This window comes from Neofelis nebulosa, chromosome 13 (assembly GCF_028018385.1).
Source record: "Neofelis nebulosa isolate mNeoNeb1 chromosome 13, mNeoNeb1.pri, whole genome shotgun sequence".
In the NCBI taxonomy this organism is placed as follows: Eukaryota; Metazoa; Chordata; class Mammalia; order Carnivora; family Felidae; genus Neofelis; species Neofelis nebulosa.
Genome location: NC_080794.1, coordinates 56394736 through 56538914, shown reverse-complemented (window position 1 = coordinate 56538914; position 144179 = coordinate 56394736). Strand labels below are relative to the sequence as shown.

General features: G+C 40.4%; 1 protein-coding gene across 5 annotated transcripts; it reads right to left on the bottom strand.

The window, feature by feature from the left end:
- Nucleotides 1-46156: 46156 nt before the first annotated feature.
- Nucleotides 46157-139096, bottom strand: HECTD2 (HECT domain E3 ubiquitin protein ligase 2). Of its 5 annotated transcripts, none has more exons than XM_058697145.1 (21): nt 139002-139096; nt 105519-105648; nt 88895-89033; nt 88092-88194; nt 87340-87429; nt 85228-85292; nt 81230-81275; nt 79381-79490; nt 77816-77964; nt 77124-77247; nt 74751-74847; nt 70776-70883; nt 69783-69915; nt 68760-68848; nt 64897-65055; nt 61188-61262; nt 59998-60085; nt 59805-59911; nt 58418-58533; nt 50672-50815; nt 46157-48650 (listed from the first exon to the last, which is right to left on the bottom strand). In XM_058697145.1, the coding sequence occupies exons 1-21, from the start codon at nt 139023-139025 to the stop codon at nt 48530-48532; spliced, it is 2217 nt and encodes a 738-aa protein (XP_058553128.1). In that variant the 5' UTR covers nt 139026-139096; the 3' UTR covers nt 46157-48529. The 5 variants fall into 5 exon arrangements, 4 of the variants coding, with proteins under 4 accessions (XP_058553128.1, XP_058553127.1, XP_058553126.1 ...); XM_058697144.1 differs by lacking the exon at nt 139002-139096 and adding an exon at nt 124819-125150 and having other exon boundaries at nt 70797-70883; XM_058697143.1 differs by lacking the exon at nt 139002-139096 and adding an exon at nt 124819-125149.
- Nucleotides 139097-144179: the final 5083 nt, after the last annotated feature.

Genomic DNA, 144179 nt, shown 5'->3' with positions numbered 1-144179 from the left:
TCTGTTATCTGTCTCCCAAAGCATCCACACGGCCAGGTAAGATCAGATTCCTAATGCTGTGATTAGGTGGCTTCTTGGAATGGCTGGAGTGATCTTTGTGGTTACCAGGAGGTAATGGGGGAGTAAAGAAGTGTTCAAGATTGTCAACTGAGTAGCAGGTGGATTGAGCTCCTGCAGAAAACTGGGGGCTCCCAGGAAGCTCTCATAGGCAGGCCTGAGAGTTGGACTTGAACCTTTTAATCAGTAGGATTCGAGTTGGCTTCATGAGACAGAAAACACAAATAATGGTTTCCACTCCCAAGGTGTTATTCTCTCACATAATACTTGTGGCTGTTCCATGAAGTCATCAGAGACTCAAAATCCTTCCACATCTCTGATCCACCATTCCTTATGTCAAAGATGGATGCTAGAGATCCACTATTTCATCTAAACCCAAGACAGCCAAATAGAAAGAGCAGGAAGAAGTGCTGTTCTCATCCCTTTTAAGGACGAAACAGGATTTTATTGTTCTTTGCATTGTTCTTCCTCATCTCTTCTCCCTTCTTTTCTCTCTCTTTCCACATATCAACACAGAGGCTCAAGTAGATTTTAGGCCTACAATATTTCAAATTTAGTCTTCTGATATATAAATGCTTTAAAAATGTTTGTTTCTGATGATAATGGAACATATGACCCCCCCTTGCATCTTAGCTTTTAGGGCAGGGGTCACAACCCCCAATGCCCTACAGGGCCAGTGAGGAAATAATGGAAATGGATAAAACAGTTTGGTGTAAAGAAAATGAATGGTAACAATTGTCATAAACTGGAGAACAAAATCCCCTTGAAAGGAGGCATTGTTACTCAGTTCCAGCAAATTGTTGTCAGGTAGGAATATAAGTTCCATGTTGCCAACTCTTCTATTATTCAATAAAAGCTGAAAAAAATCTGTATTTTAATGTTAAATATGATTTTGTTTATTTTTATTAAAAAAATTTTTTGGTAATGTTTTATTTATTTTTGAGACAGAGCACGGGCAGGGGAGGGGCAGAGAGCGAGGGAGACACAGAATCTGAAGCAGGCTCCAGGCTCTGAGCTGTCAGCACAGAACCCAATGTGGGGTTCAAACCCATGAATTGTAAGATCATGACCTGAGCCGAAGTTGGATGCTTAACCAACTGAGCTACCCAGGTGTCCTTGGTTAAATATGATTTTAAAATATTAGGTCAATATTGTGTCTTTCTTGGGTTTGAGAGCACCCTGAGGTCAAATTTTATAGATGATTAATTCAGCAGAATATGGAATATAATGGGAACTCAATATTTGTTGTTGAATGGATAAGTTAAAATTTTTCCAGTTACTTCCTCCTGGAAGACTGAATGGAACAGCTGGTCAACTGGTTGAAGACAAAGGCATGTATGCTTTTGTAGTGTATATGTTAATTTTTCCAGTGTTTTATTTCTCTCTACCAAAACAGTCTAAGCAACTCTAAGGCAGAGACTATACCCATCACATCATCCTCTTCCTTTTCTTAAATATTTACTTTATTTTTTTTTAAGTTTGTTTATTTTTGAGAGACAGAGTGTGAGCACAGGAGGGGCAGAGAGACAGGGAGACATAGAATCCGAAGCAGGCTCCAAGCTGTTGGTACAGAGCCAGATGCGGGGCTGTAACTCATGAGCCATGAGATCATGACCTAAGCTGAAGTCAGACTGAGCCACCCAGGTGCCCCTAGCCTCTTCCTTTTTAAGGAGAATTCCCCAAAGTTCCACATAACACTTTAATTTATATCTCATTGGATAGAACATAGTTAACTTGCTGGGAATGTGGGAGATTAAGTCTTTCAGCTAAGTGAAATTGCTTGCTTAAAAACTGTAATTCTTTTACTAATGAAAAAAGGGGAAAGGATATTGGGAAGTTACTAGAAGTCCCCTCCACTCAACCCTGAAGAGAAAACTAAGGGGTACTGTGGTTAATAGCCACCAAATGCCATGCTATACTATAATAAATATTATTTATTATAGGATTATAGGATGTGTTATTTGTATTACAGGATGTCAGAGCTAGAAGTGGTAATAAAGGCTTCTTGTCCAACTCACTCATTTTATAGGTAGGAAGTTTGAGGACCTGAGTAGGGAAGGATTTTACCCAGGGTCACATGATAAAAGAAGCAGTCCTAATACTGCCTTGTACCCTAAGTCTCTACCAACTCTTATTAATGTCTAAATCCCAATATTCAGCCCTCATTGCTTCTTCCTCACCATGGTGATACACCCAGGCTCTTTCACCTTAACACCACCTTCGAACTGGGTACAACTTCATCGTCTTTCCTAGTCAAGTTTCCACTACTGTTTTTCTCAGTACCTCCAGCCCAGGATGGCTCCTAGTTTTCATCACAGGGAAGGATAATATTGGTTGGTAGAGGCTTCCAGAGGTGGTCTTCCATGGCTAATTCTGAAGGCTCAGTTGAGAAAAATTACTGGGATTGATTAATGAGGTCACTGTGGTTGTTGCTCAATAAATGGAGGCTCTGGGGGCAAAAGTTTGTTATGAGACCTGGTTTCTTTTACTTTAAGGGTAAGGACAAAAGCCTTCTATCTGGGCATATTAATAAGGTGTCTGGCATTCACATGTGATAGCCCTGTTCCTACAAGCTGGGCAAACCTCCTACCACACTGCAGTCATCTGGGAGGATAGTGGGCAGTGGTGTGACTTCTCACATATCAGAAGCTCAAGGCCATGCATCACCCCATGCCTACTGCAACAGGCCACCAGGGCAGGCCCATCTGATCCTGTCTTGCATCAGAAAGATAACTCTTATCACCACTCCACAAAGTGAGCTTGTAAAAATAGACAGGATCAGGTTGTGACCAGTGCCCTGGAGTTACCAAGGCAGCGAGGTTCTAGTTACAGTTCTGTCACAGGCCAGACACTAAGTATATCTTCCCCACAGTGACAAGGAGTGTCAGGGAGCACGCCAGCCACATGATCCTTCCCAATCACAAGGGAGAAACCCTGCTCTCAGAGTCTATTCCTGAATCACACTGCTCCCAGAGTCTATTCCTGAACCAGGCCTTGGCTCAGACTACAAATAGATTGCCTGTGTCCTGGCCAACTGTTCTACTTGTGGTCTGCAGATAGGACACCACGTGTCAAGCATGGGGGGCAGCCGTAGAGCAAGTTGCAGGACTCCTGGGCATGTCTTGGAAGACACATCAGAGAGGGCACACATCTTCTACCTGCCTCATGGATGGTGGGAAAGGGAGGAAGTCTGGAGCTGGAGGGGAAGGGGGCTGGGAGTGCTCCCTCTACCCCTGCAAATCCACCAAAGGATTCACTGATTCTGATTCACTCCTAAGCAAATCCACGGCTGATATCTTGTATTTGGTCAGATGTGCCCATTCTTTTCCTGACACTTCATTTCTTTGAATAGTATACATCTATTAGCCAAATTAGTAATTTTACTTACACAAATAGTACATTAATACAAGTATGTTGTATGAAAAAAAACCCTCAAACAATACAGAAATTGGTAGGAAAAAAATGAAAATTTCCCTTTTCATTTATCTCTCACCAACTCAACCTCTGTCCCCAGAAGTAACTGTGGTCAACGGTTTGATATTTATCTTCCATACTTTTTCTTTCTTTTAAAAAAAGTGTTTATTTCTTTGAGACCGAGAGAGAGAGAGAGAAAAAAAAAAAATATGAGTGGGGAGGGGCAGAAAGACAGGGAGAGAGAGAATCCCAAGCAGGCTCCATGCCACCAGCACAGAGCCCGAGGTGGGGCTCAAACCCACAAATGGTGAGATCACGGCCTGAGCCAAAACCAAGAGTCAGAGCTCAGTCGACTGAGCCACTCAGGAGCCCCAATCCCATACTTCTTCCATGCACACAGCACATCACACCAAAACACCTGCAACACACACACACACACACACACACACACACACACACACACAGAGTATAGTATAAGAGGTTACAAGTAATCATTCTAATATTATCTGGGTTCAAATAGCTTTGTGGCCTTGGGACAAATTAATGTGCTTCTTTGTGCCTTGCTTTCTTCCTCTGTAAAATAAGGATAATATTGGACTCTACTTCATAGGGTTTTTGTAAAGATCAAATGTAAGTACTTTGAAAACAGTGACTAACACAGTGTAAGGGCTTGAGTCTTATTACATATGTACATAAGGAGGTCATATTAGTTATCCACTATCGTATAACAACTCACAATTTAGTGAGTATGCCAATTCGTGGCATACAACAGCAAACATGTATTATCTGCGGGTCAGGAATTCAGGAGCAGTTTAGCTGAGTGGTTCTAATTTAGGGTCTCTGATCTGGGTGGATGCTGGCAGGGGCTGCAACCATGTGAAGACTTGACTGGATGTGTAGAACTTTATTCCAAGATGGCTCACTCATATGGCTGTTGGCAGGAGGCTTGATCTCTTGCCCCATGGGTACTGCCACAGGCTGCTTAAGTGTCCTTGCGACATCGGCAACTAACTTTCCCCCCAGGAGTGGCAATCTAAGAGAGAAGGAGGAGGAAGCCCATAGCATTTTTATGACATTTTTTTTGAAATTGCATACCACTACTTCTGCTTCATTCTTTTCTAGAAGTGAATCACTACAAAAAGCCCACACTCCGGGGGGCGGGGAGGGGATTGAAAGCAGTTGTAACAGAATTTATAGACATATTTGACAACTACCACAAAGCTTATCCTAGAGGTACATGGTATCACGCTCTGTTGTCTTGCAATTTGCTTTTTATCGTTTAATAAACACCTTAGAGATCTTTCCATATCAGCACATACAGAATTACATCAATCTCTCTAACTGCCAAATCGTATTTCATTGTAAAGATATACCGTACTTTCTTTAACCATTCTCAGTTTAGTGGGCATTTAGGTGTATTTTTCTTTCTCTGCAGGAAGCAAGAGCCTAAGGCAAGGGGCACTTCTTACAGATCCATAGTCTAAGGAAAAGTTTATAAGTATCTAAGAAGTTGGCAGTGGTAGAGGGAGCAGAGACCTGTAGATTCCAAGTGACCAGACAGGTTATAATCTCAGGACACATATCAACAGTTGCTCACGAAAGAACACGAACATACAACATTGTCACCACTGATTCCAGAGCAGCTGTTGCTGCCTCTGGCCCTGGTTCTATGTTCCCTCCTAAGTGAGGCATGACTGGAATCCCGAGGTATGTCTTCAGCTTGATGTGTAGCTCAGATGGCCAAGAGTTCACAGCATTAGACACTAAACTGTGACAGAGTCTCCTCATACTAGTTGGAATCTTATTCTTCATGACAATTTTAGTCAGCTATCTGCCATCCCTCCTTTTTCCCCACATACCATGATTTTGTTTAGCTCTTCTGGTTACCCTGGTTTTGTTTAGGATGGTAATGGCCTAGTTGCAGAGGTTGAATCTGATTAGTCAAAGTCATTCACTATAATTTCACTCACCAGATACTTCTATTTCTAGCCTCTCTCACAGTGAGGGCTGGCTCATGTAGCCATTTTGGCCAATGGAATCTAAGTAAAAATCAGTTGGGAAACTTCTTGGAAAGCCTTTGCATTCCAAATGAAATCATCAGATATGACTAGCAACACCCTACCCTTTCTTTATGCCTTAAACACAGATATAATATCTGGAGCTGTGGCTGGCATCTCGAGACATGTTATAGACAAAATTGAAAAGCCATCATGCTTAAGATTTGGGATAGAAAGCCAGAAACAGAGAATTTGATGATATTGTTGAGCTGCTAAAACAACTATGGACCGACTACCCCCAGACTTTTTGTTACAGAGAAAAATAATTCTACCTTTTAAAAAGGTACTCCTCGCTGGTTTACCGTTACTTGCAGCTGAGAACATTCCTGAGCTATTTCCTGCTTCTCTCTAATCTCTCTAAGTTCAGGGCCTCTGTGTCATGTACTTTCATTGAATGACCAGTGCTTTTGGGAGACACCTGTTTCCTGATACCCAGACAGACCCCACATTTCTGGCTTAGCAGAGATGGGGGTCCCCTGAACAGGCAGATGGGTTCATGATACCTAGGCCACTGCAGAAATGTCTCTGCTGTATAATGTCCTTCAACTCAGTTTCATCACTAGGAAAAATAACACATCTGACCACGCTATAAAAGCTGAGAAATAAAATTTCTTTTAATCTTTTTCTAACTAAATCCTCTTGGGTAGGGTCAGAGTGCACTAATCTTGAATTCTGCTCATTAGCAAACAGTTTTCTAGCAGGGGAGAGACCAGGGAAAGTCTCCTACTAGTGACAGCCAAATCAGGGAATGTTGGCTGGCACATTATCCAGACGGAAGAATAATATCTACTGGAAAGTGAAGTGGTTCTTTAGTAAAGTGGGGAGGAAAATATTTGAAGAGTCTCGTAACTACTGATGTAAGAAAAAAACTGAATTTCAAAAAAAGGCATCTTGAGTTTCTTGAATGTAATTTGACTCTTGTAGACAATTTTAGAACCAACTTCAGGCCATGTACAGGGGTAAAACGAGGGCTGAATTAGCTTATCTTCATCAGGCTTTTGATACGTATAACTGGGACCGGTAGCATCTTAATTTTCTGGTGTGTTCCAGGAGAAAGGAAGATTTTTGGAGTTCACAAAGCTTATCAGAATCCAGCTTCCAGTTCCTACTATACGACTCTGGGGCGGTTACTTTCTTTGAGCCTTGGGTTCCTCAAAAATCTTTGGTTTCATAAATACTCCCAGTCTTAAAGGGTTTTTTATGAAGGTCTAAATAAAACCATATAGGCAAATAGCTGGCACGTATTATTACTACTGCTACTTCCTCTACTATCACTACCAGAATCACCGCTAATTATCATCACCATCACCACCACCATCACTATTATTTACAATAGAAAAGACAACAGGCTTTGTATCACTGCTAGTTCTGTTCTAGAGAGATTTTAAATGAAGAAAACAAACGTTTCAATGAAGAAGGAGTGAGGTAGGTCAGAATCCAATGCCTCCACTTGGTTCAGACAAATCACCTTCCTTTGGGTTTTACAAGGACCATGTGGCAGGTGAATTGTCCTCACTGTTTTTGGTCAGAGACGGGAGAAATGCTGTCTGCACACCCCCAGCCAGGCCTCCAAGTAGCACTTTGACACTCTTGCAGGAGGCATGCCATCTACTTCTGCTGCCTTTTTGTTTGCAGGGCTGTGAGTTTCCATTTCTGTCCTCCAGGAAGAATTTATGATTTCCTCTCTACTCCCCCCCTCTCTTCTCAGTCTCTGAAGGCAAAAGATAGCTCCCCTCCCCCTCTGCAGAGGTATTTCTTAAAGTCTGCTCTCCCCCAGCCAGAGGCAGCTTTCTCTACTGATGAATACAATGATGATAAAAATAGTGTTTCTATTTTCTTAGGAATGCTATGCCTTTCTTTCAAAAACCAAACCAAAACAAAAACTTTCTCCCTTAGAAAATTATAATGCTCTTGCACTATGGAAAAGACAGATAAGCAAAACGAAGAACATAAAACTGCCCATAATCAGAGTGTACCAGGACTCACAAGCAACGAGCATCATGCTTTCAGTCTTTTTTCGTGTGCATATTTATACACTTTTATTCAAATTGGAATGTAATCACACTCCATACCATAGTCTTCAGTATACTTTTGTTAATCAGTGAGAAGTCACTAACAACTGTCCATATCTTTTGAGACATGTTTTCAACATTGTTTCCATGGAATTTGATTCTGCGGGTGCCATCATTTATTATGTATTATTACTGGTGTATTATTTAACCAGTTCCCTGTTGCTGGGCATTTAGGTTGTTAATAACTTTTCACTGTTCTTCACAATGCTATAGTTATTAACAGCTTTCACACTCATTCATAGTTTTCTCCCTAGGGTCTATGCCTGGCAGATGTGATCACACGTATTTTGGAAGCTGGGAGAACCGAAGAGCAAAGAGGTTACAAAAAGGTAAATGAATGGAGTGAGTTGCCCTAGAGAGCCTTGTGTTTGACAAAACAATTAAATGCTGAAGGACAGTTAACAAAACAAAATGACTATGGTAGCTGCTCTGAAGCTCTTCTTTTCGGAATTAGATCTTGGGGACATTTGTCTATTGAGTGCCTGGCAATAAAACCATGTCATCAGCATATAGAAGGGAGCTTACCTTTCTCTTTTCTGTCCTCAGAGCAGGCACTTGGAGAGTCAGGAGTTCAGCTCATCCAAGATTCCAGAATGGTTAAATCACTTGGCAAAGGCCACTGAGCAGGTTAGTGGCAAAGTCAGGACTGGAAGCCAGGTCTCCCCAGTCCTGGATGACTGCTTTTTGTGAAAATGTCCTTCTCCGAGACAGCTGGGCTATCACCATTGACAATGTCACTCAATCTTTTACAGTTTTATAGAGCAATGACCTGGGTATCTTGTTGAAAAGGCAGATTTTGAGCCCAGTTGGTCTGGGATAGGGCCCATTTTCTGCATTTGTAGCAAATTTCCAGGTGATGTCTAGGGTCCAGACCACTCTGAGTAGCAAGCAGCTAGAGAATGACTCAAATGAAGACAAAGCAAATGACCTAGATAAAGACAGGCTTATTGACAAATAGTACAGCATTTCAATGTCAATGACTGGAAAGGCAGCTCCTGATAGTTATGAGTCTTAAAGTAAAGGTATATCCTTTTCCCATCAGCAACACTCTGACAGGAGACCAACCCAGCAAGTCAAAGGAAGGACTGGGGCTGTGGTGGCCAAGTGATGATCAGACACACCCAACAACAGCACAGTAAGTCCCTTTGTTGTGAGGAAGCAGCAGCAGCAGCAAGAGAGCCAGAATAAAAGCCACTTTATTTAATATTCCAAAGGCGTTCCCAGTGTCTCCCAGAGTCCTCATTAATTACCTGGAGAATTACCAAGGAATTCTCAGACGGGATGAGAGCCTCCTTCCACTGCCTCTCACCACACCTCATGACACCTAGATGACAGAAGAGCTGCACTTGATGAGAAGAGGAAACGGAGCCTGGGCACAGAAACAGAAGAGCTTTGGCCTGTGAGATTTCTAAATCACAGGCATAGCTTGCCCTCTTGCAAGTAGAGGCAAAAGACGTCAGCCTTATTGGCAGTCCCGGGCACGCAGCTTTGGGATCGGAATAATAACGGTTTTCAAGGCATGGGGAGTAGCCGAGGGTGGCCTTTTGGTGCATGGAGGGGTGAGAGGCCAGGTCCAGGCTGGGCCAAGCACGGTGCCAGGGAAGGAGGGCTGTGAATGCTGGCTGTTTATTTTTTCTTCCATGCAAACTGCTCACTTGTTAGCATCGGTACTGCGACATAACAGTTTCCAGTAAATACACTGAGCTGCACGGAGGTGGCAGAACAAGGGGAGGCTCAGATGTACAAGCAGATGGTTCTTATTACTTCCAGTCGTTCTTGTCGTAGTCCCACTGGGCTCGGAAGCCCTGAATCGGGCTGACCTTCACGTCGAGCATCCTCTGAGTCTGCTTGGGCACACTCTCCCCTTAAAAGGTGTGCAGGAGGGACGCTACATGCAGCGCTTCTCACAGATCTGAACCGGAGCGGGACGCTTCTCGCAGATCTGAACATGGCGGCGCCCACCGCCGCCTCGCGCGCCTGCGCGCTCCCGTTCGCGTCCGGAAAGCTCGGGCTGAAATTCATGGGGCCCAGTTCCACATTCTCATCAATGGAGAGGCTGCTCGAGGGGGTCTCCTTTTATTTCAAGGCCTTCTGGCTGGCGGAGAGATCTTGACGTGGGCCGCGTTAGGCAAGGGATAGTGGCGCTGGTGGACATAACCGGGGAGAGCATAGTCTTCACGCTTCACACTTCCAGGTGCTCGCACATGCACGGAGGTGGGAACAGCTCGCTTGCAGATTAGAATAATTACTCTGGTCGCCAACATTCTTGCCGCTGCCCACGCCCCACCTCCCAACCCCCCAGCCTCCAGCAAAGCCCACCTCCATTACCCCCTGCTCAGCCCGAAGAGCGAAGAGCGTGGTTACTTTAGACCTGGAACCAGGAAGTGCTGGCCTTAAAGCTAGAGTAACAGAATCACAGGGAAGCATCTTACAGGTACAGAATCCTAGCGTTTAAGTCATGTTCCCTGGAGTTCTCAAGATTCTATGTGAACATGTTTCAAGGACTGCTGTTTTCTGTGATGTATAATGGGATGTGAGGCTTGGTCCTTCATCCCCCCATTTTAGCATCACGTTGTATCTATTTTATACACCGGGATTCTGAATACTATTTCTGTTAAAGGGTTGTGTACTTAAAAGCTGTTCTTTTTTAGGGGCGCCTGGGTGGTTCAGTCAGTTGAGCATCCGACTCTTGATTTCCGCGGAGGTCATGATCCCAGGGTGGTGGGATCCAGACCTGCATTCAGCTTGGCATTGAGCGTGGAGCCTGCTTAAGATTCCTGCCTCCCCCTCCCCACCCCACCCCGTCCCTCTCTGGTGCTCATGCTCTCTCTCTACAATAAAATGCATGCATGAATGAATGAATGAATGAATGAATAAACAAATAAAAATAAATTGCTCTTTTTCAACTTCTTCACTTGACAGGAAAGGAAGGTGGGTTTCTGAGATTTAAAGCCAGCTCATGACATAACACTATGGTGTTCACCACCACCCCCACTCCCTCACATGTGGTTGTACCATGGTTCTGTAAGTCCAACAGGACCCAGAATATCTGGCTGCATTCTTTTCTCTCAGAGAGTTCCCAAAACCCAGACTAGTGCCCAGATTTATAATATTTCATGCACACCAAAGTCTGGAAATAGAACTGACCTAAGTTATGGTGGACAGCATTGTCTATGTGGTATGATACCTGCCCACCTAACTGGAATTCCCACTACGGGGTGCACCAGCAGTTTTCAAATGAACTCGGGTGTCAGCACACCTGTGAAATACCATGAATTATTGACTTACTTAATTCCATCATACAAATGAGAAGGCCACTTTGCCAGCAGAAAAGCCAGCTGGTAATACACATAGAAATACACTGTGATCACACGCACTGCGTTAGTCATTAAGACCAGTCTCACATATTTTGGTTCTCTTCTGGGCACATGGTGAGCTTGCACTTCTCCACTTTCTTTCGTGGGCATGGCCATATAACATGTTTTGGCCAAATAAATGTGAATGGAAGCTTTTAAAGTCAGTGCATGATGCTCCTCATCCCCTTCCCTGTAGTATAGTCTTTGTGGAAGTCTATGTTGAGATGAGCATTTGTTCACCAGAGTCCCAGGGTGACTATGATGAGTAGAGGTCCTTTGCCAACCTACATCAAATGTGGTATGAGCAAAAAACACATCGTTGTCTGTTTAAGCCATTAATAGTTGGGAGTTTTGTTACCATGGCAAAACCTAGCCAATTCTAACTGATATATTTACCAAAAATAAACCAATAAGCTGTTAAATGGAGCACTGCTGATTTCCTCCTAACCTGTCTGTTAATTCAATAGTTCATCTCCAACTTTGGAGGTCCACAACCTACTAGCCATGTGACTGGAGTATTCATATTAGAAAGATTTAGAATTGAATGGGAAAGAATTACACTAAATGGACAATAACTAGATGAGCTGATGAAAGCTTATGAATTATTTTACATTCATTAAAATAGACCACAAAGACAGCACAACAAATAATGAAAATCATGATGTCATACTTAATGATGTCAAATACCAGAATCAATGATATTTAATGCACCTTAAATTAGTATCAATGGCATCTGAACCATTAATTTCCATTTATCATCCCTTATTTGAGAAGACTTCTTCAGGATTACTCTTCTTAACAGGCTAAGAGATTTTTTTCTGAGTCTGGATCTCTGTTTCAGGCTCCATGTCTTTCTGATTTAATGACAAAAAGTAGCTGACATTCATCTCCCCTTGTCCTGCCATAGTACTAGATAACTGAAATAATTCGGATTTTTGAGACTGAAATCATTTTGTGCAACCCATACTTAATTTTGCTCTCAAACCCTCTTGTAGGTATATATTCCTAAGCTCTGCTCATGCCAACATCACATCAGCTTTCACGTGGCTTTTGTGTAACTTCGTGTCAATTTTGGTTCCAATTTCATATAACTATATGGCTCTAAAAAGCTGACTCAGCCTTTAAGTCCTAATTCCTAACTGCTGCAAGAGAGAGGATCTGATCGGCTCACCTTGAGCCAGGTGTGTTTATTCTTGATGAAATCAGTTGTGGGCAGAAGAGGATCATATGGTATATAGGGCTTCCTTTTCCCAGCTATGAGGAAGATAGAATCTCAAAGGAGAGAATGATGGACATTAAGGGCCTCTTTAGCACAGAGGAACCTGTATACTTAGCAGGAAATGCTTATGGTTACAAAAAAAAAATTATAGAAGCAAATTGCATATTCTATAATTCCATGTGATGGATTGGAAGAGGTTATTGTTTCATTTATTATTTGTTTATTTTGTTGGCCACTAGCATTTGCTAGTGGGAAGCAACAATGGGTGACAAAAATATAAGAAAAATTTGCTGGAGAACTTTAAGTAAAATTTTTATCCACTTATTTTTTTTTTGGTATAAATTAGGAAATGCTTTTTTTTTTTTTTAAAGTTATTCTTTTGGCCTAACACTTTGAGTTGGCTTGTAGGATATTGTAGAAGCATTGCTTTAGACAATAAAAGCAAGAACATTATTTTCATAACCTCAAGTGGTCATACGGATAGGAATAAAGCAGAGGTTCCTTTTCTGTCCGTAGAGTATTAGGGCACCTTAAAAACAGTGTCACATCCTCACACACCCACCAGAAAATTGATGATACCAAGTTTGGGTGAAGATGTGGAATAACTGAAACTCTTACGCAGTTCAGGTACGAGGTATAAATTGGTACAGTCACTTTAAGTAATTGTTTCACAGTGTCTACTAAAGCAGAACATAGTGATACCCAAATGACCCAGCAATTCTGCTCCTGAGTAGACACTCAAAAGAAATGCTTACATATGTTCACTAATAGATATGTGCTGGTATATACACTATTTATAATATCCTTAAACTGGAAACTGCCCAAATGTCCATCAACAGTAGAACGGATCACAACTTGTAGTGTAGTCCTTGCGTGGCAGTTTTAAGTCTGTTCTAAACATCTCTATAATCTTTGAAGTGTAAGGTGGGGACTAGCTGATGGCTGGGGCAGCCATAGACATAGAGTGTGTCTTCCCTGGCATCAGCCTGCTTTCCCACCCCTTACTGCTCTCCTGCCACTGTTCCTCGTCCTGGGCTCTCAGGCTCCGCCCTCTTCCTACCATATTGTGACTCACCAGTCACTTGCGTTATTGCTGAAGGGCGTTGCTGGGAGATGTCTTTGCTTATTTCTAGAAAATTATAACCACGTCATTAGGTTGAAGTAAAAATATGGTCACATTTCAATCTCTTTTTTTTTTCTCTAGTTGGTTCCTCTAGCTCCTGTTCTCTTAGTAGCAGAAAGGCTGATATCCTGCTTTTGAAGCTCATCTCCTTCAGAATTAGCCAAACATCACAAGTGGCTATCAATACTGTTTCTTTATCTAGGCAGAGAGCACTAGAATGTTCTATCATTCCAACTGTGTCACTATTTTGGTTATGGCATTCCATTCCTCCCTGTCTACAGACATGTGTTCAATGATGCAGCGAGCTCTGAGCAATCACAGCAGGGCTATGACCCAGGGTCATGGTTTCCAGTTCTCTCATGTGCCCAGTGGATGCTTCCAAAGCATGATACTGGTCCGTGGCTGGGGTCTGAGGGACCCCGTGTTCTGTGTCATCACCCTGTGCCACACCAATTGCCTTAACTTTGTGTTAAACTCAGGGCACCAGCCCAGGGCTCTTACCTCGGGGCAAGTTCCTTCTGGACCATTGATGCCCTTTCCTGTGAACTGAGCCATAATCAGGGCTAATTGCTTCCACCCTCCCACTCTGGGAAGAAAGTGTGGTTGTGGTCACTTCCCTTCCAGAAGGGCTCCTTTGCAAATTGCTTCTCATCCTCTCCTGGCTCCACTGCTCCGGGGCTCTACATACAGAGGGGTGAGGAGGGGGCAGCCTTGGCCAGACCACAGGAAAAATTCCCCATTTCCCCCCTTCCCCGGATAAGGAATCACTCAAGTGATTTTTCCCATCAATACAAAAGTCTGCTCCAAGGTGACTAACCATCTCCCCCTCTGGACACAGAAAAGGCTGGCATTGCATAATTTCCCTCAGCAGCCACCCCTTTACAAATAATGCATTAGCACCAGCAGTGACTGGCCAGCAGTGACTCAACAGGTCACACCCCAGGGCATTCATATCCTAGTCAGACAATTTGCTTTTTCTTAAACATGCTCAGAGCTTTCCTGTCCTCCGGCCTGTGCCCTACTCCTTCCTCCTTTCTCTTCCAGAAATGCCTTCTCCTCAATCTTTGTCCATGAATGCTGCCCATCCTTCAGACCCACTCAGAAACCCCCTCTTCTAACTCAGCTTTTCCTGGGTACCTAAACTGAAGGCCACAAAACGACCAACGCTCCTTCTTCCTGCCCGTTGTGTCTGCCTCATGCGCTGCATTTCCACGGCCTCCCCTGGCTTGAGCCAGGTGGTGTTTGAGGGTGGAGCTACTTGGTCTGAGTCCTGGCTCGCCATGTTTTGGCTGTGTGGTCTTAGGAAACGTATTTAGCCTTTCTGAATCTCATCTATAAAATGGGGATGATGATAGTTCTTGCCTCGTGGAGTTATTATGAAGCTTTAGTTGGATAACCCATGCCTGCCACGTAGAAAGTTATTCATTCAATAAATAATTATCGTGGGGCTCCCCTGTGCTGGGCCCTGAGGACGTCCTGGTGAACAGACCACATCCCTGCTTCGTGGCGCTTACATTTTAGTGGGGAAGAGACACAAGAAACAAACAAATTAATAATAATAGCGATAGTTGTCCTATGTGGAGCAGTTGCTCTATGCCAGCCATTGCTCTAGGTATTTTCATTAATTATTCTCGTCTGCCCTCACTGAAATACTCTGTACTACATACAATTGTTGTCGACCAACAGACAGGAAACTGCAGCTCAGAGAGTTACTAATTTGCCTAAAATCACACAGAAGGTGGTAAAGCCAGGACTGGATCCCAGAGAATAAGGCTTCAAAGCCTGTCCTCAGTGTTAGGAGGGAGGAAAGGGGGTGAGGGTGTACATAGGGGGCAAGGGAGCTGGGGAAGGTCAGGAGAGGCAGGGGAGAGGGCAAATACAGAAACTCTGAGGCAGGAATGAGCTAGAAGAGTGGGCAAGAAGTCCAGTCTAGCCAGATCCAGTGACTGAGGGTGGAGTGTGCAAGGTGAGGTTGAAGAGCTGTTGATATTGACTATTTTATCTACTATTAGTTTCTGGACTTTATAATTACAGTTCTCGCGTCTCCTGGTAGACTGTGAGGCAGGGACAGTGTGTCTTGCTCGTATTTGTACATGCCCACAGGGCCCAGCTCTATGCCTTATTAAACAATAGACATTTAATATTTTGTTGTTGTTGTTGAATTAGATTTCCAGTCTAACTGGGAAAACACAGGCTCTGCTAAAAATGAGAGCTGGCTTTGCACCCTGACCCAGCCACTTCTTAGCATCCCTGGGCAGCTCACTCTCTCTCTCTCTCTGAATCTGTTTTCTCATTTGTCACATGCAGAAAGGTCACATTTCCTTTATGGAATTTTTTTCAGGATTAAGAGAGAGAATGCAAATAAAGCAGCTGGTGCATGGTAGATATTCAATAATGCTTACTTCTTAACCCTTCCCCTTCTGCTAATACTCTGATCTCTTGTCCTTAGAAGCGTCTCCCGATTATCCCCCAAGAATTTTTTTTTTTTAGTCCTTGAATGCCTTGGAAAGCTGACCTGTCCTATATCCCAGATGATGTCCATGGGCAAAAATTGCCCCTTCCTATTGTCTGAGATCCGTGGAAACTTGAGGCATAACCCTGGATCAACATATCCTGGCCAATCTTTGCTCCAGATGCTCTTTGTGGGGATCACCTTGACAACGAGCTAAGATTTCAGAACCGTGCATTGCCACAAAGCTCACCCAGGTGGGGTCTCTCAGTGCACGGATGTCAGCCAATTGGGGATCACAAGGGCATCTGTGGAACCAATGACTTAGCGGAGAGCCAGGCTGCAGCTGGGACCATGGCCACATGTGCAGGGTCCTTCTCCTTGCTAATGAGGCCTTTTAAGAGACCTTGTGGTCCCTCCTGTATACAAATGATTCTTAGCTTGTGGTCAGTTCCTGAATGACACCCTCAAATGGGAGGCTAGCTCCCCTTTTCATTGTCGCTTTCAGTGCCTCCAAAGAACTAAAGCCTTTTCCTTCTCTTGCCTGTGACCTAAGACCTAAATCTTGACTCCTTGTTCCTCCTTCCCCCTTAGACTTGTTTGGTGGTGAATCAGCCGAAGCATATGACCCTTCCAGAGCTAAATTTGACTCCTCTACGAGGAATTTCAGGGCATATGTGACATGCAGGAAAGCAATTTACAGGTGTGCTCCAAAATCTTGGAGTCCAGGGTGGCCTGGCTATAGGCATTCCAGGGATTGCCCGGTCTGTTCAGTGAGTTTTCTCAGCCCCAGTTCTTAGTGAAATTTACTCTTTTCTGGCTGGACCTCAAGTCCAGCTCTTCTGCAGCCACTAAGTGCTATTGGCTCCTTCCCTTGGATCCCATACTCACTCAGAAACCTGTAATGTTTCCTCCACCTGGGCCCCCGAGCCTGGGGAAAGTTTTATCAATGTCCAGCATCTCAACTTCAAATGGTTATCTTTTTTGTAGGCGGGTGGGCACTCAGTCTCAGGTGTTCCTTTTTCTTTTACTTCCCCTTAGCTCAAATAACTTATGTTTACAAAACAACTCTATGTACATTGTTAATCTCAGCAAAGACAGAGACAGTCCAAACTGTTGATTGAAACAGACTACACAGCAGATCATATGGCAGTTGCTGTATAAATATTTGCATATTTGTTTTTGAATATATTCAATTTATTTGAATTGAATTAGTTTTGTGTTTTTTTTAATGTTCATTTGTTTATTTTGGGGAAGAGAGAGAGAGAGAGAGTTGGAGGAGGGCAGACAGAGAGGGAGAGAGACAGAATCTCAAGAAGGCTCCTCACTGCCAGCCCAGAGCCCTACGTGGGGCTCGAACTCATAAACCATGAGATCATGACCTGAACTGAAATCAAGAGCCATACACTTAACTGACTGAGCCACCCAGGCACCCTTGAATGGAATTAGTTTTTGATGAACGTGCCAGGTTATATGCTTTTCAGAACCCAACCCAATGCTTAGTGTGTATGTCTCAGCTAAGATGCTTTCAGCATTACGACTTACAAATACTTCTGTAGGAGGGTAGGGGATCCTTTTTCACAGTCCTTTCAGATACAGCAGGTGCTGAGGTAACAGTAATGATCATGGGAAGGCAGAAGCCGGGTTGCAATTTGATCAAGGTTGCAACCTTATCTACCATCCACCAGATTAACTGTAACAGAGCGAGTGGGCCTTCTGGCATTACAGCTGTGGGCATACGGCTTTGGCAATTGTCACAGTGACCAACACAGCTCAATATAGAAGCCACTGGCTTAGTAGGCTCTAGAGGAAGAGGCTGTGGTGGCCTGGGAGAAAGGTGTAATGAGGACTTGTTTAGTGGCTTCTCCCTCTGGTTTGCAGCACTCTGAAGAAGGTTGGGTCAGTTTGCATACAAAGCCCTTCTGGGGAGGGAAAGGACGGAGCAGAGTGTGGAAGTGAGGGGGATTTGATGGGGGTGGACTGGGGTGGTCAGACTTTGACCTGACTGACAGAATATCTCCTCAAAGTCTCCAGTGAGGGACTTGGCATGGTGGAAAGCAGAGTCTGGCTTTGTGGCTTGGGACCCACAGAGAGCCTAATGATGGCCGTGGAAGTCACTGGAGTAAAGCTCTGAGGGCACAGCTCTGCTGGTAGGTGTGATTATAAGAGCTGTAACTTGCAGCCTGGGTTAGGACCTGGAGCAGGGCATAACCACATGGCAGACGAGTATTCTAAGAGGTGCAGGGCAACCCTTCACCAAGAAGTGATTTTCTTTTCTTTTTTTAAAACTTTTTATTAAAATTTTTTTTAATGTTTATTTTTGAGAGACAGACGGAGCGCAAGTGGGGGAGGGCCAGAGAGAGAGGGAGACACAGAACCTGAAGCAGGCTCCAGGCTCTGAGCGGTCAGCACAGAGCCCGATGTGGGGCTCGAACTCAGGAAGTGTGAGATCATGACCTGATCCGAAGTCTGACGCCTAACTGACCGAGCCACCCAGGCGCCCCAGATTAGATTTTCCAGTTGGTGTTTTATTTGTACTTAAAAAGCCCCTGGTGTGCTTGTACAGTAAGTGGGAAATATAATGTGATGCCTGGAATGGCCATCTCAGGACGAGTCTGCCGAACGGAAACTGTGACTGGGACTACCAGAATAGAATCACGTGAGGAAAAATCTCCCAAGCCTGTTTACCTTGCCAAACGTCTGATTTGTGAAGTATCAACTTCCTTGTAGTCCTAGTTTTGGGTCAGAATTTCTGTCACTTGCAGCTGTGTCCTACCTGTTACCATCATGAAATAAGACTGGGTATTCGTCTTAAACAAAGTTAATGAGGTTTCCCTTATTCTGGGACTTCTCAATGCAACAGCCTTTATTATGTGGATTGGTATTGTAAATATCCAAGGGCAGCATTTCCCAACCAAACACGACCATGCAAACGGGCATAGAGGATCCGTGAGGCTGATATTGTACCGAAACACAAGTATAGGCGATGGGGAGGCTTGTGAGACTTTAATGCAGGCAGATAGCCGTATGTGCTCGGTAAACCCCACCTTTCACTCTCCAGCCACACCAAAGATTATGTCTTCTATAATCTTAAAACTTAAGGAAACTCAGAAGTAGCTTTTCAGAAAAAGGTCATAAGCCTTAACTTACTTTACTAACTCATTTCTTGGTCTCCTTCGGGTTCTGGAATTCTGTGGGGCTTGTATAATTTGGTACATTTGTCTGTGAGCATTGAACAAAATTTTCCTTCCTTTTTTAGCCACTCGCCAACATCTGTAAATGAAGTTGAAGTTGTATACACACACACACACACACACACACACACACATCCACATCTGCACACTTGTGTCTTCAACACATCTTTTTCTGGAATGAATTATTTTAAAAAAATTTTTAACGTTTATTTATTTTACAGACAGAACACGAGTGGGGGAGGGGCAGAGAGAGCTGGAGACAGCATCTGAAGCAGGCTCCAGGCTCTGAGCTGTCAGCACAGAGCCCGACACGGGGCTTGAACCCATGAACCATGAGATCATGACCTGAGCCAAAGTTGGACACTTAACCAGCTGAGCCACCCAGGTGCTCCGGGAGTGAATTCTTTAAACAGGCTAGCTGAATGAATCCTTGCTCAGTGGGTCTCTAACATTCAAGTTTTATTCAGGTTCTGACTACATTTTTTCTCTCTCTAGGTTTTTTTGTTTGTTTGTTTGTTTTTGGTTCAACAACCTCAGGGAAATGTTAGAATGTTTTCTCTGCAGTTAGTGACAGGGTAGACATCATGGCATAAAAAAGAAAAATCTACTCCATCCCAGATGGGAAAACTTACCTCTGTGTCTTTTCCTGACCTATGTTAAATTCATCATGGTATTCAAACTGAAACCACTTTGGCCCCCAAAAGCAAAAGGAAAACAGGAAGAGGAAAAACATATGGCTGATCTCTACATGGAGTGATTGGACCTTATAAGATATTGAAAAACCGTGTAGCTTTTGGCAGGCCAATAATCCTCAGTTTCCTTCTCCATGCCATGGAGTGCAGTGAGCGACCTGCGAGGAAAGACATGGTGTCAATGTGAACCAAGGCATGTGGCAAATGGCAGAGCTCCTGTGAAGATGAGGTGAACATCGCTGGTGTTTTCTACCCTCATGTTGTGCTGCAGGGTGTCTGTGGTAGATGGTGAATTATGAACTGGGGGCCGTGGAAAGAGATACTTGCCCTGTCACAGTCTCTCCTTGGTTAGAAGAAAGGCCCTGTCCCACCCAAAAGCCCAAACCTCAAAGACCTCCCCGGGAATTCCTCTTTAATTCTAGGACGACCATGCTGCTCAGCTTGGGTCTCTCATTGATCCAGGGTTACCCAACTCAGAATAAGTCCCTTATTTCTCTGTTGACAGAGACCAAATCAATATGGGAGTTGCTTTAAAAATCCCAGCTAGGGTCAGGAAGGCCAGACGAGTGGACTTTCATTACAGGGAAAGGATTGCGTGTGTCTTCTGACCAGGTAACTATTGGTTATAGGACAAAGAGGAAGCCTGATCACCAACCAACAAAGCGAAATTAAAAATTAACATGCTCCTGTTTGCTCAACCATAATCTTTGAATCAGTCAATACCCAGAGGCTGTGCCAGTTGCCTGATTTGAGGGTGGACAGACTCTGCTCAGGGACCATCCAAGATACACAGTTAAGGCTGAGACCAGTTGGGCAGGACAGGGATTTATATACATCTGGGAGACGGGTACTCGCTAAGTGCTTAGAGATTTGTTGCAGAGAGATGGCATTTGTGGTGCTGGTGGGCTGGAGAGGACCCAGAGCTCCAGTCTCTCCAGACAGCATTTATTCCAGCCGTCCATTCCAAGGAAGTCCAAGGGCACCAAGCAACACCCTTCCTCTTTTCTCTTTCTTCTGTCCCTTTCTCTCTTCTCAGCCCAATATGGCAGCCAGCCAGGTGGAGGTGTGTGGGCAGAAGCAGGGAGGGAGCTGGTCAGTACTGGTTGGAGGTTGAGGTGTAACCGTCTGAATCTGGGAATGACTTGCTCCCACTCTCCTTTCATTTGGGGGGTTGAAAATGCCTATGAAGAAGGGGGAAATGGTAGGAAATAGAGCTGTCATTTTGCATTTTAAATATATCTGTGAGCAGAGTTTCCAGCCCATAGTAAGTAAGCACTCAGGAAATATTTGGTGAATGAAGAGGGAAAAAAAAATGAATAGACTAGGACCACAGAAGACTGGGAATCAGGAATAGGAATTTTAATTTACATTCAACCAGTTGTATGGATTTGTCTACACCTATGCCTACCGACCACTCTCCCTGCTCTCTTGCTCCTGCTTACTTGTCTTCTCTCTCTCCTTCTGTATCTGTACAGAATGGTAGTTCTCATTCAGGGTGATCTGACCCCTTGGGGGTATGTGGCAATGTCTGGAGATATTTTGGGTCATCTCACTGAGGAGATGTTACTGATCTTCTCGGTAGAGGACAGATAGACTGCTAATCATCTAAGACAAAGAATTATCTGGCCCTAGCATGAAAGAATGTTCGTTGCCAAGCTGTTAATAATGGGTATTGGTGGGAAGGAAGCTGGAACAGAAGTCTGGAAAAGTTTTCACTTACTAAGTTTAATCATTGACGTGTTGCTAGGATTTTTTTTAGCAACGTAAGTGATTATATTTGTAATCAGAATCAATTAGATGTAGAAATATTTACTCTACACTTAATATATCTCAGGAATCATCTAGACCCTGGGGATATAGCAATGGGCAAGTAGTAGATGGTGCACCTAAGGAGCCCACAGTTCACCAGAGAAGATCACACGAGAACTTGCTCAGCAAGGTAGAAAGTGCTCAGCGCTTGCTGAAATATTACCTTGTTCTTTGGGCAAATTGAGAAGAAAGTGCTTGCTGTCACCAGGTGTAATTACGGTGCAATGTGGTTTCAAAGCACAGCAAGACCTTCTCCGGCCTGAGGAGGAGGTGGTGAGGCTTTGCCCAGGCCTAGGCAATTCCCGTCTCTTCTGGCATCCAGGACAGCTTCTCTGCTGGGCTCTCTCAGCAGGCACAGCCTCTGCCCTGGCCTCCCCAGCTCCCTCCCGGGAGTCCTTAGCCCTGAGGGTGTGGGAAACAGAGTCCAAGGGGAGGAAGATGTAAGAGGGAGCTGCCAGCACAGAGGGAGAAGCAAGGCTCACCGACCAAACCCAGTACTTGTGCTGGAAGGGCCTTAGGAACATCAGTGCTAACACCTCATTTCGTGGAAGAGGAAACAGAAGCCCAGAGAGGGTAAAGACTTGCCTGAGGTCACACAGTGAGTTAATGTCAGGGCTGGGGCTAGAACCCAGTTTCTGATTCCTAGCCAAAGGGGATCTTTTGCTGCTCCGGGACACCCCATAGCTTCTTGCTGGGCCTGCCAGTTTGCTCTCTTCCCTCCCGTCACCATGGCAGCCTCCGAATGTGTTTGCCTGGCCCTGAGCATGGTCCATGTTCCCAGGCTAAAGTTTTTACCTCTAGAAGGTCCTGGAAGGGACTGGGGAGGTGCATGAGCAGCCTGTTCAGAAGCTCAGGCTGGCCAGGTGGCACGCCTTTAACCACCTTCTAGCGTCAAACCGGTGAGGTCTCAAAAGTGGTTGTGAGGGTGAAACCACGCAGCAGTGACCTCGTGTTTGGCAGACTGGGGGCAGCGCCAGCACAAATAGTCTTGGGGATGGATGTGTGTGGGTGTGTGTAATTATACACACATGTCTATGCAAACATAAGTAGGTGCAGATTGTGTGTGCGCGCAGCTATTATAAAGAGTTAGATCCATACTGAGTTGATGGAATAGCTAAAATACAGTGATAACGATGTAAGTTGCTGAAAAAGAAGTTTAATAATGATCCTGTTTTCAGACCTAGAAATCCCTGATGAATGTTTATACGTGTTTGTGTCAGTTCCAAGAAAGATACAGGAGCACATATCCCAAACTGCTAACACTGATAACATAGAAGCATTGAGATTATTAAAGTATTATCTTTGCAATACCTTGCCTACTGTAAGTATAAAAATCTTGTAATTATAAAATCTTGAATAGGGGCACCTGGGTGGCTCAGTCGGTTAAGCGACCGACTTCGGCTCAGGTCATGATCTCACGGTCTGTGAGTTCGAGCCCCATGTCGGGCTCTGTGCTGACGGCTCAGAGCCTGGAGCCTGTTTCGGATTCTGTGTCTCCCTCTCTCTCTGACCCTCCCCTGTTCATGCTCTGTCTCTCCCTGTCTCAAAAATAAATAAAAATGTTTAAAAAAAAATTTTAAATCTTGAATAAAGCAAAAAAGAGAGTTGTGACCGTGTGTGTGCGGGAATACGTTAATGTGTATGTATATCCACAGGTGTCTAAGTGTCTACATGAGTGTGAGTGCACATGTGTCCTTATGGGGGAGGAAGTCTCCAGTGACAGCAGTACTAATGGTACAAATTCCAGACAGTGATCACATCCGCCAACCCTTGCACTTGGGAAAGAACCCTCGAGGATATGCACCTGACTTGAAACTTGTGGCATAAACATGACCTGCATTGCAGGTGTGGGCCGTTCCAGGGATCCCTGCTCAACTGAATGGCCCTGGATAAACTACAAATGGGAGAGGCTGAAGCCTTGCAGCCAAGATACTGGTAGTTTAAAGGCTTCTCTGGGAAAATCCACATCCCCTTGCCCAGTGCCTGTGGGGCGCCTCCAGCGTGCAGAGTGCTGTATGCAGTAGGAAATGGTTTTCTTGGGAGGATGGCTGCACAAAGGAGAGGGGGGCTTAGGAGGCTCAGTCTGCGTAGGTCAGCAGGACTTTCCTGGCACCAGGATTTATTAGTTGAGTCGACTATGGTTCAGTGAAGCAGTTGAAGCTGGTTTTCTGCTGGTCTGGGCTTTCAAATTCCCATCTAGAGCTGTAAGAGTCCATTTCTACCAACGAGGGGTTAGAATGACCTTTTCCTAACGTTGGGTGGGTTGCTGTGCCTAAGTGTATGGGTGCGCACGTACATGTGTGCTTGTGCGTGCGCACATACACTTAAGAAGAGGCAGCCCTGCCCCCTTGAGGACACACACCAAGACTGACATCAGGGTGTGCTAGCCGTACCTGACCACAGACCTCTGAGCACACGTGGTCCCTTGGCAATAGAAGCCAGCCTTTCTAGTGAGCTGAGGTCCTTCCTGCCCCAAATGCCACTAGTACCCTCTCCCCACAAGCTGGGTGGCAGCAGCTTGGAGAGTTTTGAGAAAAAAGGAGTCTTCCTGTGTCATTGGGTCTTCTCCTTTGGGCAGGTTTTTGGGGATGAGGCAGCTGGAGTCAGGCTGGTGGGAGTAGTAGGCAGAGGTATTCTGGCATCTTCCCGATCTTCTGGGTCCAGTGAGTGAGGACGTCTGTCCTCCAAGAATTGGGGGCATAGCTGGGGGGGGGGGCTTTTCCCCTAGAAGCCAGAAAGTTTTATGGTCATGTTTGTTATGGTCAAGCCAGGTCATGTTTATGCCACAAGAGCCAGAAGAGGAGGAGGGAAAGAGGAGGAGGAGTGGAGAAAGGGAAGGAAGAGCAGGGAGGGGAAATGAACAGTTCCTCAGAGGGGATTTCCAAAAAGCCAGGAGGGACCTTGCCAAGCCATTTCCTAACCAACTCAGCGTGTCAGTGTGAGGCTTAATGCAGATGGGGAGCAGCTGTGTGTGTCCTCAACCCTGGACAAGGGGAAATTTTGGTCTCCCTGTCTCTGCATTTATTCTCTGTGCTTCATCCGGGAGCTCTGCCATTTCTGTCTTCATTTGTGCTTCTCCGATCCACCCACCTTCTTAGTTCTGGATGCCTCTCCCCTCTTTAGCTTCCAAAACATGGGCCTCTGTTTCTGGGGGCTGGGGGCCTCCTAGTGATTCTCCTTGTCTCAAGTTCCCCCTGCATACCTCAGCTGGACCTCCACCACACCACTGCCCAACAGCCTGTGCCATATAATGAGATAGTAATGAGGCATAAATGGTCAATGAAGATAGGACATCTGGTGACTACAAGTTGAAGGACAAAGGAGAGGACAACTGAGGCCCCCATGGGGAGGTCCTGGAAAAGGAGAAGAGGCAGAGAGAAGAGAAAGACCACGTATATCCCTGCACTAAAGATAAGCCAGATTCCCTTCTGTATCATTAGGTCTTAGACCATAGCAGGTTATGGGCTTTCTCCAGAGTCAAGGGCTCTCAGGGGGCAAACAAGTGGAAGTAGTTATTGCCTTATGGCCTCTGACTTGTTACTAGGGAAGATGGTCAGTTTCGTGTGGAATGTCTAGGACGTGTCCTTCTGGTCAGACTTCATTTGGTCCTACCTATCTGAGGCCTTTTGAGGATACTGCGTAGCCCAAGATTATTGGCTAAGAGACGAGTCAGAGTAGCCAGAAACCCACTCAGATTAATTTAAGAAAGAAAAAAAAGAGGAATTTATTGCCTTATGTAACTGGAAGGTCCAGAGCTGCAAATAACTTTAGGCACACTGGACTAAAGGGGTCATCAGGGTTGGTGCTTTTTCTCTACCTCTTTGTTCATCTCGTCTCTATAAGGCTTCATTCCTCTGACAGGCTCTCCCTACCAGGAAAGTTGCTGGTACTCCTGCCAAAAGTGAATCCAATCGTGAGGAAACAGTCAGACAAACCCAAATTCAGGAACATTCTACAAAAACAACTGGCCTACATATTGTTTAAAATGCCGATGTCATGAAAAACAAAGAAAGGCTAAGGAGTTCCTCAAACTAAACGAGACTAGAGAGTCTCATTTTCATTCATGAAGACTAAATGCAATGTGCCATCCTAGGTCCTGGATTAGGTCTTGGATGGGGAAAAAAGTTGTTATAAAGGAATTTACTGTATATTAGGTAATAGTAGTGATTCGATGTTAAATTTCCTGGATTTGATCATTGTATTATGGTTATATAAAAGAATATTCTTGTTCTTAAGAGATAAATGTAAAGTATTTAGGGATAAAGGATCATGAGGTTTGTGACTTTCTCTCAGATGGTTCAGCAACAATTACAAAAACCACAATAGTACTATAATATCACAGAAGAAAGTACAATACAATAGAACAAAACAGAATAGAATAGAACAGAAAAGAATACGCAGAGAAGGGAAAAGGAAAGAGAATCATAAAGCAAATACAGCAAAGTGTTAATCTTGGTGAAGGACATACTAGGTTCATTGTACTATTCTTGCTATTTTTGTGTAAGTTTGGATTCTGAAAACAACATATAAATTTAAAAAATTCTTTAAAAGGCATTGATGGCAGACTTCTCTCAAAGTCTGTGTATAGATCTCATGGAAGAATATGGTTAGCCTGGATCACATGCTCATTTCATTGAGATGGGAGTAAGACACTGTGATAGATAGCCTCACTGGGGACCTTATGAAATGGGGAGGGATTCTGCAAAGGTTCAAAGGAAAGAACATGGGAGAGAGTGGTGGACACCAAAATAAACCAACACATCCATCCCAACCCTCTCTCAGTCTTCTCTCTTCTCACAGCCCCTGGTCCCGCAGATCTGCTGCTGGTCTCCCAACGTCCACATGCTGCCTCGCTTATCTTCCCAGACCATTCTTCCCTCCGGAATTGCACCAGAGACAGGTTCCTCTCAATAAATAGCTCCACACGTGGGACTTCTGGAGATTCCTCTCTCCTTTCATGATACCCCTTTGGATCCCATTCCTCTTGGTCCCACTATTTCCTAGTTTGTGGATGAAGGAATTTGTGTTTCTGTGAACATGTGACCAAAGTTCATCTGTGTGCTCTTACCCTCAGCTTATAGATTCACATTTTGATTGGGCCTTAATCTAGGCAAGAGATGCCAATGGCAGGAATTTCAAGCACAGAAGTAGTCCAAGGAAGTAAGTACTTTAGGGCAGATGGGCCTCTGGTTTCTTTTGCACCCCACCGTGTTGATGGCTTTTTCCTTCATCTTAGGCCAGGGTTTCTGACAGGGGGCAGACTGCTCTTCCTCTTAGTTGGAGGAAGAGAGGGCAGCCAAAAGGAGCCAGGCCAACATCACTTCATTTCCTAAAGGCAATTTTGACAATTGATTTGTTCCCAAGCAGGAAAGCAGAGTTAGCCAAGATGCTGCTGGAATTCAGTCAGTGCAGCCTTGGCATGGATACCTCTGCATTCAGCCTTCTTGAGAACAAGGAAAGATTTAGGGAACCCATCTGCTGAGGGGGAAACTAGTAAGAAGAAGTGAAGAGAATTCCTTCATTTATCATTTATTTATTCTCTCATTTACTCATTTATGAAACACTGAATAGCATAGTAATAAAGGTAGGCCCACATGAGAGGCCCACTCTAGAGGTCATGCTGTGTTCTGCTCAATTCCAGGGGGTGCCATTCACAGGGACCATATGTGGTAGCCCTAGGTTAGGGGCACTTACACCAGGATTTCATCGTCTGGTTTTGACTTTGTCTCCATGACCTCCTAGATTCTTCACATCTCTGTGACTTAGTAACCTTACATGTAAAGTGAGGACACTCTTTGCCCCGTAGGGTCATTAAATGAGAGAATGGGGATCAAATGAGTGAATTCATCTTCAGTTCTCTGAACAGTTTAAATAGCACTGCAATGATATATTCCTAAAGGGTTGGTGGGAGACACTTGGGAAGTTGTCTGATCTGGGGTGTGTGTGTGTGTGTGTGTGTGTGTGTGTGTGTGTGTTCCTGGACATTTAAAAGGCAAATCTCAGACAGCATATTATTTCACTCATAAATACTCTATGTGCCTGTAACAGAAAAGGACTGAAACAAAATCCAAAACTACAACAACCCACCCATATACAGTGCCACTATCATATAAACATAGTTAATAATTCCTAATACCCAGTTCGCATTAACGTTTCTCTATCTCAATCGCTTCTTTCTCCTTGTGTCCAAAATGTGTTTATCAGGATGGGTTCCCACTCATCCTGATGCAGGTGCTTTTAGCGCTGCTTCCATCTGAGGGAGCGCCCTTCCTTGTTTTTCTTCTTGCCGCTGGGCAGAGAGGCTAACTCTCTTGTTCATTATTCCCTCTTCAGCTCCTGATGGTTTCTGGCCCAAATACTCAATGAATAGTTATAAATTCAACTGAACATTTAAGAGGATGTTCCTGGTGCCGTGGACATTGGTGATAGTGGAAAATTCCCAATAACTCAGAAGTGGAATCATCATTCTTTTAAGAAAATCAATAATGCTGCATTACCCTTATACGCAGATGCCAGAATTTTGCCACTTCAAAGGAGAAAAGGGGGGAAAAAAGTGCATCCAAAGCTACCCAGCTGGTGCTTACAGAAACACTGCTCTGTGATGTTTCTTTCTTCACCCAGGAGAGAATATTTTTAAGCCTTGTTTCTAGAATTGTACAGTTGCATGCAAAATGCCTCGGCTCCTGCTGATGAAGTGATTTCTGTAGAGGACTGGCTGCCTTCCAAGAGGAAGGAAGGGCTCCTGAGATGCTTCTGAAAAAGATGAAAGAATTTCCAAAATAGCAGCTTAATGTTGTACCACATATGGGATTTTCAAATTCACAGCTGGTTGGAAAACCATTTCCGGCTTCAAGCCATTTGACTTACTGTCTCTGTGGCTTCGAGCACCCAGAGCTTTATTTATCTCCTGGTTACCAGGGGGTTTCTTTTTCCTTTTTCCTCCCCCAGTCCCTCCTTCCTGTTGAGTGTTTCCAACTGTGTGAAACCAGCATTTGACCAAGTGTCCACATAAAGTATAAGCCCCGTGGAGATGGTACCACATCTGTGCATTGTCCCTTTGATCCTGCAAATAGCTGTATTTGAATATGTATTGTAGAATAAAGGAGCCCCCAATCAAAAGGTTGAATGTCAATCAAAAAAGCATACAAGACAGTATCATTTATCAATATAAGAGAGAATATTGATACAAGCTGAATCCTCAATGAAATGTGCTCACCTGTGCCCAAATAACACACACTCCCTGTTCCAGTTACTATTGCTGCATGACAAGCCATCCCAAAACTTGGTGGCTTTAAAACAACAACCATTTTTATTATGCTCACAGAGTCTTTGGGTCAGGAATTCAGAGAGGGCACAAAGGGGCTGGCTTGTCTTTGCTCCATGACATCTGGGACCTCAGCTGGGGGCCACAGTCACCTGCACGTTCCTCTACTCCCATGTCTGGTGCCTTGGTTGCTATGACTTGAAGACCAGGACTGCTGACCAGAGCACCTACATATGGCTTCTCCATGTGGCCTGGGCTCCCTGATATCATGGCAGCCTTGGGGCAGATGGAATTCTTACATGGCTGGAAGTATTCCAGTGAGCCAAGGTAGAAGCTGCATCAGTTTTTATGACTCAGCCCCCAAAATCAAAGTATTACTTCCTGCCCTACTCTGGTCAAAGCAGTTCCAAGCCCACTGAGATTTCAGGGGAGGGAAATCTGTTCTGCCTCCTAATGGCAGCTTGACAAAGTTGCATTGTGGAAGAGAAAGTGGGACAAGAATATTTGTGCAGCCATCTTTGGAAAATACAATCTGGAACACTCCCACCAGCTTCCCCTGCTACTAGATAGATAACCAACTTTCAGACACTGGGTGTTGGAGGAATGACGGGCAGTCCACGTAATCTCATGCTCACACTGAACCTTTGTTGGGATTTATTTTTTCATTTCAAGAAGAGGCCCCTGTCTTTATCTTCTTTTTCTAATGTTTATTTTTGAGAGAGAGAGAGAGGGAGAGAGAGAAAGAGAGAGAGAGAGAGAGACAGAGCATAAATGGGGAAAGGGCAGACAGAGAGGGAGACAGAGAATCCAAAGCAGGCTCCAGGCTCTGAGCTGTCAGCACAGAGCCCAACATGGGACTCCGGCTCACAGACCGTGAGATCATGACCTGAGCTGAAGTCCGACACTCAACCGACTGAGTCACCCAGGCACCCCCCAAGTCTTTATCTTCTTAATCATGATTGAGTTTTGGATTAGGGAATGATTATTTTTAGATGCAAATAGATAGACAAGATAAGACCTACATTTCCCACCTGTTTTATTTATGAAGATATCAGTAAGTGTTTGTTGGGAAAAAGCACTTAAAGTTTGGAAAAAGTTTTATAAATGACATTTTCTCTTAGAAATTAATCCACATTATTATAATAAAGACTGAGGAGTCCTGCAACAAAAAGAAAACTTTTAAATCACATTCTATTGTATTCAGCCCCAACTAGGGGGCTTAGGCTTTCCCAGGAAATGAAAACATGTCCATTCCCAAATCCACGTAAGGTTCAGTTTTGTGCTTGAACAACCAGGGGGACAGCCAACTGTGTACAGAATCCAGTGTGGTGAGAGGAAGGTCAGTCAGACACAGTAGGAGCTGAGCCCAGAGCCCCAGGCTGGAACATGCACATTCATGTTTAAGGGGTTGGACCGGTGGGGCAGGGGAAGGAGCAAGGATACCCATCCCACTTTGCCACTTCCTGGCTGTGTGACCTGGGGCAAGTCACTTGCCCTTCAGGGGCCCAAGTTTTCCTCAACTTAAAACAGAGCTGGGGCAGAACTCTGATACACAGATGGTATATTAACTCAGTGTGAACTGAAGACTCGAACTTAAGACCTGAAACCATAACACTCATAGAAGAAAACATAGACAGCATGCTCCGTGACATAGGTTTTAGTGATGATTTTTTTTTTAATCTGGCACCAAAAAGCAAAAGGAGCAAAAGCAAAAATAAACAAGGGGGCCTACATCAACTAAAAGGTTTCTGCACAACAAAGGAAACCATCAATAAAATGAAAAGGCAACCTACTGAATGGGAGAAGATATTTGCAAATCATATATCTGATAAGGGGCCAATATCCAAAATATATAAAGAACTCATACAACTCAAAAAAAAAAAAAAAAAAACCCAAAAAACCTAACCTCATAATACAACTCAATAGCAAAAAAACCAATCCAAATAAAAAATGGTCAGAAGATCTGACTAGACATACAATGAAGACATACAAATGATCAACATTGCGAACCATCAGGGAAATGCAAATCAAAACCACAATGAGATATCACCTCACACTGTCAGAACGGCTAGTATCAAAAAGACAATAGATAATAAGCGCTGATGAGGATGTGGAGAAAAGGGAAACTTTCTGCATTGTTGGTGGGAACGTAAATTGGTGCAGCCACTATAGACAACAGTATGGAGATTCCTCAAAAAGTTGAAACAGTATGCAGATTCCTCAAAAAGTTAAAAATCTACCAATATAGCAACTCCACGTCTGGGTATTTAAGTGAAGAAAACAAAAACACTAATTTGAAAAGGTAGCTGTTCCATGTTTGTTGCAGCAATATTTATAATGGCCAAGATATGGAAACAACCTAAGTGCCCATGATAGATGACTGGATAAAGAAACTGTGGTATGTATACACACAATGGAATATTATTGAGCCATGAGAAAGAAGGAAATCCTGTCATTTGTGACAACCTGGATGGACCTTGAGGGCATCATGCTAAGTGAGAGAAGTCACACAAATACCGTATGATTCTACTTATATGTGGAATCAAATTAAAAAGCAAAAATAAGCTCAGGTACAGAAAATAGATTGATGGTTTGTAATAGGGTGAAGGGGCTAGAGAAAAGGGTAAACTGTGTTGTTTTTGGTTTTTTAGTTTAAGTAAATTGAATTAAAAGAATTAAATAATTAAATTAATTATTTAAAAATTAAATAAAATTTAAAAGATGGTTTTCCTACTACAATACTTCAAAAATAAAAATATTTTTTTCTAACAAGAAAGAAATTTACCAAACGAAAATGTGCTGGGCAGTGTGGTGGTATAGTAGAAAAATCACAAAAGTGGGAATTCGGAGCCCAGAGTTCTGTTCTTGTATCATGACCTTGAGTAAGTTGCTTCCCTTGTTTGGGCCTCGATTTCCTCCATTTGTAAAATAAGCCCATAACCTAAACTATTATAGCCCTTGACCTCAGATAGTTTCCTCCTACTTGGAAATAATGTGTACTGAGCATCCACAGTGGGGCAAGCACCAAGTACAGTCTTCAGTAGCCTTCAATAGTTTGGTGGGATGAGTATTACTATCCCCATTGGGCTCAGAGATGTTAACAGGCACAGAGTCACACAGCAGGAAGTGGAAGATTTACATCTGGTCTGCCCAGCCCGAGGCCTTGGTCTTCATCTTTCTACTCTCCTCATCCTTTCTGAGCCCGCCCAGATCTACTCACTTCAAACTGATCACTCCTTGGGATTCCCTGGCTCTTTGAGGATTCTCTCCTACAGCACATGCCACCATGAAATCTATGGGACTAGAATACATAGGTCCTATCTCTCTACCAGGTGGAGAGCTTAGCAAGGGTGGGGCTGGGCTCTTCTGTCATTTCTGTGTTTTCCGTGCTCCCCATGCCAACAGAGCAGAGAAGGCAGTCCAGAGCTGCATTATAAAAAAGCTTAGTGTAGAGTCCTTGGGCAGAATTTTGGGGGCTGACACAAGCAGGAAGGATCCTGGGATCTTATGGGCAGAACCTGGTAAATTGAGACGTCCTTTGGCAGGAGTTAGGGGGTGGTGTGGAGATCCTAAGGCTTTGAAGATTAAATGCCTGGACAGGATTTAGGGAGGAATTTAGAAACACTCATCATTCCCACATTCTTGTGCAGACTGCTCTTTCAGAGATGCCAGTAAGGTCAACCCATCATCCCTGCGGCCCCCCCACCCCACCCTCTGTCCACACAGTGTTTCATCAGTGTCCTGCAGTGGCTTGGTTACAGGCATCAGGCAGTGTGACTGGGAGACAGGAAGGGCAGCCTCCAGCCCCACCATGTGCTTCAGTGTTGGGCCACACGGCATGGAGAAGCCTAGATGTAAACACTTAGGGCCAGTAATGATGTGCCCATAGGCCTTGCTGCAAGAGGATATGGCTGTCAGAGCTCCGAGAAACCCTGAAAAGAGGAAGAGTGGCCCAAGAGAGCCAAGGTGGAGCCCAGAGGGCCTGGCCCGGAATGTGTGGGGCAAGTGGTCCCTTCCTGCCCCCCCCCCCCAACTCCTCTTGAAGTCACTCCCCGAGGACACTGGATTGGATGGATGACATTTTCTACCCCGGGCTTTGGAGGGCCTGAGGTTCTTGCAGAGGCCTCGGGGGAATTGCATGACAGAAGCCAGGTAGCCAGAGCCCTGAGTCCCTTGTAGCTCGTTTCAAAGGAAGTAGCTCTTCTCTTAGCTAATTTCTGTGCTTGGATCTCTGGGTGCTGTCTTCTCCTCACCACCTTTCTCTGCTCCTACCCTGGGCCCTGGCCTATTTCAGCTCCTTCCACAGTTCCTAGACAGGAAATCATCAGGCCTTGGGAAGGGAAGGAAGGTGTTGTGATGAGTCATTTCACTCCTCAGAGTGGAGGAAGGAGGGAAGACTGCCAAGATGGTCAGGGCATCTCGGGACCATCTGCCTTTTCTTGCTTTCTGGAACAGCCTGGATAGTGAAACCGAAATCTGATGTGGAAAAGTGGTCGTTCTCTTTTGCAGACTCCTGGAGCTCTGGGGCCTTATGTGCCATAAGATCATCCATTTCCTTTGCAATCGTGTGTATAAAGCCCCTGATGGTATGGCTGTGTTCCTCACTAGGTGGCCTCTGAGTTCTGACCCAGCTTACAAGATTTCTGCTTCTATGGCCTCTTGTTCCCTTATAGCCAGGCTATGATACTGTCCACAATGAGGAGGAAAGAAAGAAGCTGGCCTTCAACAAATCAACCTTTAGTAGTACACAATGGCTTCCTCATAATCCCCAGGCATTTGAACATAGGAACCCAGAAGGAACAGAATGCTTTCATTGGAAGGTAGAGCTTCCTGGTGTCTGAGGTCTGGTCTCACATGTGCCCTACATTCCAAAACCTGCCATCCTAGATAGAATTCTAGGTGGAAGACCTGGGGGTAGGACAATCTCCACTTACCAAACACAGGCTTATAAGCAATGGGGGGAAGGATGAGGGGCTCTTTTCCTAAGGACCTTTCTGTGCTCTTGATTGCATAGAAGGACCAGCCCTCTGGCACACAGATTAGCTGGTTGGCTTTCCACACTGATGAATCCTTGAAAATTGGGACTGATGAGAACAACTCTGGAAGGCTCTGGAGGGGATGCTTCTGAATTCTGAGTTGGAGTAGATGCTTCAGTCCTTATTCACCCCATCCCCATAGAACAAAGCACATGTTTCCAGCTTTCAAGGGAATGTAGCAGTGTAGTAGCTGGATCTATATGGTGTGGCACTGGGATCCCACTTCGTTTGAGAGAAAGCTTGGTGACTTTCTGTAGTCAGGCTTTGCTCATAGGTAGTGACACCCTGGAGGCGTCACACAGAAGCAGCTCGGCCCCATTCACCAATGCTATGTGTTCTCAGCATCTTCCACTGTATGCCTTGTCCTGATAAGAGGAGAGTATGGTGACCACACCAACACTAGCAAAGAGTCTGGTGATAAAATAGCAAGCAGCATTTCCAGGCTGGCTACCAGCTGGGCCATCTTTCTTCATAGATTTCTGCCAACTGGTGAGCCTTGGAGCAAATGCTACTATATCCTGGGACCTCCTGTCCTGGCTCTCTGGGTGAATCTCAGGATTTTCTGCATGTGAATTTTCCAACTCACCTGGTGCTTGGTGGGTGGTGTAAACACCCCCAGTGATTTTCTAAAGCTACTCCAATTTGTCTGCACTGATATTCTCACTGGCCAGAACCATTCTGGGGTCTACGAGCCATAACATATTCAGTTCACTCATGAGAATGGCTTTGTTGTAAAAGTCTACATTTAAGGGGCCAACGGTTACTTAAGAAATCATCAAGACAGTAGAATTAACACAGATGGTGCTGCTTTGCAGCAGGAGCAGTCCAGCCACCCTCCAGCCTCACCCACCCCTCAACCAGCCTTTGACCCATTTGCAACATGTGTATTTCTGGGCTAACTGTTTGGGTGACCAATGCACCCAATTACTCCCCATGGTCACTAGTGTCCCAGCCTAAGGTGAAACAGGGCATGAGAGGAGCCATTCCTGCACATCTGGACCCTGCCAGTTCTCTGGAGCCCTAGTTGGAATCCCAGGAAGGGCCGTGTTCAGGATTTGACCAGGGGGCAGTCAAGTGGCAAGAACAAGGCTTCCAGAGTCCCATAGAGCTCACTTGAATCCCGCACTGCTGCTTCCTACCCGGTGACCTAGCTCTGTGTCTCAGGGTATAATGAGGGGCCTGCTTTCAGTGACTTTAGGGTCCCTCTTCTGTCAAAAGCCCTAGGATACTGTCCTGAGGAATGGGAACTGACCTATTTTTCCTGAGTGTACTGAGTGTTTTCCAAAGTATACAAACCCTGGTTACTAATTACCTGACCTACATTCCCTGTGATTGCAATGGTAGGGAACAGATCTCAAATTTCTAATGAGGAATTGGAAAGAAGGTAATAGGAAGTACCTAGAGGTGAGGCCTAAGGTTCTCATTGATTGGGCAGAATCCTGAAGTTTTGGTTCATGCTATTCTCTAGCAAAAACTATATTTTAGGAGAGCCCCTTAGTCTTTAAACATAAGCAAGTACTACCTTATTTTCCCCTGGTTATAAAAAATAATGTGTTCATTACATATATATTATTGTATTACAGGCAATATTTTACACACACACACACATACACATATATATATATACACATTATATATACACATGTATGTATATATATACACATGTACAATCAAACGTCATTGAAGTTGTATATATATGTATATACACATGTATATATACATATATATGTATATGTATATATATATATATACACATACACACACACACACACACACACACACACACACAATCAAACCTTATTGAAATTGTAACTCAGAAAGTGAAAATCTGGAATCCTATTGCCTCTTCTTCCCTGGATAACACAGTTAATAGTTTGGTTTATATTCTTGCAGGTATTTGCTCTGTAGAAACAAACACAAATCTGTTATTTTGTGGAACGGGGATCATACCAAACATGATGCTCTGAAGGTCGCTTTTCATACTTAACCACGAATTTTCGACATCGGTCTATGTTAGCACAAGAAGAGGTCTTCTTAATGCACTGGGGACTTTAGGAAAGGGAGGAAACCATGAAGTATATAAAGCTTACTTTCTTTCATTTTCAATATTATTTGTGCTGTATTTAGGCACAGGATAATATCTAAAATTAGTTTTCAAATACTTCAGATATAGTCAAATAAAAAAAGTCACAAGAATGACACTTGGATCACTGAAGAAAAACAGTGAATGAGAAAGACCTGCTTTACCATTCTGACCATTCTTTATTCTTGTGTCCATTTGGTCTTCAACTGGACTGGTTGAGCAATGGAAAGCTTTCTGTGGTAGGCAGAACAATGACCGCCAAAGATCCATGTCTGAATCCCAGGAATTTGTGAATATGTTGCCTTAGCTGGCCCTTGGGATATTGCCCATATGATTAAGTGAAGGATCTTGAGGTGGGCAGATTATCCTGGATAATTTGGGTGGGCCTGATATAAGCACAGGGGCCTTTATAAACGAAAGACGGAGGCTGGAGGGTCAGAGTGAGAGATTAGAAGATGCTACATTGCTGGCTTTGAAGATGAAGGACACGGTCACAAGCCAAGGAATGTGGGCAGCCTCCAGAAACTTGAAAAGGCCAGGAAACCAATTCTCCCCTAGAGCCTCCGGAAGAAATGTAGCCCTTCTGACACCTTGATTTTAGCTTGGAAGACCCATTTCACACTTCTGATCTTGAGAACTAGAAGAAAATAAAGTTGTTGTTTTAAGCCTCTAAGTTTGTGGTAATTTGTCATAGCAGCAATAAGAAACTAATACACCTTCATTCATTTGTCTTACATGTTGAGACGTTGCTTGGTCTCCCCTGGATTCAAACATGAACACTGTCTGAAATCATGACACCTCCAGTACTCAGTATGACATGGCCCTCAGGTAAGCCAGAGTCATCCTGCAGAAATTATTTTAGGTTATCAAAATCAAAAAGAAAAGTGACAAAGGAGAGCTGATTGGCCTCAAAAAGAATGCACACAGAGCCTGGAGGTCTACAAACCCAAGGTTTAAAAAGTCACCAGAAAAGATAAATAAAAATAAAAAGCCACCACAGAGGTCGGTGGACTTGATATTCTTCCTCCCCCCACCCCCCATTTGATGGCCACAACATGGAGGCTCTGCAAGATCACTTGCCTAAGGTCACAGAGCAGGTGAGGGCCTGAGCAGGGCTGAGATGGTCTTTTCCTCTCAGTTCTGTGATGGTTTCTCATCTTTTTTTAAAAAAATGTTTATTTATTTTTGAGAGTACTAGCAGGATAGTGGCATAGAGAGAGGGAGACACAGAATCCTAAGCAGGCTCCGGGCTCTGAGCTGTCCGCACAGAGCCCGATGTGGGGCTCAAACTCATGAACTTCAAGATCATGACCTGAGCCGAAGTCAGATGCTTAACCAACTGAGCCACCCAGGCGCCCCTCTCTTTTCTTCAAAGGGGGCACCAGACTTAAGATGCCACTGAGGAGTGGCACTGAGGAGAAAGAATGGTGGGCCCAGATTTGCCCATCCCACCACGCCCTCCTCTGCAACCCTCCTGCTCCTCACCCACCTGGGCTGGCAGCCTGTCAGATTGCCTGCTCAGGGAGGAGGTAGCTACCCAGGGCTAGTTGCCTGTGGTTCTGGATGACCAGACCTGGGTTAACCCAGGCAGCCTCCCTGGCTAGGACTTGTGTTTGGCTTGAATTTCCCAATGTTCTCATGTGAGGGATCAAAGAGGAGGGCTTGGCAGCGGTGCTCTCAGCTGTGACCTACACAGAAAACTTCCCAACTCTTCCTTTGACCATTGGAACTTCAGAAATGACAGTCAAAAGAGAAAAGTAGTTCACTTGGTATAAAGTGGGGGATTTATTTCTAGGTTTCCAGATTTCTCTCTTGGACCTAGAAAGTGATCATAGGCCCTCAGCAGCTTGGAGGTCAAGGCCGATGGGCCCACACATAAACAAGAGCAGTTGTGTAATTCAGAGGCCATTTTCATCTCCCCCTTTCACTTAATAAATCACTCCCAATGCTGATAAGCAAGGCTCCAGATGGGGCTGCTCATACTCTCAAAGAAGTCCAATGCAGCAGGCAAACCTGGAGACGGAAGCCACATTGATCAGGCACCTTCTGTTTGGGTACTTTCTGGACATTATTGCCAGGGTTAGGTTCCTGTGCCCATTACCCACCCTCCTCAGGGCTGTAGCAGATGGAGTAAACACACGTGGCTAAATGGAAATCAGACTACCTGCTGTGTCGTTTAGCTCCCAAGTACAGGCCCCTCCTGGGTTTGGAGAACATGCTGAGATCTCGCCTGACTGTTGGGTGTCACAGCATTCTGCTTTCCCCTTTTTTTGGGCCTGGAGCTGGATCACATTTTTCAGACTCCCTAGAAGTTAGGTGTGGTCATGTATGGCAGACACGCAGGTGTGCCTCCAGACACCGCTTCCAGGAAGTATAGTCAGTAGACAGACTTCAGCTGTCAGCTCCTTCAGGTTCAGCTTGAAGTACATGGAGCCACCTCACCCAACGTCACACCCTTCCCAGGGCTGTCCTGACTGCCTGAGGCATGGAAGAAAGGCCTGGCCATTTTGAACGAAAAAGGACAAGTCTGACATGCAATATTCGCTCCAGAGCTCCCCATGGGTTTGGCCATGGCATTGTCAGATTGTGCTATCATGGCCTGGCTTCTCCCTCTGCCTAGTTCTGCTTCCCCCATTTTCCTTCCATAGGCACTGCTTTCTAAAGACTTTTGTGCACCCCTGAACTTCATGTCAGCATCTGCTTCTTGAGAATCCAGCCCGTGGCTCTGTGACTGAGTTCTCTCCCGTGTAGTGTGTGCTATTTTTTGGCCTGGCCCGTGAAACTCTTCTGGGTGGATGTGCCACACTTTCTCCTTCAGCCCACTGGATACGGACATCAGTGATGCACTAGGGGATGGTGGAGCCACAAAATGGAAGTGGCCTGGGCATCGTGATGGTGACAGCTGCCTGAGGACCTGATTATCCTCCCAGAACTGTTAAGTGAGTTAGAAATTAACTTCTACTGGGCAAAACCACTGAGTTTAGGGCATCTGTTTTGTTACTCTAGCTTGATCTTCACTGACCTATCTCCCCTCTGCACTTACTTCCCCACAAATGGAGGAGCTTGAGAATGGTGGGTCTCCACGGGCATGGCCATTGACTGAGGAGTCTGAAAGCTCACATACCCATGGTGGCTAGGCCACCCAGAGCACTAGAGAGAAGAACAAGGCCTGGGGAAGCTTTTCCGTGCATAGATCCATACTCCAGTGAACCATGGCCCCATGTGCCCAGGCACTCATCCATCAAAAAGCAGCTGCCCCAGTCCCCTGCCCCCAGTCAGAGATTGGAGAGAAGTTCTCATTCTAACACTCCCTGAATGAAGAGGAGAATCAAAGGCCTTTTGTGTGTGTGGGTGTGTGTGGGGGGGTGAGGTGGGTGGGAGGGAGGGGCCAGTGTGGGTATGTAGGAAAAGAAGCAGGATTTCCCCAACAATGGAATAATTCAGCTGTTTTATAATTCATGGATAGCTAGGTGACAGGTGACAGACAGAAGTGAGGTGGAGAGGTAGATGATAGATGGTATATAGATAGATTTTAGACAATGAATAGATGCAGTAGATAGATGAAGATAGGTAAGTAAGTAGGTAGACAGGTAGGAAATCGAGGCTCAGAGACGTTGAGATATGTTTCCATAGTCCCATAACTAGTATAGAGGAGAGGAGGATTTAAATCCAGGTCTAGTTTGACTCAGAGCTGGGACTTAAAACCCGGCTCTATATCCTTCTCTCTGCTGAGGATTGCAATGAACATGTCTTGTTTGCCCCATACACAGGGTTTCACTTGCCCCATCAGACATTATGTTTGCTTTTGTTTTCTTACGTTTAGGATTCATCTACTTGTAGCTTGGATTTGCCATCTAGTAGTTTTTGTTCATCTGGTTAAGACAGGCATTTGAAGGGATGCATTCCCTAAATTCTTGCATACCCAAATATGTTTATTGCTCTTTTGTTTGAGGAACAACTTGGGTGCCTACACAATTTCTTAGTAACACTCTCAGAACTCTTGCCATAGCTTTCCAGCAAGTCTGTTTGGGAGGATTATGGCACATTTGTAGGAGAAGCATAGGCGCTAAGGTTGAGAAAATTGGGTTGAACAATGGAAAGCCTCCAATCTGCTGCCATGTTTTGACCTTGTGTTGTGGGCAACAGAGAGCTGTTGACGGTTTTTGAGCAAAGTGGTGATGGTAGCTTGTGTGTACACGGATTTGGGAAGAAAGAGGACACAGAGAGACCAGGTTGGAGTTCCCAACGTGATTAGGTGGTAGAGGCCTGGACCAGTAAACACATACACTGTACAGACAAAACTTTCAGGGCTCAGCAACTGCTCGGGCAAGGACAAGGACAAAGGGGAAAGCTGGAGTGACCAGGTAGGTGGTGTCATTTCTAGAACCAGAGAAAAAAGGTGGAGGAGAAGAGAGATGAAGGACGGCGGGGGATGAGAGGAGGAAGGGAGGATCTGAGATGTGAGAACCAAGTGGCTGCATTTTGAAGGAGCTGTTAGGACCCTGAGGGGAGCACTTGGGCTGCTGCTGAAATCTGGGAGTGGAGTTCAGAGGAGAGGTTAGGGCAAAGGACAGAGCATAACCGAAAGGAGTACCCGGGTGGGGTGATTAGGTCCAATGCGGTTTCTTTCTCCTTAGCCATGTTTCTGGAGGGTGTTGTGAGAACGGTCTCTGACATCTGTCCTGTCCAACCTGTTTTTGTCCAGTGACGAAACTGCAGCCTCTGCTGAGCAGGATAAACGTGGGCTCTATGACACACCTCACCACTTGCAACTGCTTCTCCTTTCTAAGCTGGTGTGGTTTTCTGTTTTCCCTTAACGTTGCTAGAAGTTTATTGATTGTATCAGCCTCTTCAAGGGACCTGCTATTGGGTTAATGTCTCACTTATACTGTTTCTATCTTTTCTGATTTAGTTCTTTATTGACGCTTTTCTCCTTTTCTCTTTTTTTTTCTTTGTCCCACCCCCCCCCCCCCCGGCCACAACTGAAATTTTAATTTATTTGTCAAATCAACTAATTTTATCTTTTGGCAATAAAAATATTTAGAACTATACATTTCCCCACAAATACTCTTTGCCTATATTCCAGACGATTGGATATATAATGTTTCACTATTGGGGTTTTTCTAGACATTATTACAGACTAAATTTCTTCCTTCACCCAAAGAAAATTATTTTTCGGTACTATATTTTAAAATTCCAAGAATATTTGTAATTTTTTTGAAGACAAAAAAAAAAAAAGCAAATAAAGGAATCATCTAAGGTTACCCAGCCATTAAGTGTCAGATTTAGGATGAGAACAGAGACTGACTCCTGGGCCAATCAATGAGGAAATACTTTGTCCACATCTAGCAGCATAGTTTGAGCTTAGGCATTTCTGGAAAGTCTCACTAATTGGGGAAGCATTTGAAATGGAAAATCATAATGTTTTGAGTCAGACAGACATGAGTTCAAATTCTGCCTTGGTTCCTGTGTGACCTCGGGCAAACTTCCAGACTTCTCTGAGTTTCAATTTTCGTCTCAATTTTTATGTCGTTGTTGTAAAGATTGAATGTGAAATGTATATGTCTCATACATCATAAGTGTCCATAAATATTTATCTCTGTTCCTTCATTTAATATTCTGTAGGCACTTAGAGTACTGGATAGCTGGTTTAGAAAATTAAAAAAGTTTTTTTTCCCCTTATTAGGAAGTATTCATGCAGAGAAATTAAAAACACATGAGCAAAAAGACAAAAGTAAAATTATACATAATCCCAGAGATAACTACTATTAAAAAAGTGCAATATAATCTTTCAGAACATAACACACACATACACAGGCACATACATATTCACACACATACGTACACTCATAACCAAAATTTGGATTATACCACAGAACTAATTCGCAGTCATTTTTTTCTTCCCTTTCACAGTGAATGTATGATGACCACCACTGCTCCTTGGTTTTGTTTCATTTGGTGAATGAACCACTTGGTAATTGCAGGCAGGCAGGCTAAGGCTCTGTGTAGTTTGGTGTGGAAAGGTAGGCCTAGGCTGATGGGAACATGGTGGTAGGTGGGGGTTCAAAAGCTGTTTCTCCAAGGCCTACACACGGGAGTCTTGCCAGCCAGAGTGTGAAAGGGTTTGCGTGAATCAGGACAACAGGCTACGATTAACGATGAAACTACCCAAGCAGGGTAAGTAGTTTTCTGGTTCACTCCACTGATTTGATGACTGTTTCACCTGTCAAGTCAACAAGTCAGGTAGGATTTTATCTGAGTTTACTGACCCAGCACTGTGCTAGGTGCTAGGTGCTAGGTGGGGACACGGGAAATATCTTCCGTTCTCAAGCTGCTGATATGCACATACTGACCCACACAACAGTTTGAAAACATGAAGCGCCACCTGAGGAATGAAGATAGGTGGGGTGGTGTGAAAAAGAGTGAGATGTGCCTTCAAGCTAACTTTTTTGTTTGCGGGGGGGAATGATGGTTCAGGGAAAGGTTCGGCCGGGGACAGAAAATTCGAGTCTGGGAGGCTATGGAGGACAGGAGACTGTGGAGTTGATTTGGGGTAGAGCTGAGGGAGGACTTGGCTGGAGAGGATCAGGACGTGCACTTCAGAAGCACTAGGCTGAGCAGGGATGGGACTGAGTAGGGTGTTCAGTAAAGGAGGATCCTCTTGGAAGCTGGTTTAGGGGAATATGCAAAATAGAAGTGGAATCCATGTTAGACTCTGGAGTTGGAAGGTGGCCAGATAAGCACCAGATATATCTTCGACATTTGATGGCGAGGCACGTTAAAAACAGAATTTTATAAAGATTAACTGTAGGAGCCTTAGGATAAATGGGGAAAGAGTGAGCCTACAGTCAGGGAGGCCAGTTAGATGTCAAGGTTGAGTGTCTAAACCAAGGAGGAGGCTGTAGGACTGGAGTAGAAAGAAGGGTGAAATTGGGAGATAAAACATAAAGGTGAAGCTTGCTGATAGGAGGTTGAAGAGAAAGAAAAGTCAAAATGAGACCAATGTTTACCAGTCAAGTCAATCAGGAGAGTAAGAGAGAAAGAGACGAATAGGGAAGGCAAATTGAGAGGTGGGCTATATACAAGTGGAAACACAGTACAAGACTGTGCTTCTGGAGAAATTCTACTGAAATAATTCTTTTTTTTCTCTTTTGTGATGTGTGTGTGTGTGTGTGTGTGTGTGTGTGTGTGTGTGTGTTCATACACATAGAAAAAAACAAGTTTCGTTGCTGGAAAACCCAGCAGCTAAACTTGATGGGGACTAATGCTCCTATTGTATGTATACCCATGGGTGCAGTCATAATATCTAAATGGCATGAAAACATTGAGTTGTATAATTGCTATGAAAATCCTGGAGAAGTTTTTTTTTTTTCTGCTATAATACATATTTTAATGCTTCATAAATATTTAAAATTACATCTGCTTCATATGTTTGTAAAGAATAACCAAGAGGTGTATGGAGTGGAAGATCTGCCTCCAGCTGAATATAATAGTAACTCAATAAACAAGTGTTAAATCAACAAATTAATAAGGCTTGTTGCAAATAAGCTACAGAAAACAATGTTTTTAAAAGTTTCATGCATTGGATGGGGTAAAAGAACCAAGGGGCACGCTTATATAGGCTGAGCTGAAATGGAAGAGGCCATTGACTACTGTAAAATTTTATAAATTTTGGAAACATATCTATAAAAATCTTAAAATATAAATGTCCAAGATTGAAAGGAAGGGAAATCATTAGTTATAGGAAATGAGGATGAAATGAAAAGCTGAAAGCGATAAGCAGGATTAGGTGACTCATGGGGTGATGAGACCTCTCATGGATTTCCACGTGCATGCATTCAGTAGACATGCCTCAGGCCTATTCAAGGAGAGGAGCCAAAAACTAACCCCACTTTAGAAAGCCTAGAATTTAAAAGGGTTGTTATGTCTATGAAAAGGGGATAGAAAAATTCTACTCATAAACCCACTACAGTTGAGGGTGTCCACATTTACATGGAAAGAGAACCCTAATCTAAGAAGTTAACATAAATTGGTGTGGGAAATATGTGCGGCCTTGGTTGAGAATAACATGAAACTACTGTGCTAGGGCACTTGCACGATTCAGGACCCAAAATTAAACAGAAAATGCAAAAATACAAAATTACAAATTACATGAGGAAGCAAATCACTACGAGAGCCAGCAGATGAAGAAATACAAGAATTAGGGGCACCTGGCTGGCTCAGTCGGTGGAGCATGTGACTCTTGATCTCGAGGCTGTGGGTTTTACCCATGTTGATGTAGAGAATCCTTAAAAAGAAAATCCTAAAAAGAAAAAAAGAAATATGAGAATTAGTACTTCAAGAACTGAAGAGTAGAACCATCTACAGGAATATCAAACAGGTACGCTGAAAATTGTTAAAGAAATAAAACCATATGAAGGAAAGAACAGTATGAAAAAAGAGTAGGTGAACTTGAAAAGGAACTAAAAAAATTTCTAGAAATAAAAAGTATAGCCATTGAAAAAAAAAAAAAAACCAAAACCAAAAACTCAGTGAGTTGGTTAAACAACAGATTAGGCACACAGAGAGATGGAATGGTTGAATGAGATGTTCCATTATACGCTTAATAGGAGATATTAGAGAGAAAAGGGAAGAAATAATATTCAAAGAGGAAATGGCTGAAGAATTTTCTAGAATTGAAAGTTACAAATCCATAGATATAAGAACCATAATGAATTCTAAGTGGGATAAAAAATACACTGCATATATATATATATATATATAAACATCTCAACATCATTTTAATGCCTCAGAAGCTCTGTGCTTTTATATATGTGTGTATATATATCTATATATGTCATTGATGTTCAGCAGTGTCATGAGAAAATATTAAAAGTAGAGAACAAGAGATTATCTACCAAGGAATGGCAATTACACCGACAGCTAACTTCTTATCAACAATGAAACCCAAAGATAGTAGATTAATATATTAAAAGTCCTAAGAGAAAAAAACCACAAAAAGCATCAACATAAAAATGCATGCTTAATGAATCTTTCATGAATAAAAGTGAAAGAAAGTCATTTTCAGACAAATGAAAAAAGAATTTACTACCAACAAACATTAAAGGAGCTTTTAATAATTGTAACTTAGGAGGAAGAAAATTGATCCCGGAGGTAAGTGTGAGGAACAACAGACAAGGGAATGGTGTGCAAGGAGACTGTAAATACGTGGTTAAATCTAAACAAACTATATAATGTTTTATTTTAGGGACTACAGTAACAGTTAAAAATTTGTATCATGAAAGTCAGGCCTCATACTAGAAGATCTCTGCGATGCATAATCTATACTAATAATAGTCATCATACAAACACATAAATGATCATGGGATAAATTCTGAAGCTGTTTCTAGAATAAGAAATATTCTCTTAACATCATTTTAATGCCTCAGAAGCTCTTTGCGTTCTTTAATCTGTGGTTGGCCCTCATGTCTGATAGACCAAAACCTCCAGAAGGCTTCAGAAGCAGGGGTTTTAAGATGTTACCACATTACCACCAGGATTCCTCTTGCACCACATCATACGGTTTACTGTATGCCAGGCACTGTGAGTGCTTTACACACATTAATCCATTTAATCTTCCTACAACCCTATCTACGAGGTAGGTAGGTTTGTTAGCTCCATTTACAAATTATTTTCAAGCAGCAATCGAGGCGTGAGGAGAGTAAGTAACTGGCCCAAGGAAACAAAAGTAGTACATAGTAAACCCCAACCCAGGCGGTCTGGCTCCAAAGCACGACTGGTAAACCTAAAGGATTAACGGCTGTGTGGCCATCCGGGTGAACTGATCTTGTATTTGCTCCTGTGAAAGGCCACCCTGGTCTTTCTCCCACCCAGCTACCTATCTTCTGTTAATCAGTTATCTACCTTCTTCCATTAATCACCCATAATATTCTCCCCTACATTCTCACAATCTCCTCTCTCTTTTCCTTAAGCATAGGAGATGTGGGCAAGGGGGAAATGGCCAAACTAATGGTTTTGGGGAGGAACACATAAGATCTGAAGTTAGCCAATGAAATGCCATACTTAGTTTGTTTCCAGTGGTCTCCATGGCATTTTAACATTCATTTGACAGAAGACACTGGATATACATTGTTTCATACTGAAAATGTGAAAGAAGCTGGTTTTATTTGGTGTCAATATTAACACATAGCTTTTGAAGCTGTATGTGTTAGCAGTTTTCCTAAGCACTAGTTTAAGAGTGTAGTGAAAAGAATAGTTTGCTTTTATAATGTATTTTCAACTAATGGTTTTAAGGAATTGCCAAATGTTAAAAAATTGAGCTGAAGCCTGACTGATTGTATAACTTTAATATTTGAAAAATTTTCTTCCAGAAATGAACAACTTAATACAATACAGATTTGTACAAAAAAGACAGACCATTAAAAACTTTTGATCATACAGACAAAAATATGATTAAGCAAAGATTTAAAAAGGACAGGACATTTTGTAAATACTGATAAATACTGTGCAATGCTTTAATTTACTGTGGCGGATATAAAAATCAAGAATTCCTTAACAGATTATATTTAAAAAAGCAACTACATGAATTTTCTAGCGATTTAAATTAATGAAATAGAACAGTAGTGATTTTTTTTAAAAAAATGAGGTATTATTACACTGTAAACCAAAAACAGAACATAAATAAATAAAGGCAATGTGTAAGTAAGTGATAAATGGTTACAAATTTCAACTTATTAACAACAGACAACAATAGTTTTCCAGTTATTTATGGACTTTGTCATTTAAAAATTTGGCTTGCTTGTGTACTTATTTAAAAGTGACGTAGCTATCGCTATACAAGCACATCGTTAAACATGCAGACCAAGCCAGCACAATTTTCCCGTCTCTACCAAATAAAAACTGTTTACATTTTATTTAAAACACTTAAGTCTGATTTCTTATACATGATTCTTTTGTGCTTACTAGTAAGCAGTAACCTACATTAAACATCTTACGTTCTATTTCAAGCAGAGTAACCGAGAAGCAGTTTTATTTGCATATGGATAGAAAACAGAGCAAACGAAACAAAACCAACATGCCTTGAACTTTCTTAGGATTTTCCAAGATTTTTAAGAAGAAAAATCCTTGACATAGTATACCCTATGGAAAAGCAGAGTCACTTCCGTCTTAAAGAGAATAGGAAACAAAGTAATTAACTCCTTTTCCTTGAAGATTGGCGAATTGGCTTTCGAACTACAGGAGAATGAGTTAATTCATTCCTCCACCCTAAAAGAATTCTGCTGGTTGGGTGCAGGAAGCAGAGCGATATAAGAAAACAGTGTAACTGAGAAAAAATTGGGGGACAGTATTATTTGCCTGTGAACCATATGCTGGTACTAAATGCTGGCTTCATTATTATTGCAAATACATCTTCAGAGTTTTCTGAAGGAAAGCTATTCAAAGTATAATAGAGAAGTCTTGATTCGAAAATATTTGTAACATGCTAATAAAACTGCTTCAGTTGCTGTAAATAAAAAGAAAACCATTTACTGTCTCACTTAAAATGTAGTTTCTTTTTACATGCTGCTTTTTTAAGAAACTCCAAAAAGGGAACTTTTGAATTTACTACATTCAGAATCCAGTGAAATACAAACATTTTGGCCAAAATGTTGAACTTTATTTTTACACCAAGCTATATCATTTTGACACAGATGTTATTATTGTATTCACTTTTGTCAAATATCTTATCCTAGCCTTTAGCAAAAATTAGTGTTTCAGTACAACTGGTGATCAAAAATACTAGAAATAAGCCTTGTATGTCAAAGTATGTATAAAAACAGTTCTTTTCTTTTGTGCTTGTAATTGACTTAATTTATCAACAATTCGATAGATCTGATTTCCTTTCTAATATTCTGACCCTTAAGAAGAAATGATCATTATACAAATATTACAGAATACTCTAACTAGTTTACTGCCAACGTGCATGCAGACTAACGTTACTTAAAAGAACATAACCTCGAATCCAATGGTCTGAAAATAGTTAACACTCCTGTACAGTCATCTTTATTGATTTGTAAAAGCTGTATACACATCTAAAACCCTGAATTTACTTTGTAAAAATAAATCTTTTAGCAATAAATGGCACTATCAAAATCCCATTATTCTCAGGCTAGTATGTAGTTATTTACATGCTTTTCAGCAACAGTTGAAAAGAATCTTATAAGACCAAAGCCAGTATATCAAAAAACCCTGTAAACTGCATTTATACTGCTGTTTGTTGTTGCCCTCAGGTGTATGAAAATATGGCTACATGCCTTACATGAATGAGAACGTAGCTATGTGCGTTGCTACGTGTGCTGGCAGCACGCAATCTGCCACTGGGCTCCGCTACAGGGTCAACGCGTGCTTCACTGTGCTTTGCTTTCCCAGTGGAACACCTGTGAGAAGCTACTTACAGAGAATCATAAAGTGCTATAAAAAAGAGGGGCCGGACCCACACCTGTCTCTGCCGTCTGGTCTCTTCCTTACTCGAGCGATTTCTGTGTTTTTAGAAAATCGTGCCTCCCCCATTGAACATACTTCATACTCGATTTAAAAAAAAAAAATCAGTATTTTAAAGTTGGTGAGCTTTGTCAAGGTGTTGTGAGACAGAGACATGAAAAGGTTAAAGGCACAATAAGAGGGAAGTGAATGCTACATATAAAATATATTTCAAGTCTTCTAGGTTACTCAAGTCCAAAACCTTCTGAATTTGAAATTCCAATGATCAATTTCTGCTTCAGGTCCTTTTTGCTCTTGTAGGGGGGAAGGCAAAGTTGATTGAAGCAGGTGTGGGCCACAGGCAACCTAGGGGAAAAAATGTATTTTAAAGATACTAAGTCTCAAAATACATACAGGATAGCTGCTAAACTACTTTCAAACAGGGCAATTCAAATCTATTTCACTATGGTAGGAGGCGGCTCATCAATCCCTTCGCTGAACAGATACTTACGGAGTACTACTATGTATCGGCACCAGTCTAGACACTGAGGCAGCCTCTGAAGACAAGGCAGTCAATGTCCCTGTGCTCCTGGGAAACTTTCATCCTAGAGGCATTATGTTTGGAGTCAGACTGAATTTGAATGCTGTCTCCCCGACTACTGGCCGTGGGACCTTGTTCCAGTAGCTTCATGTCTCCAAATCTTAGTGTCCTTGCCACCATGACAGGGTAAGCCATCCAAGTGGGTTGTTTAAAAGATTTAAACAGGCAGGATAGTAGACAATATAACTGTTACTATAATTTCAGTCTTGACCGTCAAAAAGTAATAAAAAGATCACTCCTGGATACTTGATATCTGCACTCTCCATGCCGCTGCCCTCAGCGCAGCACCCCCCCCTTCAAACCCACCCCCCCCCCCCCATCCTCTCCTCCATGACACTGTGTATCTATCTTCACCCCAGAGGCTACGGATTTCTTAGGCCCTTCCTTCAGTCTTTATGAACTTCACAGCATCACAAAGGTGGTCAGAGAAGTCCGTGAATAAAAATAGGGAATGTACCAGGGAAAAGGAGAACATTTTAAAAGAAGTTTATACTATTAGAAACTAAACTTTGACAGCCCTCTGTACTGAAAGACTTAAAACTGTTATAGTCAGTTTGCATTTACTGAGTGCTTGGTCTATGATAAGCATTGTGCCAAGTACTTTTATATGCAGTGTTTAAGACTCAAAGCGATCTAAAAAACAGATTTTTGTTATCCTCAATTTACTGATGAGGAAAACTAAATATGGGAATATATGAGTTAAGTAATCTGTTCCAGGTTGTAGAGCCGGTGAAGTCACACACCCGAAAATCAAATTCAGATCAGTCTGACTTTACACCAATATTGTTACCATGTAAAAATTTAACATTCTTATTTAACAAAAACCTAGTGGGTCTACGACAGTGATGTATACATCTTTGACGGTCACTTATATTTAATCTTTGTGAATGTCTTACTGCAAATCCTAGAGTTGTGGAAGATTCATGCCTAAGCCATGGGAACTCATAAAATAATCCCTGAAATAATAATAGGAAAAGTTTAGATGTAATGTCACCTTTGTATTAAATTACATAACTCAGATTACCTTTTTTTTTTTTTTTTTTAACTTTGAGAGAGAGAGAAAGCGAGCTGGGGAGGGCAGAGAAAGGGGGAGAAAGAATCCCAAGAAGTCAGCACAGAGCCCAATGCAGGGCTTGAACTCATGAAACAAGAGATCATGATCTGAGCTGAAATCAAGAGTTGGACGCTTAACTGACTGAGCCACCCAGGCACCCCTCACCTTAATATTTTTTAATAAAAAAAACCTTTAAATAAAAATGAACATTACACAATATTCTACTAAAAGCCAGCTAGATTTTATTTTTTTTAATTTTTTTTTTCAACGTTTTTTATTTATTTTTGGGACAGAGAGAGACAAAGCATGAACGGGGGAGGGGCAGAGAGAGAGGGAGACACAGAATCGGAAACAGGCTCCAGGCTCCGAGCCATCAGCCCAGAGCCTGATGCGGGGCTCGAACTCACGGACCGCGAGATCGTGACCTGGCTGAAGTCGGAGGCTTAACCGACTGCGCCACCCAGGCGCCCCATAAAGCCAGCTAGATTTTAAAAGGGACTACAAAGCAGTTGACTTAGCATTGTAAAAAAGGCAATAGGTTATCAGTCAGCATTGGCAAGTCTCAAAAATTAACAGAGAACTTTAAAGCACACTCTCTCATTTCAGGCTTGTTTTTACTCCCAAGATTTTTCTATGAAAATGACTTCAGATTGAAAGACTCCTCTAAGTCCAAGCATATTATTATTAGCAAAATTTACAGATTAAAAATAAAATTACAATCTGGAAAGTTACCAGTTAGTAGAAGTTTCATTCTTTGAGATTTTAAAGTTCAAGTCAGCCATTCCTCCTACAGGCACTCTGTCACTTCCTGTAGTAAAATGTAGCAACTTCTTTTGAAGATCAAGAGGAAATCCAAGCACAACATCCCAAAAATATCTAAAGAACACCAAAGGAAATGTATATAAAATGTCTTGTCAGAAATCCTGCAGGTCAGAGTAAAGTAACATAAAGTAAGCTCTGAGGATAAAAATTCCCTTAAACATACATAATACTCCTTAATGTGAGATTGACAAATGACAAGCCTCTATGTATGACTTATTTCTAACATTATTATAAAAGTAACATTTTTATAAAATTATAAAAGTAGTCCAACAGGGTATAGTACAAAAGCCATTTCTCTATTATATAACTTACAATTCTTATTTCTTCAGTACAGTGCTATTAAAATTCTACTTATAAGTATAGCATCCCTAAAATTCTAGAACCAAAGTCATTTTTTAAAATTTAAAATCTATCCTTTTATTTATTTTTTAATTTTTTTAAATTTTATTTTTTTAATTTACATCCAAATTAGTTAGCATGTAGTGCAACGATTTCAGGAGTACATTCCTTAATGCCCTTTACCCATTTAGCCCATCCCCCCTCCCACAACCCTCCAGTAACCCTGTGTTTGTTCTCCATATTTAAGAGTCTCTTATATTTTGTCCCCCTTCCTGCTTTTATATTATTTTTCCTTCCATTCCCTTAAGTTCATTTTTTTTATATCTTAAATTCCACATATCAATGAAGTCATATGATATTTGTCTTTCTCTAATTTCGCTTAGCATAATACCCTCTAGTTTCATCCACATAGCTGCAAATGGCAAGATTTCATTCCTTCTGATTGCCGAGTAATACTCCATTGTGTGTGTGTGTGCGTGTGCGTGTGTGTATACTACTTCTTCTTTATCCATTCATCCATGAATGGACATTTGGGCTCTTTCCATACTTTGGATACTGTTGATAGTGCTGCTATAAACATTGGCGTGCAGGTGTCCCTTCGGAACAGCACACCTGTATCCCTTGGATAAATACCTGGTAGTGCAATTGCTGGGTTGTAGGGTCGTTCTATTTTTAATTTTTTGAGGAACCTCCATACTGTTTTCCAGAGTGGCTGCACCCACTTGCATTCCCACCCACAATGCAAGAGATCCTCTTTCTCCGCATCCTTGCCAACATCTGTTGCTGCCTGAGTTGTTAATGTTAGCCATTCTGACAGGTGTAAGGTGGTATCTCCTTGTGGTTTTGATTTATATTTCGCTGATGATGGGTGAGTGATGTTGAGCATTTTTCATGTGTTGGTTGGCATCTGGATATCTTCTTTGGAGAAGTGTCTATTCATGTCTTTTGCCCATTTCTTCACTGGATTATTTGTTTTTTAGGTGTTGAGTTTGAGAAGTTCTTTATAGATTTTGGATACTAACCCTTTGTCTGATATGTCGTTTGCAAATATCTTCTCCCATTCTGTCAGTTGCCTTTTAGTTTTGCTGTTTCCTTCGCTGTGCAGAAGCTTTTTATTTTGGTGAGGTCCCAACAGTTCATTTTTACTTTGGTTTCCCTTATCTCCAGAGACATGTTGAGTAAGAAGTTGCTGCAGGCAAGATCAAAGAGGTTTTTGCCTGCTTTCTCCTCAAGGATTTGGATGGCTTCCTGTCTTACATTGAGGTCTTTCATCCATTTTGAGTTTATTTTTCTGAATGGTGTAAGAAAGTGGTCCACGTTCATTTTTCTGCATGTCGCTGTCCAGTTTTCCCAGCACCACTTGCTGAAGAGACTCTTTATTCCAGTGGATATTCTTTCCGGCTTTGTCAAAAATTAGTTGGCCGTACGTGTATGGTCCATTTCTGGGTTCTCTATTCTGTTCCATTGATCTGAATGTCTGTTTTTGTGCCAGAACCATATTGTCTTGATGATGACAACTTTGTAATACAGCTTGAAGTCCAGGATTGTGATGCCTCCAGCTTTGGGGGTCTTTTCTGGCTCCATACAAATTTTAGGATTGTTTGTTCTAGCTCTGGGAAGAATGCTGCTGGTGTTATTTTGATAGGGATTGCATTGAATATGTAGATTGCTTTGGGTAGCATTGACATTTTAACAATATTTGTTCTTCCTATCCAGGAGCATGGAATGTTTTTCCCTTTTTTTGTGTGTCTTCTTCAATTTCTTTCATAAGTTTTCTATAGTTTTCAGCGTATAGATTTTTCACCTCTTTGGTTAGATTTATTCCTAGGTATTTTATGTTTTGTGGTGCAATTGTAAATAGGATCGATTCCTTGATTTCTCTTTCTGTTGCTTCATTGTTGGTGTATAGGAATGCAACCGATTTCTGTGCATTGATTTTATATCCTGCAACTTTGCTGAATTCATGAATCAGTTCTAGCAGTTTTTTGGTAGAATCTTTTGATTGGTAGAGTATCACGTCATCTGAAGAGTGAAAGTTTGACCTCCTCCTGGCTGATTTGGATGCCTTTTATTTCTTTGTGTTATCTGATTGCTGAGGCTAAGACTTCCAGTACTATGTTGAATAACAGTGGCGAGAATGGACACCCCTGTCTTGTTCCTGACCTTAGGGGGAAAGCTCTCAGTGTTTCCCCATTGAGGATGATATTAGTGTTGGGTCTTTCATACATGGCTTGTATGATCTTGAGGTATGATCCTTCTATCCCTACTTTCTTGAGGGTTTTTAGCAAGAAAGGATGTTGTATTTTGTCAAATGCTTTCTCTGCATTTATTGAGAGGATCAGATGGTTCTCGTCCTTTCTTTTATTGATGTGATGAATCACATTGATTGTTTTGCAGATATTCAGCCAGCCCTGCATCCCAGGTATAAATCCCAGTTGGTCATGGTGAATAATTTTTTAAAATGTATTGTTGGATCCAGTTGGCTAGTATCTTGTTGAGGATTTTTGCATCCATGTTCATCAGGGAAATTGGTCTATAGTTCTCCTTTTTAGTGGGTCTCTGTCTGGTTTTGGAATCAAGGTAATGCTGGCTTCATAGAAAGAATTTGGAAGTTTTCCTCCCATTTCTATTTTTTAGAACAGCTTCAAGAGAATTGGTGTTAACTCTCTCTTAAATGTTTGGTAGAATTCCCCTGGAAAGCCATCTGGCCCCAGACTCTTATTTTTTGGGAGATTTTGATCACTAATTCGATTTCTTTACTGGTTATGGGTCTGTTCAAATTTTCCATGTCTTCCTACTTCAGTTTTGGTAGTGTATATGTTTCTAGGAATTTGTCCATTTCTTCCAGATTGCCCATTTTATTGGTGTATAATTGCTCATAATATTCTCTTATTATTGTTTTTATTTCTGCTGTGTTGGTTGTGATCTCTCTTCTTTCATTCTTGATTTTATTTATTTGGGTCCTTTCCTTTTTCTTTTTGATCAAACAGGCTAGTGGTTTATCAATTTTGTTAATTCTTTCAAAGAACCAGCTTCTGGTTTCATTGATCTGTTCTACTATTTTTTTTGGTTTTGATAGCATCAATTTCTGCTCTAATTTTTATTATTTCTTGTCTCGGGCTGGTTTTGGATTTTATTTGCTGTTCTCAATTCTTTAAGGCATAAGGTTAGGTTGTGTATCTGAGATATTTTTTCCTTCTTTAGGAAGGTCTGGATTGCTATATACTTCCCTCTTACGATGGCCTTTCCTGCGTCCCAGAGGTTTTGGTTTGTGGTGTTACCATTTTCATTGGCTTCCATGAACTTTTTAATTTCCTCTTTAACTTCTTGGTTAGCCCATTCATTCTTTAGGGGGATGTTCTTTAGTCTACAAGTATTTGTTACCTTTCCAAATTTTTTCTTGTGGTTGATTTAGAGTTTCATAGCGTTGTGATCTGAAAATATGCACGGCATGATCTCGATCTTTTTGTACCTGTTGACGGCTGTTTTGTGTCCCGGTATGTGGTCTATTCTGGAGAAATTTCCACGTGCACTGGAGAAGAATGTATATTCTGCTGCTTTAGGATAAAATGCTCTGAATATATCTGTTAAGTCCATCTGGTCCAGTGTGTCATTCAAAGCCATTGTTACCTTGTTGATTTTTGATTAGATGATCTGTCTATTGCTGTGAGTGGAGGGTTGAAGTCCCCTACTATTATGGTATTACTACAATGAGTTTCTTTATGTTTGTGATTAATTGATTTATATATTTGGGTGCTTCCACATTTGGCACATAAATATTTACATTGTTAGGTCTTCTTGGTGGATAGACCCCCTTAATTATGATATAATGACCTTCTTCATCTCTTGATACAGTCTTCAACTTTAAAGTCTAGATTGTTTGGGCGCCTGGGTGGCTCAATCGGTTGGGTGTCCGACTTCGGCTCAGGTCATGATCTCACGGTCTGTGGGTTCAAGCCCCACGTCGGGCTCTGTGCTGACAGCTCAGAGCCTGGAGCCTGTTTCAGATTCTGTGTCTCCCTCTTTCTCTGACCCTCCCCTGTTCATGCTCTCTCTCTCTGTCTCAAAACTAAATAAATGTTAAAAAAAAAAAATTTTTTAAAAAAAGTCTAGATTGTCGGATATAAGTATGGCTTTTCCAGCTTTCTTTTGCTGATCATTAGCATGATAGATGGTTCTCCATCCCCTTACTTTCAATCTGAAGGTGTCTTTAGGTCTAAAGTGGGTCTCTTGTAAACAGCTTATAGATGGATCTTGTTTTCTTATCCATTCTATTACCCTGTGTCTTTTGATTGGAGCATTTAGTCCATTGATGTTTAGAGTTAGTACTGAAAGATATGAATTTATTGCCATTATGTCGCTTGTAGAGCTGGAGTTTCTGGTGGTGTTCTCTGGTCCTTTCCAGTCTTTGTTGCTTTTGGTCTTTATTTATTGTTTTTTATTTTTATTTTTTCATCTTTTCTCCCCTCAGAGAGTCCCCCTTAAAATTTCTTGCAGGGCTGGTTTAGTGGTCACGAACTCCTTTAATTTTTGTTTGTCTGGGAAACCTTTTATCCCTCCTTCTATTTTGAATGACAGCCTTGCTGGATAAAGAATTCTTGGCTGCATATTTTTCTGATTCAGCACATTGAATATATCCTGCCACTCCTTTCTGGCCGGCACATAACCCTTCTACCCCTATTTCTCTCTCTTCCTCTTCTAGGACCCTTATGATTCTGATGTTGTTCCTTTTTAATGAGTCACTGATTTCTCTAATTCTTAAATCATGCTATTTTGCCTTAATCTCCCTCTTTTTTCTGCTTCATTATTCTCCATAAGTTTGTCCTCTGTATCACTGATTCTCTGTTCTGCCTCATCCGTCCTTGCCACTGTGGCCTCCATTCGAGATTGCAGCTCAGTTATACCATTTTTTATTTCATCCTGACTAGCTTTTACTTCTTTTATCTCTGCATAAAGGGATTCTAATCTATTTTCGACTCCAGCTAGTATTCTTATTATTGTGATTCTAAATTCTGGTTCAGACACCTTTCTTGTACCTGTGTTGTTTAAGTCCCTGGCTGTTGTTTCTTCCTGCTCTTTCTTTTGGGGTGAATTCCTTCGTTTCATCATTTTGAAGGGAGAAAAGGAATTAATGAGGTAGAAAAATTAAAATAAAAAATTGAAATTAAAACAATATTAAAATTAAAAAATTAAAAACAAGCACACACACACACACACACACAAAATCAAATAAATGATGCTAGATCCTAGGTGTGTTTTGGTCTGGGTGTTCAAAGTGGCTTGATAGACTAGAGAAAAAAGGGGGGAAAAGAGAAAAATTGTTTGAATATTTGAAAAAAATGAATACACTGAAGTAGACTAAAATGAAATGATTGCAGTAAAATAGAATTTGAAAAAATTTACACAAAAGTAAAAAATACAGTAGAAAAAAATTAAAGAAAAATATTTTTAATAAAAATTGAAAATAGAAATGAATTTTCTCTTTCTGTATTCAAGAAAAAGAAGAGAAACAAAAAAGAGAAAAAAGAAAAAAAAAACAAAGAAAATTGGATAGACTGGCTAACAGAGTGAAATACGACTTAAATCACTTCATTTTCCACTAGAAGTCAAACTATGAAGTGCTTTATAGTCCATAAACTAAGCAGCAGTGAGACGTGTTCTTGAAGAGCGAGGTTGGCCCAGTTGGGTGTGGCTTAGTGTAATGGTTCCATTCCCCACTAGATGGCACTGCTTAGCTTACTGGGGTGGATTGTTATGGCGCTTGTAGGTGCGTATACACCGGAGTGGTGAAAATTACGTCACCCAGCTACCCAGTCTCTACTATTGGAACTCTGTTCTCCCCAATCAGCAACTGTGCACCTGTCCTTTGTCCTCGGCTTCTGTCCACTCCCTGCTTTTACACAGTCCATGACCAAGCCCCAGGCAGCACGTCCCTCCCGAGTTTTGTCTCAGATGTGGCTGTTTTTCCTGGCCCCTTTCATCTGAGGGACTGTGGCTTTGACCCGTTCGGCCCCTATGTGGAGGGTCTCACCGAGCAATGGCCGGGTGCTGGCCGCACCCAGGAGCGCTTGCGGGACCGTGCTGCTGCAGATGCCCAGAGACTGTGACCAGGTGCCAGCCCGCCCCAGAAAAAGTTTGCGAAATAGTGTAGCAGCAGCATTTCAAGGATTATGAGAAATCACAACACACATCTGGCACCAGGCTTCACCCTTAATGACCTTGTTCCAGCACCAGTGAATGTGGCTGTTCTCTGGGGTCTGCTGGGACCAGATGGCCTCACATCCTCCACCAAATGTCCTTCCAGCAGTGGAACTGGTTATCCCCGTGTGGCCTGAGAACCTCCCAGACCCCACTCTGCTCCTGGGGATTCACCCTTCCCAACAGAGCACCTCCAGGTATCAGCTGTGGAGTTTCAGACTCTGTGCTCCCTGTTTTTTATAGTCTTAATGGAATTTAAACTTTCTCCTTTCTCCTTTCTCCCTTTTTAGTTCAGTCCCTGTGGCTGTTTCCAATTTTCCACTTTCTCTCCAGCTGCTTTCAGCGGGGGGTACTTTTCCCATATTCTCTCCCATGGTCTCCACCCTCTCTCTGCATGCAAAAGCAGCTCCCTGTCCTCCGTGGCTTTTCTTTCCCCAAGTTCATCTCTCCATGCCATGTACCTGCTGAATTCTGTGGTTCAGGCTGTGCAGATTGTTGTGTTAATCCTCAGATCAGTTTTCTAGGTGTGAAGGATGGTTTAATGTTGGTCTGGCTGTATTTCATGGATGTGAGACACACAAAAAACCTCCATGTTGTTCTGCCATCTTGGCTCCTCCCCAAAGTCTTTTTTTTTTTTTTAAGTAAAGTCTCTAGGGGGTGCCTGGGTGGCTCAGTAGGCTAAGCATCCTACTCTTGATTTCAGCTTAGGTCATGGTCTCACTGTTTGTGAGTTCGAGCCCCAAGTTGGGCTCTGTGCTGACAGCTTGGAGCTTGCTTAGGATTCTTGCTCTCTCTCTCTCTCTCTCTCTACCCCTCCCCTGTGCTCATTCATGCTCTCTCTCTCCCTCTCTCTCAAAATAAATAAATAAACTTAAAAAAAGAGTAAATTTTCTATAGTTTTATAGAAACTTACTTAGATCACTTTCTCCCAAGTGGATTGCTAAGTGATTTCATATTTAATAGTCTCACCTTACTTTCTAAAGATAAAATAAGGTAGGGTGGGACTCTACAATATTTGAGCTAACTTAACTTGATTCAAAGACTGTGAATTTGACAAATAAGTCACATTCTCTTTCATTCCCTCTCTGCAATCTCACTTTCAGAAGGAAATGAGCTCACCGTATGGTTAAGTCTGTTTTCGCGTAGCCATCATACTGAGTGCTTCTCTGCAGAGCGTGCATATCCAGCTCAGGACTTCCACAGACCAGAATTTCAACCTCTTCTGGACGAAGCAGCTGCCGACAGTCATTTCCCCAAAATAATAATAAAAAGTGATGATTAAAAAAGTGAAATTGGAACTATCTTCCCTGAATCAAATTACAAAACATGTCTTCTAGTAAATCAAGCCATTTTTGTTAAGGAAAAATCTCCGTTTTTATTTTTCTATCGAGGTTAAGATATTTTTGCTTCTGAAAGTTTATAAATCTTGTCAAACTATTAGGCTCTCCCTTTTGCAAATAGTAATTAGCTGTTTGCCAGAAAAACAAGCAGATGACTAAGCATGAATCCAAATTACAATTCTCCCCCCACAGCCTGCTTGAAACTCTGAGTTACTCCAGCCTCCTCCCGATACCCCACGCACCTTCTAGGTGCATGCAGAATTTGGGTACTTGGGTTACAGTCTGTCTCATGTCGCCTACTTGTTTTTTCACCCATATAAGTTGTCTCCCACCTAAAGAGATTAAAACTTAAGAATAGAGACCATGCTATGCCATTTCATTCTTATTTTCCCTCCTTCCACCCCCACAACTACCAGTGCGTCACAGCCAAAATCCACTTAGAACTCAATAAAGTGCTCCATTTTCAAAGGTGTTTTTAACAACAAGTATGTGACAAAGGTTACTCTAAAACAAGCTCTCTTCTATAAAAATAACTCAAATGGAAGACCTTACTCCAAACCCTCATAATAAAACCGAGGGGAGATACAAATGGCATGACGGAGTGCACCCTACGTAGCTTGGGTGGAGAGCAGTGCTTCTTTAGAAAGCTATGCTTTTATCTTAGGATATTTCCGACACAGTGTTCTATATAGCAGCTGACCCATATTCACATAGCTAAGGCAAGCCAAACCAACGAGAGTTCATCACGATTCTGAAGACAAACTATTTCCTATGGGTAAATGATAACTCCGAGCTGCAGCCAGAAGCAGTTTCAGTATGTTCCTTAATCAGAAGTTGTGGCTTTCGCCCGGGAGCTTATGTGTTGACTCCGTTAAGACCTTGAGCCTATGGGATCTCTTCATCTACTCTTGAGGAAAATTCTTAAAGCCCCAAAAGAGACAGTAGAAGACACAGCACAAGGAAAGAAAAACAGAGTTGACCGGCCTTTTTTCCTATTAGAGAATTAAGGCTGAAATGAGAAAACTCTTTATTTCTAGCTCTACCTTTCAAAAGTAGAAATTATTTTCTATTTTAGAAGCTTATCTATTAAAATACTTAAGGAGTTATTTGTCGATATTATAGTATTACAAAACCTAATTAAAAGCCTAAGTTCGTTTTAAACTCACCATCAGGGCATTTGAAGCACACACACTATGAAATCCATAATAAAATGCAGCAAACTGCTTATAGATGGATTTGTTGAGAAGAAAGTCAACATAAAGCTGTACATATTCTGGAAAGCAATTTTACATCTGTTAAACAGTAAAAGTAAATGGTAAACATTAATGCATTTTAATTAAGAAATGGTGTCTAACTTACCTTTCCTATTTTGATTGGTAACTGGAATTTTATCACCACCTGGCTTTAAATTATAGGACTTAATTATTCCAAATTCTTCTTGAAAAACCTGATGGGAGATTCCAACACACGATATTTATTGCTATGGTTAATTTAATAGTAGGATTCAGTGAACTGGTCTGTGACATTTAAGAACAGTTTTCTTCCTGGTTTTAAATATAGAAACTACAGGGACAAATCCTCTCTGTTGAATACAGTTAAACACCTAACAGCTGTTCATAAACTTGTGTGGCCATTTAGATAATACACAGGTCTTTGGAGCTTTTGGAGCTATGTGGATTACTCCGATTTCCATCTCCCAATTATTGTTAGGGGAATGGAAATGAGACCATTTTGGTCTGAACCATTAGTTCCTGCTTCTAACTTTTTTCTTGTAAATGTTTAGTCATTTTTGAGAGGTGGTGGCCGGGGCGGGGGGGGGGGCAGGAGGGGGAGGGGATGAGAGGGGAAGGGGCAGAGAGAGAGGGACAGAGGATCTCAAGCGGACTCTGTGCTAACAGCAGCAACAGCAAGACTAATGTGGGGCTTGAACTCACAAACCGTGACATCATGACCCAAGACGAAGTTAGATGCTCAACTAATTGAGCCACCCAAGTGCCCCATGCTCCTATCTTCTTGTATGAAGCTAAAATAGAGGCTTATTTTTATTTTTGTTTGAGAGAAAGAGAGAGCATGTGTGCACAAGACAGGGAGGGGCAACGAGAGAGGGAGAGAGAGAATCCCAAGCAGGCTCTGCACCACCAGCCCAGAGCCCGACCTCATGAACCATGAGGTCATGGCCTGACCCGAAACCAAGAGCTGGACGCTTAACTAACAGGGTCACCCAGGCTTCCCGTTTGTTTCTTTTAGTTTTTATTAGGAGAGGCTTATTTTTAGAAGCTGAAAACTGTGAAAAAGTAACTGAGTCAAGGAAATATGACAGTTGCCTAGCAGAGTCATAGGAATTTCTTTAGGCACTCTCTTGACTGCTCATCTACAAGTGTCTACTTCACTGTCTCTGCTTTATTGAGTCAAGATCCTTTATGACAAGGAATGGTGTGTACTGATTAATCCTTGTTCATCTTTTCTAATGATAGGTGTTAAATAACAAATGGCATTTTTTCATATATGAAATACATGGTTAACAGAAAGCTATTTGCCTTTAATAGTACCTGGAACGTTGAATAGAAATCTTCTTCAACATTGCCTTCATATGACAGGAGTTCACTTAACCCATGGGCCAACTCCTGTAGAAAGAAATCTGTTACCCGTGTTTTTAAATCAAATAACGTTACCTAAAATAGTTAAGCACGTCTACTTCAGTTAACTTACATGTGAGATAGAGTCGATACACTCCAATTTTAAACTAAAGGTAATATTTGGGATATATTTTCCAGGGAATGAAATGTTTGTTAGTGATTTCTACGACATAAAAGGCTTGGAAAAACTCACTAGAAAAAGTCATATAAGAGGAAAACATCCAGTTGAAATGATGGAGGCATGACTCTGGGATCTGTTCTTAGGTAGCAAGAGTGCAGTTTCCATAGTAAATCACTGCTTTCTGCAACATTACTACTTACGAATTTGTAGTATTTAAAAAATCTGCTGTATTAGGATACATCTTTTAAGCATAAATACACACAGTTCATATACGTTAAGTGGTTCCTACATTTGTTACAGTGCTCTCCTCTCCCCCCCAAAAAGTGAGAACAGTGGAAGAAATAGTTTCCTCTAACTCATGTTATCCATGAACAAATATTTACAAACAGAAAAATTAATGCATTATTAAAAAAATTTTCACGTTTTATGAAAAATATTATAGTTTAATTTATTTTAAATTATTAGAAGAAAAGGTAAACAACAGAATAGATTTTACATACATAATACACTTTCCATTCCATTAAAGTCAGAGAATTTTATACAAATCTAGGCTGGCACAGATTTGGTATGCTTGTCATCCTTCAATTATTAATAAAAATTATGGATGCCGAAAATTATAATTGGGAGTTTGAAATCTGTAAGAACTCCAGGGACTAGTAGGTGAACCCAAGGGAAAGGACTTCTCATCTTTCAGAGGTGAAACTTTTAATGACAAAGTTAATAGGTCATGAAGTTATGTATTCAGATCTGTTTTATTTAGGACTACAGGCCCTTTATTTCCAGACTTTGTAGTCTCAAACCCCTATTTTTGTGGAGATTTTTTTTTTTTTTTACCTGTACTGTCAGTCTTAGACTCTTAACTATAATATACTATTTCTAAAATATTAGTTTCCCACATAAACTTTTTATGATTTTGTAAACGTGTAATTAAAGAAAGAGTATGTGAAGATACTGAATACTATTTTTATACACCATTTGAATACTCTGGTCTTGTTTAATACAACATATTCGGGAGTGACTTAAGCAGAAGAGATATTACAGCTGCTGATTCAAGGTTATTCTGGAGTCTCTTCTATCCTCATCTAAAACCCTCAAGTGTAATTTTCACAAGACTGTGTTGGGGGGCGCCTGGGTGGCGCAGTCGGTTAAGCGTCCGACTTCAGCCAGGTCACGATCTCGCGGTCCGTGAGTTCGAGCCCCGCGTCAGGCTCTGGGCCGATGGCTCGGAGCCTGGAGCCTGTTTCCGATTCTGTGTCTCCCTCTCTCTCTGCCCCTCCCCCGTTCATGCTCTGTCTCTCTCTGTCCCAAAAATAAATAAAAAATGTTGAAAAAAAAAATTTAAAAAAAAAAAAAAAAAAAAAAAAAAAAAAAAAAAAAGACTGTGTTGGGAAGATTTCTTATTGTTGCCACTGGACAACTCTAGCGCTTTGTCTAAGGAAACAGTCGAGTATTACTGCATTTATCACTGTATTTATTAACAGCACACACTAGGCTCCATCGTTGGATATTTCACTTACTTTCTGTACTTTTCATCCTGTGTTCACATATACTGTCCTTAAATTAAGAAACCTGTCTACTTCTACAGGTTTCTCTTTGCTTTCCTGTTACTCTTCTTAGAAACATACAGTGAACAAATGGGTAAACAAAGATTTGAATAAAAAAGCATTAAAAAATTTGTATGGGTATATTTACCCCATGTGAAATGGAAATTAGGTAGCAACTTTTAATAGGTGCTACTAATAAATAATCCATTCATAGAAATTGAAAAAAATTACCCACATTCCACTACTCTAACACAGCAGTTTTTCTTTTTTTTTTTTTTTTTTTAATTTTTTTTTTCAACTTTTTAATTTATTTTTGGGACAGAGAGAGACATAGCATGAACGGGGAAGGGTCAGAGAGAGAGGGAGACACAGAATCGGAAACGAGCTCCAGGCTCTGGGCCATCAGCCCAGCCCAGAGCCTGACGCGGGGCTCGAACTCACGGACCGCGAGATCGTGACCTGGCTGAAGTCGGACGCTTAACCGACTGCGCCACCCAGGCGCCCCACAGCAGTTTTTCTATATCCTTTTAATCTTGATTACTGCATGTATAGAAACTTAATTTCTTCTACAGCTGATCTCCTGGCATACGCAGAATCTTGATTCATTAAAGAGCCAACATAAGAATATGAAATTAGTGCAGTGAAATCTTCAGCTCCATAATATAAAACAATGTTTTGGTATGGTTATTCATAAAATATCCATTATTATTGACAACAACAACAATAAAATTAGACCTAAATGAGCCAAATTTGAATAACTTTAATCATAAAATTAGGCAATTTATTGGCCAAAACCAGTAATAAAATGAGAAGACTGGTAACAAATTTGACAAAAACTGGATATGTGTGACAAAAAAAAAAAAATCACAAAAATCTAAAATGAGACAGTAACTCAGATATCAGTCTACTCCCAACATTTTACAGATAAAAAATTAAGTGAATCATCCAGAGTCATAGCTAGTGTGTTGCAGATACAAGACCATAAAAGGGAGACCTCTCAGTTTCTTAATCAGATCCTACTCTATTAACTTGGGTAAACCCTCATATCATATTTTTTTCTAACTACTAAGTCTAATAAAAATGTGGTTTTATGCTCTTAATTGAAAATATCCCAAACGAACTTCCAAAAATGTGCCTGGTGTCAACCCACTGAGGAGTATGAAGAGTAGTTTTCTAACCAAACACGTGTTCTGGACGCGTTTCTCAACTTTCACAGGAAGGCGCCAACCCTGCACCAAACTCATCGGGCCATTAAAATACCGGGGTATTTAGATAGGAATACTTAGCAACAGAGATTCTCCACATCTAGGCTATTTGCCAAAGACTACTGAGAATTTTCTGCTGACCAATAGTTATGAAAACTCAGCTGTAAAAAACATGATCATAGGGGTTTGTCAGAAGGATATGGATAGTATCCACTCCTCTACTAAATTTTAATCTTGGATTAAATCTGATGATCAGAAATCTAATTTCTGAATTGAGGAATGTTATAAGAGACAGTACCATGAAATTCATTTGTTGTCTTCATTTTAGAGACATTTTTGCAGATACTATTAACGATACTGCACAGTATCATCTTAATAAGAATCCACAGAAGTAATCAAGTACCAAGAACTTTATTATCCCGTGTAATCCTCCATATATAAGTTTTGCTATCCCATTGTTCACATAAGGAAACTAGAGTTCAGAAAGATTAAACAACCTATCCAAGTTCACAGGACTGTAAGTGGCAGAGCTCACTTCAAAGCCTGTTCCACTATGCTGCAAGAGCTTAGGGGTGCTGCAAAGTGGGTGATGTGTCTCTATGAGGAAGGAGAAAGACGAAAAAGGGGATGGGTTCCAAAGGTAGAGAGAAACCATATTTAAAAATAAGAATAGCATTAGAAGGAGAAAGGCTTCAGGTAGAAGAGAGATGATTTAGCATTAAGGAATAAGATGCTAATGACTTTATACTTACAGGCATAATTTGACATAAGTCGTCAGTGGTCACACTGCAGATGCCTACTGGTGTATTCTGATCACTAGGAATGATGGGAGGGCTCAACAGTTTCTTGTAACAGCAGGGGGGGAAACGAATATCCAAGGTAATGCTGTTATAAACAGCTAGTCCCATAAGCTATGCATACTGAATGTTAAGCATTAACATAAAATCCATGACAACAAATGAGTTTTGAATTATGCATCAGTATATTTCTTGCACAGTTTTTTCAGATCTAACACCGACTTTAATTAATCCCACATACTTCCTTTCCTTTATTTTCCATAATATAATTCCTTGATTACCAAAAGTCATGTGAAAAGAGGGAAGGGTTCAGGTGACAGTATTTGATGATTTCCCTAGAAAAATTCCTCTAAGATCACAGTAGATAACAACTTCAGACATTTCATAAATTGTTTAACATACAAGGAAACATTTTCTAAACTTAAACAATTTTGGTGATTTTATAAGTAGCAGCAATTTATTCAGAACTCGATGCAGAACACACTAGTGATTCTGGTGATCATTTTGCTATTTTAAAACTAACTACAGACTATGTAAAGACAGCTGAACTGAATAAACCATATGGATACACGCACACAAATGCACACACATGCTACTGGTAAGCTAATAAGACGATCAGTCTCCTACAGAAATAGTTGAAAGGGCTTTATTACCTGGAGTTTACTCAAAGTGCTGAAGTTAAAAAGCTATAGATGTTATATATCTAAACCCTGCCCCACTATATATTACTTATTACTTATATGGCAGAATTTAACTTATCCATTTGCTGAAAGAGGGTTTTAAAAAATTTTTTCAATGTTTATGTATTCATTTTTGAGAGAGAGAGAGGGAGAGAGAAGAGAGAGAGACAGAGCATGCGCACAAGCAGGGGAAGGACAGAGATAGAGACACAGGATCCGAAGCAGGCTCCAGGCTCTGGACGGTCAGCACAGGGCCCGACTTGGGGTTTGAACCCACGAAAAGAGGGGTTTTAAATGTCATATTTCAACCGCCAAATAAAGACTACTATATCAAGTTATTAAGGAAATCATTAATTTCATAGGCTCAAAAGGAAATCTAAACATATGGGCTGGCTAAATTACTGAAAATAATTTTTAGAAATTGGAAGGGGCGCCTGGGTGGGTCAGTCGGTTAAGCATCTGACTCTTGATTTCAGCTCAGGTCATGATCTCACAGTTGTGAGATCGAGCCCCAAGTTGGGCTCTGCACTGAGCACGGAGCCTGCTTAAGATTCTCTTCCTCTTGTGCATGTGTGTGTTGTCTCTCTCAAAAAAAATTTTTAATCGGAAGACAGGCAGTATTTCAATTTACTAAGGCAGAACAAAAGTTAATAGTAATTTAAGGAATTGATAAGTTATTTTATAGGTAGCCATATCGACAGAGACTGAACAGTGTATTCAAGGGACAGATACTGAAAATGAGCTGTAACATACTTCTATAATTGCAATAATAACAATGATAATGACCATAATATAATTATAGTTACCATTTATGATCATCTACCCGAGTGACAAGTTCCAAGCATTTTTGATTAAAAATTTTAAAAAATCATAACTCTAAAGGCAGGTTTTTAACAGTAGGCTCATAAGATCTGCTACAGGGCACTTTCATATGCAGAGTACAGTGTTTCATTTCACAGTAAGTCAGCTGCGCTGGTTGAAGCAGGGGCGAGACAAGGATAGGGAGGTTCTGCTGGGTCACTGAGGGAGGCATCATGTAGTGCAAACAGGGTAGGGTTTGAATACCATGCGTCAATGCCCTTTTTGGTAAAAGCTATCCTAGTTTTTAAAAACTGGTATACTATGGTTCTTCATGCAATCTTCGAAACATTTTATAATTATTGTTATAGGTTTCCCTATATCATTTCTTGTAAACTCCAAAGCCTTACTGTATATAAAAATGAAGTATTTGGAATGCAATGCTGTCAGAACTACTAGCACAACAAATCTTTGGAACTGAAATTTATAAAGTGAAAATACGTTATAGAACCAACTACATCTTCTCAGTTGTCATGTGTGTTCTCAATTTTTACTTCTCCTCACCTTTGATAGATCTCTCACCTACGTACATGATCACAATCCATGTGATCTCACAACCATCTCACATTTTTCCTATATATTATCGTGCTTTTTGGGCATCAATCTCACTTTCTATAGTTTTGTCATGTGTGTGCATGTGAGATAAAGACACATAATAATGCGATAGTAGTGGCTATAATAATTTAATTTAGATTTAATAAATTAACTTGAAATATGCAGCATATGTAAATATGCTTACTGTGCTTGCTCTTTTGGGTAATGATTGGATAGAAACTAATGCCTATTTGCCAAAGAAGCTCATGACTTAATGTATAATACCATTCTAAAAATGTGATGGCTAAGTAAGCTCTAATACTTCATTATAAATATTAGAAAGTCAAAATATCAACCAAATCTAAGCTGTGATAAGAATGTAAAGTATAACAAACATATATATCAGGGAATTCAAACAACTCATACTCATAGTATAGTGAGAAGCATCTGTGACTCAGGCCTTCAATGAAACTGGAACGTGCAACAAATGATTACTGTAGATAATACAAAATAAAACCATGGGTCTAAGAGCTGGTAAGCGTTCTGTTTTGTGGAACTTGGCACTTCAGACCTTTGGACATAACAACATATACAAAATTTCAAATTAAGTTTATTCTCTTAATGTGTGGTTTTCTCCCTACTACCTTTTCTTCCATCTACTCTCTCAGTTTTAATATACAATCCTCAGGATTTATTACAAGTATAAGAGACATTCCAAGCCCTCTCTAAGGTCATTCCTGACTGCTGAAGGTGTCCTCCCTAACTCCCGGGGTGCCCTCTGCTTCAATCAAGGCCCCCCACACTGCTCTGTAACAAGCCCAGCACAATGCAGCCCGTTTTCTAGCCATTCTCCCAGTCACTCCAGCCCTGTGCTAATCAGATAGAATGGTTCCATTTTTAAATCTCTATCTTCTCTGGGAAGAATACACTGACCCTTCCTTCTCCAAACTCCTTACCACTTCGTGTCAAATAATCATGTGACTCTGAGAATTGATGACCTTGAATTGGTGGTCATCTGCCCATCTAGAGGGTAACCTTCTTAAAGGTGGATATTCTTCTCTCTTTTAAGCTAGTTATCTCCAGTGCTAGCTCACTTATTTACTCTTCCCTCCTTTCTTCCACCGACGATTATATTTCTTAGAATTAAAAGAGCTAATGCGGTAGGTATCTTTTCCAATCTCCTACCCAATGCAGGAATGCCATCTTCAGTACACCGGAGAAGCATCAGAGGATGTAAATTAATTTACATAATTAAAAAACACTTTAAATAACAACATATACTTTAAATATTCCCACTCTATTCAATTTAAAATTTTTATGGATGTCTCAGGATTTGGGGGAATATTAAAGACGTAGATTTAATTTCCACAATTTCAATTTATTAAACTCAGTGAAATAAGCACAAGGTAAAAGAACAGAAAAATAGCTCATTATGAATGGGAAAGATACTTTTGTTTTAAAAATATCTTAATTTTCTAATAATTTAAATAATATATGAAACAAGAACTGTTTTTATTTTGAGATCACGTTTTCAGAGAAAAATATAAAAAATTCATAATTCCTTTCAATTTAGTCTGCTGACATATAACTGTGATATACTGTGATACTGCAAATGATTAAAAGTCTATTAGCAAATTGGACAAGAATATTTAATCTGCAAGACTTAATGAGGAGTTTTCCAAAATTCTGATAAAATTTAAAATTTCTAGTCTACTAGCACCTCCTAGTGGAAAGTTTAAAGGATACAATTCCAACCAATCGGAATTCAGAATAGTTATCACATTTAAAACTGCTAAACCAATGGCAGTGTGAATCCTTGTGATATGTAAACATGCCTGAAAAAAAAAAAAAAGAAACATTTCATTAACATGACTGATTAAAAAAAATCAAAGTACTAAAAATGTACATGATATCTCAACTATTAGAAGCAAAACATTTCAGCAACAGTTATTGTTATAAACCATCTTTCATGGTAAAATATATAAAATATATACACAAAGAGTATGTGAGAACATTTTACTGTTTATTGGTATCCTGAACGAAGGGTATATATGCATTAAAAAGATAGAAACTAAATTAATCAGTTGATTTTCTTTTATAAAAACAACAATGTATAATTTATAAATTATGATCAAAATTAATTACGAGGATTATCTGGAGATTTTAATTTATCCATGTCATCTCTATTTTCCATTGCCAGAAAGAGGTTATATCTACATATATACAAAATAAAAAGTAAGAAAAACACTTAAAACTGTTTGAAGAAGAATATTTTATAGATACTAAGGACTGTATAGGTGTTTTCTCTAAATAAAAAATAAAATTTAAATTTCAAGTTTACTTTTGTCTTAAAAAATTAATGAATTCTTATTTATGAAAATGGCTCACAATCTAACGAAAAAGCCCTCAGCTATTAGTGTAAAGCAAGCTGCCATCTTGTTTCTAATTCTGAATGTTCTTTATTTCAATGACAAATTTTCATGAGTTTGATTTATTCAGGAAAGAGGTGGATGTTGCCTTGCAAATATACACTTACAGTCTTTATACATTTTGTGTATGATTCCCAGTAAGGTAACAAACATTTTGATCATCAATTTGGTCACTTTTAAAAATATAAACAAAAATCCTTAAATTATTCAACATTTTTGGTTGACAAAAAAAAAAAAAAACCAAACAAACCTATAAAGTCATAGGGTAGGTGAAAAATAAGTCACTACTTGAATCTAACAATTATGAAGAAACACCAGTTCATAAAAATTAAATGCTCACCATAATCTGGATGAAAAATTTGGCGAATTAGAAGAAGGAACCATTCTTTGGTCAAGCCACCCATATCCAAACCAGCTTCCCCTACAAACGTAACTTTCAACTTCTTTTTTAAGTCTGCTCTTTTCCGGGTTAACTATTTGAAGAAATTATATTATAGAGAAGAACAAAGAGCAGTAAAAAGGAAATTAACCTTTTCAATTCTGGGAAATGTGGTAAGCAATCTTTATCTTTCTTTACAACGTCATAAAACTCACTCCATTCATCCATTCATCCTGTAATTTGTCAGATACTATGTGAATTAAGCATTATTATGTCTGTCATATAGATTAAGAGAAAGATTAAGAGAGATCAAGTACTTTGCCCAAAGTTACTGTCTCCTGGGTTCCTACACTGCCTCCAAGATTTTAATTTAACAGGTTATATCATAAAATAATTAATTTCCTTTTCTTTAACTTTCCTTCCTGATTTTAAAAATCACATAATGACATCAGCCATTATCTTATAACAGCCACATGAAGATCTGGCTGAAGCACTGTAAACACATGAAGCTCTGTAATATACACATATACATACAATCAAAGTACCTCTGAGCCTGAGTATACTTAACATACCCTGTAGGTCAGACCTCTATAGATGAGTAATCTGAGGCCTGGAGAAGTTAAAATGACTTGTTACCCACCCAACCAGTAACAAAGGTGGGTCTAGAATCTAAGTTACATATTCAGAAACACGAATTACTCATTTTCAGTGTTCAACACAAAATCCTTTTCTGGGGAGTTAACAACAAACCATTAAGAAACATAAATAATGAACACAAGGCTTAATTGTGAATACGCGACTGATTTTAACTATGATATCAAAATATAAGGATGCACACCTACTGGCATACAGAAATGAAAAAACAGATTACTAAGATTTCAGTAATACACCATGTTGTAGAATTTATTTAAAGTTTTAATCAATTAGTTCCATGTTGGAATAAATGATCTATACCTCATCAAGCGAATCACTAACCAGATGTGTCCGTCTTACTTTCATATTTAGAAATAGCATGTTCATATCAGGTCTCTGTCTTCGAGATACTTTATCCACCAGACTTTGCTGATTAAAAAAGAAAAGCAAACATTTTACTTTTTAGTTTTTACTTAGACTATAATTTCATTTAAAACATTTAAGCACTTGACTAAAAATCAGTTGTATCCTTCTCTATGCCCTCTCTCATATAAATATTTTCATAAACTCAATTTTACAAATTATTATTATTATATATTTATATATATTTTTTCATTTGAAATAATGATAACCAAATGGGGTCCAAAAGGGAGGACCAAAAATAATTCACCTTCTATAGTAAAGTATGTTGCATATCAGTTTCCATATGTCTCATCTCTTAAATGGTAAGTCTTTCTGTCCAATAGATACAAAGTGGGAACATTTGAAATGAGGTACATACTACTGATGACAAGCTTGGCTTAAGCTTTTTAAATGGTACTGAATTTACTCTAAAAGCACAATTAGTCTACTTTTAGAAAATAATTTGTCAACATTTATCAGAAACATTAATAAGGTCCATACCCTTTGTCCCAATAATTCCAATTCTGGGAATTCTAAACACAAAAACAAAAATATAAATTCTATTTTATACAGTGAGATGTTCATCACAGCATCACCTACAAAAGTGGAACTTTAGAAATATTCTATATATGTATTTATATAATGGAATCTAATACTATTAAAATGGATGGCTATAATTATATAAATGCCATGAAAATATCCAAGAAAGGTACAAGTGAAAAAATAAGGGAACAAAAGTGTGTATACAAAATGGTTTCAACTCTATTGCCTTTTAAAAATAATACAGAGAAGGAATAGCAGAAGAAAATTTACCAAAATACTAACAATTGTTATGTTTGGCTAATGGAAATGTAATTTTAAAAAATCTTTTTTTCATGGTTTTTCAAAATACAAGTAATGAGTATGTAAAAAACACTTAAGATATCTATTAGAAATACATAAATATTTATCATATAGCATCTACAAGCTTGTATAATTTATTTAATTAATTTTATATAATTTACCTAAATAATTTTTATCAGACTACTTCATCTTCTTTGGTAGTAAAGGAAACTTACTCTACAGACTAGAGATGAACATTTCAGACATTTTAAATACATGCAGCAAAGTGCTTTAGTAGATAAAATTTTAATACCAAAAATCTACATAACACTGTACTCATGATTTTATAGATTCCTATAATAAAACACTCTGATTCAGAGCACTTCATCTCTGTATTTCCAATTCTGAAGACTTTTACTTTTTATTTTTGTTTCCTATTTTAGAAATTTTATTCTTTTTAAAAATTTATTTGTCTAAGTGATATAACGTACAGCATAGGGAATATAGTCATGACACTGTAAAAACTTCATATGGTGACAGATGGCAACTAGACTTATCATGGCGATCATTTCATAATGGGTAAAAATATAGAATTACTATGATATACATCTAAAACGAATAGGATACCGTATGTCAGTTACACTCCAATTAAAAAAATTATTATATTTTTTTTAGTTTCACATTTACAGGGTAAATATTAGTTAACATACAGGGTAATATTAGTTTCAGGTGTAGAATTTAGTGACTCATCACTTATATACAAACCCAGTGCTCATCACAAGTGTCCTCCTTAATGCCCATCATTCATTTAACCCATCTCCTCCAAACTCCCCTCCAGCAACCCTCAGTTTGTTCTCTATTGTTAAGAGTCTGTTTTATGGTTAACAATAAACCATAAAACCACGTTTTATGAACCACGTTCATTTGTTTTGTTTCTTAAATTCCAAATAGGAGTGAAATCACATGGTATTTGTCTTTCTCTAAAGGTTTTTAAAAGTGTTTTTCTTCCTTCTCTGGGTCTTCCCTTTGATACTCAAAAAGATCTATACTCCTGGGGTAGTATCCTACTGTCCTCTTTCCTATGTTCTGTTCCCAGTCTAGCTCCTGGAAAGCCATAGCTCTGGAAATAATCAGCAAACAAATTTATACTAAGATGCTAATGGGAGACAAGGTTTAGTGGCTACTCCTCCCATCAGGAACTAATATTTAATAGAAAATACTTCAAACAAAAGAAGTAAGCCCCAAATGGTAGAATTTGGGACACAGTCTGATGAGGAAGTTATTTTTGTTGGGCAAGCTCTTTCGCAACTTCAGATAAGCTCTTGTTTACATTAACTACTTGTAAGGCTGTCTGTCCTTGGGTCAAAATGATCACCAGTCATTAATTCCAAGTGGTGTGACAATTTACAAGTTAAAATGTTGGGAAACACCCATAATAACACATAATTCCACTTAAGTCTTCAATCTCTACTCATTTGTGTCCATTCTCTGTGGAAGACGCCTGTGACAGCGTCTACAGCTGCCACTCTCCTTTTAATTAGAAAAAAGTTCCACAGAAGATATCTGATGTTTCAAAAATGAGTGCCACAGCAGAAAACTGCTCAGAGGAACTAAGGGAAACTTCTATCTAGCTCTTTCAAACTTTTTGTTTTTACAAATGTACAAAATCATAGCCCTAGGTAAAAAAAAAAAAAAAAAAGTACTAAAATTGCATACAATTGTAACTATTGGCTGCATTTATGTTCTGTTCCCAGTCTACCTCCTGGAAAGCCATCACACTGGAAATATCCAGCAAACCAAGTTATACTAAGTTGCTAATGGTAGACAAGGTTTAGTGGCATAAAACTGCATAAATGCAACTAATAGAAACTGCCAAAATGAGTAGCTCTATAGACTAATATTTGAGCCAATATCTACCCAAGATTAAGTAATAATTCTGATGCCAAATATACCTGTTTAAATTTACTTTTCAGGGGGGTACAGTGGCTTTGGAACTCCCTTGGTACACACAGGCAATAACGTTTCTTCTAATATTCTCATAGTCAGTGTAAGCTGACTCTGGGATGTCACCAGTCACTCAAATCTTTTGTCCTGCTCTGTGACAGAAAAAAATACTCACCTTCTGGGAACTGAATTACTTAAGAATAAACATTTCTTATTTTTAAAAGCATTTTGAAGTATTATAATTTATACTTTAGAATTGTTTTTATATTCTTGGACAAGACATGGAAATCATTTCTTTTTATTCTGAGGATCTCTTTTTATCTTTAGAAGACTACAGCCAACCTTTCTTCTAATTTTTAAAGTAGTGTCATGAAAGCAGATACTCCAAATATATGAGCATTTAAATATATAGTCTAGCATTCTAATAAAAGAAAATCTGCTCCTTCAGAGCAGTATCTATTAGATAGATCTGTATCTATTAGATAAAATACGTAGTTTTCCTGCGCTGTGCTGAACCACAGGCGGCAGGGGTGGTAAAGATAGGCCCAGAGATCAACTTCATCCGAACGCACGATGTGCCTACAGCCAGTCTGACTACCATCCCAGTTTCTATGGGTCTCCATGCATTTTGGTTCCCTGAGAATCGATAAAATGTCTTTCACTTTTTTTGGACTTATTTCCCAGTTTCCCAACATTGTACATCTTATAACTTTCGGGTTATTTCTGTTGGATTTTCATAAAACCTAGGGAACATTCCAGTGGTTTGAGAGGTTTGCTCGTAAGGACACGCCTGGCCTTCCTATAGTTCCCACCAGTGCTCTGACGGCTGCCATGGAGCTGGAATATGGTCTCCACAGAATGGCATCCAACAAGTTCCCAGTACTTTGCATCTGTGAGAGGCTTCTAATCTTCCTGCTCTACTCACAATACAGTGAGAATTTGATGAGGGCTATCTCTTTCTTGTATAGTGAATAGGTTTAAGCACTTCTGGGGGGAGTTAGAAAATGAATTTTACCTTGAACATTTCCTGATTATGCTAGAACAATTCACAAGACACTTGATTTATTTATTAAATTATGTACTATATTGATTATAGTCAGCATAAATACGTTTTCGTAGCTGGCTTACCCTTGCGATGCTTATCATCTGTTGCTCTGAGTCTCTTTGAATAATGATTTTTTTTGCAGCTATAGAAATAACGAATGGGTACTGACAGAAGGAAAACCTGCTCAACAAGTAAAAACAGAAAAAGCAAAATGGTGTATTTTTAGCAAAATTATACTAAGGGAATCTAAGGTACCCCTCCTAACAATATAAAACATTGCTTTTGTATTGTGTTTTGCCATTTACAAAATGATTTTATGTGTATCATCTCTTTCAATCCCCACAGCCTTGTGAAGCATAGATTACTAGATGCACGATGCTTTCATCCTCTAGAGCAAGCTACATCGAACGTTCTGAAACGTGCTCATCACTTACATGGTTTATACAGAAAATTTCAGTTTATGAATAGTCACCTGTAGATTATTACCTGTGAAAATATGGTCGACACCAAAACCAGGAGGCAGAAGTGCTAATGAAGGAGGATTAGGACAGAAAATTCATGTGTGGAAATTATTATAAAAATCCATGATTACATGGATATTTCTGATGTGCAAGCTTCATTGTATTTAATGATGTAGTTGAATTGAATGGTATGTATTTGTAAAGACACACAACATTATGATCAAAGGTCATGAATATAACTAACTTCCTTCCTGGATCAGAGCTGATCTTATGTTAATAAAAGAGCCACAAACTATCCCAAGAGAAATGCCTTTAGAGAGAACTACTATGGCAACCGTGACACTTCAGGAGCCAGCCTTTCACCAGAAGTGGCTGCAATCACTCTATCAGTTACAGCTGGAATCCATTCAAGGACAGTCAAACCCTGGGTGCAAAGAAGGCATTATGAGGAAAAAGGAGATAGCCCTAGTGTGAACCACAAATAAAGCAGCTTTCTCCAAGAGGCGACTGTCAATTAATAAGAGCTGTTCAGTACTAATGTGTAATAGTTTTGAATCACTAAGTGCTAACTAAAAATCTGGAAATAAAACAGGTACAATGAGCTTAGCAGGATATATAACGGTCTTATTCTGTACTTTCAAACAGTGTGTCTCAACGTTGTCCTAGTCATGCACATAGAAAAATGGTACTAAACAAATAAACTGATGTGTCTGCTCATGGCCAAAGGTGACTTGCTCTAGGGCTCTAGGTCCCCCTCTAAGTCCAGGCTGGCTTCCCCTAAACTGAAAGGATCATCGGATCAAAACTCCCCTGTAACTCATTCTGGTACACCAATGCTGTAGCCCAGTGGTTAGAAGAGCTCTGTATTAAAAGATGTCACTGAAATATGCACAGTAACTTTTGGAATTGTTCTGTCTACAACATTACAATTATATTAAAGGTGGAGAAAAAAAGTCTTTGTAAAATAAGTCAGCTTTGCCAAAAGAACATCCATCAAACAGAACAAGGTCCCCAGAAACAATTCTTATTTGGTTCTGAGTGTTCAGATATGGACTGAGATATGTCCATAAGGCCAGTCTATGGTTTTGGCCAATTCTAGTAGAAAGGGTCCCTGGTGGACTGAACCAATTTATAAAGTAATCTGGGGTTTTGAGGATACTTATATCCACACTATATCTCTTAATCTCCTTTAGAATAAACACACTCTCCAGGATATCACATGGTCTGGGATTAAATTATGTTTGGGACAGTCTCACTGGTTTAATTCAAACTATGAATGTGGATATAGGTGCAGTGTATTAAAGAATTTGGTCAAGTGTTTAAAAAATCTATTATACTATTGTAGTAAATACTTTGTGGTGAAGCCCCTTTGCTGTAACACCCCTTCTTTTTATATTGTGTATAAAGGATACTTTTTCTGCAGAATAAAGTAGAAAAGGAATGAAATGTATGTGTGTATGTGCACATGTGTGTGATTGCTGTGTTAGATCAGGCACTGGCAAACTCAGGCCCGTGGAACAAATATGGCCCACCACCTGTGTTTGTATAGAAAGTTTTCTGGGACACTGATGCATGCATTTATCTATATATTATCTAACACTGTTTTTGTGTTACAGTGGTACACTAGAGTTGGTGTAGTCCAAAGAGCCAAAAATATTTACCATCTAGTTCTCTAGAGAGAAAGTTTGTGACCACTGTACTGGATGATAGCATATAGACGAAGACGACATAAGAAACTTGCATACTAAGATACAACTTTTCCCTTCTTAAAAAGATGTTGTTAATCAAACCAAAGCCAAATTAACATGTATATAAACTCAAAATGTAAGAAAAAAATGCCTTAAGAAATATAATAATGTTTCAGGACTGGATATCCAAAGTTTATACATAAAGTCATATGCAGATTTAAATTTATTTTTACAAATTTAACATCCAGTCATTGTTTTGAACAGTATTTCATTTAGGTAAGTAACCAAAATGAGCTTTTGAGCGTACCTGTGAGAGTTTCCAAAGCTCTGCCAGGTGTGGTATTCTTCCATGAGATCAATGTGATCCAATGTAGAATTATAGAAATCAGTATAAGGAATAAGGGGAGGGTGAACCAAACTGTTTGCAGTATCTGTAAAGATAAATTCTAACAATGATCTTTTCCAAAATACACGTGATTCACTCTAATAAGAACACTTTAATGTCCACCAGATAGACTTTATCTAGAAATTCCTATTTTAAGCAATTGTAGTTCCGAAGTTAAAAAGTAGTTTTAAAATTATGGTCCAAATGCAGCCAATAGTTTCTTGCTTTTATAAAATAACTTGTGGTGGGGACTAGAAGACTATAGTAAAGGGAGTACACAGATGGTCACCTTCTCCCACCACTTCCCTGTCAGTGTGTTCTCTCCTAGAAATTCTCAGGAATCAATGCAAGTTCCTGTTTCCTTATGGGTCACTACTTAGCAGGTCACGTGCAGCAGATGGCCATAACCCAGAACACTGCCCACTAAAATGCATAAAGCTTTCCCATGCTTATAAATTGACTGTGAAATCTGTTATCAAAACAAGTAGATTACAACTCTTCACTTCAAAGGAAAGTTTTAAAATTTAAGAGAATGCCTCTACAGTACTTTGAGATCCTTATATAGAAACGTCCCTAATATTTCACAAAATAGAAGATAAAATCATAAAACCTACTGAGTAAAGACAACACTTTAGATGCTGATGGGATCCACCAGGAGCACTTTGTTATAGGTGGAAATTCTTCAGGCTTTGCAGGAAACAGGCGTAAGGAAATAAATTGCAGCAATCTCTCTACCAATTGTTTGAACCTCTTCTGGGATAATCTGGTAAAGATTTTGAAATAATTCCAATAAAATTCACATTTTCTATTTTGGCAATATATTTGTTAGATATCAAAGTGCATTCTGTACACATACAATTTTAGAATATCCCCTCAAATTTTATTTCTTAAATTGCCAAACATTTGAAAAGATGCAAAATCTTACCTTGAATAGTGTTTCTTGGTTAAATAAGAAATAAACACCAAAATTACTATAAAGTTAGTCTTGAGCATTTCATTTTTAAGGCTTTCAATATGCAGTCAATCCTTGTTATTCAGACTCAGTATTTGCAAATTCGCCTACTTGCTAAAATTTAATGGCAACCCCCAAAACCGGTATTGGTGGAGCTTTCATGTGTGGTCATTTGCAGATGTGGAGAAGGGCAAAGAATGTGAGTTGCCAGATGTGCATTTTCCCAGCTGAGGTCGAACAAAGAAACATTCTCCCTTCTTGTTTTAGCTTTCATACTGTAAACAGGTATCCTTTACACAATTTACTCAGTGTCATGTTTTCCACACTTTTGTGCTTTTTGCTGTAATTCTGGTGTTTTAAAAGTTCCCAAAATGCAGTGCTGACGTTCTGTCCAGTGTTCCTAAGTACAAGGGGAATGTGAGGTACCTTATGGAGAATAAACTTGTGTTAGACAAAGTTTGTTCAGACATTATAGTGCTGTTGGTCATAAGTTCAATGTTAATGAATTGACAACTTATATTAAATAAGATATCTTTACAGAGAATGGAGATAAAGCAAGATGATGTATTCATTGGTTGATGGAAATGCTATGACCCACAGCTCACATGAACCTAACCATGTCATGTCTCATGGGAACAATGGTTCAGTATTTGTTAATTCACTGTTAGCAGCAACTTTACAGAACACGAATATCATGAGTAATGAGAATCCACTGTATTTAAAAATAATTTTGAAAATATTTTGCCTCTAATATTTTCTCAATCATAGAGAAAAGTCACTGTTTATGTGAGTATAGTCCTATGAAAAAACATACCGTATTTTTAAAAAATTGATATTGATGGCTAATCTATATTTTATGATGATGTTATCAGGTAAGGAAAAGACACTATGTGTCTTTACTGACATAAAGATAGGAAATTAAAAAACACACACTGAAATAGTAGTATCTGAGCAAATCCAGTCACCATCTTTGAGATATATGAAAACCAATGACAGGAAGGTGAAAGTAGTGGACAGAAATCTCAACAGCTTGCACCAGCAAATGGTTATTTGCCCTCTCTGTGGTACTAACATACATGTTTATAACTGGCTTTGAAATACTGTTAATTAGAAGATCATTTCTAAAGACCTGAAAACATTTAAATATATTTTGTTATAAAAGCACTAATATCAAACTTGCAACTGTACGATTATAAGAGTTCTTATTAGTATCATAGAATGATTTACTTTTTAAACCAGTGAACTAGGAAATGATGATCAGCTTCCACTAAGGTAGCTATCTGTCGTAGCAAGTGAGCATAGATGACATACGTAGATGTGTTATTAAATTGAGGATTCTGAAAAAGATATTAAAGATAATTGTGTTAAAATTTTGTTAACATGTAAAAGGAAAGACACTATGCTTAATGAGCTAAGTGGTAAATTAGGAAACTACATTTGAGATTATGAAATACTGGGTGAAATTCTAGAAAACAATAATCTATTTGTTTGATTATTTAATTAACAGATTCTTAGATTTTGGCTATGGTACAGCAGAAAGAGCATGGGCTTTGAAAGTTAGACAGATCTGGGTCTGAGGGCTGATTCTACCACTTAGGCATGTTCCTTAAACTTTGATTCTCAATTTCCTCATCTGTAAAACAGGAATGATAATACCTATCTTACTTGTTTTAAGTAGTAAAAAAGAAAATGTATGTAAGGCACCTAGCTCAGTGGCTGTTCTAAGTGATGGCAATCACTGTCATCCAGTTTAAAAACCTGGTTCTTCCTTGATTAAAAAAAAAAAAAAAAAAAAAACAATGCTGGAAAAACAAAATAAAAGCTGGTTGTGAAACTTTGGCCACTATGAAATGAGTTAGTTGCATATCTCACAAAGAACAAGGAGAGAACCATATAACAGCTTTCGACAACTTTCAGATGTTAAAGGGACACTGAAGGAGTACCTGAAGGCTAAGCAAAACCTCTAGTTATATTTCCAAAATCTAGCACTCTTCTCACGATGTGCGTTTCAAAACGTCATGGAAGAAAGGATTATTAATGAAAAATAAACTGAAATTGTGGGAAATAAGAGAGCACCATGTATTTTCAAAATTGACTTACTGGCAAGCACAAATTCAAATTCAGAGAATGCCCTCAGTTGATAGCCTCACCTAGTGGTGCTCAAGAGAAGGTATCACGGGCAGAGGGGACTGCTAATTAATATACGCACTTAACAAATCTGAACAAGCTGTCATTTCTCTGGCTTTTACTATGTACATATGTTTCCTCTCTTTCTTCTACCTTTGCTTTTGTCCTCCTACCTCTCCCTTTCCCTTTTTTCATCTCTCAACTACCTCTTTTCCATCTTCCTCTTTTTTTCCATTTTTCCTTTCTCCCGTTTCTTTTATTCCTACCATGTAGGTTTCCTTTTACTGGACATAAAATTGAATTGAACACCGTATCTTATTTAACATAATTTTTTCTTACCTTTAAATGAGATAAGACTATACACAAGCACCTTTTGTAAATTGTAAAGACTATACAAAAGCAGTATGCTAGCTATGTAATAACATATTTCTTTTTCAAAAAATAAGACAAACTAAAAATTGCTTTTCATTTGTCTGGACCTTATTTTTTCATATCAAGAACCTGTATCTCTCACGAGGAAAAAGTTCATCACCTTTGTAGAGCAAATATAAGCAACCACTTTGATTTTTCCATTAGAACTCTAACAAAAGCATTTACTGAAAATACCTAGAGAAGTTAGAAACCTATTAGTTGGGAAATACAATAAAGTTGTGGAGCCCGTTAGAACTAGTGACAAGAAAAGAGGTTGGCTGGAGGAGGAAGAGGAGCTTCCATGCTGCTTGTTACCCAATACCACAGCAGAAAGGCAAGAACTACATTAAAATTTTAATCTCCAAGATAATTTAGCTTCCCATTGTTTATCTGTTATAACTTTAATGTTCTGGTTATATTATAACCTAAAAAGTATCAATAATGTTGCCCAAAATACTACTTAGTACTTGATATCATTTCCCTTAACACATGCATAGACCAAGATCTGAATTAGACAACTTCGATCTTGCTTTCTTACCTGTAAAAGTATAAAATATGCTCTAAGATCATCTTTTGTTCGTGGACTGTAAAAGAAACAAGCATAATTGATTATAGATTCGTATTTGATCTTATAGCATCTAACAAAAAATGATCACTACATGTTTCTGCGAGAACTGAGTTGGTAAAAGCCAAAAATGAGACTTGAGTTAATATGTATGATTACTGAGACAGTAACATTCACGATATGCTGGGAATATAGGTTCCTCTGTGCTTACCCTTGGCTGGTTCTGAAGATAACTAAAAAGTGAATTAAGTAGGCTATAACATTTTGGGGGGTAAATATCATGACTAACTCAGGAAGGAGTTAAAAATCTATGAACAATCAACAATTTTAGAACACTTATGTTTTTGTTTTAATAAAGGATAGCTGATATCTCACTTAAAAATACTGATGCACTGAAGTAAGAAAATATGTTTGTGTTTACAGGTCTATTTCTGAAGAGAGAGATCTAGAAATGTCTGCAAATCAAATCACACTTTAAATATATCTAGTATGTTTCAAATTAAATTCTAAATTAAATTCATATTTTAATACCTCTGAAAAATGACTAACTGGTAATTGTCTTCCATGTTAATCTGGATTGTCACATTATCAAATCTGACCAAGAGTTTTTGATATTCCAAAGCTGGTAAGGGTTTCTTTTTCACCCTCTCGGGATCGACTGAATACGTTCTCGCAAATACCCAGAAGTAACTTCTTGAATTAAAAATGGTTCACCTGTATGTTAACCAGATGCAATTCATGATCCTTGACTGGGTCCTTGATTGAAAAACAAAACCCAGATATTAAAGAACACTTTTGAGACAACAGGGGGAAATGTAAATGTGGGTTGCATTTGAGAGAGTCCTATTAGAAAAATGTTAAATTTGTTTGGTGCGACACAGTGTTATGGTGATGTAGGAGAATGTTATTAGGGCATACACACTGAAGTAATTAGAGGTGAAGTGTCTTCCACTTGCTACAAAAAATAATTACACATGTACTCACATACATAGGGCGAGAAGGCAAAAAGCAAATGTGGCATTAAATTAACAACTGGTGAATCTAGGTGAAAGTTGTACTGAGTTTTCATCATCTTTAAGTTTTCTGTGGTTTGAAAATTTTCAAAATTAAATGCTGGGGGGAAAAATGGTTCCCCTCCCAGTATCTCTTTGAATTTCCTTTAAGAAAATAAAATCACTAAATAATTATTTACTTTTCTGTTATAGTTACAAAATAAATCTAAAAACATAAAGCATTACCCCAAATGTCTTAAACGACCCTCATAAAATGTGAAGCTACATAATCTGAAAATAAATATATAACATATGTATTAAAATGTGAAAAATGTATACATGTATTTTTATAAAAATGTTTAGTCAATAACATTTCTTTGTAGAAGAACTATCTTGACTGAATGAGGATTTAAACTGCGCTTAAAACAAATCTAAACTATTTCTGTCTGTAATATTCTAAATAATTGTCATACTATTTTCTGAATGGCACTATTGTTATGTTTTAGAAATTATATTTGGAAGTATTTTAGCGGCGCCTGGGTGGCTCAGTCGGTTAAGTATCCGACTTTGGCTCAGGTCACGGTCTCATGGTTCATGAGTCTGAGCCCCACGCTGGGCTCTGTGCTGACAGCTCAGAGCCTAGAGCCTGCTTTGGACTCTGTGACTCCCTTTCTTTCTGCCTGTCTCCTGCTCACACTCTGTGTCTCTCAAAAAATAAATAAATGTTAAAAAAAATTTTTTTTTTAAATGCTCAAGGCAATTCATAAATATTAAAATTCCTGGTGACAGGCAAACACTATTTTTTCCATTTTATAGCAATACCATGCCAATTTCCAATTTCCTGTCCTGGGGACTAGTAATCCAATGCAGTACACAGTTCTGCGCACTCAAGTTGTGGCGGGAGATCACAGCTCTAGGCCAGACTGCTTGGGTCCTAGTCCTGACTCCAGCACTTACTGTGTTAACTTGGGCCATTTATGTAACTTTTCTGTAAATTAGTTTCCTCTACTGTGAAATGAAAATAATCATATTACCCACTTCACAGGCTTGTAGTGAAGATTCAATGAGAAACACATGGATGATTATTAGAAAGGTGCCTAGCCCATAATAGTCAGTGAGCTTTAGATCTTGTTGTTATTCTAATAAACCCAAAATAAAACAAGATTTTTGGGTAAAGACCACACGCTCCTTAGATAGATCAATGGAATTATCATTTAATGTGTCTCAGGCACGCTTCGGCAGGGCATGTGCTAGGCTAGAAAGCACTGGGTATGCTGAGCGTGGACTGAGGCCGGGCAGGGTCAGGCCCCTGGGCTTCCTCATCTCTCTGGAACACTCCGCATGTGCTAAATCTCTCCATTTTCAGTAAAGCACTACGGGTTTGACCACAACCATACAATTCAAGGAAATGCAAACTTATTACTGGAATGGTAAATTAGGAAAAATACTGTTAAGTTAAAAATCACATGAAACTACACAGTGTGATGTCAATTGTTTAAAAAAGGTGACTAGGAAAAAAGATGGCAAAATGTTAACATTTTATACTTTAAAAACAATTTGTTTTAATGTTTTATTTTTTGACAGCGTAGAAACAGAGTGTGAGTGGGGGAGGGGCAGAGAGAGAGGGAGACACAGAATTCAAAGCAGGCTCCAGGCTCTGAGCTGTCAGCACAGAGCCCGATGTGGGGCTTGAACACACGAACTGTGAGATCACGCCCTGATCCCAAGTCTGACGCTTAACCGACGAGCCACCCAGGCGCCTCAACATTTTTATGCTTTTAAATAATACTAGTAGTGCTTTCTCTAAATTTTCTGTAATAACCATGAATTTCTTTGAAAATCAGAGCAATGTTACTTAAAAATACGGAGCACATTTAACATTTAATAATTTTGATATTATTTTTAAATGGGGCTTAATATAAACATTCGGATTATAATTTAATGGTATTTCTTTGGCTTCAAAAGAAGCTATTATTTACATTATATCCTACTTAAATAATATCATTTTAAATAATATGGACTTTTCAAAGTATATTGTTGTGTTATGCATATCCACAGTTTCAACATTATCAATCACATGGCCCATCATTCCTTATATAACGATTCAAGATTTAGTTCTAAGAAAAAAATACTTCAGTAGCCAAACTTATATTTCCTTATATTAGAAAGAAGAAAAATTTTGCTTTAGTTACCAGGAAGTCCAAAGCTAAATTTAATGTCCACGTTATTTAATTCTAGATTACAATGTAACTACCCATCCCGTTTTTGTTCCACACACATATCTGTACATAACAAATTTTATATGCAATTTTTTTAATGTTTATTTATTTTTGAGAGAGAGATAGAGTGCAAGTGGGCAAGGGGCAGAGAGGGAGACACAGAATCTGAAGCAGGCTCCAGGCTCTGAGCTGTCATCACAGAGCCCAAAGCGGGGCTCGAACTCACGAACCGCAAGATCATGACCTGGGCTGAAGTTGGATGCGCAACTGACTGAGCCACCCAGGTGCCCCTATATGCAATTTTAAAGGACTCACAGATCCTCTGAAGCTCACTATGGACCTTCCTGAGAAGTCACAAATCTCAAGTTAGAGAGCTTTGTCATAAACAGTTTATTATTTTTTTTAACGTTTGTTTATTTTTGAGACAGAGAGAGAGAGACAGAGCATGAATGGGGGAGGGGCAGAGAGAGAGGGAGACACAGAATAGGAAGCAGGCTCCAGGCTCTGGGCCATCAGCCCAGAGCCCGACGCAGGGCTCGAACTCACGGACCGCGAGATCGTGATCTGAGCTGAAGTCGGACGCTTAACCAACTGAGCCACCCAGGTGCCCCTGTCATAAACAGTTTATAATTTCTTTCTGATCTATATTTTTATAACAACTAAAATTTTTTTCTGAGAGTAAACTACATACATATATATTAAAGACGTATGGGATGTAGAAATTATCTGTATCAATTAGCTAAACGATAGTTACAATTACCCTTTCCATTCTCGTAATAGGCTGTTAATGATTCCCTTTAATACCGTCTTCTGAATGTCTTGAGGCTGTAGGCAAAAGAAAATCATAAAATAATTAGGATTAACTACTTAGGTGACTTTTATATGTTAATTATAGTGACAGATCTGTTTCAACAGTTAAAATCTGACTTGAGGACCCAGAACTGCCACTTATGGTGGTATCACTTTCACATCTGAGAGGGCTAGAGCACCAATGACATAAGATTACAATGAGAATGCTCCCCGGGATGGGTCATGTACCACCAACTGCACAAACATATACGGTGGCCCTTTGATGACCAACATCAGTTTTGTATGACTGAAAAACAATTTCACTCTCCCTGGATTGACAGGATAAAATCACGAGCACAAGTCCAAGAGTAGCATGTTTAACAGTATAAAATGGCTGCATATATTTAAACATATGAATACCACCAGAACCAAGTTATAATTAGCAGTTAAACCCACAATCCTATTAAGTGCAATGAAATTATGTTCAATAAAAAAATAAGACTTATTTTCAGGGGCGCCTGGGTGGCTCAGTCGGTTGAGCGTCCAACTTCGGCTCAGGTCACGATCTCATGGTCTGTGAGTGGGAGCCCCCGATCGGGCTCTGTGCTGACAGCTCAGAGCCTGAAGCCTGCTTCAGATTCTGTGTCTCCCTCTCTCTCTGCCCCTCCCCTACTCATGCTCTGTCTCTCTCTCTCTCTCTCTCTCAAAAAAAAATAAAACATTAACAAAAAGACTTTTTCTCATTGTTGGATTTGGAAAAGGCATAAAAAAAATTCCTATCTAGTTTAATAATTCAAATACTAAAAAAAAATTGTATTTCCATTTTAGAGAGTTTTCCCCTTGTGTTGTAGATTTAATTTTTTAGTGTCCATAAAACATTGACAATATTCCAAGTCAAAAAAGGTCAGACAAATGTCCTAGGAGTGGAATTTTTGGGTCACAGTATATATGTACATGCTTAAGAGTTAGTAAGTAATGCCAAGCAATTTTCCAAAGTGGTTGTACTAGTTTATCCATCTCTCATCAAGGTATGAAAGTTCCATCTGCTCCACAATATTGTCAATTCATGGTAAGGTGCTTAAAAAACTTTTTACTCATTTTGAACAAATATGTAATGTTATTTACATTTCTCTCATGACAAATATTATTATGTACCTTTTTATGTATATTAAACAGTAAAGTACTCAGATATCTATTACTTCTTTTATTTGAAAGCGTACAAGAGGTCCTAGCCAGTGCAAGATAAAAGGACTAACGAGGTCAAAGTCTCCTTTTTCACAAATGACAGGATTGTCCATACAGAAATCCAAATAAATCTACTGATGCACTATTAGAATTAGTGAGTGAATTGGCATGGTAAGTAAATAAAGATAAATATATGAAAGTATTTCTATCTGCTAGTAATTAGAATATGAATAGCAAATTACAATAGCATCAGAAAAAATTCAAGTACTAGAAATAAATGTAACAATATACAGGTAAGACCTTTATCCAGAAAACTACAAGGAATCACCAAGAAAAACTAAAGAAGATCCAAGTAATTGGAGGGATATATCATGCTTACGGATTAAAAAAATGTCAATTCTTCACAAATTCATCTGTTGTACTGTGGTTCTCAAAATGTGGTCCCTGGATCAGGAGCATCAATATATCCTGGGAATTTGTTAGAAACACAAATGCTTGGGCTCTACCCAGACCTACTGAATCTGAAACTTTGTATTTTAAAAAGCCCTTCCTGTGACTGCCATACATAGTAAAGTTTGAGAACCACTATAAATTCAATGCAATGCCAGTACAATCAAATAATTTATCTTCTTTTGCTGACTAAGTGAAGCGTGATTTTATTTCGGCAAGCCTTAGATGAACTGGACATAGAAGTATTTTCTGCTTAATTCTTCTTTAATTAGAAAAATCTAATTTTCTGAGAATTCCAACTAAATTTACTGTAAAATTATATCAGAATTTCTAATATAATTATGTTACAAAGTGATTATTACAATATTTCTGTGGCTGCTTTTGAAATACAGAAGAGATAGAGAGTTATGCTATTTGCATCTGTTCACAAACAATACTTAATACTTACAGTATTAAGTAAGGCATCATATACAGCATTCACAAACTTAGCATTAATCCCAGAGTCTTCAATGGTATTAAATGAGGTGGTGGCATCTTTCTGCAAATTCAATTAGTAAGTTTAGTGTATATATAACATTTAAGGACTGTTCTTAGTAATATCTGAGCCCTAACCACTACTTCATAATGTCTTGGTAGGATGTTGAAAAAGAACTTTCAGGGCCAAGTTGCTAAAAATAAAAATGAATGTATGAGAATTATTTTAGTCACTTTCCTTTTTAAAACTGAAAGAGTGGCGTGAAGCATCAGCATTAGTACAAATACAAACAACCTTTAAGGTATCAGTTAAGTAATATTTATTTGTGATATGCATAATTTCAGAAATTAATACCTATAAGTGTCTGTTTAAACGGCTGCTTAAGTCAACATTGGGTAGGGAAAGAGCTGAATTATCATATCTTCTTTGGAAAATTGAAAACTAGGGGCACCTGGGTGGCTCAGTTAGCTAAGCATCTGAAGGGCTCAGGTCATGATCTTGCAATTCGTGAGTTCGAGCCCCACCTCAGGCTCTGTGCTGACAGCTCGGAGCCTGGAGCCTGCTTTGCATTCTGTTTCTTCCTCTCTCTCTGCCCCTCCCCTGCTCATGCTCTGTTTCTCTGTCTCTCGAAAATAAATAAAAACATTAAAAAAGTAATAAAAGAAAAAAAAGAAAAGAAAAGAAAAGAAAACTAAAATTGAAAAATGTGTTTTATGTGTAATTACCTTAAATGCAGCATTTAGTTCTGGGAAAGAATCAAATGTTGTCAGATAAAAATCATGCACTGCTTTCCAATCTCCTGACGACTTAGCTTTTTCTGTATCTTCCCTAAAATGAAAACATACATCAACTATGACAGAAATACTACCCGGATAAAACAGCATTTCTTCTTTACAAATGTCACCAAGCATGTAACTTGAAATACTGAAGCCGTTCAGTATGTTCCAGTTGATGTAAATATAGTTTATGAGTCTATAATTCTTAATTAGCTCATGATATCCATTCAGCTTTCCCATCTACATGCTTTTAAAAAAGGTCATTCTTGACATGCTCCTTACAATTAACACTTCCTTTCCTCCACTTCACAGCTAAGCTTCTTGAAAGATTTGTTTACATTCTCTGTCTCTACTTTCCCATTATCACTCAGCCCTTCAAGTATCCATTTGGACTTTCTTCAGTAGCGACATAGGCTTTAGAGTTTACATGTTACGTAGTAGATGAAATACTATTTTTTTAAAAAAGGCAACATTTTATTATTTTATCACCACCTTCATCTCCTTTTTGTCTATTTTAACTCATATTCTGTTATTTAGTGTTTCTACTAGATTGTTAGTGTTGCTGCCACATTGTCTACCCCTTCCCTGTTATTTATACATTTGTTTTCACCTTCAACTTTTGTGTCTTCCCTCTTGACCAATGCCTTACAAACAGCCACGAGTCCAATTTCCCACACAAAAATATTAAAATATGGAAAGTACTAGCGTGCAGATATCCATATGTCTACATATAACAGTGAGCTGAAACTTACTGAAAGTCTTTCATGGTCTTGGGCTGGTTAGGAAGAACAGGTTCTGGAAGAACTGGGGCCTTCATTTCAGATGATGATGCTTCTGTAGAGATACGCTGTTTTTGTCTAACATCAAGGCAAATTGGTGGTAGGTCTCTCACTGTGAAGTATAAAAAAAGCACTCAATGTAATTAATGGTAAAACTTTTCCAAATTATAAAATGCCAGGCTACCTCAACGTGAACAGAAAACAAATGAATTATTTATTAATACATTTGCCTTGGGATCACATAACAGAAAACCCACCACAGTTAAAGGGCGCCTACTGTAGGTTCTAGTGCCACCAGTCCCCTCTAACCCCAACTTCACTCACAACAAATATTAGGCCGTATCTTAATTAAAAGTTATCTACAGACATGATCTACTAAATTTAAAGTTTCTTTCCTTGCTCCTTTCCAGAAAGTTGTGTTTCAGGGAGTATTTCAGTGAGACTCAATGTTTTTAATGTTTATTACCTTCTTGAATATAGGTAAACCATTTATTTACATCCTCTGTAATTATTGACTGTAGTTTTAGTTTTTTTTTTTTTAAAAACTATTTGCATGACACTTTTCCATATTTTCCTTTTTCTTTTTGCAAATATTTGCCAGTTCACTGTTTGCTTTTTTGTTGCATTTCATAATCTTTTAATTGCAAAACAAAACAAATACGGAAGAATCTCACAAAAGGAATGCATGGCTTAATGAATTATTAGAAGACAAATAGCTTTGAAATCATAAATCAGTTGAGTGACAGAGTCTTACCAAGCCCCTCCTTTCTCCAATTACCCAGATGTGAGCCTCTGCCTGTTTCAATTGTAGTTAATTTCTGTCAAATTTTTTATCAATTTCTTCATTTCTTTTTAAACTTTAAACATTTCCTCCTTTTCATCTTCTAGTTCTCTTAGGGCATTATCTGGTATGTATGTTTGCTTTTGTGTTCCCTCTGGTTTATTTCTAAAATAAAAAAAAATATATTTCTAATTCTTTCCTTATAATTCTTTTTTTTTTTTTTTTTAACATTTATTTATTTTTGAGACAGAGAGAGACAGAGCATGAACAGGGGAGGGGCAGAGAGAGAGGGGGACACAGAATCCGAAGCAGACTCCAGGCTCTGAGCTGTCAGCACAGAGTCCGATGCGGGGCTCGAACTCACGGACCGCGAGATCATGACCTGAGCCGAAGTCGGCCGCTTAACCGACCAAGCCACCCAGGCGCCCCTCTTTCCTTATAATTCTGATTTTATCATTATATAATATTTCTCTCTCTCTCCAGGATTTTCTTTGTTCTAGGTCTACTTAGATTATCTGATATTAATACAGCCACTACTGTATATCTTTCCCCATCCTTTTACATTTATCCTGCCTGTATTGTTATATTTGAGTTGAATTTCTTACAGATGACATACAGTCAGGTCAGATTTTTAATCTACTCTGCCAATCTCTTTTTTCTGATGTATTTTAGACCATTTACAATCAATGTAATTATTGATCCATTAGGGCTTAAGTCTGTTGTTTTATTTTTTGTTTTCTATTTGTTTTATTTTTTTCCTACCTTCTTGTGGGTTATTTTGAGCATTTTTTAGAATTCCATTTTGATTCATCTGTAGTGTTTCTGAAAGGTTGCTCTAGATATTATATACATACAACTTATCATAGTCTACTGGTGTTACCATTTTACCAGTTGGAGTGAAGTATAGGAATGGTACCTTTTACTTCCCTTCACTGTTTTCTGTTTATAGTGATCTTACCCTATAGGTAAGGTGCTGTGTTTGGCTGCTTTTCAGAGATGTGATTACCGAATGTCTTGACGTAGATTTCTTTGGGTTTATCCTGTATGTGGTTCACAGTTTCTTGAACCTGTTTATGTCTCTTCCCAAATATAGGAAGCTTTAAGTCATTTCCAAGTACTTTTTCAGCCTACCCTCTTTCTCCTGTCCTTCTAAGACACCAATGACAAGAAAGTAACCTCTTTTGTTACAGTCCCACAAGTCTCTGAGATAATTCATGTTTTCCTTCTAGTCTATTTTCTGCCTATTGCTCAGAGGGGGTAACTTCCATTGTTCTATGTTTCAGCTCATTTATTCCTGTCTCCTCCATTCTGCTTTCGAGCCCATCTACTAAGCATTTTATTTTGGTTATTTTACTTTATGAATTATTAATACTTCCAAACCAATAGAGTAGATGAACATTTTTCATATCCTAAATTCTACAATAATGAAATGTACACATATAGAATTTAATTCTACTCTTATGTAATCAGGATATATCTTCAACTAAGCAAACATACTGTATCAATCATCACAGTCGTAACATAGCTATAAGGTCTCTCCTTCCTTATCCACTCTCCCAGTCTAGTATCTGTCCTTGCATCTATGACTAACTTCAATAAACTAGGATAAATTTCATTAGCGTCAGGGTGTATTTTAAAGTAAAATATCTTTCATATTAGAGGATACTTCAGACATGCCGATTTCTTATAATTAACAGCAATGATTTTCAAACTTTACTGTGCATCAGAATCACCTGGAGAGCTTGTTAAAACACAGGTTACTAGCTCCTTCCCCAAGGTTTGCGATTGAGTAGGTCTGGGGTGGGGCCCAAGAATCTGTATTTCTAATATGTTACCAGATGATGCTGATGCCGCCGGTCCGAGGATCGCACAGAGAAACATTGTTCAGTGGGTACTAGGAAAGACCAGCGATGCTGACAGTACAAGAGAGACGATTAAATTTCTTTCATTCCGTTCCAGAACTGATTTTTATACACTTTATTCAATACGGAAATACCCAATTTCTAGCAATTTTTAGGCATATATTGGACTGAGGTTCAATTTATTAGCAAGTAAAATTAGGTATCTCTACAAATGATATCTTGTTGTGTTTGGAAACCTATAACCATAAGAAAGAAATGGGCATCTCAGCAGCAAAGAAACAGATGACAGGGGCGCCTGGGTGGCGCAGTCGGTTAAGCGTCCGACTTCAGCCAGGTCACGATCTCGCGGTCCGTGAGTTCGAGCCCCGCGTCAGGCTCTGGGCTGATGGCTCGGAGCCTGGAGCCTGTTTCCGATTCTGTGTCTTCCTCTCTCTCTGCCCCTCCCCCGTTCATGCTCTGTCTCTCTCTGTCCCAAAAATAAATAAAAAATGTTGAAAAAAAAAATTAAAAAAAAAAAAAAAAAAAAAAAAAAAAAGAAACAGATGACAGTCTCCTCTCTCCAACACCGGTCTTGTTACTGTTGTCTTGAGGCTCCTCTACAGTTTCTCTTCCTCTTCACCAGGCTCACCCTTTCCTATCCCTTCCCACACACCTTTCTCAACCTGGGCGATAAACACCCACTATTAGATACACACAGACTCATTCAAATATAAATTAACTTATTCACTCACAAAGCGTATATATACATTTTTATACCCACTCATTTTTATTAATACCATGCTGAGGTGGAAGAAGAGTGAAAAAGTCTAGTTAGTAAGAGAGCTGGATTTTGGCAAAGCCTGAGAGTGGGAAGATTCTTATATAAGAGAAATAGTAATGATGAGACCGAGAGGATTAGAGGGTGAGATTAGATCCAGAGGCCCAGATGGGATTTATTTTTAGGTCAGAAGGTAACTTGGACAGAAGAGTAACACAGAATGTTAACGTACTATGTAAATGGAACTTGAGTCAGAAAGAAAGGCAGATCATTTGCTCACATTAGTGAATGAAAGCCAAACTACAGGATGTGACTTTCAACTATTAAGAAAGGAAGAACAACAGCTCACAGCTGCTCTCATGTCCCTAAATATCAAGGCATTGTTTCCAGAGACAGGCTTTCAGTCTGTTCTCACAGATGGTTATTAAAGTCTAATTCAAGAGAGAAAATCAATAAATGTGGTGATGAGAGATTAATTAAATCTCAAACTGATATTATAAATAGAACAATTCTTTGTTCCATCACGTGCAGGCTTTTCTGCAATATAGAATACTGTAATACACTGAAAAAAGCCAAAATATGTTTATCAGTGAAAACCTGTCATTTTGGTTGCATTCAGCCAATACTTGGGAACAATTTGTGCTAAATTGATAAGCAGTAATCGTCTTCCCTAGCTTTTAATATAGTGCTGCCAATTTTAGTTGGTTGCTTAGAAACATTAAGTGAAACACTTGAAGCCAGTGCAAGAAGATTAAGGGTTCTGGTGGGGGCTGGAAGTATATTGGGGGGGGGGGATGAAGATCATAATACAACTATGTATAAGGGTGTGAGATTATCAGCCAAATTTTGCCAGCTCACTCACTGTTTTCAAGAAGCGATCATGAGCTGCCTCTGGTTGGAAACTCGTAATATGTGGTTTTCCACAAGTGGAGCCACCAAAATTAAGACTGACATTTTAAATTGGCCACATGATTAGGACACTGAAGACTGTTCCTGGCCATCCAGCACAGATGGCAATGGCAGCATCAGAGGTAAACACGAGTCTCTGTGGAGGCTGGGCGTTCAGGAGGAGAACCTGGGCCTGTTCCTTATCCCTCTACTGATGGAAAGGAAACACTAGTTTAAAAGGTTTGCTGCTGGTGACACAGTGTTGCAAAATGCCATCCTCTAAGTGTCATCCCAAATAATTTACACTCAAGTAATAATAAAAAAGTAAGGACTTGGTCCCATTGTTGGCTCACTCCTATAATCTTAGACATGTCACTGAAACTCCTTAGACCACACTTTCGACATTATAATATGAAAGAGATGGGGGGGGGGTGCGCCTGGGTTACTCAGTCAGTTGAGCATCCAACTTCGGCTCAGGTCGTGATCTCGCAGTCTGTGGGTTCAAGACTCGTGTCAGGCTCTGTGCCGACATCTCAGAGCCTGGAGCCTGCTTCAGATTCTGTGTCTCCTTCTCTTTTTGCTCCTTTTCTGCTCATGCTGTCTGTCTGTCTGTCTCTCTCTCTCTCTCTCAAAAATAAATAAACCTAAGAAATAATAATGATAATATGAAAGAGATAACCTAAGTTAGTTATTCCCAAGGTTCCAAAGAACTTCAAGGACCATCTCATGGGACTGGTGCTGGTGGATATGTTTGCTCAGAGCAGCTTAGCTTTTCTCTGCTTTTAACATAATGATGCCCCAAGAAAAATTTTAGTTTTCAAAAAAGTGTTTTCTATGAAAATAAAAAATAAAAATAAGTTTGAAAACCACTAGTTTAATAATTTCTAATGTCCATCTCTACAACTACTTAAGAACAAAAGGGATAGGACTTACAAACCAATCAAAAAAGTTGAAAAAAATTCTCTATTAATAGAGTGAACTATACGATGACATTATGACAGAAACTGAAGCAGCATGGAAACGGAACATGCATATGTCTTCTAAACACCTGAGTTTAGTTATGATTTCCTGTCCTACAACAGGATATAAGAAAAAGTTCTAAAACAAGAGTCAAAAGACCTGGCTCCTCTTTGAGGATTTTACACTCACATGGTGTGGTCATTTTAAAATACATAGATGAACATAGGGGAAGGGAAGGAAAAATAAGAGAAAAACAGAAAGGGAGACAAAGCATAAGAGAGTCTTAAACACGGCGAACAAGCTGAGGGTTGCTGAAGGGGAGGTGCGTGGGAGGATGGGTTAAATGGGTGATGGGCATCAAGGAGGGCACTTTTGGGGATGAGCACTGGGTGTTACCCGTAAGAGATGAATCACCAGGTTCTACTCCCGAAGCCAAGACTACAATGTATGTTAACTAACTTGAATTTAAATTAAAAAAAAATAATAAAATACATCTATAAATCCTTTTATATTTCCCCCATGAAAAGATGGAGTCTAACTCTTCTCCCTTGGAATACGGGCCAGCTTTAGTTAATCCTTGCTAATGAAAAACTGTGACAGAGTGATGCTGTATGACTAGGTTATGAAAGGTAATAAAACTTCTGCTTGGTTGTCTCTTTTTGGGGTGCTTGACCCTGGGGTCCAGTCACCATGCCGTGAGGCAGCCAAGCAGTCCACGAAAAGGCCAGGTGCAGGTGTTCCATCTAGAACCGATTTAAAGTCCAAGACTACAGCCAGCATCAGTCACCAGCATAGGAGTGAACAAGCCTTCAAGGGATTCCAATATTGTAGAAACCAAAACAAATAAACAAAAGCAACCTGGAAGAGTCAGAAATCATGCAGGGAGGGAAAAAATGTAAAAACCTATCACCAGCCTTTCGGCTGGAACCGCCATCTTCTAGTGATTCGCTAAAATGACCAACTCAAAGGGAACGGGGAGAGGCACCTGCCATATGTTCTCTAGGCCTTTTAGAAAACATGGAGTTGTTCCTTTGGCCACATACGTGTGAATCTACAAGAAAGGTGATGTTGTTGACATCAAGGGAATGGACATTACTCAAAAAGGAATGCCCCACAAATGTTACCAGGGCAAAACTGGAAGAGTCTACAGTGTTACCCATCTTGCTGTTGGCACTGTCGTAAACAAACAAGCTAAAGGCAAGATTCTTGCCAAGAGAATGAATCTAAGTATTGAGCATGTTAAGCACTCAAAGAGCCAAGATAGCTTCCTGAAACCCATGAAGGAAAATGAGCAGAAAAAGAAGGAAGCCAAAGAGAAAGGTACTTAGGTCCAGATGAAATTTCTTGCTGTGGTATCTGAATCAGCTGAGGGCACTCAGTTCACCTCACTGCTTTAACCTGGGGAACTGCTGACAGCTGGAGAGACCATATTTCTGCCAGACATTTACTACATAGTCCAAATCACAGCTCTGTCAGATATGCCAATGGTTCTTTTGTTTCCCAGGACTCATTCATGGCCTGGAAGCCCGCTGACTTCCCCAGAAAGGACTCATAAATTCTTGGGGAAGCTGGAGCCACATTTGATTCACAGACTCTGTTCAGACTATCATCTCCTGGGAATCTTTACCTAATAGTGGCAATACTGTCCCTTAAACATCCAAGGTTTATGCTCGCTATTCAGTTTTTCCGAACTAAGCAGTGTGTGTGTGAGTGTGTGTGTGTGTGTGTGTGTGTGTGTGTGTGTGTGAGTCTGTATAATTATATAATTTAGGCAGTATATTGTTTACAGGAATGTATAAAAACTATTTTTTTTTTTAAATCAAGGGAGGGTGCCTGGGTTTGTGAGTTCAAGCCCCATGTCAGGCTCTGTGCTGACAGCTCAGAGCCTGGACCCTGCTTCAGATTCTGTCTCTCTCTCTCTGCCCCTCTTCTACTCATGCTGTGTCTCTCTCTCTCTCTCTCTCTCTCAAAAATAAACATTAAGAAAAATAAATAAAAATTTAAAAAAATCAAGGGAATAGTAGTTACCTCTGGACACAAAGGCAGGGCAGTGCAACTGGGGTGGGCTCAATGGGGCTTTTAAGGGGCCCGTAATGTTCTTTTTCTTGATTTGAGTGCTAAGTTCGTGTGCTTTCCTTTTATTATTATCAAAACCATACACAAATGTTGATGACATTTTTCTATATGTGTGATGTTTCAAATTTTAAATAATTTGTGCAGTTACTCATGAAATAAGTAATGGAAACTCCTGCCCATTGTAATCCCTTCCCTCCAATGTAACTGCTTGTCATATTATCACTCACACTTACTGAATTTCATAAGGCACAGAAATGAATGCTTTAAAAAATTTTTTTTAACATTTATTCATTTTTGAGAGACAGAGACAGAGCATGAGTGGGGGAGGGGCAGAGAGAGAGGGAGACACAGAATTCGAAGCAGGCTCCAAGCTCTGAGCTGTCAGCACAGAGCCTGATGTGGGGCTCAAACCCATGAACTGCGAGATCATGACCTGAGCCAAAACTGGACACTTGACCAACTGAGCCACCTAGGCGCCCCATAACTGAATGCTTTTAAATGCTTTTTTTCATTAATCCTTACAAATTTATGAGGTGATTTCTTTATTACGCTATTTTACAGATGGAAAAACAAGCACAGAGAGGTTAAATAACTTTTCCAGGACCATACAGCTGGTAAGTTACAGAGCCAGGATTCAAACACACCCTGATAAGTCATAACATCCATGTTTTTTCCACTGTCTAATAATGCCAAACCTTCTACCATGTAGGAAAACAAGTAGCAAAACTAAAGCCTAAAGTGCATGGAAGTAGGGGCTGGTAAACTATGAAATGTCAAACAAAACTCAGCAAGGATCGAACAAAATCAATATGTTAGAAAATTAACCCTTTAAATCAAAAAACTTTGAGGTAGAAGGTATTTTCAACACATAACGCCCCATTTCCTCACTCTATAAATGAGTAAAAAAGAAGGCTCATGAGCGCTATATGTAATGTCTAAGGTTGCAATGACAATTACTGGTAGTAGTTAACTCAAAAATTCAATTCTTATTTAATATTATAATTTACAATGTGTGGATACCAGGCAGTAATAAATGAGCTACAATTTGAAGGATCCCTCTCTCAATTCAGTACTTTTATTGCTTTTGATTACGTTAGTAGTGGCAGGCAACTGAAACAGAAAGAGACCAGAGTGGATTAGTCATAACAGGTGGTGTTTACATCATTGTCTATACGGTGACTTTTCTGAACATTTGGCAAAAAATAAAATGGAAGGTGGGAGAGAGAAAGGAAGAGAGAGGGGGAAAAATCCTCTGACTCATAGGACTTTAGCCACCAAATATACTGCAATATATTCATTAGTTTTTGGAGATGTACTTTTTACGAAGTTCAATGATGTTTATGTTTGTAAAACTGCAACAAAAGCATAGGCGAAATGTTCTCTTGTGGGTCTACTTATAAAAATATTAAAAAGTCCTTTTGATATGCTACTGGACATATCTTTGAAAATTTATTATAGGGATGAGTCTGACACTCCAACAGGGAAAACTGACCAGAAACCCAGAAAAAAACGGTCTCCCATGTATTTCTGCACTGAGTAAAGACACCATGTACCGTGGAGGCTGGATCCTGATGCACAGATGTATTAAAAACTCAAGGAGATTGTAGATGCATTTGCTCTCAGACCCAACAATCCCACTTCTAGGAATATCCTAGAAACACTGGCATATGAACAAAAAGACACGTATAAATTCATTCAGTGTGACGCTGTTTACACTAAAAGAATGGACACAACTCATTAAATTTCTTTTAATATCATCTTATTAAATAAGCTATAGTATGTCCAATACAGGGGAAGAAAACTATAAAAAAGAATAAGGGTGCTCTTTATGTACTGATACAGAAAAACACACAGGATACACGGACTTAAAAAAAATAAGGTGCAAGACAATGCACATGCAGTTACTTTTTCTTTAAGAAAAGGTAGGAAGTGAAAATGTGTATTTGTATTTGATTTCATTTCCATAAAGAAGCACAGGAAAGAATACAACAGACAGCAGGGAGGAATGTAAAACTGAGACGTCCAAAACATAACTTATTTTTTATAGTACTGATTTTTGAAACACACAAATGTGCTACCTATTCAAAAAATTACCTTCAGTATAAAAAATAGAAAGGATAGATAGCCCTTTCCCTCTCCAAAATAGAGGCTTAAGGAGCCTACAGACTAGTAAAGAGACAGATGAATAAACAAATAAATGCAGCAAGGCACTCTGAGTTCACGATAGATGTACTCCTCCCCTAGGTAGAGTTAGGAAAAGTCAAGTCCAAGGTACGCACTCTGACCTAGGGAAAGATTTTGGAGATTTAGTCCAAAATCAGTTCATTCTCCCCAGAAACCTGGAAGTGGGGTCATCTGAGGTTTTGGAGATACTTCTAGGGTAAGATTCCAAAAGCAGCTATTTCAGATCCTTTTCTCTCTCCCAGATGGCAAGTCCTGTGCTGGATTTCTCCTAACAGCTTGTGGCTCGGTCGGCCTCTGAAGCCGCTGTCGGAGAAACCGTGCAAACTGTGGTGCTTCACCTGTTCACCTGTTCACCTGTGTAGAGGTCGCAGGACCCCGCCACACACGGCTCCACCCACCATTTGAGCTGAGGACCACTCTGTTTCCCAGAGCTATTTCAGAGGGGCAAAGCTCACGGGACGCCTTTCTCCGGAGTTACGCCTAAAACTGCAGAGCTCACGGTGTCACCTCAGGGCTCTTCTAGATTAAACTCACCAAATGCACTGAGCCAGAGAGGGACAGTGACCCTGAGGGAAATGTCAGGGTTCCTGTCTACTCTTTTCTGAATTACCGGAAGTGCAAAGACATTTTAAAAGATACGGGGAGGATACTGCTTCATTTCTTTTAAATCTTTCTGTGCTGTTTAAAGATGTTTTAAATAAGTCTGAAAGGGGACATAACCACTTTAGAAAGGAAGATACAAAAGAATAAGAGAGAAGGTAGTGCTAATCCCCCTCCACCATTACTTACCATTTATATTGTTTCTCTGAAGATGTATCATCCCTAGCAGCTGTTGTAGTAGGTAAAACTCCTACACTTCCCTGATCTCCAAAAGGACAGCCAACTCGACACACATACCTAGTCATGTGATCTCCAGGGAGGAAAGGCATCCCTCAGCTGTTAGGTAAACCCACGCTGGGCTTTTGCAGCTTCTCTAATACCACTTGAAGATCAGATGGGGAGACAAGCTGTTAGAGAATACCCAGCATAGGTCCTGCTACCAGAGGGAGGAAATTGTAATAACTGCCAAGAATGATGCATCTTTGAGGAAACCATCTTACTGGCAAGTAAAAGAGGCTTCCCAAAAGATCAAGGAATTATAAACATGCTTACATTTGTCAGACTTAGTCTAACTTCCCATTCAAGAAAGTAATTCTGTCTACAGCATCCCTGACATATGAACTCCAGGTCATACCTGAATCCAGCCGGCATCCAGACAGAACAGCTAGGAGAAGTCAGCACCAGGAATTCCAAGAGGGTAAAAGAAGCCTGCTAAGAGGTCTTTTCCTCTAGAGTGGTGCATACAAATACTCCAAGTTCAGGTTGGGGCTGAGCCCAGATTCCACACGACTGGCACAGATGAGAGGGCCTCAGACAAGCAGTGGGGGCTCAAACACATGGACCATATTCAGAGTCAACGCACCCACCCAAGGAGGAGGCAGGTAGATTGTGGGCAAATAAGTTGGTTCAGACATCAGGATTTTAGTATGGACAGAATGGAATACAGGAATCAGTGTGGAAGCAAAGGCTAATGAATTTGAACAAACAGTCCAAACAAAGAAGGTCACAGCTAATCATGACTTTCTTTTTGACTGTCATTCTCCACAGCAGACATTTCAATGTTCTTAAGGTTCTTGACACTGTTGTGGACTGAACTGTGTCTTTCAAATAGATAGGTCTGAAGATACACTGAAGTCCTAAACTCTAGGACCTGTGAATGTAACCTTGATTGGAAAAAGGGTCTCTGTAGATGTAATCAAATTAAGATGAGGTCATACTGGATTGGGGTGGGCCCTAATTCAATGACTGGCATCCTTACAAGAAGAGGGAAATGTGGACACAGAAAGGCATACACGAGATAATGCCATGTGAAGACAGAGGCAGAGATTGGAGACAGGCATCTCCAAGCCAAGGGACACCAAGGATTGCTGGTAACCACCAGAGGCCGGGACAGAGGCATGGAACGAACACATTCTCTCTCAGAACCTTCAAAAAGAATCAATTCCCCCAATGCCTGGATTTTAGACTTCTAGCCTCCAGGACCTTGAGAGAATAAAGTTCTGTTGTTTTAAGCTATCACGTTTATGTTCTATGTTACAGCAGCAGGAGGAAACTAATATACCCTCCACAGAGAGAAGTGAATTCAAGGCAAGAAGTGAGTTTCCTACTTCCATTTCCTCTTCCTACTCCCTCTCTTCCTTCTAATTCCACAGTGTGAGTAAGAGGTGCTCTTCTCTCCTCACTGGAGCTGACGTCTCAACCCCTACGCTTTGCATTTTTCCTTGATCCCATCCTCATGCCGCTCACTTCTCTAGTCTACTAGTTCATTTTATTATTCTATGTTCCTACTGAAACTTTAGTCTCCCTCTGTATTAGATCCTTGCCCTTGACAACACTACCCTGCAAGATCCTGCTTTTCTTTCAGTTCAAGCTACTCTAAAGGCAGTCTACGTTGCCCTTACATCCTCGCCACTAGTCCACCCCTTAACTTTTACAATTTGCACTGTCCTCACACCATCCTACTGAAACTGTTCTGTTAAGTCACCCATGCACACGTTAATCAACAAATCTTTGGCTTTGTCTCAGTGCTTACTCATCTTATCCTCACTCAGCAATGACACTATAGACTATATCCTCTCCTTTAATTTTTTCCCCCTTGATTTCTAAGTCACAGCGCAACATGATTTTTTCCCTCTTTCAGGACTCGCTTCCTTTTCTTTCACCAACTCTTCTTTCCATGAAGGCATTACGAAAAACTACTTTTGGCTTTCTTTTCCTTTTTCTATTTCTGCCATTCATTAGCTGTGTACATTCAAGCAGGGCAAGTCACTTAAAAGTCTCTGTGGCTTAAGTTTCCTTAGCCTTGAAATGGGAAAAGAATTCCAACATCAGACTGCTGTAAGGACTAAAGGAATTCATACATATGTACAGTGCTTAGAACTGTGAGTGGCACACAGTAAGCACTACATGAAGTTGCTGCTGTGGCTGCTGCTGTTACTGCTTGGGGACATCCACTCCGACAGCCATTTCCTCTGTTCTGAATTCTCTTTGGTTTTACTCTATGTAGTATGTACAGGTGACCACTTAACAATGTGGGGGTTAGGGGCAACCAACCCCTCATTCAGTTGAAAATCCAGATATAACTTTTGACTCCCCCAAAACTTAACTACTAATAGTGTACTGTCGACTGGAAGCCTTACCGATAACATAAACAGTTGGTTAACACATATTCTGTATGTCAGATGTATTATACGCTGTAGTCTTACAATAATAAGATAGAGAAAGTAAAATGTTAAAAAAATCATAAGGAAAATATATTCGCTGTACTGTATTTATTTTAAAAATCTGCATATAAGTGGATCTATACGGTTCAAACCTGTGTTGTTTAAGAGTCAACTCTACTTGCTAAGAACCTCTAATGGACAAGGTAACTGCCTAGGGCCTGTGGGGATTACAGAGGTATTTATTCCCTCATGGAATATACGGTCTAAGAGATTACAGTATACAAGTGATATTTCATAAGACTGGGAGACTAATAAGAGGTAATGACAAAAGAAAACCTAAATGGAACGTCAAAGAAGGGAAGAACTGTATCCGGTTGGAGAGAATCAGCAAAAGTTTGGTAAAGAAGTAGTTTGGAAGGACAGGATCTCTGTCAGGTGGAGATGAGGGGAGAGTGCATTCCAGGCAGTGGGATCAAACTGGCAAAAAAACCCCTCTGAGGTAAGGTGTGAGGAGGCATCCAGGAGAAGAGTTGAAATGTAAGTTACATGTAGGGGAAAAGTGGGACATAATGACGAAAAGCTGTCGTATTTTGAACATCCTTGAGTGTCATGGTAAAAATTTTTTTTAATTTAATTTTGGAAGCGTTAGGGAATATGAAGATGATGTAATAAGAGTTGTATGATTAATGTGATATGATTAACCAGGCAAGAGAAACAAGTCAATCAGGAGTTTCCTCTATCTGTCAGAGGAACAAGAGTTTTGTTGTCAGAAATTGTGGACTGAATTTTGGTTCTGACACTTAGCGGTGACCTCGGCCTAGTCATTTACCCTCTCTGAGCCTGTTTCCTTACTTATAAAATGGTGTTATAAACAGAAACTAAGATGGCCCCCATGAGTCTCAGCTTTCTAATATTCCATCGGGATTACATGACAAAAGGGACTGCAGAGAAATAAGTACTTAAGGTTACTAATTGGTTGACCTTAAAATAGGGAGATTATCCAGGTAGGCAAACCTAATGACTGAGACCTTTAGAGGCAGAGAGTTTCCTCCCACTGGTTGCAAAAGATAAAGTCAGAGAGACTGGAAGCAGGAAGAGGATTCAACACAAGGGTGCCGGCTGCCGGCCTTAAAACAGGAAGCTGTGATACTCCAGGGTCTATGAGCGGAGGTGGAGGGTGCAAGTGGTCTCTAGAAGCTGAGAGCATCCCTGGCTTATGGCCACCAGGGAGGCGGGACGTTGGCCTTACAACTGCAAACAACGAATTCTGCCAGCAGCCTGAAGGTGCCTGAAGGATTCTTCCCCAGGGTCTAGCCCAGCCAACACCTTGTGAGGCTCTGAGTAGAAAACCCTGCCCACCCACCAAGACCTCTGACTGAAAGAGCCATCAGCTAATAAATAGGTGTTGTTTAAAACAATTAGGTTTATGGTAATTTGTTATACAGCAATAGATAACTAATACAACAGGGATTCTAATATCTATTCTATTTTGTGTGACTGCTGTGAGGCTCAAATAAAATAATGTATACACAAATAATACACAAATAAAATTTATAGCTGGCATGCAGTTAACATGTCTCATATACATATCATTTCTCTCAACTCCACTCCCTCATCAAATAGGCTCATTTTCTTTGTTTGTTTAATGGTACCAAACTACAGGTTTATTTTATTTTGTTGTGGGCTAGGGGACTGTGACATAAAGGGCACAAGTGCCTCCTTGGAGTAAGCCTGAGATGACAGAATATGAATTTATGTATGTGTGCACACTGTTGAGTATATAAATAAAAAAGGAAGTTATCAAAGGCAAAGGTTGATAAATCAGATAATGTAAATACTAACCTGCAAAAGTGTAAATTATTGTGTAAATTAAGTAAAAGTAAATTAAGTAAAAGTGTAAATCAATAGGTCGAGCACTAGTGTGGAATGTCACTTAAAAATCTGTGTAAGAATAATTTATGCCAGGGGTGCCTGGATGGCTCAGTCGATTAAGTGTCCAACTTTGGCTCAGGTCATGATCTCATGGTTCACGAGTTTGAGCCCCACATTGGGCTCTGTGCTGACAGCTCAGAGCCTGGAGCCTGTTTTGGATTCTGTGTCTCCCTCTCTCTCTCTCTGCCTCTCCCTGGCTCGCTCGTTCTCTCTCTCTCAAAAATAAATAATCATTTAAAAAAATTTTTTAAAAAGAATAATTTATGCCACATGCACCTGATGGACACAACAATTTACCAAAAACTGTGTCCTTAAACATTTCTAGGTTTGTTTTCTTTTGTTTGGATGCAAGGGACATTTAAACCTTGGCAGATTTCTTTTGTTATAGGCCAGGGGAACTCAAAATTATGCAAGTAATGGATGTTTCCTGTGACAAAACAATACAGAATTGTATAAAGAAATAAAGCATATTTATAATATACACCCAATTGTACTTTTCTGAGAAAACCATTAACTGATTGGTGGGCATCCTTCCATGCCTCTTCATATGCTCAAAGAAGTAAAAAAGGTTTCCCTATTCTTAGAAAATTGGAGTCATATTATGTGTAACTTGGGTTTTTCATTTTACAGTGTATTGTGTGGCTCTTTCTCTTAGACACTTTATATACATATCACATTTTTCTTAATAGAGGCATAGTATTCCAAGCCATCCATTCATAAAAGTGCCAATTTTCACACTCCCTAGACAACATCACAGATATAAATCCTTTCACTCTTTGCAACTGAAGAGGAAAATGTTAACTTCTTGTTATAATTTGTACTTCTTTAAATACAAGTGAGACTGAGCATCCTTTCACATGCGTGTTAACTGCTCACATCTCCTCTTTTGACTGGTCTGCTCATACCCCTCGCCTTTTTTTTTATTGGAATATGCCTTTTATTGATTTATTCATAATCTTTATGATTAAGGATATGTTTTTCACCAACTGTGACATTTATATTTTAACTTTATGACTTTTAAAAATTCCTACAGAAGTTTTACATTTTCTTATGTACTCAAACTTGTCAATTTTTTGTTTGATGGCTCTTGGCATTGTTGTCATGCCAGGAGACCGTATAGAAACAACCTCCTGCCTTTTCTTCTAGTATTTTTTAGTTTTAAAAATCTCAAGTTATTATTTTTGATAGGTTAACCAGTCATCCTGATTCCATTTTTTGAATAGCTGAATACCACGTATACACTGCATTTTTACTGTCCGTTTGGCTACTTTTGACGCAAGTAGAATAGCTTTATAATATATGTCCTCTGGAGGAACGGGCTTCCTCAGTGTTTTTGCTTGCATTTTCTTGGACAATGACGCTTCTAGATCACATAGGGTACCATTTTCTTAAGGTCCCCCCCAAAGAACTGCCCAAAATTTGATTAAATGTAGAGAGTAAACCAGATATACCTGACATCTTTATGATATTCATGACATTTTTCCATCCCACGACCTTTTAGTCTTTTGATAAAGTATTACACTTTTCTTCATGTAGGTTTTGCTTGTTTCCTTTTAGGTTTATTTCTAAGTATTTCATTGTTTTCCATCAAGTCTTCTAATTGATTATTCCTCAAATAAAGGAAATCTAGTGAATTTTCGTATATTTGTTTTGTGTCTGGCTGCCTAGCCAAACGTTATTATTCATGAGATTTATATGTCATTCGTACCTTACCCTATGTAACAATCGCCTACAAATAACAATTTTGCTGCTTTCTGTAAATATTTATACAGCTTATTTCTTTTTCATACTGTATTAATTAACTTCACCTACCAGATGACTCTTTAATAGTTTGATAATATACTTTCAACCAAAATATACAGACTATGCGTCCTTTTAATTATTATTAATTTACCATTCTTGATGTTAGGGAAAACAAGATGTGTAGGTGAACTTCTGTTTTCAGCAGCTTCTTTCTTCTGGTTAACAGTTGAAATAAAACTGCTAAAAGTGGAAATTTGGCCTTTGGATCCTCTGTCCAAACCCTAAAAACAGAAAAGTTAACATTGCAGCACAATTCCCACTGGCTATATTTAAATTATTTTATTACAGAAATCATAAACACTTACAACAGAGATTTTAATTTGATGATAGATGTATGATAATAGACAAAATATATAACATTGACTTACCTTTTCTAGGACCAAATTGTTTTAAATATACAATGAAAATAGTCATATCATGCTATAAACTGACAGAGTTTGGAAACAGGGGTATTAACAGTATCTTCCTCACAGGGTTACTGTGAGGTTTCACTGAGATAATGCACATAAAGTAACCGGCATAGCTCCTCGCACAACACACTCCATTCATGTTAACTGCTCTTTTCATTTTGTATTTAGATAACTTTATTTTTATGAGCTCCACAAATATTATTTCCAATAGGTAACATGCATGTGATACCTCACACATCAATTCATTGAGGGTTTTGTTGTCTTTTGATGCAGCAACTTGAAAAGTTCTGGCAAAAAGATAAACCTTTTATTAGAGTTCATTTCTTTTCAAGCACTATGACTATACCTTGGGTGTGCCAGAATTTAAAAAGATAATGCTAACATAATAAAGGTCACATGTGAAAAACTCACAGCTAATATCATCCCAAATGGGGAAAAACTGAGAGCTTTTCCTCTACGGTCAGGAACAAGACAGGGATGTGCGCTCTCACCACTTTTATTCAACATAGCACTGGAAGTCCTAGCCTCAGCAATCACGCAACAGAAAGAAACAAAAGACGTCCAAATCAGCAGGGAAGAAGTAAAACCTTCACTATTTGCAAAAGACATGATACTATATATAAAAAACCTGAAAGACTCCACCAAAAAACCTGCTAGAACTGAAAAACAAATTCAGAAGTTGCAGGACACAAAATCAACGTACAGAAATCTATTGCATTTCTACACACCAATAATGAAGCAATAGAAAGAGAAATTAAGGGATCGATCCCATTTACAATTGCACCAAAAATAATAAGATACCTAGGAATAAGCCTAATCAAAGAAGTGAAAGCCTCTACTCTGAAAACTACAAAACACTGCTGAAAGAAATTGAAGATGACACAAGGGAATGGAAAGACATTCCATGCTTGTGGACAGGAAGAACAAATATTGTTAAAATGTCTGTACTACCCAAAGCAATCTACATATTTATGCAATCCCTATCAAAACACCAACAGCATTCTTCACGGAGCTAGAACAAACAATCCTAAATTTTGTATGGAACCACAAAAGACCCCAAATAGCCAAAGCAATCTTGAAAAACAAAGCAAAGCTGAAGGAGACACAATTCCAGACTTCAAGAAAACCCAGAAATGAACCCACAACCATATGTTCAATTAATCTTCAACAAAGCAAGAAAGAATATCCAATGGGAAAAAGACTGTCCCTTCAACAAATGGTGCTGGGAAAATTGGACAGCAACATGCAAAAGAATGAAACTGGACCACTTTCTTACACCATATACAAAAATAAATTCAAAATGGATTAAAGACCTAAATGTGAGACAGGAAACCATTAAAATCCTAGATGAGAACACAGGCAGTAACTTCTTTGACATCAGCTGCAGCAACTTCTTTCTAGATATGTCTCTGGAAGGGACACAAAAGCAAAAATAAGCTATTGGGACTGTATCAAAATAAAAAGTTTATGCACAGGGAAGAAAATAAACAACAAAACTAAAAGGCAAGCTACAAAACGGGAGAAAATATTTTCAAACAACATATCTGATAAAGGGTTAGTATCTAAAATATATAAAGAATTTCTAAAACTCAGCACCCAAAACATGAATAATCTAACTTAAAAATGGGCAGAAGACATGAAGAGGCATTTTTCCAAAGAAGACATACTGATGGCCAACAGACACATGAAAAGATGCTCAACAGCACTCAAGATGAAGGAAATGCAGACCAAAACTACAATGAGATACCACCTCACACCTGTTAGAATGGCTACAATTAACAACACAAGAAACAATAGGTGTTGGTGAGATGTGGAGAAAGGGGAACTCTCTTGTACGGTTGCAAACTGGTGCAGCCACTCTGGAAAACAGTATGGAGGTTCCTCAAAAAGTTAAGGGGCTCCTGGGTGGCTCAGTCAGTTAAGCCTCTGACTTCAGCTCAGGTCATGATCTCATGGGTTGTGGGCTCAAGCCCCGCGTGGGGCTCTGTGCTGACAGCTCAGAGCCTGAAGCCTGCTTCAGATTCTGTGTCTCCCTCTCTCTGCCCCTCCCCCATTTGCATTCTGTCTTTCTCTCAAAAATAAACATTAAAAAAAAATTTTTAAGTTAAAAATAGAACTACCCTACGATCCAGCAACTGTACTATGTATTTACCCAGAGAATACAAAAATACTCATTCAAAGGGGTACCTACACCTTGATGTTTATGGCACATTATCTACAATAGTCAAATTATGGAAAAAGCCCAAGTGTCCATTGATTGATGAATGGATAAAGAAGATGTGGTGTATATATACTATGGAATATTGCTCCTTTAATTTGTCTTTCAGTTTCTTTTTTTCTTCTCCTGCTTCCTCATTCACCAAACTGACCTCCATTTGCCTTTTCAGAATCAGCTCATATAACATGTAGCAGAAATGTTTACAATTACCATGGATTCATGCTCCCACTTTCCCTACTCTTTTACAGACAAGTGGGGCCATCTGACTCATTCTAATGGGGACAAGTAGAAATTTTACTTCCTCATTGCCTAGACTTAGGCTCAGTGAAGACTAATTAGTGTTTCTGAGTTAGGATTAGTCTATATAATCCAGCCCATTAAACATATTGCCTAACTAAAGTAGTCTTCTTTTTTTATGTTTATTTATTTATCTTGAGAGAGAGAGAAAGAGAGAGCACATGAGCGGGGATGGGGCAGAGACAGAGAGAGGGAGAGACAGAATCCCAAGCAGGCTCTGCACTGTCAGCACAGAGCCTGACACGGGGCTCAATCCCACGAACCATGGGACTATGAACTGAGCTGAAATCAAGAGTCGGATGCTTAACTGACTGAGCCCCCCAGGCACCTCTGTAAAGTAGTTTTCTATTTTCAGGATCATAAACAGGATCATGTAGGGTCTTATACAAAACCTATGATGTGATGAGTGGCTCAAGAAATGACTATTCCTGTGATAACACAGTAAAACAAGTCATTTATTGAGTACTTGCTATAGGCTTGGTGCTGTATTAAGTACCTTAATATAACATTCCTATGAGGTATGTATTTACACCCCGCTTTGTGAATGAGGAAACTGAAGTGCCAAGCCCAAAGCCACAAAGCTGGTAAGTGGGGATTCAAACTCTGAATGACTCTGAACTCTCTACCCTTAAATCACCTTATATCAAAGTCTCTCGGTATAGTAGCTATCACTTATTAAGAATCTATCCTGTGACAGTAAGTGTGTTATACCTAACACAGGCTGTTTTCACAACAACCTTTTGTGGCTGACATTATCTTCTTAACTTTTACAGATATATGCTGAATGAAATTCAATAGCTTTAGGAGCAACTTGCCTAAGCAGAGGAAATTAACGTTAAAGAGAAAAACTAAGTGTACTTTAAGGAAATATTTGATGTCCTAGCAATCCAGGAAAGACTCAATATTTTATTTTCCTCTTGCTTCCTCTACCCCTTCTCAATAAAAGAAGGTCCCAAAGAACATTGCTCAGTTCATATGTGGAATCTCCAAATAATAAAAAATAACAACTAACTGATCCTATTAATAAAGCCATTTAACAGTTATCAATTCTAATCTCTAGTAGAATTAGAATACAGATTCCCAGGGAGAGAGAAAATTGGATAAAGAGATAAGACAGTGATATCCAGGGGAGCCTGGGTGGCTCAGTCGGCTCAGTCAGTTAAGCGGTTAAGCGTCCGACTTCGGCTCAGGTCATGATCTCACAGTCTGTGAGTTCGAGCCCTGCGTCAGGCTCTGTGCTGACAGCTCAGAGCCTGGAGCTGCTTCGGATTCTGTGTCCCTCCCCTCTCTCTCTGCCCCTCCCCTGCTCATGCTCTCTCTCTGTCTCAAAAATAAATAAAAACATTAAAGGGGCGCCTGGGTGGCGCAGTCGGTTAAGCGTCCGACTTCAGCCAGGTCACGATCTCGCGGTCCGTGAGTTCGAGCCCCGCGTCAGGCTCTGGGCTGATGGCTCGGAGCCTGGAGCCTGTTTCCGATTCTGTGTCTCCCTCTCTCTCTGCCCCTCCCCCGTTCATGCTCTGTCTCTCTCTGTCCCAAAAATAAATAAAAAAAAAATGTTGAAAAAAAAAAAAATTTAATAAAAACATTAAAAAAAAAAAGACAGTGATATCCAATATTTTTCTATAAAACAGTCTTAGTAAATTACATAATTTGCATAATCAAAGTCACAAAACTAGTATGTTGATTAGGAAAATAAAATAAAAATAAGCTATATATTTAAAAAGTAAATCATTCCTTACTATAAATATTAGGATACTTAAATAAGAATTTTATTAACTACTAGGGCCAAGTTTGCTTATTTGTATGTTTTGTTCTATAGAATATCTTAAAGGATAGTGGGAGCAAATGCCAAATTTGATGCACTATATATTTCATTTACACATAGTAAGCAATATAAGTAACCAATTTGTAAAATGAGATCAATGAATGGCCTCTCAATAATGGAGCTTTGTTAACTTAGCTTTAAATATCTCTAATAAGTTAATATGCAAAGGAAGGTTTTTCTTTTTTCCACTGATAACTGTCAAAGACAGCCGTTATTTAAGACTTAGCAATAGTAGGATTTAGGGAGCAGTGTGGTTGAAATAGAGAATCAGAAGGGGAGAATGGCCCAGTAAGATGAGACTGGAAAAGCAGGCAGAACCATATCATGAAGGCTTCAGGCTATGGAGTAGAGATGATGTGCTGGAAGGAGAAAGGGAAAAATCACTGAGGACTTCTAAGCAGGGAGTGACATGATCATATCTGTATCTTAGAAAAATCACTCTGTCGGCAGTGTAGGCAAGAGGCTGAAGGGACTAATACTAGAAGCTAAACCAGGCCTATCAGAGGAAATCTGAAGTCTGAACCAAGGAAGTCTGAACCAGGACAACAGGAACAGGGAAAGCAGAGGCATGGAGGGCTGGGCCAAAACAATGGCAAAACGTAACAGCTATTTCAGTTCCAAATGTGAAGCATAATGAGAATCACAGAACTCTTCCATAAATTACAAAATAAATAAGGAATGTAAAATGCTCTATTTCAAATTTCAGGAGAACAGGCATACTTTGACAACTCACCAAAAACTTGAAAATTCTAGACTGGGTTTTATAAGACTATGATTCATGAGTGACCGGAAAAGGAATCAATGCTCGCTGCTAGGCAAAAGCATGTTTCTCATGTCAAGATAATGGATATTTTACTAATTGACAGGGTTATCATTATGCCACTGTTGTGTAGCCATTGTTATGCACAACTAATATAAGGACAGAACTGTGGGAAATACAGGCACACCTTTTGTTATGCTTTACTTTATCCTTTTTCACAGATACTGCATTTTTACAAATTGAAGGTTTGTGGCAACTGCATCAAGGAAGTCTATCAGCACCATTTTTCCAATAACATTTGCTTACTTTGTGTCTCTGTGCCACATTTTGATAAGTCTTGCAATATTTTAAACTTTTTCATTATTATTATGGTGATCTGTAATCAGTGATCTTTGGTATAATTGTTTTGATGTATTGTAATCGTTTTGGGGCACCACAAACCATGCCAATATAAGATGGGAAATTTAATTGATAAATGTGTGTGTTCTGATTGTTTCATGGATTGGCCTTTCTCCCATCTCTCTCCCTCTCTTTGGGCCTCCCTGTCTCCTGAGAAACAACAATATTGAAATTAGGCCAACTAATAACCCTACAATGGCTTCTAAGTGCTCAAGTGAAGGCAAGACTTGCATATCTCACTTTAAATCAAAAGCCAGAAGTGATTCTGCTTAGTGAAGAAGGTATTTTGATGCATGAAATAAGCTGAAAATTAGGCCTGTTGCACCAAACAGCCAGGTTGAAAATGCAAAGGAAAAGTTCTTGAAGGAAATTAAAAGTGCTACTCCCAATGAACACATGAATGATAAGAAAGCAAAACAGCTTTGTGGTTGATATGAAAAAAGGTCTAGTGATCTGGACGGAAGATCAGACCAGCCACAACATTCCCTTCAACTAAAGCCTAATCCAGAGCAAGGTCCTAACTCTCTACAATTCCATGAAGACCGAGAGAGGTGAGGAAGCTGCAGGAGAAAAGGTGGAAGCTAGCAGAGGTTGGTTCATGAGGTTTAAAGAAAGAAGCTGTCTCCATAACATAAAAGTGCGAGGTAAAACAGCAAGTGCTGATGTAGAAGCTGCAGAAGTTATCCAGAAGATCTAGCTAAGATAATTCATGAAGGTGGCTGCACTAAACAGATTTTTCAGTGTAGATGTAACAGCCTCCTATTGGAAGAAGATTCATCTAAAACTTTCACAGAAAGGAGAAGTTCATGCCTGGTTTCAAAAGACAGACTGACTCTCTTCTAGGAGCTAATGCAGCCGGTGATTCTAAACTGAAGCCAATGCTCATTGACCATTCTGGAAATTCTAGGGCCCTTAAGAATTATGCTAAGTCTACTCTCCCGGTGCTCTATAAATGGAATAGCAAAGCCTGGGTGACAGCACATCTGTTTACAACATGGTTTACTGAGTATTTTAAGCCCACTGCTGAGACCTACTATTCAAAAAAAAAAAAGATGCATTTCAAAATATTACTGCTCATTGAGAAGGCACCTGGTCACTCAGAACTCTGATGAAGATGTACAAGGCATCGAATATTGTTTCCATGCCTACTAACACAACATTCTACAGCTCATATATCAAGGAGTCATTTTGATTTCTAAGTCATATCTAAAAAATACATTTCATGAAGCTATAGCTGCCATAGACAGGATTACCTCTGATAGGCCTGGGCAAAGTCAACCGAAAACCTTCTGGAAAGGATTTACCATTCCAGATGACATTAAGAACATTTGTGACTAATGGGAAGAGGTCAAAATATCAGTATTCACAGGAGTTTGGAAGAAGTTGACTCCAACCCTCATGGGAGGACTTTGAGGGGCTCAGGACTTCACTGGAGGGAGATGTGGTGGAAAGAGCAAGAGAACTGGAATCAGAAGTGGAGCCCAAAGGTGGGACTGAACGGCTGCGATCTCATGATAAAACTTGAACAGGTGAGGAGTTGCTTCTTATGGATGAGTAAAGAAAGCGGTTTCTTGAGATGGAATCAACTCCTGGTGAAGATTGTTGAAGTGTCAAGAAAGGATTTAGATTATTACAAAAACTTAGTTGATAAAGCAGCAGCAGAGTTTGAGACAAATGACTCTCATTTTGAAAGAAATCCTACTGTGGGTAAATGCTATCGACCGGCATCAGAGGCCGCAGAGAAATCATTTGTGAAAGGAAAGCCAATCGATGCAGCAAACTTCACTGTTGTCTTAAGAAACTGCCACAGACACCCCAACCTCAAGGCAAGACTGGGGTGCTTGGGTGGCTCAGTTGGTTGAGTGTCTGACTCTTGATTCTGGCTCATGGGATTGAGCCCCATGTTGGGCTCCACACTGAGTGTGGGATTCTCACTCTTCCTCTGCCCTTCTCCCCATCCTTTAAAGAAAATAAGTAAAAAGGCTTTGCTTAAAAAAAAAAAAAAAAGGCAAGGCCCTCCACCACGAAAAAGATTACAACTCACTGAAAGCTCCAATGATGGTTAGCATTTTTTAGCAATAAAGTATTTTTAATTAAGGTATGTGTATTGATTTTTAGATATTATGCTTTTATACACTTAATAAGCTACAGTATAGTGTCAACATAATTTTATAGGCACCGGGAAACCAAAAAATTCATTTGACTCACTTTATTGCAATATTTGCTTTATCGCAGTGCCCTAGAACTCAACCTACAGTATCTCTGAGGCATGTATGATTAAGCTGACAGAGAAGGAGTCAACAGCCAAAGAGATATGAAATCCAAGAAAAGGTGATGTGTTAAAAACTAAGGGAGGATAAAGTTTCAAGAAAAAAGTGATCAACAATGTTAAATGATGGAGAGTGGTTAGGTCTGAAATGAGCCTACTAGAATGAGCAAGTGTGAAATCTAGGGGACACTGGAGACAACAAATTCAGGGAAGGCAGTGGCAGAAACTATATGAAATGGACTGGTGAATGAATGGGAAATTTGGGAGGTAGGCAATGAGCAGGGATTGCTCTGTCCAGAAGCTTCATAGCAGGGGAGAAAGGCCAGTGGCTGGAAAGGTACAAAGGTTTGAGGGAGGATACACCGAGCATGTTTCATGGCTGCCAAATCCAATGTTTGCTTCTGTTGACCCCATAGCATTACTGCTATTCTTTGTGCAGGAATGGCCAAGGATGGGAGCGGAGACAGGCACTCAACCAAAAGGCAGCCATCTGTAGCCTATGTGGCTACACATTAGGTTACCTGACATAAAGGGCATCGATGCTTCCTAGCATTTCATCAGAAGGGCTTTCCAGATTTCAGATAAAGGAATATGGAAAAGAGAGCCCAGCCAAGAGTAAGAGAACAGCAGAGGCACAGAAAGTAGCCAGTCTCTCTTCCACTTTGCTTTCTGGTTCTGATATGCATGCATGTATCATTGCAATAAATCCCCCTTTTTCTTTTCTTTTTTTAAAAAATTTTTAATGTTTATTTTTCAGAGAGAGACAGAGCGTGAGTGGGGGAAAGGCAGGGAGAAAGGGAGACACTGAATCTGAAGCAGGCTCCAGGCTCCAAACTGGAGCCCAATGCGGCACTCAAATCCATGAACTGCGAGATCATGACCTGAACCGAAGTCGGATGCTTAACTGACTGAGCCACCCAGGCGTCCCCCACCTTTTTCAAAAAGGAGGCATATTTGGCCTTACTTTCTGCTCCTTCTAATCAAAAAACCTTAAATGACATAAAAAAAAAAATCCTTGGTCTCGTAAGTCTCTCGTTTGTAAGACAGCTGTGTTCTTGATACCTTATACTTAGATGACATGGGATAAATCGTGGACTGTTTTACAGGTTGACAGTACACTACAGATTAACAACAGCCAACTCTCAAAACAGCTGCTGCCCCACACTCTTGTCCAAGACATAAGAGAACTCTTACACGAAACCAATACTTTCATGAGAAGAAACAGGGCAGCATATTGTGCCGTGTAAACTAAAAATCAGAGAATCAACTCAACAAGCTACTGGGTATTAATTGACATCAAACATCAGACTAAATTAAAGGTTAGAGATCATTACTTTTTGAGTCATCTAAGAATTGGATCTACCACAATTATTACATCTGGTTTCGTGAGGAGTTTCGGAAATGCGATCTGTGAGTCCTACAGAAGGAGAACATTAAGGATGAAGTCCTGGAATGTGGCCAGCCTGCAAACAGTGGGCTGGATGTGTTGAAGAACACAGAGTAGCAGGATACCCAACCAGCTGTTACAGATTGAAGATAAGCACAAATTGGGGGGGGGGGGGGGGGGGGCAGGGAACAGCAAGAATTCATTGAGGAAAAAACTCAAAATATTTAAACCTGGTATAGCAAATAATAGACTTGACTCTCTAGGCAGAGGCAACTGTGAGTTCAACGAACAGCAGAAAAATTTTTACACAGTAATTATATAACTAATCAAAGATTACATTTCACAAGTACCTAACATTGACCTCAGTGGTCTCTATAATCACAAGCAATTTCAAAAAATGGAAATAAAAAATACTTAGACAAATGGACAAAAACTTCTCTGCTCCTGTTAACATATAATACTGTCAACTTTATTTTAAATTTTATTTTAATACAAATTCCTATTTTCAACTTTTACTGAGGAACAAACTACCCCTGAGTTAAATTTCTGATTTCTTTACCATACTTCTCATCAGATACTAATAAAAAGGACATTCATAGTTTTCCATAATAGCTTTTGTGCTGAATACCAAGTTCCACCATATTCAAGATTGTGATAAAATTTACCTTGCTCATCCTCTAATCCCCAAAAGCTGCTGTACAATATAAAACATTTTTGTTCACATTCTAAACCAATCATTGATAAAATAATCCTTGCTGGCTCTGTTTCATCATGAAACATTTTCAAGCCATAGCATCTCACCACTATGTTAGACTGAATTAAAATTGAATTTCTCTACCTACAAAACTCATTATTCATTCATAACGTGGTTCAACCTACTAGCTTTGTGAACAAGCTGGAAATGCTTGCATTTTAAACTGTATCAAGTGAAAATTAATGTTACATTCTAGCTATTTAGATGCGTCAACTGGCCGAAATTTTACTCACGGAAGAGACCAACACTGCAAATGTACAGCTAGATGAACTTGACACAGAGCTCCGCGGATACGTAAGCTCTGGATGCAGAGCTGTCGCAGGGGTCCAGTCAACAGGACATGCTAGATTACATTCAGTATCGTCTATCTGACATGTACATGATGTATTTTAGAAAATGCTCCATACAATAAACAACATCTGGACATTCTAAAATGTGCAATAACACTTCGTTAGTTGGAAAACACACTTATGTAGAATACCTGTCATCAATAATGCCAAATAAAGAACCAAGGGAATTCAACCTGTGTCTCCAACTTTCTGGTCTCAGAATCCCTTTACCCTCTTAAAAATTATTGCATGTATTAATTCCTTTTAAGAGAACAATAAACCCATTTGTGGAAAATATTATTTTCCCAAACAAACAAACAAACAAACAAACCTCTTAGTGAGAAGAGTGCCATTGTTTTACATTTTGCAAATCTGTTTTTTAACATCTGATTTCACAGAAGACAGCTGGATTCTTCTACCTGCTTCTGTGTTCAATTTGTTGCGATACCAAGTGTCATGTATCCTCTAGAAAACTACACTCTACACTCCGATGCTACACTTAGTATCATCATAGAAGTAGTTTCCACCTCATGTATCTCTACAAGGAGGAGGAGGAGGACACTCTGAGGATTGCAACAATAGGCATTCAAACTAAGAATGAATTTAAGGAATCTTGGGAGGACAAGAAGATATTCTCTAGATCTGCACTGCTTAATATGCCCATTTGCTGGAGCATATACTACATTTGCTAGAGGGAGCTACTGAGTACTTGAAATGTGCTAGTCCAAACAGATAATCTATGAAGTATAAAATACACAATTTTCAAAGACTTAGTACGAAAGAGAGGCAAAGTCTCTCAGGAAGTGTCTATATTGGTTAAATACCGAAGTGTAAGTTTCTGGATATGTTGGGCTAAATAAAATATATTATTAAAAGTAACTTTTCCTCTTTATTTTTACTCTTTTTAATGTAGCTATTAGAAAGTTTTTAATTGCATGTGTGGCTCACATTATATTTCTACTCGACAGAGCTGATCCAGACAGATGAAAATATACTTTCCTAAACTAGACTCAATACAACATACAACCTTAGGAAAAAGAAAAGAACTATTATTCTGGTTCAGAATATCCCTGCATCACTTTTGGATGAAGGGCTTTGCTGGAAAAGTGGTAAATATAAATGCAGTATAAAATAGACTATAGAAAAAGAACAAAAGATTATCTAAATGGATAAAAACTGAGTTTCTTACATTGGTGATTTCTGATATGCATGTAGGGATAACAGCAATCTATACTTTGGGCCGTGCCTCACTGAAATTTATTTTTCAAGTCCAAAGATAAATATTTCAGCAACAGTTTAAGTGCTCCTAAGGTAACACATGTATCATTCAGTATTAAGGAGTCTGGGGACTACCTATCATGCATAGAAAAACTACTTTACAAAAGATTAAGTGACTTTCTATGATACTGAGCAAAGGTCACCGTATCAAAAGGCAGGTGAACATATGTACATTTATGTGTTTTAAGTTAATGGGGCGCCTGGGTGGCTCAGTCGATTAAGGGTCTGACCCTTGATTTTGGTTCAGGCCATGATCTCATGGTTTGTGAGTTCGAGCCCCATGTCAGGCTCTGTGCTGACAGCTCAGAGCCTGGAGCCTGCTTCGGATTCTGTGTTTCCCTCTCTCTCTGCCCCTCCCCTGTTCTTTCCCTCTCTCAAAAATAAACATTAAATTTTTTATATGTTTGTTTTAAGTTAAAATAAAAAGCATTTAAGATTCTCTGCTTTATCAATTTTTTTTTTTTTTTTTTTTTTTTTATAGAAACTGACCTAAACCACCAGTTAGGGACACATCAGATGAGAGGTCTCAATTGTATTTAGTCTACAAAGGAGACTATTTTAAGCCCTGTTACTGGATAAAGACATTTTGTTTTTCTTTTTTTGTTTTTTTTTTTTTTCACAGTTCCCTATTAGGATGCTGCGTTATAAAATCAGAAGTGCTAACTTTGCTCTATAGCCTTCTATTAAGATGTGAAAAGTTAGCTACTTGCAAGGTGTGAACTTCCCTCCCAAACTAAGTAGCACCAGTCCAAGTGGAATTGCTTTTCTTAAGTGACATAAACCAATTCTTTCAAAGGAGACTAGGAATAAGGATGTGGATTCTGAAACAAAATCTTGACACCAGAAAAGTCACAATGCAATTAATTAATCTTATAAATAACTGAAAAGTAATCCGACTTAATATAAAAGAAAGGTTAGTCCTGAAGCTCAGAAAATTCAGTATTCACTTATCAGGAAAGCAAGGTGGCATGGGAAATTTTATTCACATATCTTACAACATAGGAATAGAAAAAAATTTTCATCAACAGATTATCTTTAGACAGTAAAATACTACTTTTAAAATGTCTGATTTGATGCAATCGCAATTCCTCAACCAATTTGCTATTCTTTAATAAAAACATGTGGATCAAAAGCAAGGTAATTTGAAAGAGAGCTCTTTTTAATGACTAGGCTCAGACTTCAGACAGACTTTTCAATTCAGTTGAATTAGTAAAATTTCAATAATTTCTAATTTTAAAAAATTTTTTAAATGTTTTATTTATTTTTGAGAGAGAGAGACAGAGTACGAGCAGGGGAGAGGCAGAGAGAGCAAGAGACAGAATCCACAAAGCAGGCTCCAGGCTCCGAGCTGTCAGCACAGAGCCCTACATGGGGCTCCGACCCATTAACCACAGGATCATGAGACCCGAGCCGAAGTCGGACACTTAACTGACTGAGCCACCCAGGCACCCAGGCAATAATTTCTATTTTTAAGAGGCATATTCATTTACTACAATCATTTCCCCAAAGATGTTTTTTGATTGCATACCAAAATGTCACTAAGTTACAAATATCAACTTAGGAACAACTTGTTATTCATATAAGGCATAGCAGTCTAACATTTTTGCAAGGCAAGACCAGAGAAAAAGTAGGGAAATCAAAGCTTCCCAGAGCCTTCTCAGCTCCACCTACTTCCTCACTTGTCTTCTGTTGATCCTTCTCTACTCTCTCTTCCTCAACTCAAACTCAAAATAAGTTAATTTCCAAACACTATGCCAAAACAAGCTGCTGCTCTGGCAACACTAGCTGTATCCCTTTGTGAAGCTATTTCTTTTCCTCTCCAAAAAGAAATTCACATGAACCCAGGCATACACCAGCCCTGAAGAGTTCAGAGGACGCGTGAGGTCCTTTAATTCAGTGTGTGTGAGTGTCTGTGTGTGTATGTGTGTGTGTGGTGTCTACGCACAGAAGGAAAGGAGAAAGAAGACAGGGTAATACGGGGCTTGATACACAAAGTTGTGAAGGAAAGTACCAAAGCCACAGGATGGACTTAGAAAGGGCTGGCTGGCTTACAAACAGCTTTCCAGCGACAGATGTTGGTTTGCAAACAATAATAATAATAATAATAATTATATCATCCAACATTTATTCAGCTCACTTTGTCAAGCCTCTTTCCTAAATGCTTTTTGTGTATTAATTTAGTCTTCTCATTTCCCCTGTGAAGAAGATTCAGAATCATATAAGGCACTTTTGGAGGTTCCCTGGTTCACAACGCACAACGACCACTTTTCTCCAATTGTTAAATATAGTCAAATTACTCACGTCCTAACATTCTGAATTAGTTATGAATGAGAGAATAAGCAGGCAACTACATAATGGCTGTGTAGTTAACAAAATTGACAAACAGACTTTACAACCCACTCAAAATTAGAGACACCCTGGATATGTGTTTATTTTACATCTCAAGACTCTCAGATTATTTTTCTCTAATTAGACTGCTTTATTTTACATAGAAGTTAATGATATATTCACACCATCACGAAAACTGACACTATCAGATATCCTTGAACACCTCTTTCTCCTCCATAATAGTTCTAGCTCCAGGAACAAAATTTTGAACAAACTTGTCACTGGACCATAACCTCTTTTCAAAAATAACAAATACTGCTGTAGGTGCAGGTTTTTTGAACCACACTGCCCCTCACCAGCAACATAGTATGTGGAAAGAGCATACTATAGAGTTTTTGAGTCAGAAACATCTCAATTTTAAAACCAACTCTGCTCCTAACCGGCCATTTTACCCTCCAGCAAGGAACAGGTAACCTCTCTCTCAGATTCCTTTTCTGTGAAATAAGAAGATTATCTTCCTCACCATCACAGTGGTTGTGGTGACTGTTTTTGGTTGCAATCTGACTAAACAAGAGACACAGGGAAAATGCTTAGTGTAGAGTAGGTACTCAAATACTAGCTATTATTTATATGACTTATATGTATTAAGCATACACATATATGATGTATTTTTGTGATATCTGTTGTTTATCCAATTGCTTAAAATACCTTCGGCACCACAGCCTTCACTCTTTCCTGTCTCACCTCTTGTATAGAACAAGATGGACCAAGGACACAAGATTCTCCATATGTTAGATTGTTCCGAACACTAGATGGGACAGAGTTTATGTGAGTTTATACACATCATTTGGAATGATGTTGGCTGGATTACCTTTTTATGTAAACATGTTTCTCTGAGAGAACCTGTCTGGAAACTGCAGAATCCTTTTATGTATCAATCTTCCTTCTTTTTCATTCTGTTGTCTAATAAGGTTCCACATCGCTCGGGTTCCTCCATCCCTTACCGTTATCACGTGGCCACCACCTGAGTGGATGCACCTGTCATCTTGGGTACCAACTACAAAGCTCCTTCCTTTACAGTCTTCCTCCTCCTGTCCATGCTATTGCTAATCACCGCCATGGATTTCATTATGTCATTCATTCTCTATTTAAGCAACTCCAGTGGCTTCCCACTAACCATGGACAAAAAAAAAAAAAAGTCCATACTTCTGTGCCTAGTGATCTGGCTCCAGCCCCCATGCAATCTTACTTACCTCCCACAAGTTCCCAGCATGCTTCCATTGGACTTGCTGTATGGCTCCCTAATGCTTCTCTGTAAGCCTTGTTCATTTTGTTTTCCCCACTGGAGTACTTTTCCCACTTTCTTTTGCCCATCCAAATCCTATCATCCTTCAATGGCCAGCCAGCTTAAATAATTACCTTTACTTCCAGGCCTTTCTTCACAGTTCTGCACACATTGATTTCCTTACTCTGGTCTCCTATGGGGCAAATTGTTTCTATGGCTCACTGTGACTTCTACACATTGCTTTGCTTTGTTATGTTTCTATGTGTTAGCCCTGCCTACCCCGAGGCAGGAATGTTTTTAAACCTTGTTTTTATGTTTTCTTAGCATCTAGCCCAAAGCTAAACATAATAGGTGTTTAATAACTGGTAGTTACATTTTGGCTAGTGGTTCCACTAAGCCCATTTATACACACCTCATAGAATGTGTACAAACTTCTCATTCCTGCTACTGATTTCCTATCAAATCTTCTCCACAAACTTTGTGCTTTCCCTCAAAACCTTCCCTCACCTTCCACCTACTTGACAAGTCTCCTGGCCCTCACTGTGGGCAAACTTCTCTTTGAAATCCTAAACTGATTTCCCCATTTCCCTTCACCTTCTTGACCTGATTAAAGCTAACTCTTGCTAGAACCCATTCCACTCCTTGCCACCCTATCCTGTGGAGAACCTCCTCCCTTTTCCTGTTCATCTGATTTAAATGTTGAAGTAGACAGTCAAACTCATCCTCACCACCACTCATTTCTGCTCTTCCTTTGACCACTTTCTTCTCCCGCATTCACCATATTTTTCTAACTTCCATTAGCAACTACAGTAGCAACTAATTTGCAATATTCTCCTCCACTCTAATCCATCAGTCTCCGTATATTCAGTGTTCACCAGCCTTTCGTATCCACGCACTATTTCCAATTCCTTGGGCTCCTCATCTCTGCAGATCTGCACGACCTCGCCACACAAACCACGCACCTTGATGGTTCTCTCAGGGCTCTATCCTGAGCCTCTCGAGCATCCTAGAGCCACTTTAACCACCTTTTCTCTCAGTTCTCCCACCACACCTGGTTTCTGCTGTGCCTCATTCATTTAATCCATACCTTTCACCAGTCCATTTCAAATACTGCTCTACAAACTAAATAGACTTGAAGCAATGTAGTTAAAACACAGATTCCATGGAGCCCTTAATTCAGTACATAAAACATCAATTTTTCAATCTTAGCTACATGTGAGAAGTAAAAAGAAGCCTGAGATTGATTTCACTGGCTTGCATTTGAAACCGGGCAATGATGGCTCTAACAGCTCCCCAGGCGATTCTACGGTGCAACAAATGTTGAAAACCCGCGCTGTGGAGGGAGACCTGGGAATTAGGATTTTGACGTGCTACCAGGGGAACTCTGGTCAGTCAGGTTTGAGACCACTGTGTTAGGCACTTCTTGGCTAGAATGGGCTTCCTTCACACTTCAGGGGTCTTAGGATCAATCACTTTAGGGCTCTTTCCAGCACCCTGAAGCCCACTCCTGCACATTTCTTTAAACTTCCAGGATATAGTCCCAACTCTTCAGGCTTCATTAGGGTCATCATAATCTGACCTTCTACTTATTCTAGGGAGCTGTCACTCTGAATTATTTCCAAACTCTCACAAAAACGTGACAGAATGATTTTTGGAAAAAGCCAATAATGGAGGGTTACATTAATTGAATCATGAACTCAGTCTACATAGACAGAACTGATCACCTGGGGCAAAAAAGAATCACGAAAGTAGCCCAGAGAAAAAAGTTACGATGGCAATCAGGTTCCTAAGCAAACTTCCAGAAGCTCCATCTAATCCACAATGGAGGCTGAAAAAGAACCAAACAGGCCACAAACTGTCTTTCCCTGCCCCTCCACACCAAGGCCTTCCCCACTTGCTGGTGAACTGAGACATCATCCCAGCTCTCTTGCCCTCTGGAGAACCAAACACATATTTTCTTCAATTTTCTTTAATTTCTGTAATTCAAGGTTAAAAAAAAAAAAGCTTACTGAACTCTATTCTTCTGTTTGACTAGTGGTAAAAGTCCATAATCCTTTATTCACACTTCCGAAACCCCATAAGCTATTAAAACGGAAAGGCTTTTGTAACTCATATGGTGATGAAACATGTACCTGACCTGAACTCTTTGACAATCCAACCTGATCTGAACTGATCTGACGCTATTTATACTTAAGTCTGACTTCACCTCACTTAGTGGGAACAAACATACATTACACTGCAGAACTACTGACATGTTGATTATAGGGAACTGGCCAGGACCCCACTTGTGGATATTATACATGACCTATATACCAAATTACCTTCCTAAAAATCTGAAAATTTCTGAATTCCAAGGGTTTCAGGAAACAGTCTGTAGTCCTGGGTCCGTACTATCAATTTCTCCAAGTTTTTATTACAAGCCTTCAATTTTTCAGCCACACTGAGATAAATATGTTTTGGGGAGGACACTCACTTGAGGACCCACATTCATGTAACTGTTTTTCATAAGTATATGCATTCATTGTTTTAAACAACTGATTTAGAAATGAACTTTTAAAACACTGCCTTTTTGCAAGTTCAGAAAGTCCTGGATAAGCTCTGAAAGTCCAGGGTACCAACACAGGAACCCCAATGGGTCTGCAAGCAGTTGAATGACGAATTCCTTCAAAGCATTTCCCAAAGTGATTCCTAACCGCAACTCCAATTTACCACTCAACTGTAGCTATATTTTACCATATGTGTTCTTTTATTACTGTCCACACTTAGCCACAATGATTTAATGAAGAGAGCTTGTTCTAACAATTTCCAGTTATCACAGTCCTTAGACATTTTTGAAAAACCTACAGAATCAAAACATTATTCCTAACGCTTTAAAGAGTGAGCTATTTTAGTAACTTCTTAGTCATTTAAGAGGGAGGTTTTAAGAAATGAATTGCAAGTAGGAATAAAGAAAATGTATCATGTTCTTTAAACTTTTACTATTTTGTCAAGCACAGATGCATGACAAGTCATGGTCTTTAAATGTACCAAAGCAAACTTTCAGAAAGTACATGTTATGTCAAATAAAAAATCCCAGAAGTTAAAGATTAATTTTTGTGTGTGTGCTCCAAAGCACCAGAGTCATAACCATCAGTAAAAACAGGGAAGGGGCGGGGGGGGGGGGGGGGGTTGTCCCATTACATCATCTGGCAATATGTAGTTTGAAGCCGCTGAGCGCTCTCCAAATAATCCTTAAGAAAATCCAGCTGGGAAATCATCCCTGTCAAGCTTAGATAACTTGAGTTTAAATAAAAGGTTAAAAAAGCCTCCCCACCTTACGTCACATGTCTGTACCATATGAAAACTAAAACCATCACCGAGGCATCTATCTCCCACTACCCTGACAGCCACGGAAAGGTCACAATTAAGTGGAAACTCGCCGCCCAGCCTGTGCAATCCGAAGGGGGGAAGGGAAGGAAAAGCGAAGCCCGGGGGGAAATCTCGGCGCCCCTAAGGCAGGCAGGCAGGCACCTCCGTGGAAAACCCACTCCTCCCTGCCTGACACCTTATCCTCATCCAACAGATGATAACGTCGCCTCCGAGATGCTGGCCATTTCCTTAGACAAAGTGGGCCCCTCAAAGCAGACAATAACCGCGAACAGCCAGCGGAGCGGCCACCCCAACATTTCCCGAGGGTGAAAGGTGCAGCTTTAGAGGTGTTCGCGGCTGTCCACCAGGCACACTCTACTGCAGCCCGGGGAAGGGTGGCCCGGGCGCATCTCCGCTGGGGGCCCCGAGGGTCTCCGAGCGCCCCCCTCCCTCCCTCCAGACGCCCGCCGTCGGGGCGCCCGACTGCCCCCGCCCGTCACCTACCGCAGTCGCGCCGGCGCCCGCCGACACGATGGGCGGCAGCTTCTCGCGCTCCGGCTCCTTCCCTTTCCTGTCGTCCGGAGCGGCCGCCGCCACCTCCGGCGGCGCGGCAGGCGAGGGCACCCGACCCGCCTCACTCATGTCGGGCCGGGCGGCGGGAGCGCGAGGCGGCGGCGGCGGCGGCGGCGGCGGCCGGGCTGCTGCTGGGGCTGGCGCTGCTGCCGCCGCGGCCGCGAGAGGGCTCTGGGCCGCCGCTTCCAACCGCCGCCGCCGCCTCCGCCCGCGCCCGCGCTCCCCGCGCCCGCGCTCCCCGCGCCCGCGCTCCCCGCGCCCGCGCTCCCCGCGCCCGCGCTCCCCGCGCCCGCGCTCCCCGGGCCCGGCCTGGTGTGCGAGCCCGGATGCCCCGCCCTGCCACCACCCCCGCGCGCGCCCGGGCCCGCGGCCGCCGCTCGCCGCTCGCCGCGACCGCCCCCGCCCCGCCCCGGGCTCGCGGGTTGCTGGTCGGGGCGCCCGCCGCTGCCGGCCGGGCCGTTCTCGGGGTTGGGAGAGGAGACGCCGCGGCCGACGCCGGCCGCCATGTTGTTTGCCTACTGTCGCCAGGCACGGCGAGGAGGGGTCTGCCCTAGAGGGTCTGGTCTCCGGGGGACAAGCGGAGGTCTGCAGAGGGTCGGGCCGGGATAGAGAGCGCCCGAGTTCGCGCTGGTTAGGGCGGGGCGGGCGCGGCCACATGCTTTACATGGACAGCCCTGACCTTGGGCGTCCGGGACCCGCGGGACCTGGCTGGTGGCCTTTCCCCTCCCCTCCCCCGCCCAGTGCCCACAAAGCCTTGGGGTCACTGCTTGTCCCTGCCTGCCCGCCTGCTCCAGGAGAGGCGGTCTCGAGCCTGCGCATCCTCAGGCGACAGCCTTTCCTTTCTTAGCCCACCGATCCTTTCCAGATGCCCTGAGAGCCCCCACCTACAAAGGAAAAACCTGGGGGTGGGGGGGGGGGGAAGTGAGACGCCGTGGGTTCCACCTTCTCCACCACAGCGCTGGACGGCCAGGCCACACTTTCCATTCCTGTTCGTTTCGTCCCCCCTTTGACTGCCAAATCCGCCTCTCCCTTCCCGTCCCCACGCGCCTACATCTCGCTCTCTCCCTGCATCCCTTTCCTGCCTCCTATCCCTGCTTTGTTCCTTTCCTTTTATAAGTTACAGATGGACAGGCTCAAATTCCGCTGCTGCGTAGACTCATATTTCTTAATGTCAGATCATTAATATGGGAAAGAACTTTCAAACAGAAAAGGAAAGCTTTTTAATCATGATATTACAACTTCTCCCCCACCCCCAACCACAAAGACAATTTCCTTGTCTTTCTTGTCGCCCCCTCTTTTTTCTTTTCTCAGTCTACTGGAGCAGCGGGGACACCTGCAGATCTAAGAGAAGGGAGAGAGTAAGAATGCGCTGTTTTGCCTATTAAATGTAGGCAATTTCTTGGCATTCAGGTCTTCAGATTTTTAGGTTGTGGCTCTGTTGCTTTGAGGTTGAGTGAATTGTCAGATAAAGGGATACCCAGATCCAAGAACCAAAAATATATCTGAAACAAAGCCAAAGATGATGTTTGGGTTATCTGTTGTTTTACATAATTCAGAATTAGTAGCATAACTAAGTACTAGTTAAAGTGCAGAAGTTGCATGTTTTTCAAACCCCGAATTTGTAGCAAGCAGATCTGAAGCAACCAATGTAATGAGTATAACAATTAGTATTCAATTAATTTCTAAATTACAAATTATGACTCATTTATAGAAAGGCTTTCTAGTTATTGTTGCCATTATCACCAATTTAAGTGTTAATTAGTAAAAGGTATGGGGCAAGTGTAATAGGAAAAAGTATTTCTGTGCTAATTAGCCTCAGGGGAAAATAATGTATACAGACATCACTTTGAGGCATTCTCCCTATTTTTCTTGAATTCTTTCTCGGGATTTTCTTTCCTTGTTAAGCCTCTGAAATACCTTCTAGGGAGGAACATATAACCACATCCGACTTTTAGCAGGCCAGCTTGCTGATCTTTTGATAATGGCAACAACTTAGCTGTTGTTTTGTAAAGGGAAGCCTTTAACTACAATTCAAGATGTTCTAAGCTGCCAAGCTAGGTTGGTAGAACACATACCAGAGGGGGAAAAGTATCCTTTCTTACTGTTTTCAACTAGATTTAGTAATTTGTGATAAAAATGCTTAGATGAGAAATCACTTGAGTTACATGCCTTATGCTTTCTCTTTTCATGTGTGAGACTAAATAAAAGTGTGTCAGTACATGCAGTCCCATTCAATAGAACAAAATGCCTAAATATTGGCAAAACCAGGCAAGTCAGAAATTTTCATTTCTGCTACTGCACCAACATAGATAATCCATTTCTAAACAAGTCCACTGATTAACTCACCTGTGAGTTACATACCCCAAACCATAATTCATTGATGTTTTCTTTTACATCCTACTAAGTACATTGCTCTCCAGGCAAAACTCCTTCCCTTCTTGATGCACATGAACTCTAGGATGGGGGTTGGAGGCAGGGAAGGGGATGCTGGAAAGCTTCAGAGTGATGGCTCCCAGGGAACTAGTGGGCTTGAGGGGCTCATTCCCAATCACCACTAACATGCCTCTGGGGCCCAGGTGGGAGAGAGAGGGTTGTGGAGCAGGACGTGCTTTGGCAGTTCCATGCAAAAGTATGAAGATGCTTTTTGGCTATGCAAGTGTCAGCCAGAAGTGTAACAGTGATGGCATCTAAGTATAAACTCATTAGCCTTGGAAAAACTGGGAGTGAGGCAGGAGAAACATTTCACCTTCCTAAATCCAGATAGAAAACCAAGCCCATTAATTATACCTATGGGGAATAGGAGTTTGAAGAGTGGAAAGGTTAGAGAACTGGTTATTTCCATGGAAGAAAAGGAAGGACCAAATTACAAGGTAATGGAAGGTCTAATTATAGATAACATTCTATTATAATTACACAGAACAATAGTAATCTAGTGAACAATAGAAAAGTAAATTCTGACGGGTCTTTCAAGAGTGATTTATAACTAATACCTTAATTATAGAAAGTATAGCTGTGAAATAGTAAACTTGTTTTATTTTTTAAGGTGTTTTTTTTTTTAAAGAAAACATCCTTTTCACATTTCAACTGTTGTCCTAAAGTAGTAGTAAACTTGGTGAAAGAAACTATTTTAGCCATGTTGACGTCGTTAAAAACATTGTTAGAACTCTTCCCTAGGTTTAATGACTGTGGCTTTTAAAAATTATTATGTAAAAAATAGCTTTTCTTTATTACATAAACAACACATTGTCATTATAGAAAAAGAAAGTACAGGTTAGCAAAATGAAGAAAATAAACTCTGGATCCTACCCAACTACAGATAATTGCTAAGACCTTGGTCTGTATCTTTAGAAAATTTCTCCATCCATATGCATGCGCACACACACACACACACACACACAGTTTCTTGATTTGTTTTTATAACAGAACATACTGAAATACGTTTTGAATCTGTGCAACTTATTCTTTAGAATACCCCCAAGATGGCTTTTTTTTAAGAATTGCAGAAGTTTATGTAGAGGCAAAACTGAAGCTTTGAATTTTGAATCAGACCTCTGTTGAATGTGTTCTTTCTTTCTAGATACCATTGGCCATTGACCTGGTAAGGGCCCTCAACAACCTCTAACCCAAATTATTTCCATAGCTTGCCACTTGGTCTTGCCTTCAGTGTTTTACTTGCTCCAATTCCTACTGGAATGACCTTTTCAAAATACATAACTTCTTGTCAGCCCTTTGTTTCAAAATTTCAAAGCAAAACTTTGAAACCCCTAGCTCGTGTAGCATTTACTTGAATTCTTTACAAAGAAGGCATTTTCTTAATGTCCTAATTAGAATCAATTGTTTCTCTCTCTCTGCTCCAAGAGCATATTGTACATACTTACATTTATACACCTATTACCTTACATCTTAGTTATTTATTCCCCCAGTAGGTCATGGCACAGAGCAGAAGAGGCATGCCTAATTACTCCTTGAATCGCTATTCAGGGAGCACTGTCTGGAGTGTGCTGTTAAGGAGGCCCTTGATATGCTCAAAATAAATGAAATAAGATGTTTTCTTAGTGTGGTTTGTAAGAGCTTTGAAGACAGTTTTCGAAGAGGAATTAGAAAAATGCTCTGAGTGATGGGCTGTACTCATTCAGACAATTTGGTCTTGAGTGCTTCTTGAAAGTCCAATACTGTCCAATGGAACTTCCTGCAATGGTGAGAGTGTTCTATATCTCTACTGCCCTGTACGATAGCCGCTAGCTACATGTGGGTATTGTGACTGAGGAACTGAATTGTAAATTTTAGTTAATTTATATTTGAGCAGCCACATGTGACTAATGGTCACCCTATTGCACAGCATAGCTCTGGAGTCACATCTCAACTTTTTAAAAGTTTGGCATCTTTATTAATGGGCTTTACTGCCTCTCAACTTCACTCTTTAGAATGTCTGCAGGCAAACCTTCCCCGATAATGAGGGCAGATCTTAAAGAGTTCTGATAACAAGCCTAACACTCTCAATAATTTCTTCCTTTTTTAAGTTTTTTTTTTCCCTTGGTTTTCATGGGAGTCGGCACTTGTGGATGAAACAAACATCTTGTCTTAGCCCAGTGCTACATAGAAGAAAATGTGAATGGCAGTAAAATGGAGTGTTTCAAGTTGGTTTTGGATTCCATCTTTCGATATTTCCAAAGGAATAGCAGTATGTCAACACACACATACACACACATAGACACCCCTAGATAGATACCTCATTATACGTAGGTAAATACTTCTTTTAAATCTTTAACCCCAATTTTAGATTTGTTTTCTACTCGTGAGACAAAAAACAACAATAAAACAATGGCACAACAAAAACATCCCATGCATGATGCACCTATTTCAAATTTTCATGAATCTAACTTAAACTATATGGAGGCACTTGGCTGGCTCAGAAGAGTGTGTGACTCTTGATCTCAGAGTCAAGTTTGAGCCCCACATGGGGTGTAGAGACTGCTTAAATAAATGAAACTTAAAAAAATTGGGGCACCTGTGTGGCTCAGTGGGTTAAGCGTCTGACTTCAACTCAGGGCATGATCTCACAGTTCATGGGTTTGAGCCCTGCATCGGGCTCTCTGCTGTCAACACAGAGGCTGCTTCAGATCCTCTGTCCCCCCTCTCTCTCTGCCCCTCCCCCGCTCATTCACATTCTTTCTCAAAAATAAACATTTAAAAAATAAAAGAAGCTACATGTTCTAAGGTTGCTGACGACATCAAAATAAGTCAAAGTGGCAGACGCTGCTATTTATCCTTCCCCTTTGTCTTGCTAACAGAACCCTGATTCAATTTGAGATGACAGTATGCCCAATCAAAAGAGGCTTTTTTTCTGGACTTCCTTGTAGCTACATGTGGCCATATGACAATTTAGGCCAATGAAGTGTAAGCTGAGTGTTTTAGACAAAGTTTTGCTACCTTTTTCCCACCTGAAATTAGTGTATGATGTGTGGATTTGGTGCTACAATCTTGTAACCATGAGGATGCAAGTATGAGGATGAATGCCAAAACACTGACAGTGTAGTCACAAGATGGAAGACATCTGGAACATTCCTGACGTTGTGGAACTAACTGATGCATCAGCTTGGACTACCTATATCTAAATTTCTTGTTTTATGAGACAAGTCCCTATCTTGCCTAAATTAGTATTAATTGCTTATTCTGTCATTTGCAGCTGAACACATTCCTGTTACACACAGTGTGTGTGTGTGTATACGCACTTGCACATGTGTGCACGTACACACACACACACACACACACACACACGGTTTGTTTTGTTTTGTTTTCGTCTTAGTTGATCCCAAAGCTAGTAAACTGAATTTCTATCAGTTTAACCTTTCTTTCAGTTATGAAAACACAATCCTCATCACGTAAAATGTGTCATCTTAATTCTAAGATGAATAGTTCAGAAATTGCAATCACGTCTGTACAAGTATGAACATTTCCCTTCAGAGTTAGAAAAGGTGCCTCTATATTTCAATGCAAGGTATTGGAAAGAGTAAAATTAGAAGTTTTGAACGTGGATTTTCTGTTTCTTCCAATTTTTAACTAATTATGTGGCCTCGGCAAAATCACTCTGTCTTTGAGTTAGTTTCCTTATCCTTGCGTGGGTGTTGTGAGGCAAAATGAGAAAACATACAAAGTGCTTTGTGAATTGTGATGCATTTTAATAAATCTAACAATGAGCACGTACTGGGTACCAGAGGCTGTGCTAAGCACTTTCCAAGGATTGGCTCATGTATTCTTCTCAGGAAACTACTTTTAATATTGCTGTAGAGTAGGGACTATTGACTTTAAAAGTAAAACAACCAGTTTACTTGGGAATAGCAGAGGAATTGCAATCCAGGACATGCAAGCTGTGGCAAAACATAGGCAAGTCTGGAGTTCAAAAGAGAGGAACTTCATAGAGAGAAGAAGGAAGTTGGGAGCAGCTGCTTTGAACTAACGTCCATTGGAGGAAATGGAGAGTTCAGGCTAATGACAGTTTCTCATTGGCCGAATTGTGGTATTTTCTTATTGGCTGAGCTAGTTGCTGGGCAAGGAGAAATTCTTCCTACCTCCTCCCGTGGGAGTAGTAAAGTAGGATTCTTCCAAGTTTGCATCCGTGATTGACTAAGTGGTAGAGTATGAGCGCTCCCCCCTTTGGCCTCCAGATTCAATTTTAAAGTTTGTTTATTTATTTTGAGAGAGACTAAGACAGCGTGAGGGGAGGAGCAGAGAGAGAGAGAAGAGGAGAGAATGCCAAGCAGGTTCTACAGTGTCAGTGCAGAACCTGACACGGGGCTCAAACTCAGGAAACCATGAGATCATGACCTGAGCCTGGATCATGACCTGAGCTGAAACTAAGAGTTGGAGGCTTAACCAACTGAGCCACCCAGGTGCGTCCAGACTCTATTTTAAATAAGGTTTCCTTTATTCTGTTTTGTAGAACTCAAACCCATTGTACAGATGGGGAAATTAAACAATCATATCTAGTAAATTGTGCAGATTCATGTCTTTACTCTCCAAAAAGTGCAGAATAGTTGCTCAAAAAATGTTTGTGGCAGGAATAGAGGTGCACTTTATTCCTTTTGAGGAATTGCATACCATTTAGGATGTTGTAAACTCAGATTTGGCCACAATGAAATACTGCTACTGAGGGCCTATCCAGCACCTCCTTGTTGCCTAACATCTTAATAGAACATTTTCTACTAGAGATATTGAAATAATCAGCTCTTATTGAGGTGGTGATTCAAGTTAAGCATCTTTGGCTAATAATTTCTATTGCCTCTGGAAGTTTTTTGGAACAGATACAGAGAATCTCTTTTGCAACCTTCTGGCCCAGAGGCTCAACAAATATTAAACAGAAGAATGTTAAACGCTTCACAGAGACTCTGCCTTTGTGGGCTTTGCCAACGTACTATGTTATAATCAGATTTTGATCAAGAAAGCAACAGAGGACATTTTGGAAAGATTTGTAGTACATCCTGTGTTATTGAAACACATCAGGTATTAGAGTTCATTATTAAAGGGCAGACAGATAAGGAATTGGGGCTCCCAGTATCACTATTTAGGCAGAGTCATTAGCACTCACCTGGTAAATTTCCTCTAAAAACAAAGAGGGTGCATTAAACCTTCCTAGGTCCACTCTATTTCTACTGTATTTTTCTTCATAGGGAGCTGAAGTACTGACTCATTTCATCACCTACAAGGTAACAGTATCCTGTAACTTGAGGATTGCTAACATGAGGACATCTTCCAGAATTTCAAGGGGTTCCTGGCTTCAGGGTCTGTACTAATGCATTCTGATGCATTGTTTCTTTCTTTTGACCCTTCTTTTCACCATGCAGGAGCTTTGCTTAGTGACAAAATACTAAATGGCACTAGAACATCTTCTTGGGGAGGGAGGGGGGAATGCTATCAACATAGAAGTAGTAATAAATTGGTAAAGAAGCTCATGGTGAAAGTCAAGAAGTCCCATCACTACCTTGATACTCATATACTTTTATCATCATGATTACAAACCTCTTTTGGAAAGCCATTTCTAAGGAGGAAGCTGCATTCTTAGTGATGGCCTTATTATGATTTTAGGCTCTTTTGTCCATTGTTGCTGATGAAACTCTAGTTTTATAAGGCCAGAAAAGCCAGGTTCGCTGCAGTCACAATGACAACAATTGTTAATGCCTCTTACAGGGTGAAGTGGAGAAAATGAGTTTTATGTAGTGTTTAGTGTAGAGTTTACTTAGTGGAAAGTGACCTGTCACCTGTCAACCAGTCAACAGTCAGATCAGAACACTTAAAACTAACAGTTCCTTTACTCTTCCAACTCCACAAAAGTAAAAAATGTTCTAGAACAGTGATCTGCACATTTATCGTCATCTTCCTCCCTCAGGTGCCAGCTCATCACATCTGTACTCTGCCGATAAAAATAGCCAAATGCTAAAATTTAATGAGTGGCAGGTGAAAATAGCCAAAAGAGAATTGTATTGTTTATTAACCCCTATCTTAGACGATTAGGCATAAAAAGACTTCTGTAAATGACACCTCATGAATATGAATATTCTTTTTACTTGAAGCTGCTTATTGTATCTGTGATTAACCTATTATCTCCCTAAAAAGGTAATGTTTTCTGAGGAAATGACATGAAGGAAAAGGGACCAGAACAATCTTAGAAAGGATTCTATAAAATTCCAACAGGCACTTTTAAAAGACATCCATTTAATTAAATAAAATAATCTTATATGATTCTGAAAACCTTATCTCTGGCGTGGGTGAAATCTTCCTGTCTGGCAGCAAAGGTGTCCCCATGACTGACTGCTTGAGGTGGAAATTCCATTGGTCAGTATGGAAGGCAGAATTTCTGAAATGATCCTCAAAGAGGTCCCTCGCTGAAAGCCAGCCGCCATGAATGTGATGAGATGTCACACTTGTGATTGTGCTATGTGGCACAGCTGACCTTAAATAGGGTGATTATGCAGCTGGCTCTCATCTAATCCCATGGGTCCTGAAAAGTGGAGCACTTTCTCTGGTTGGTGGCGGAAGTCAGAAAGATTCAAGTACGGGAAGGATTTCACGTGCCATCGTGGCCTTCCCCCACAAGAAGGAGTTTTAAGTGGCCTGAAGGAGCTGAGCAAGAGGACTCAGTGACTGCCAGCCAGGAAACAGAGACCTCAGCCCTACAACTGCAACTAACTGCATTCTAACAACAACTTGAATGAGCTCCTAAGTGGGTTCTTCCCAGGGCCTCCACGGAAGGGCCAGCTGGCCGACACCTTGACGTCAGCCTTGTGAGACCCCAAGCAGAGAACTCACCCAAGCCTGCCTAGACTTCTGACCTACAAAACTGTAAGATCAAAATGGGTATTGTCTTAAGCAGCTAAGTTTGTGGTAATTTTTTGCCTTGTCATAGAATTGATACGGTCGAAAAAAATGCCAGCATATTTAAGGTAGAAGGGACCACAGAATGCCTCTAGTCCACTGGTTACCTAGACAAAGAGGGTCTCTAGACACAGGAAGCATTTTGAAAGCCTATATTAAGCTGTAAGCTATTTCCAAATTTTAAAGCCTATATTAAGTCACGCATTTATTAAGTACTGCTACACAGGTTTACTTAATCTTGACAACCATCCAGTTTCTCCGTTTTCAGCCCCACTAGAAGTTATTCCCGTTAGGCCCAACATTAAGAACAGAACCTGAAACAAATAAATGATTTGAGCTAGAATTATATCAAGTCTGTACTATAACCACAGTTATTCAACGGTTTGCCAATTATTTATGTTTTGAATACATTAGACAATAATAAACTTGTTTGTATTTCGAAATGCAGTTAGATTGGCTAAATCATTCAAACCACAGCTTTAATGGGCAGGAGACAGTAAGAAAAGGGACATTAGTTATTAACTTTTTTGTTTTTTTTTTAAAAAAAGCTATTATTTTTGTCCACACCTCACCATTAAATATACAGATGAGGGAACTAGTTAGGCCAAATAAGTATGCAACTGTTAATTAAATCTTGGACCGGTTTTAAATGTTTATGATAAAAAATTGTTTAATCAAACAAGCATCTATCCAAATTTAAAATTGACAGGTGCTGCTGCTAAGTCAGCTGTGTGAAAAGAAAGTGGAAATAGACTTAAAAAAATCAGGCTTAAAAAAAAATTAAATAATTAAAAAAAATAGGTTCAGATTCATGGCTAGTGGAACACAAACTCATTTCCGTTTGGTTTAATGAAACAAAATGTACTGAACACCTACTATATGTAAGGTATTAACAGACACTCTTTGGACTATGAGAACGAAGAAACCCGCCTACAGGAGTAACAGTCTAGAGGGGGCCGGACGCAGGTACCCGCATAAATACAGTACAAGGTGGAGTGTGACGGGGGCTCTCACGGGGAACAAACCCTATGGGAGCTGAAAGGGTGGAGAGCTTCCCCGTGGTGGAAGAGACCTGGAAAGGGTTCCTGGAGGTATCTTCTGGCACCACGGCAATGGTCACTGAGTGGAGTTTCCTCCAAAGCGTATTACATTTGACAGAGGAGATGTCTCATGAGAAACTTGCCCCTCAATTCTTGTCCTGCCAAGGGCCTGAAATGAGAACAGGAGGAAAACCAGCTGTGGAATTGCTATGCCTCAGAACGGACATGTAGAAACTGCTTAGACTGAAAGTCGCGCTCAATTTGTATCCCCTCAGCACGCACCCCATAAATGTAATTCCCTTATCCCTCAGATTTCCCTTAAACGCAGTGATGCTTAACCCTGGGGTTAAGGTGGAGGATCAAGCATGTAAAAATGTGAAAAGATGTAGCTACAGTGTTTCAGATCGCCGCTTCACGTCTGAGAGGGCTAAGGAGCATCTCTAATCCCATTTGTAGTCCGTGGTTTCTTCTTGCCAGGCCAGGGACTTAATCCCTACACTCCTCGGCACTCCAGCACTTAGCCTCTATTTCAAGCGTTCTTTTTACACTTGTGAAATGTTTGCTCACCCTGAAGTACAGAATTCATTAAAAGGCATGGCCAAAACAAAACAAAAACAAGAAACAAATCTATTCATCTGGAACTACAACAGTGGTGTTCAGTAATCTTGATTACATTGCCCTCTAGTGGTGCAAGAGGGTATAAAGTGCAGTAAACATTTCCTTTTAGGTCGTCTTTCTTAACATTTATTGAGCACCTACTGCATAGCACTCAGAGATCACCTCTGAGAACAGAGAGATGCTAAGACCTAGTTCTTACTCTTGTTGATTTCTTGGTCCAGCAGTAAGGACATTAACCATAGCACAGTGTGAAACGGAACTACAGCAGAAGTATGTACAAAGATGCATGGGCACGCAGAGGAGACAGTAGTAACTAATTCTCCCTAAGTATGTCTGGAAGGGCTTTTCAGACACATAACACTGGAGCAGCACCTCCAAAAATGCATAGGAGTTTTTGAGGTGTGTGTGTGTGTGTGTGTGTGTTCCTTCATGACTGAAGGCGCAGCCTGAGTAAAGGAAGCTGGTCTTTTATTAGCTATTAGAATACACAGGATGTTCTGGTGATGGCTAGGTGCCTTCCATGTGAGGTTCAAACGTGCTTCAGCCTGATGTTAAAATAATCCTACCTCCCCATGTATACCCACAAAACATTTCCCAAACTTACTGCAGATTTTCTACTGGAAATGTGAGGACACACTAATTAAATAGGCCTATATATCATAGTCAAGATTTTGTTCTACCCTGATTGTATCTATCATGATTATAATAATACATATAACATTATATATAATATAATACAATTAATATAATAATATGTAAGTGACTGTGTTCTTAATAATAATCCAGACTATTGTTATAACACGTGCTATGGTTCTCATCCTCCACTTCTTGGATATATAATACTGACTTTGTTTTACCATCCCCCCCCTTTTTTTTAATATATGAAATTTATTCTCAAATTAGTTTCCATACAACACCCAGTGCTCATCCCAAAAGATGCCCTCTTCAATGCCCATCACCTACCCTTCTCTCCCTCCCACCCCCCCATCAACCCTCAGTTTGTTCTCAGTTTTTAAGAGTCTCTTATGCTTTGGCTCTCTCCTACTCTAACCTCAGTTTTTTTTCCTTCCCCTCCCCCATGGGTTTCTGTTAAGTTTCTCAGGATCCACATAAGAGTGAAAACATATACCATCCCCTTTTTAAAAAATATTTTTTTAAATGCTTATTTTTGAGATGGGGGGGAGCAGACAGAGGATCTGAAGGATGCTCTGCACTGACAGCCCAGACCCCAGGACTTGAACTCACAAACCTTGAGATCATGACCTGAAGTCGGATGTTTAACCAACTGAGCCACCCAGGCACACCTGTTTACCATCCCTTTTAGAATTTCTAAATTTTAAACCCTGGAGCGCCTGGCTGACTCAGTCAGTAGAGCATGTGATTCTTAACTTCAGGGTCTTAAATCAAGCCCCATGTTGGGCTGGAGGCTACCTGAAAAATAAACAAACAAAAATTCCTATGTTCCTTAATTTGTGGGATAAAAACAGAGTTTGAAAAATACACTTATTTGACTATCAGACTCCAGTGATTTGTGGATTTGCTGATTTACCCTATGGGTGAATACCTTTTCTTTTTGCTGTGCAAAAGATGCAGTACCTTCCTGGCTTCTGGGCATCAACACTTGTGCAGATTCCTGGGCCATCCCCATCTCAGACACCACTGGGTTGCATGCCTTAGGCAATTTCGCCCTTGGGTAATTTCTCCCTCCCCTCCCCCCCTCCCCGCCTCCCACCACCTCCCCCCCCCTCCTTTTTCTCCAGATCTGTGGAATGGGGGATGGGTAGGATAGGAAAGAGCAAGGTAATTATGAATGGCCCAAGATTCTTTCCTCTGCAACAGCATCATCCTGCAGGAGAGCAAATGTGGGTTCTGAAGGCAGACAGATGGGGATCAAATCCTGGTTCTGCCACTTATTAGCTGTGTGATGTTGGCAAGTGTCTTAGTCTTTATGAACTCCAATTTCCTCCTCTATAAAATGGGGATATTAATATCTCCTCCAGGATTGCTGAAGGGATTAATAAGAATATATGAAAAAGTGTGCGGCACAGGGAAAACGATGAGCAAAGATCCGTTCCCTTCCCAACTCCCTTTATTCATTGTAACAAGCGTAGGCTGTTCCAAACTTCCACTTAAACATGAGCACAACAGAACAACTTTTTTGTGTATTCCATGTTGTCAAAACTATCTAACACTCAGAAAGGGCTTTGCCATTTGAAACTCAATCTCCTTTGCCTCACTTCATTGGATCTTCGGCCAATCCTGTGAGGCACAGCGTTTTAACATCTCTTGACCATCGTTTACTGAGAATCTACTCTGTGCCGAATAAAATGCTAGGATTAAAGCATCAATCACTGCCCTCCAGAAGCCCTCCAGTCAGGTGGGAGGAGGCAGATGAGAAAACCAGATACGATTCAGCTTAATAAGTGCTGATATAGGTGGGGGTGCTGAAGGAGCACAGAAGGGCACCTGATTTAAGTTGGTCTTTGGGATGCAGTGGGCACGTAAAGTGAATCAGAAAGAAGAGTTTCTCTTGTGGGAAATGAAAGGAAGTATGCATGGGGGCGGGGGTGGAGGGAAGGTGGAAGGTGAGGGAGGGTCCAGAGAGTGGTGAAGATGGAGAGAGGGGACTTTTCCAGAAAGAGGAAACACAGAGTATCAAGGCTAGAAGAGAAAATCCGTATTTGTGATCAAATGAATCTTCTAAATCATCATATTTTGGTCATTTATTTATGTGCCTGGTGGATGTGATGTGAAATGAGTGGGTTTTGTAGCCCAGGTAACTGAAGCTTCTTAGAAAAACCATCACCTATACCTGAAACAACTTAGCCACGGTCTCGTTAAAGCCAGATCAAAGTCATTAGCTAAACCACAGTGTCTCTAATCCTAATCAGAGTAGCGATAATTATTCATGAAATCGTGGTGCCAATACTATTTCATATACATGAATATTCCTGCGATGTAGTTTTCCTTAAAGAAAGTCATGCATTTTCTAGACTACGACAACTGCCTTAAAAAGAAGAAAAAGTTTCTTAGCTAACAATATGATTTATTCACTGTGCATTCCATCCCTGCACCCCAGCTACTCACCAGATGTGGACATCTTGGATTCATTCCTCATTTTGCTTAGCTAAAGAATCAGAATGCCAAAGAGAGGTGAAGGAGCACACACAGCAGCATGACGAGCAGGCTTCCAAGCTGCGATGGTAACAGAGTTGTGCTTCGAGAGGCACAGCAGATATTTTTTTCCCTCCCTAACTTGGGCAGGGATGAATTCACTTCTTCTCCAGCCTTGCTTCCTGGCATGAACAACCCCAAATTAGCATTTTTAGAGTCCTTTTTTTTGGGTAACGTTTGGTGTGTAGAACTTTTCCTCCAAGGATAATTTTAGCACTGAAAATGCATCAAGTTATTTCAAATCCTGGCAAGTTTCAAAATATGAGTGGGTGACTTAGGAAGGATCTATTCTCAAGAAATAACAATGGTGTCAGCACAATCCAAGAGGCTTGGAAAATGATTTACACACACACACACACACACACACACACACACACACACTCCTTCATTTCCCAGAAATTGAAATTGATTTAACCCATTGAAATTATGTTACTTGAGTGTTTCTTTTAAATGTCAAGGAATAAATTCATTTGATATTACAGACAAACATTTCTAACCCACGGAAAAGAGGGCAGAGAATTTGGGCTTCACAAGTATTACAGCACAATTATGATCACAAATGCAACCCCATCCCCAACATACCACCCCTCTGTCTTTCCTGAGGCTTTTCTTCCCGGAATGCCAAAATCAATAAAGCAATTAAGGTAGAGATTCAGGGTATACACTACTCATCCTGTGTGGTTTCAGAATACACATTTGCAAGGGCAAATGAAACACCCCAAATGAATAAGTAACTACACATTTGCATATATAATTACTCCTATGTGCTTGCATTCCATATTTCTTTTCATTTCTCCTCCCACGTCCCAAGTTTCAAGAAAGAAATACAAGATGTATTTTTCTGTGTACAATATCCTCCCAGGTGGGCTGCTATTGTCCTTGGCAGCAGGTAAATAGACTTGAAGTGCTGCTCTGTTTCTGTATATTTCCATGTGTTCCAAACCAATATAAGAGCTCAATGTAATAGTTCTATGCACTTACATGAGGAAAGTTAACCTACTGATATATACCAGCTTAACTTGGAGAAGTTTTCTTTCTTTAATTAAAAAAAAAAAAGGTTACTTATTTTGAGAGGCGGTGGGTAGGGTCAGAGAGAGGGAGAGAGAGAATCCCAAGCAGGCTCTGTGCTGTCAGCGCAGAGCCCAATGGAGGGCTCCGTCCCTGTGAGATCATGACCTCAGCTGAAATCAAGAGTCAGACACTTAACCAACCGAACCACCCAGGTGCCCCAGGGGAAGTTTTCTTTCTAAAAGACAGGAGAAAGATGATCTTTTGACATTTGAGAATTCATACCTCTTTTCTTTGGCCTTGATTCCTGACATATATATGTAATAGTCAAATACAAGTTACCCATAATCCCACAGCATAGAGAGAGTGATTGCTGACAGGTGCACACGTCCCATGTGTGCGCACGTGTGTATATGTTGTGTGTGTAGAACATACGCCACGTTCCATCAGGAGGGCCACCACAAGGTGGTCACCAGGCTAGGGGTGTGAATTTGTCAAGCCATTGTAGGTCTGGGCTCTTGGCTGGGGTGGAACGCCACGGATGTTCCACACTCCACAGCTCCGTAGGTTTTGCAGTGCGATCAGAAAGAAGCAGATGAAAGCATACTGGATGTAGGAAGAGAAGCCTCTTTCTCCTCGAGTCCCTCCAATGTCCTATGCTGATCATGTGTAACACCGTGCTTGCTGCAATGGAAAAATGCTTAGAGGGCCCACCTGAATGATCACAGAGCAGGCAATGAAGCGTATATTTGGAACTGAGAGGCAATAAATTGATAACTTGCCCACTACACAAGCAGAGCGGAGGCAGGAAGCCTTTCTGGACATCCACTTTGGGTGATTTGAGGGAGGCCGACCTCGGACAGAAGCAGCGCCCCTTTGTCTGGTTTCCCAGGGAGGAGTGATGAGACCCTGTGAGCTCTCAGCCTCTCACCGTCGGTTCTGGGAAGTCTTGTTTGGCTGGAGTGTCTCCCCTATAACTCTCACCTGTTCGGTCGCTTACCGAACTTGCCCCAGTCTCTCCACAGGCCAAAAAATGGCTCTCCAGCGGTTGTGATCCAGGAGGGGAAGGCCGTCTCCTTTTCATTGAGTGAAGCAGGCGCCTCTCCAGTTGTAGTGGAGACTCTTAGAGCCACTTGGCAATCCCTGCCTCTTGGTCAGATCCTGATCAAATCCCCCACAGCTATTCTTTTCCAGCCCACCTACTTCTGCAGTTCCCCATGATCTTCTCAGAGGCCCTGGTCTTGGCAGGGAACCATTTTAGCAAGATTTCGGGCCACCTGATTCGAACTCCTTAGAATACTTTTCTCTCTGCCTCACCCACTCTTTTTCTTCATGTCTCTGAGGGAAAAACCACTTCTGCCTGCCACAGCCCTGCTGAGAGGACTATGGGTAGGGTCTTGCCCTCTGGCCATAGTCGATTACAGTGGGACTCAAAGCCAGATCAGTCATTGGCTGGGACTGGCCCATCTGGGTCTCCCAGCACCAAGATTGCAACAAATGTCTATATACAGACTTGGACCATAAACCATGGGCCAGGAGTGGGATCAGGGTTGGGACTGGGAGCCTGGACCATGTACTGCGAAAGCAGAGTGGAAGGAGGAGACCCAGCAGGTGAGCAGAGAGAAGAAAAGGGAAGCCTGTGACCCCAAACTAAGCAAGATGGAGGCAATGGCCTCCAAATCACTCTCCAGTTCCTACGAGGCTGTGCCTCCAAACCTGAGTTCTGGGAAGTTCCCCTGAATCCTGTCAAATGCCCTCCATTTTTCCTTGTGCTGGTTTTAGTGGGTGTCTGTCTCATGCTAACTTTCCATGTCGCCCTTTTCTAGGCCAAGATTTCTCAACCTTGGTGCTACTGACATTTCAGGCAAGATAATTCTTTGCTGTTGAGGGGCAGGGGGAAGGTGGGCAGGCTGTCCTGTGCATTGTAGTAGGTTTAACAGCATCTCTGGTCTCTATCCACTCGATGCCAATAGTTCACACTGTCATGACAATCAAAAATTTCTTCAGAAAGTGACAAATATCCCCTGCGGGGCAAAATCGCCCCTCGTTGAGAGTGCCTGTTCCAGGCCAATCTCTGCTTAGGTTCTTTTTTTTTTTTTTAATGATATTATTTTTTTAATGTTTATATTTGAGAGAGAGAGAGAGAGTGAGCGAGCAGGGGAGGGGCAGAGAGAGAGAGGGAGAGACAGAATCTGAAGCAGGCTCCAGGCTCTGAGCTGTCAGCACACAGCTGGATGCAGGGCTTGAACCCATGAACCCTGAGATCATGAACTGAGCTGAAGTCGGATGCCGAATGGACTGGGCCACTCGGGCACCCCACCGCTTAGGTTCTTAATGCTGGCACCCGTTGTCACCCTTAGGACGCACCACAGAGTGCCTTTCTTTTGATCTATAAACTTGCTCCAACATCCCCTTTGCTTCCTTAGGGCAGTTTTTCTCTACAGGGTCTTCTCTTTTCTTCTTTACCTTCTTCCTTTTAAGTGTGAAATGGGCTTGCTGCCCTTGGCTTACAACCCTTAACTGCAACGAGTCTGAGTTTCCCTCTAGGAATCTCTAAGACCTGAACCGTTCTTCAGAAAGTCACTAATGGCCTCGTTCTACATTACATGCAGTGTGCTCGTGGGGCCTCACCTTTCTCCTGCAGCCTGTGGTCCACCATTCCTGTCTACTCACCTTTGCTCTCCGATTAGACCGAGGAAGGATGGCAAAGAGGCAAACGTTTGCATGCCTACACTCAGTGAATCTATGGCTTTCGTGGTATAGCAAAATGCACCCACAAAACAATGGCAAGTCCCGAAGGAAAAATATGACAGAATTGTAAATTGAATATCATTGAAGATCAAGTAAAGGAAAATAAGAGAACAAATTAATAAATATTACTTAAGCAATTATGACATGCTCAGCCCCATTTTTGATGGTATATGGAATAGAGAAAAAGCATAATTGCTTTCAAGAGGTTTACATTCTAATGAAAAATCCAATGCATATACATATGAAAAGATGATTGAATAAGATAGAATGGACTGCTATTGCAGCGTAGAGATAGCAAATTTTACACAAAGTTGACAGAGAACTAGCATCAGATGACCTCATGTGTATATACTGTTTTTAGCATTCATAGAGGACAGCCATGTAAAAATGACCACTTATTAAGTGTATACCATGCCAGGCTCTGTGGAGAATTTGACATTATTTGTTTTGTTCTACATGGGATGAATACTGAAAAGGGGCTTTTCCTCAGGTCTTGGACTTAAAAAAAAAATTTTTTTTTTTAATTTATTTTTTTGAGAGAGAGCAAGGGAGGGGCAGAGAGAGAATCCCCCGGAGGCTCTGGACTGTCAGTGCAGAGCCCGATGTGGGGCTCGATCCTGTGAACATGAGACCATGACCTGAGCCGAAATCAAGAGTCGGACGCTTAACGGACTGAGCCACCCAGGCGCCCCTCAGGTCTTGGACTTCTAGATGAGGCCTCCAAATCTGAGAACGGTGGATAATAGTAGCCCCACATTTTTTTTTACTGGAGTCGTTAGCTACATCCCTGCGAAGACTCACAGACAGGCTGGTCTTTCACCTCTCGCTGTCATTACTCACCTTTTGTGGGAAAGACTGGAAGAGACAGATGGTGGAGAATGTCACTGAGGCAGAGATTTGATGACTCATTGACCTACTGGCAAGCTCTGGGCTCCACCTTCCCCTAAGCCGGGCGAAGTGAGGTCCCAGAACGATTAGGGGAGACTGGCATCTCTTGCCTTAACTGACTGCTGGTTATGATGTGAAACAGCTGCTTCTTGCTTCAACATCCTGTGGGGAGAAGCTGGGCTAGAGCTGCCCACCATGGCAGGGAAAGAGACAGTGTGAGGAGGGGAGAGCCTGCATGACTGGTATTGAGAAGGCAAAAACACGCAAAGGTTTCCTGGGTCAATCAGACATTGGGGAAGATAACCGGGCTCCGTCCATCTTATTGGGACCCCACTGAAAGGGCCTTCTTGCCAAGAAGAGGCTACGTGCTGTGTGCTGCCGGGCGTGGGATCAAGAGGCCAGGTGAAGAATGCATTGACTTCCTTTGGGAGCTGTGCAATGCAG

Excerpts from the sequence above, each read along its gene's own strand:
- HECTD2 (XM_058697143.1), bottom strand. The coding sequence starts at position 124,956 with ATGAGTGAGGCGGGTCGGGTGCCCTCGCCTGCCGCGCCGCCGGAGGTG. Across the intron at positions 77,965-79,380 it reads CTAGTTCACTGGTTTAAAAA|ATTATCCCAGAAGAGGTTCA; the intron begins GTAAATCATTCT and ends AATCTTTACCAG. Across the intron at positions 65,056-68,759 it reads AATTCCGATTGGTTGGAATT|CTTATGGGACTAGCTGTTTA; the intron begins GTATCCTTTAAA and ends CAGTATGCATAG.